This window comes from Salmo salar, chromosome 11 (assembly GCF_965601325.2).
Source record: "Salmo salar chromosome 11, fSalSal1, whole genome shotgun sequence".
Lineage (NCBI taxonomy): Eukaryota > Metazoa > Chordata > Actinopteri > Salmoniformes > Salmonidae > Salmo > Salmo salar.
Genome location: NC_138301.1, coordinates 12,248,488 through 12,392,666, shown reverse-complemented (window position 1 = coordinate 12,392,666; position 144,179 = coordinate 12,248,488). Strand labels below are relative to the sequence as shown.

The 144,179-nt window shown below is 41.4% G+C and overlaps 1 protein-coding gene across 1 annotated transcript; it reads right to left on the bottom strand.

The window, feature by feature from the left end:
- Positions 1–34,482: 34,482 nt before the first annotated feature.
- Positions 34,483–133,515, bottom strand: cdh8 (cadherin 8). The gene is made up of 12 exons (XM_014126498.3): positions 133,197–133,515; positions 130,442–130,906; positions 93,636–93,930; positions 68,936–69,055; positions 61,132–61,299; positions 60,737–60,924; positions 56,715–56,962; positions 44,285–44,421; positions 42,266–42,387; positions 41,526–41,643; positions 36,660–36,911; positions 34,483–36,532 (listed from the first exon to the last, which is right to left on the bottom strand). Exons 2-12 carry the CDS (start codon positions 130,694–130,696, stop codon positions 36,045–36,047), a joined length of 2,391 nt encoding a protein of 796 aa, XP_013981973.1. The 5' UTR covers positions 130,697–130,906; positions 133,197–133,515; the 3' UTR covers positions 34,483–36,044.
- Positions 133,516–144,179: the final 10,664 nt, after the last annotated feature.

The following is a 144,179-nucleotide window of genomic DNA, read 5'->3' as shown; positions in this document are numbered from 1 at the left end:
AAAATGCCACCATGGCTTTAATAATAAAAAATGATATTTCAATACAGTTTGCAGTGAATGAAACATACACCTTCTCACTGCAACTTTGGAGTGTGGACAAGTTTGTCTGGGGAAAGTCCTTCATCTCAAAATAGCTGATGTACCTTGATAAAGATTTGCTTTGATATAGTGTTCATCAAAAAATGTGGTGCTTATCAGAGAGCTGCACCTACTCCATCTTAATGACAGGGGGGAAACAATGCCTGCTATTAATGAGCCAAAGCTACAATCAATTACCTGGCGAATGATGAATGACGTTACAATAAATTGTTGTCTACCCCTGTTCCTCTAGGCTTTGTGCAGGTTTGCATGACTTGATCTCCTCTGGCTCTTGAAGAGTGGAGATGATATGGCTAAAACAGTAGTGGATAAAAATAGTAATGACTTGTGTTTGACATTCACAGTTTCACAATAGTCTCTCTCTCTCTCTCTCTCTCTCTCTCTCTCTCTCTCTCTCTCTCTCTCTCTCTCTCTCTCTCTCTCTCTCTCTCTCTCTCTCTCTCTCTCTCTCTGTCTGTCTGTCTGTCTGGTCAGCAAATCTTCTCCTGCGCTTCCTCATGGATGCAATCCAGGCTGAATCGCCACATATGCTAGGTGGTTGGGAAAGATGCTGACGGTGGTGTAAAAGCACGGAGCCCTGTAGAGCACATCTGTGATTTCAGACCTCTCCGAGGCCATGTCACACTGCTAAAAATGTACCCACTTAAGACAACATGCAAATGAATAAGCGGCCTTTATTAGTTTGTATGCATTATCAGATACATTTATACATTTTGTTAGTAATGCTGACAGGTTTTAATTCAAATTTCTCAAAGCCAAAATTCAGTGTAAATTGGTTTCTTAATGATTTGATACACGTGTAATTAGCCAATGTATTGTATGTGTTACTTTGATTTAAATAAATTAAGATAAATAATTTAGATATTAGTATTATCAGGTGAATAGTGGCTTGTATTGAATGAATGCCAAGGGAAGCCAGGCTTCTGCAAAAAAAAATACCATTACAAAAAGAAAAACATAAAATAATGTATCTTTCGTCTCTTTGCGTTTCATAATTTTCCTTCAATTTGTAAGAGGCTGAATGACTGTATCTCACCGGAGAAACCATCCAAGCGACCGAAACAGCGCCCCTCTGTCTCAGTATCTGTAGCCCATCTAGCTGATGCTGTCTGGTCAAAAAGAGTATGCCATTGTTGCAGCCGGTAGCATTGAATGCAAGTGAAGCCAGTAAGCATTTGGCCTCCCTTTGTATTTTTTGAAACAATAATAGCCAATCAGCATTGAGCTAAACTGAGTGAGCTCAACTGTGAATGGTGCTGGTGCACCCCAAAAAAAAGTGTTTCGGGAAGCCAGTTTGTATTTGGCTTCACACCAATCACATCACATCAAAAGCAAAACGTAATTGACAGAAAACACTTGTTGAATCTCATTGTGTCATTATCCTCCGGTGGCTAGCTAGATAACATTGTCCCTTTCCTAAATCATTAATGGAAGGAGATACTGTAGGTATTTTGACTTGTAGTTTTCCTTAATTATCCATACTGGCCAATGATTATAACAGCGATTCTGATCCAACCATAAATTCATAGATTGTGCTCCTGGCCTGAAAGGATGGAAGTTCAATATGTAGCTAGATGTAGTAGGCTAATCGCTGCCTAATCATTGCCCATGAAAGGAAGTTAGGCTAGCGAGCAAGCATTTTAGCCATGTAGCCCAGGACAACAAAAACTAAAAGCGTGTACTGTATGACAGAGTCACAGACCATTTTGGCAACATGAAAGAGAGGAGGATGGCATTGCCGTTTCTCTACAAGTAGGGTGAGTCAGCATGCAGGCACGCACACACACACACACACACACACACACACACACACACACACACACACACACACACACACACACACACACACACACACACACACACACACACACACGAATCAGAACCATGGACAGCCACATCTTATTTAGCTTATGTTGATTGGACTAAATAGCTTTTGGTATCTTTTAGTCGTCACTGTATTAGACTAAGCATAAGTGACTTGACGATGTAGAAATGTTGAAGTTGAAATGGTGCTGGAATAGTGCAGGCAGACTTGTGGTAACTTTCCGTGGTTCTAAATCAATAGTTGTTTAGTGGTCTGACAATTTCTGAAACATTAACTTGATTGACCACGCTGTTACATGCAATATGTTTTGTGGACTTCACTGGACAGATGTTGCTCTCCGGTATTGTGATGAAACAAAGGTGTGGTTGAATTGATTCTGCCACTGTGTCCTCCTATTGTCTCGGCCTTAGGCCTATATATGACGGTGGCAAGGAATATTAACTAACAGGTTATAGAGCAAACAACACAATTATCACAACACAGGTTGTAGTGTGGCTTTTTTTTCTGCCTTGGCTTCTCCAGTGATTTTACCCATGCACTGCTAGTACAGGCGAATAGCCCAACATTTAAATGACACTATAAATCTCAGTGGAGAAAATGTAGCACGTATTTCACCTGTCTTTCTTAAAGATGCTTTGGCCGCACAGATTCAGATCAATAAGACAAATAGGGACAGTCTAGAAACAAAAAGAGAGTCGCCCAAGAACTCTATGAGCATATCTTTAACCTGGCTCCGTCCAATGAAATAGTGATCCTGGAGTGAGACTGAAGCATTCCTGCAGGCTGTGATCCATATGTCTGCTAATACCAGCGCTGTTGGAACCATGCATGGGAAAAGAAAATCTCTAGGAATGGCTTCTAGTATGATTTACAGATTATTCAGTCGTGCATCTGAATTTCATTCATCTTTCAGTGACAGGCCACCTTTTGTGTCTTAGTGAGCTTTGGTCAGCCAATCCTATCAGTTATATTTTCTCGAGCATTTTTAACTCTTTAGGAATGAATTTCCCAATGCTGATGGATCTTTGGTATTAAAATGAACGATCAACTTATTAATGAACTTGAGCAATATATGTTAGAGTTGTACAAGTGTTTTCTGACACAACTGGGACTGACATGCTAGTTAAATTCGCTGTTAGACCAAAGAGGAATAGGAGTTAATTTGAATGAATTTGTCCAAGGCTACATGCAACTACGGTCCTTCGGTTAGAGATTTATAATCTATGCCACAAAATATTTTTTTCTGTCTGAGGTCATAAGGTTAATGTTAAAATAAGTCCAATTCAAAACTATGAAGTATCCTCAATTCAAATTTAATAACTGTAGTAAAAAAAAAATATCTAGAAAATGCACAGTGCAAATATTTCACTTATGCCAGGAGTAATGTGGTTTTTCAGGGAAGACTAAGCACTTCAATGTTAGCAAATTTAATAAATGTTATTTTCTTCATACCCCTATGAGGAACTAAATGCAGAAATTTTAATTACGCATTGTAGGTTTTTGTCTCTATTTCCATAATGTAGCCTTTAATGTAATTGGTTCTCTGAGAGTAGACTTTATATTTACATTTATCATTTGAAATTCAGATGGGTGCATTTGGAAACATGCTGACAAAATTGAAACATAAAAGTGCAACACAAGGCTGTTTCACCTCATTTAATTAGAGAGAGCAGACATTGAGTGCCTAAAGCACATAGAGAGTGGACTCATGGAAGAAAAAGTCAGAATCAGCTACTTTTTCATGGGGCGGTTATCGAAATTAAAACCAAATAAGCAGCTTTATCTCTATAATGACACTATCAATTAAGTAGTGGCAAACATCCCAAGCTCGTAGTCCCGCACAATAGTATTGAATGAACAATGCCTCAACCCTAATACAATATCATGGTAGAATGGTTACTGTGAAGGCTTTCAATGATGATTACACTATAGTTCAGTTATAGTTTATCCATTTATATACATTAGTGCATAACAGGAATGACAGCAGCATTACTACATTTGAAAAGAGATTGCCATTCTGTAAAATGTTGCAGTACTGACCATGAAAGATCATTTTTTGAAACTGGCTCACTGATTTATGTCAGTTTAGTCTTGGATATTTGTCTGAAATTTGTCTCATCAAAACTCAATAGGCCTTCAATTAAACATTCAGTTAGATCCATGGATATTGAGATGAGAGTTGGTATGCATGTTCCAATATATCTGCATGCTATTACTGCCCGCTATGGTCATATCAGTCACAATCAAAATGCACATGCACAGGCAGGAACACTCATTTACTGATAGTACCAAATCTAATGGCTTAATAGTGATTTTGTTCTTTATTAATGAGACTTTACCTTAAGAGTGTGCTGAGAATTTCAGACGTCCTGCCCGCCTCTAAATTGAATTGCAGGGTGCTTGGCTTAAGTTATGTTCATTCCCTCCCCAAGACAAGTGGTCCCACTCTAATAGGGTGCAATAGCACAGCACATGCCAAAGACAGACAAACACTTTGCATACTTATCTAATCAGGGGACATGCACTCCAGTTCTCCAGTTCTGGTCTACTGCCTAGTGCACCAATGTCAATTTATAGCACATTCCAAAGCCATCTACGTGATCAGTTAATACTTGTGCTGTCTAACTGCCAGGGACACTTTAAGAATGAATCATTTGAGGTCACTATGAATACAATTGAAAGGAGAGAGAACTCATTCTTGAGACATGTTGTTACACTGATGCATCTAACAGTGGTTTGGCTATGCAGTATGCTTAATGTGCTGTTTTTCTTTACAAAGTAATTTTTTTTTCTGCATGCACACATGCACACCACAGACAATTATCGCCACTTTGAATTGGTCTGTCTTGAACCTTCACTATTTCCACCAGTAAATGATAACACTGACTTGTCCTTCAACGGCAGGTTCAGAGAGCAGTCAATTGTGTTTAAGTGCAATTTCTGCTCAACATTTGTTTGAAAGATAACTTGCATTTGCAAAACTTTTAAGGACAGACTTGTCATGACGTTGGCCTGTGGGTAAGGTTTATGACCCCCCATAAATACCTTTCTCCCTTCCTCTCTCTCTCTGACCCTACTGAAGAACTTTCGAATAGCCTTGTTAAACATAGAGAGTCTGGGAACATCAAACAAGTGGGGGAAAGGAACCATATTTCGGTAATAGAACCAGTTAGAAATATGCGTTGGAACTTAATGAGTTTGGATGTCAGTTCGGTTGTCATCTGAGAAATTATGACTGATGACAGGACGACATAAACTGTACCTGGGAAAGTGTACACATTCTAGTTATCAGATTCACATGGAATTGTTGTGCAATTTAAATGTTTGATATTGAAACTGTTCGTTAGAAGATTAAATGTAATTTTAGCTTCCAAATGAGAGAATTGGGTTTTCATAAGGAAAGTGCCCTGCTTAATCAGTGGCCCGCCCCTGTGAAGAGACAGGGGTTATAAACGATGAAACACACCCTTCTCCCTCTCCATTATATAAGCCTTTGACGAAAAGGTAACCAGCCTGTTCCGGGTACGTGAGGTCTGCAGCCTCTGCGTTAAAAGGACTCACATGTCAAGTACAGAACTAAGCCAACCTCGGCGTGAGCTTTGGTTGTGAATGGTAGGAACTTGGAACTCTTATTCACTACAGAAGTGATACTTCCTAGCCGTTGAGTTAGCAGTGGCCGCTGTAAACGTGGGCTAGGAAAGGACGGACGACGGATCCAGTCTAACACACAACGAAGATACTACAACGTATCCAATTTACCACCAGAGACATTCTTCCGAGGACAGGAAGATCTCTGTTGGCCAACCCGGCCAGCATCTACGACCAACCTACCGAAGCGCAGCTCAGAGTAAACATTTATTGCATTTTCCTTTTCCAAATGGGCGGTAATTTAGAATGCATAAGATTCTATATTTACGATAGCACAGCTTCTACCTTTGTTCCTCAGTCTTCCCGCTCTTTCATTCAAGCCCAACCCCCTATCTCTGTGTTACAAGCCTCATACAGGTTCCGTCCACCAGGGACATTTTCTGTATGACATAATTTGTATTCTGTGTATATGCAATTCTGTGTGATTAGTTTAGGTATTTGGTAAATAAATAATTAAACCCAATTTTGTATTGCTGATTCAACTCGTTAGCCAGTGTTCGTGAAGATAACCAAGAATTTACAAATTTCATATGAGACTGAAAATAAGGTGACGATTAATGTGGACTGCTATTGATGTAAAAGATTACTAGGTTTTTAAGAGTTTATTCGGAAGATAACAGCTCTATAAACGTTCTTCCGAGGTGCCCCGACTTTCTAGTTAATTACATTTACATGATTAGCTCAATCAGGTGATATTAATTACAGAGAAAGGATTTTATAGAATAGCATGTCATATCACTTAATCCGGCATAGCCAAAGACACGACAGACTTCAATTGGGGCTTCCGAGTTACGCAGTGGTCTAAGGCACTGCATCTCAGTGCTAGAGGCGTCACTACAGACCCTGGTTCAATTCCAGGCTGAATTACAACCGGCCCATAGTCCCATAGGGTGGCACACAATTGGCCCAGCATCATCCGAGTTTGGCCAGGGTAGGGTGTCATTGTAAATAAGAATGTGTTCTTAACTGACTTGCATAGTTAAATAAAGGTTAAATAAAAAATTAAATATATATTATCACAGTTAGTGGACTTCTGGTCTACATGTTGCTCAGGACATGTTCACTTGTTGAATATCTTCTGGGATAGAAAGTGCAATCCCTGCTTTACCTAACGCTAACATCCATATATACATATTGGAAATCGATTCAATGTGTTCAATGACATCATACTTGAGGATTAATCCCATTGATGTGGCATTTAAGCAAAGAATAAACCAATAAGAGAGACTAATTGGGTAAAAGAAATCGACATGTTAACATACATTGGAGTGGAGGTCTTTGGATGGGTACTGTAGGGAATTTGGGAATAATTGTGAGGAGTAGGTCTGTCTGCATCCGTCGGCTAACAGCTGAAGGAAGAGGTAGAGCTCAGTGTCAGAGAGAAGTGCTGACCAAAGTCCCAGGGTCCCCTGGGACATAATTAGGTCTGAAAGGGCTAATCATCTGATGTAACATACAGTCTTTCTTCCTGTAATACCATGTTAACTCCCCATTCTACATTGGAACAAGGATCACTCAGTCCCACTCGGTCCAAATAATGATTTTGGTCTGGTGTCTAATGGGTCTAAAAGGGAGTGCAAGAACATCCATACCTATTTATCTCAATAAATGATTTTGTTATCTTGCATCACTCTATAAATATTGTCACATTAAAGTTTTTATAAAGTGGTTGAAATGCTTGCACTGGAGTGAAAATGTCAATGTGAAAAAATTGGGATTAGGCAGGTTATTCTACTCCTAGGGCAGAATAACCTGCCTAAGTATGAGAGGAAGGATATGTTTGGATGTTCTTGTGCGTAAGTGTGCGTAAGTGCAGTGGATAAACATTCTTAATATTAGCCCACTGCTGAGGTAACAGCCTGGGTTTAAACTGACATTCTCATGCAGTTTCACAGCCTCTATAAGTGTTTGTTTACGTTGTGGGAAACCTCCCTGATATCTTTCAGTCTAATTAGCTTGGCTTGCGAGCTTGTTCTGAATGCATTTGGACTGAGATCTGACACATTTCTATTTGAGCAGTCCCTCTGCTCCAATTGAAAAGGAAGTATCAACCAATCAGCTCACGGGGGTGTCTTTGGTAAACCTCCCACTGGACATCCCACTTAAAAATGTATTTGAAGGTGCATTCAGTTGACAACCTTGATCTTCATCTACAAACATTGTTTTAGGGAAATAAAGCTTTCAAGTTGTCAGAATTACCTGTAATGTGATGCAAGAGGTACCATATAAATAAGACTTACAACACTGTGTAAAAGAATTAGGAACACCTGCTCTTTCTGTGACATAGACTGACCATGTAAATCCAGGTGATAGCTATGAGCCCTTATTGTTGTCACTTGTTAAATTGACTTTAATCAGTGTAGATGAAGGGGAGGGGCTAGGGGGCAGTATTTTCACGGCCGGATGAAAAACGTACCCAATTTAAACAGGTTACTACTCTGGGCCAGAAAATAGAATATTCATATTATTAGTAGATTTGGATAGAAAACACTCTGACGTTTCTAAAACTGTTTGAATGGTGTCTGTGAGTATAACAAAACTCATATGGCAGGCAAAAAACCTGAGAAAAATTGAATCAGGAAGTGGGAGAAATTAGAAATGTAGTTTTTCTTTTGAATCCCTTGAAAAACTTCAGTGACATAAGATTTACGTTGCACCTCCTAACTCTTCCATTGGCTGTCAACAATCTTTAGGAACTGGTTTCATCCGTCACCTGTTACCGGGCAGAAAATTGTGGCTCAGTCAATCACTAGCCAGTCTGAGGACAGGTGTCTTATGATGCTCATCCACGTGACTTTGTTGTTTTTTATTTTTCTTCTGGGATGAATACCTATTGCCCAGTTATAAAATTATCTAAATTTTACGTAAAAAAATACCCTAAAGGATTGATTGTAAACATCGTTTGACGTGTTTCTACAAACGGAAATGGAACTTTGAACATTTCGTCTATGGATTTGCGTCCACGCCACATGGCATTGTAAAGTGTTCTGGATGGGTCAACAAAACGGACGTATTTGGACATAAATGATGGACTTTGCAGAACAAATGAACATTTCTTGTGGAAGTGGGTGCCCATCTGAGTGCATTCCGCCGAAGATCAGCAAAGGTAAGTAAATATTTCGAACATATTTTTAGAGATTTGTCGACGTCGTGGTTGTAGGCTAACTGTATAGCTTAGCATTGAAGGCTAAGTTCTGTACTCAGAATATTGAACAATGTGCTTTTTCCGTAAAGTTATTTTGAAATCTGACAAAGTGGTCCAAAAATTGGGTTTTTGGATATAAATATAAACTTGATCGAACAAAAAATGCATGTATTGTCTAACATGATGTCCTAGGAGTGTCATCTGATGAAGATTGTCAGTGCTTAATTTTAGCTGTATATCTGGTTTTGTGATGGCTATCCGTGCTTGGAAAATTGCTTTTTTTTGTTGCTAAGGTGCTATGCTAAAATAATCTAATGTTTTGCTTTCACTGTAAAGCCTTTTTGAAATCGGACAATGTGATTGGATTAACGAGTAGAGTATCTTTAAAATGCCGTATAATACTTGAATTTTAATTTTGAGATTATTATTTTTTTGAATTTCGCGCCGTGCTATCTCACTGGTTGTTGTCCAACCAATCCCGTTAACGGGATTTTATCCTCTAGAGGTTAAAGAATTATTTTAAAAACTTGAGACAATTGAGACATGGATTGTGTGTGTGACATTCAGAGGGTGAATGGACAAGACAAAAGATTTAAGAGCCTTTGAACAGGGGATGGTAGCAGGTGCTAGGCACGCTGGTTTGTGTCAAGAACTGCAACGCTGCTGGGTTTTTCACACTTAATAGTTTCCCGTGTGTATCAAGAATGGTCCACCACCCACAGGACATCCAGCCAACTTGACATGATTATGGAAGCATTGGCGTCAACATGGTCCAGCATCCCTGTGGAATGCTTTTGACACCTTGTAGATGTGGCGGTTCTGAGGACATGAAAAATGCAATATTAGGAAGGTTTTAGTAATGTTTTGTAAACTCAGTGTATATATATATATATATATATATATATATATATATATATATATATATGCTATTATTGTGATCTTTTGGAATCGTGTGAGAACTCTGTTTCAGCACAGCAGGGCATAAATTGAATGCACTGGCAGTTACAGCTTATTGACTTGTCAAGACACATACCCACTTTGCAATCAATTATCCCCCGCACTCTAAATTCAATTCTGCACATTTTTTACTCCCTTGAATGCTAGGGCAAAATACCAACTTTACACTAATGTGAGCTATTTTTTGCAGACATCTGCATGACTTGCAGACAGCGATTAGAACGTGGTACATGTCAGCCTCGATGTCCACAATAGCAATCCTCAGGTTTTAATCTTAAATCTACAACTTGTTATCAAAAGAGGAAGGTATTTACCAGACTCTGTATATTGCCCTTCCTTTCTCTCTCTATTTCTACCTTCTCCCTCTGCCTCTCAAAATACAATATTTATCCCAGTCTGTTTGAGTTCACTCACCCTGATCATTGGCTCTACTCGCTCTGGCTCTCAGGTGGATTAGTATAGGACTCATTGACATTACATTGATCATGAAATATGCATGACCCGATCAACGGCGAGGGGGAGAGTGAGGCTGCATCTCAACAAGACCTCTCAACCCGAAGTTGATGCAACTCATTCAATAATAAAGAACTCGGAACGATGCACTACTATGGACCACACCACAATGTAGCACGATAATGACTGAGCCTTTCTAAATATCAAATAGGTTAACACACTTTAAAATGTATGAATTAATTACAAGTGTGGCACAATAACTATTGATTTTGTACAGTGCCTTCAGAAAGTATCCACACCCGTTGACTTTTTCCACATTTTGTTGTGTTACAGCCTGAATTTAAAATTGATTAAAAATATATGTTTAACCTTTATTTAACTAGGCAAGTCAGTTAAGAACAAATTCTTATTTACAATGACGGCCTACCAAAAGGCCTCCTGCGGAGACGGGGGATTAAGAATCTAAATAAATTAAATTAAAATGTAGGACAAAACACACATCACGACAAAACCCCATAATGTCAAAGTGGAATTATGTTTTTAGAATTGTTTACAAATTAATTAAACATTTCAATTAAAGCTGAAATTTCTTGAGTCAAAAGGAATTCAGCTCCTTTGTTATGGCAAGGGTAAATAAGTTCAGGAGTAAAAAGTTGCTTAATAACAAGTCACATAATAAGTTGCATGGACTCACTCTGTGTGCAATAATAGTGTTAAACATGATTATTTAACCTCTTAGGGCTAGGGGGCAGTATTTACACCGCCGGATAAAAAACGTACCCGATTTAATCTGGTTACTACTCCTACCCAGTAACTAGAATATGTATATACTTATTAGATATGGATAGAAAACACCCTAAAGTTTCTAAAACTGTTTGAATGGTGTCTGTGAGTATAACAGAACTCATATGGCAGGCAAAAACCTGAGAGATTCCTTTACAGGAAGTGGCCTGTCTGACCATTTATTGGCTTTCTTTGACATCTCTTTCCAAAACAAAGGATCTCTGCTGTAACGTGACACTTCCCACGGCTCCCATAGGCTCTCAGAGCCCGGGAAAAAGCTGAATGTCGTCATTCCAGCCCCAGGCTGAAACACATTATCGCCTTTGTCAAGTGGCCGATCAGGGGACAGTGGGCTTAGGCGCGTGCACTGGTCGCCCCCGTCTTTCTTTTTTTTCCTCTATTTACCGAAATGCAGATTCCCGGTCGGAATATTATCGCTTTTTTACGAGATAAATTGCATAAAAATTGATTTTAAACAGCGGTTGACATGCTTCGAAGTACGGTAATGGAATATTTAGACATTTTTTGTCACGAAATGCGCCATGCTCGTAACCCTGATTTACCATTTCGGATAGTGTCTAGAACGCACGAACAAAACGCCGCTGTTTGGATATAACGATGGATTATTTTGGACCAAACCAACATTTGTTATTGAAGTAGCAGTCCTGGGAGTGCATTCTGACGAAGAACACCAAAGGTAATAACATTTTTGTTATAGTAAATCTGATTTTGGTGAAGGCTAAACTTGCTGGGTGTCTAAATAGCTAGCCCGTGATGGCTGGGCTATGTACTTAGAATATTGCAAAATGTGCTTTCACCAAAAAGCTATTTTAAAATCGGACATATCGAGTACATAGAGGAGTTCTGTATCTATAATTCTTAAAATAATTGTTATGCTTTTTGTGAACGTTTATCGTGAGTAATTTAGTAAATTGTCAGTAAATTCCCCGGAAGTTTGCGGGGGGTATGCTAGTTCTGAACGTCACATGCTAATGTAAAAAGCTGTTTTTTGATATAAATATGAACTTGATTGAACAAAACATGCATGTATTGTATAACATAATGTCCTAGGGTTGTCATCTGATGAAGATCATCAAAGGTTAGTGCTGCATTTAGCTGTGGTTTGGGTTTATGTGACATTATATGCTAGCTTGAAAAATGGGTGTCTGGTTATTTCTGGCTGGGTACTCTGCTGACATAATCTAATGTTTTGCTTTCGTTGTAAAGCCTTTTTGAAATCGGACAGTGTGGTTAGATAAAGGAGAGTCTTGTCTTTAAAATGGTGTAAAATAGTTATATGTTTGAGAAATTGAAGTAATAGCATTTTTAAGGTATTTGAATATCGCGCCACGGGATTAGACTGGCTGTTGCGTAGGTGGGACGATTTGGTGCCACCTACCCTAGAGAGGTTAATGACTACCTCATCTCTGTACCCCACTCATGCAATTATCTGTAAGGTCTCTCAGTCACAAAGAATGGGACCTATTGATATATGGGTAAAAAGATGAAATATCCCTTTGAGCATGGTGAAGTTATTAATTACACTTTGGATGGCGTATCAATACACCCAGTCACTGCAAAAATACAGGCATCATCCTAACGCAGCTGTCGGAGCGGAAGGAAACCACTCAGGGATTTCACCATGAGGCCGATGGTGACTTTAAAATTGTCACAGTTTAAAGGCTGTGATAGGAGAAAACTGAGGATGGATCAACAACATTGTAGCTACCTAATTGACAGAGTGAAAAGGAAGCCCTTACAGAATACCATTATTCCCAAACAAAGTAAAACTGCAAAAAAATGTGTCAAAAACATCATTGAGTACCACTCTTAATATTTCCAAGCATGGTGGTGGCTGCAACATGTTATGGGTATGCTTGTCATTGGCAAGGACTGGGGAGTTTTTGATGATGAAAATAAACAGAATAGAGCTAAGCACAGGCAAAATCCTACAGAAAAAACTGGTTCACTCTGCTTTCCAACAGACACTGGGAGACAAATTCACCTTTCAGCAGCACCATAACCTTAAACACAAGGCGTTATTTTTCTTATCTAAACTTGGGAGGTGAATTGATGTTGTGCAAGGTTGTAATGTTTTCTGAATTTGTTGTTGTTATTTCCTGTTTTACAGCTTCGATGCTCTAGAGCCTGGTGTTGTTGTGGTCTGCCTGTACAAGCACCACCTGGACTGGACACAGCTAGACAAACTTATGTTTTTGAGAAGATATGGGAGTTTTGCAATGAAGAGTCTATGGACATATCATGCCCTGCACCAAAATCAAGGGCAGGACAGAAACAGGCTCTCCGAATATAGATTCCCTTGTTCATGCGTGGTTCAGACGGACCAGTCATCAGCCCTATCTGCAGTGCCTCTATTCACATGACTCTGTCTTAACACACACGCCATAAGTTGCTGCTATTTTCTTTTATCCTGCTGCTCCGCCACTTTACCCCTGATTGTATGCATATAACTACCTCATCTGTCACTGATATCGTTATTGATATTGTTCTTGTACATACTATATATTATTTTATTTCTATTGACCACAATCTATTTCTGATATTGCTACTATGCATGTAACCATTTGGCTGAACTGTTTACACCTTCTGTGGAGACCTATCCACTTGGCAAGATGTGTCTGGGGGTTATAGTATTCCTTTCAAATGACCCATCAATTTCTGTTTACCTGGAATTTGTCCTTATGTAGGCTACTACTTTTACCACTTTTAGTGTTAATCTTTACTACACTACTCACTGTTTAGGACATGACCTCACATGTGAATCCTTAAAGAGATGGGTGGGGCTGGCTTAAGAGGTGAACAATGCTGAATGGCTGTAGGCAAAGGAGAGCTCTGCAGTAGTTACCAAAGCATTCAAAGGCCCTTTTCTCAAAAGTGAGTTTACAAGTTTATCAACTTTCAATATAGAATTACTTTCCCATTGTGCCTCAACAATGCAGAGTATGATATACCATTTTGTAGCTCTGAGTCTCTAATTTTATTTAGTGTACAATTTCAAATTTGCTACATAAGACCGATTTGAGCCGGTCGGTCATAAATATACACTGGAGTTGCGTACCAAGATGATATTGAATGTTCCTGATTGGCCTAATTACAGCTTTGATTTAAATATTGTAAGACTTGAAAATGGCTGTCAACAACCAACTTGACAGAGCTTTGAAGATTAAAAAAGGATCATGTGCAAATATTGTACAATCCAGGTGTGCAAAGCTCTCAGAGAAAGACTCACAGTTGTAACCACTGCCAAAGGTGATTCTAACATGTATTAACTCTGGTCGTTGAAAATGTACAGTTGAAGTCAGAAGTTTACATACTCTTAGGTTCTAGTCATTAAAACAAATTTATCAACCACTCCACAACTTCTTGTTAACAAACTATAGTTTTGGCAAGTCGGTTAGAACATCTACTTTGTACATGACACAAGTCATTTTTCCAATAATTGTTTACAGACAGATTGTTTCACTTATAATTCACTGTATTCACTGTAAAATCAAAAGAAATCAGCCAAGACCTCAGAAAATAATTGTAGCCCTCCACAAGTCTGGTTCATCCTTGGGAGCAATTTCCAAACACCTGAAGATACCACGTTCATCTGTACAAACAATAGTACGCAAGTATAAACACCATGGGACCACGCAGCCGTCATACCGCTCAGGAAGGAGATGCGTTCTGTCTCCTAGAGATGAACGTGCCTTGGTGCGAAAAGTGCAAATCAATCCCAGAACAACAGCAAAGGACCTTGTGAAGATGCTGGAGGAAACAGGTACAAAAGTATCTATATCCACAGTTAAAAGAGTCCTATATCGGCATAACCCGAAAGGCCGCTCAGCAAGGAAGAAGCCACTGCTCCAAAACCGCCATAAAAAAGCCAGACTTCGGTTTGCAACAGCACATGGGGACAAAGGTCATACTTTTTGGAGAAATGTCCTCTGGTCTGATGAAACAAAAATAGAACCGTTTGGCCATAATGACCATCGTTATGTTTGGAGGGAAAAGGGGAGGATTGCAAGCCAAAGAACACCATCCCAACTGTGAAGCACGGGGGTGGCAGCATCATGCTGTAGGGGTGCTTTGCTGCAGGAGGGACTGGTGCACATCACAAAATAGATGGCATCATGAGGGAGAAAAATTATGTGGATATGTTGAAGCAACATCTCAAGACATCAGTCAGGAAATTAAAGCTTGGTCGCAAATGGGTCTTCCAAATTCACAATGACCCCAAGCATACTTCCAAAGTTGTGGAAAATGGCTTAAGGACAACAAAGTTAAGGTATTGGAGTGGCCATCACAAAGCCCTGACCTCATCCTATAGAAAGTTTGTGGGCAGAACTGAAAATGCGTGTGCGAGCAAGGAGGCCTGCAAACTTGTCTCAGTTACACCAGCTCTGTCAGGAGGAATGGGCCAACATTCACCCAACTTATTGTGGGGAGCTTGTGGAAGGCTGCCCAAAACGGTTGCCCCAAGTCAAACAATTTAAAGGCAATGCTGCCAAACACTAATTGAGTGTATGTAAACTTCTGACCATCTGGGAATGTGAAGAAAGTAATAAAAGCTGAAATAAGTCATTCTCTCTACTATTATTCTTACATTTCACATTCTTAAAATAAAGTGGTGATCCTAACCGACCTAAGACAAGGAATTTTTACTATTAAATGTCAGGAATTGTGAAAAACTGAGTTTAAATGTATTTGGCTAAGGTGTATGTAAACCTCTGACTTCAACTGTATCTAATCTAGATATTTTAGTGCTTTATTTTTCATAAACTTTTTAAAAATGTTAGAATTTTTCTTTCACTTTGACATTACAGATTATTTTGTGTAGATTGTTGACAAAACAAATCAATCAAGTCCATTTTAATTGTACTTTGTAAGACAACAAAATGTGGAAAAAGTCAAGGGGTGTGACTACTTTCTGAGGAACGGTATGAGCTTTTTACAGTGAGCTCTGTACTCCAGCACTTTGGATTTGAAATGATATAATGACTATGAGGTTAAAGAGCAGACATTGGGGGTATTTTCATCGATATTGGGTGAACCACTTGGAAATTACAACACTTCTTGTACATAGTTCCCCAATTTTAGGTGACCAAAAGTATTGTAACAAATTCACTAATGTAGAAAAAAGTAAAGTATTTGGTCCCACATTCATAGCACGTAATGGATACATCAAGATTGTGACTCTACATATTTTTTGGATGCATTTCCTGTATGTTTTATTTTTGTTTCAGATTATTTTGTTCCCTATAGAAATTAATGGTAAATAAAGTATTGTGTCAGTTTGGAGTCACTTTTATTATAAATAAGAGTATAATATGTTTCTAAACAATTCTATATTCATGTCGATGCTACCATGGTTAGGGATAATCCCAAATGAATCGTGAGTAAAGATGAGTGAGAAAGTTACACACGCACAAATATCATACCCTCCAAAAATGCTAACCTCCCCTGTTAGTGAGAGGTCAGCATGTCTTAGGAGTTGTGCGTCTGGAACTTTTTCACTCATCGTTATTCACGATTCATTCAGGATTATCCATAATGGTCCCTAAAGTGGGAGGTCTGTGTACATAAGTGTTCTAATTTCTAAACCGTTCATCCGACATGGATGAAAATACCCTTTAAATTAAAGCTGACAGTCCACACTTCAATTGCATCATTTCAAATCCAGAGCCAAAACAAGAAAACATTTGTCACTGTCCCAATAGTTTTGAAACTCACTGTATATCTGGAGCACTCTACCAGTGTACTTAGACTAGTGTTACCTGGAATCCCATAAAGATGACATAATTCCTTGTCAACCTCACAAACCAGTTGTAGCTCTCCAGTGGGGCTTTGTATGATCTTTCTAGAGATAAAAAAATTAAAGGTACAATGCAAAGAGAGTGTAGTATTCAATTGATGGTGTTGGATCAATGTCTCAATTGAATCACGGGTGGTGTGAGGCATCTTATCGTCGTCAAGTTGATAAAATACTGTGACATCAAGATGAACTAATTTCTGTAAATACAAAGTAGTATAATGTTCTGCGGTTTGGGCCACGGACCCACCCTCAGTCATTTAAGGGGCTCTTGAACTGGAGTAAGTGCTGCGGTAGAAGAGCTCTGACCAGACACTATTGATTTCCAGCATACTGCTCTTGTGAAGTGGTCGAGCTATACATCTGACTTGCAGCAAGAACCAAGACTGCTTGCTTTATATTTCTCCCCATCTCTTGTAGATCCGATCAGTTCGTAGTTTTGCTAAGAACTTTCCCATGTTTGAGCTAATGAGTTCCCCTCACCAATGATGATTTGGTATAGGCTTCTTCCAGTATTCCCCATCATCCCAATTGTTATATACTGTATATACCCTCAGAACTGCCTCAGTTAATTTGGGCATGGACTCAACAAGCTGTCAAAAGCGTTTCACAGGGATGCTGGCCCATGTTGACACCAATGCTTCCCACATTTGTGTCAAGTTGACTGCATGTCCTTTGGGTGGTGGATCATTCTTGATAGACACAGGAAACTGTTGAGTGTGAAAAACCCAGCAGTGTTGCAGTTCTTGACACACTCAAACTGGTGCACCTGGCACCTACTACCATACCCTGTTCAAAAGCACTTAAATATTTTGTCTTGCCCATTCACCCTCTGAATGTCTCACATACACAGTCCATGTCTCAATTGTCTCAAGGCTTAAAAATAATTATTTAACCTGTCTCCTTCCCTTCATCTACACTGATTAAAGTCAATTTAACAGTCTATGTAATGGAAAGAGCGTGTGTTCCTAACGTTGTGTACACTCAGTGTGTGTATGTATATACAGTACCAGTCAAAGGTTTGCACACACATACTCATTCCAGGGTTTTTCTTAATTTGTTCTGTTTTCTACATTGTAGAATAATAGTGGAGAAATCTAAACTAAAATAACACATATGGAATCATGTAGTAACGAAAAAAGTGTTAAACAAATCAAAATACATTTTATATTTGAGATTCTTCAAAGTAGCCATCCTTTGCCTTGATGACAGCTTTGCACACTCTTGGTATTCTCTCAACCAGCTTCATGAGGTAGTCACCTGGAATGCATTTCAACTAACAGATGTACCTTGTTATAAGTTAATTTGTGTAATTTATTTCCTTCTTAATGCATTTAAGCCAATCAGTTGTGTTGTGACAAGTTTGGGGTGGTGCACAGAAGATAGCCCTATTTGGTAAAATACCAAGTCCATATTATGGCAAGAACAGCTCAAATAAGCAAAGAGAAATGACAGTCCATCCCTGCTTTCAGACACGAAGGTCAGTCAATCTGGAAAATTTCAATAACTTAGAAAGTTTCTACAAGTGCAGTCGCAAAAACCATCAAGCGCTATGATGAAACTGTCTCTTATTAGGATCGCCACAGGAAAGGAAGACCCAGAGTTACCTCTGCTGCAGAGGATATGTTCATTAGAGTTACCAGCCTCAGAAATTGCAGTCCAAATAAAACATGTTTTATTAATTTAACATTTATTTAACTGGGCAAGTCAATTAGGAACAAATTCTTATTTACAACGACGGCCTACCAAAAGGTCTCCTGCGGGGGTGGAGGCTGGGATTAAAAATGTAAAATAAAATAAAAATATAAGACCAAACACACATCACAACAAGAGAGACATCACAACACTACATAAAGTGAGACCTAAGAAAACAACATAGCATAGCAGCAACACATGACAACACAGCATAGTAGCAACACAACATGACAACAACATGGTAGCAACACAACATGGCAGCAGCACAACATGCTAGCAGCACAAAACATGGTACAAACATTATTGGGCAAAGACCACAGCACAAAGGACAAGAAGGTAGAGACACCAATACATCATGCGAAGCAGCCACAACTGTCAGTAAGAGTGTCCATGACTGAGTCTTTGAATGAAGAGATGGAGATAAAACTGTGCAGTTTGAGTGTTTTTTGCAGCTCGTTCCAGTCACTAGCTGCAGCGAACTGAAAAAAGGTGTGACCCAGGGATGTGTGTGCTTTGGGACCTTTAACAGAATGTGAATGGCAGAACGGGTGTTGTATGTGGAGGATGAGGGCTGCAGTAGATGTCTCAGATGGGGGAGTGAGGCCTAAGAGGGTTTTATAAATAAGCATCAACCAGTGGGTCTTGCGACAGGTATACAGTGATGACAAGTTTACAGAGGAGTATAGAGTGCAGTCATATGTCCTATAAGGAGCATTGGTGGCACATCTGATGGCCAAATGGTAAAGAACATCTGGCCGCTCGAGAGCACCCTTACCTGCAGATCTCTAAATTACATCTCCGTATTCTAGCACGGTAAGATAGTCGTCTGAATCAGGGTTAGTTTGGCAGCTGCCCAGTGACACAAGCCTACCTGACGAGCTAAATCACTTCTATGCTCGCTTCGAGGCAAGCAACACTGAGGCATGCATGAGAGCATCAGCTGTTCTGGACGGCCGTGTGATCACGCTCTCCGTAGCCGACATGAGTAAGACCTTTAAACAGGTCAACATACACAAGGCTGCAGGGCCAGACGGATTACCAGGACGTGTGCTCCGGGCATGTGCTGACCAACTAGCAGGTGTCTTCACTGACATTTTCAACATGTCCCTGATTGAGTCTGTAATACCAACATGTTTCAAGCAGACTACCATAGTCCCTGTGCCCAAGAACACAAAGGAAACCTGCCTAAATGACTACAAACCCGTAGCACTCACGTCCGTAGCAATGAAGTGCTTTGAAAGGCTGGTAATGGCTCACATCAACACCATTATCCCAGAAACCCTTGACCCACTCCAATTTGCATACTGCCCAAACAGATCCACAGATGATGCAATCTCTATTGCACTCCATACTGCCCTTTCCCACCTGGACAAAAGGAACACCTATGTGAGAATGCTATTCATTGACTACAGCTCAGCCTTCAACACCATAGTACCCTCAAAGCTCATCACTAAGCTAAGGAACCTGGGACTAAACACCTCCCTTTAAACCTATCCCATTGAAAAACACAGGGGTTTAGGAATATTTTGGCACTTCCTATTGCTTCCACTAGATGTCACCAGCCTTTACAAAGTGTTTTGAGTCTTCTGGAGGGAGATCTGACCGAACAAGAGCCATGGAACATGATGTCCCATTAGACACCTGGCGCGCGAGTTCATGTTGGGTACCCTCGTTCCAATACGTTATAAAAGAGTATGCATTCGTCCACCTTGAATATTATTCATGTTCTGGTTAAAAAAGGCCCTAATGATTTATGCTATACAACGTTTGACATGTTTGAACGAACGGAAATATATTTTTTCCCCTCGTTCATGACGAGAAGTCCGGCTGGCTTACATCATGTGCTAACGAGACGGAGATTTTTGGACATAAATGATGAGCTTTTTTGAACAAAACTACATTCGTTATGGACCTGTGATACCTGGAAGTGACATCTGATGAAGAGAATCAAAGGTTATGGATTATTTACATAGTATTTTCGATTTTAGATCTCCCCAACATGACGTCTAGTCTGTATCGCAACGCGTATTTTTCTGGGCGCAGTGCTCAGATTATTGCAAAGTGTGATTTCCCAGTAAGGTTATTTTTAAATCTGGCAAGTTGATTGCGTTCAAGAGATGTAAATCTATAATTCTTTAAATGACAATATAATATTTTACCAATGTTTTCTAATTTTAATTATTTAATTTGTTACGCTGACTTGACTGCCGGTTATTGGAGGGAAACGATTTCCTCAACATCAATGCCATAGTAAAACGCTGTTTTTGGATATAAATATGAACTTGATAGAACTAAAAATGCATGCATTGTCTAACATAATGTCCTAGGAGTGTCATCTGATGGAGATTGTAAAAGGTTAGTGCATCATTTTAGCTGGTTTTATGGTTTTGGTGACCCTGTCTTTGACTTGACAAAACATTACACACAACTCTTGTAAATGTACTGTCCTAACATACTCTAAATTTATGCTTTCGCCGTAAACCTTTTTGAAATCGTAAAACGTGGTTAGATTAAGGAGATGTTTATCTTTCAAATGGTGTAAAATAGTTGTATTTTTGAAAAATTTGAATTTTGACATTTATTTGGATTCAAATTTGCCGCTCTTGAAATGCACCTGCTGTTGATGGAGTGCACCACGGGTGGCACGCTAGCGTCCCACCTAGCCCCAAGAGGTTAAGGAATACCTGGGATAGGACAAAGTAATCCTTCTAACCCCCCCCCCCCCCCCCTAAAAGATTTAGATGCTCTATTGTAAAGTGGTTGTTCCACTGGATATCATAAGGTGAATGCACCAATTTGTAAGTCGCTTTGGATAAGAGCGTCTGCTAAATGACGTAAATGTAAATGTAAATGTAATAGATTGTTCTCTCTACTACCGCATGGCAAGCGGTACCGGAGTGCCAAGTCTAGGACAAAAAGGCTTCTCAACAGTTTTTACCCCCAAGCCATAAGGCTCCTGAACAGGTAACCAAATGGTTACCCGGTCTATTTACATTGTGTGCCCCCCCAACCCATCTTTTATGCTGCTGCTACTCTCTGTTTATCATATATGCATAGTCACTTTAACTATACATTCATGTACATACTACCTCAATTGGCTCGACCAACCAGTGCTCCCGCACATTGGCTAACCGGGCTATCTGCATTGTGTCCCACCACCCGCCAACTCCTATTTTTACGCTACTGCTACTCTCTTTTCATCATATATGCATAGTCACTTTAATCATACCTACATGTACACTACCTCAATAAGCCTGACTAACTGGTGTCTGTATATAGCCTTGCTACTGTTATTTTCAAATGTCTTTTTACTGTTGTTTTATTTCTTTACTCTCCTACACACAAACACACACACACACACACACATACCATTTTTTTCGCACTATTGGTTAGAGCCTGTAAGTAAGCATTTCACTGTTGTATTCGGCGCACGTGACAAATGAACTTTGATTTGATTTGAGCTGAGGTGAAAGAGGAGTGATTACGATAGAGGAAACCAAGTCTAGATATAACCTTAGCCTGAAGCTTTGACGTATGCTGAAAGAAGGACAGTGTAGCGTCTATCCATACTCCGAAGTACTTGTATGAGGACTACCTCAAGCTCTTAACCCTCAGAGGTAGTAATCACACCAGGGGGGAGAGGGGCATTCTTCAAAACATGACCTTTGTTTTGGAGATTTCAGAACAAGGTTAAGAACAGAGACAGCTTGTTGGACACCAAGAAAGCTTTGATGTAGAGCGTTTAACACAAAATCCGGGTGGGGCAAGCTGAGCATAAGACTGTATCATCTGCATATAAATGGATGAGAGAACTTCTTACTGCCTGAGCTTTGTTGTTTATGTATGTCGAGAAGAGCGTGGGGACTAGGATCGAGCCTTGGGGTACTGTCTTGGTGACAGGCAGTGTCTGAGACAGCAGATGTTCTGACTTTATACACTGCACTCTATGTAGTTAGCAAACCAGGCCAAAGACCCCTCAAAGACACCAATACTCCTTAGCCGGCCCACAAGAATGGAATGGTCTACAGTAAGAAAGGCTTTGGCCAAGTCAATAAAAATAGCAGCACAACATTGCTTAGAATCAAGGGCAATGGTAACATCTTTTAGGACCTTTAAGGTTGCAGTGATATCCATAACCTGAGTGGAAACCAGATTGCACACCAGAGAAAATACTATAGACATCGGGACATCCAGTCAGTTGATTATTTACACATTTTTCAAAAATGTTGATAAACAGGGCAAAATAGAAATTGGTCTATAACAGTTAGGATCAGCTTCATCTCCCCTTTAAATAAAGAATGCACCGTGTCTGCCTTACAAGCAAGGAGCATCGGGTCTAGTCACATTAGAAGGGGTGGGAGATGAGGAAATGTTGGTGGAAGCATGGCTGAGGCATGGCTGAGTCAAATAGGAATCCTGACTTAATGAAGTGGTGATTAAAGAGCTCAGCCATGTGCTCCTTGTCAGTAACAACCACATCATCAACATTAAGCTTGAGCTAGCCTCGAGCTAGGCCCATCTCCCTGCTAGCCGAATGAGGTCCACCAGCTAATTCTTGGTCTACAATACCTCTTTTGCCAATTGGCCTGGACCTTTACTGCCGACACGGAGCCCCGCCGATCCATCACGGCTGGTCTACCAACATAATTGTCCGAGGTGGTTTCAACAGGCTCTTCCATTGCGACGTCACCGAAGGCCCATCTGCTAGCCCCGGCCCGCTAGCTGACTGAATCGCCGTGTCTCCAGCTCACCTAGCGTAGTAGCGACTACTGAATAGGCTCCCTGACTCACCTATTGCTACTCATTGGACCCTATGATCACTTGGCTACACATGCCTCTCCCTAATGTCAATATGCCTTATCTATTGCTGTTTTGGTTAGTTATAATTGTCTTATTTCACTGTAGAGCTCCCAGCCCTGCCCAATATGCCTTAGATAGCCCTTTTGTCCCACCCCCCACACATGCTGAGATGTCACCTGGCTGAACTGGTGCCTCTAGAGACAAAAGCCCTCTCATCGCCACTCAGTGCCTAGGTTTATCTCCACTCACATCCTACCATTCCCTTGTCTGTACATTATGCTTTGAATCTATTCTTCCACGCCCAGAAATCTGCTCCTTTTACTCTCTATTCCGAACGCACTAGACGACCAGTTCTTATAGCCTTTAGCCGTACCCTTATCATACTCCTCCTCTGTTCCTCTGGTGATGTAGCGGTTAACCCAGGCCCTGCAGCCCCCAGCCCCACTCCTATTCCCCAGGCGCTCTCATTTGTTGACTTCTGTAACCGTAATAGCCTTGGTTTCATGCATGTTATCAGAATCCTCCTCCCTAAGTTTGTTTTATTCACTGCTTTAGCACACTCCGCCAACCCTGACGTCCTAGCCGTGTCTGAATCCTGGTTTAGGAAGGTCACCAAAAATCCTGAAATTTCCATCCCCAACAACAACATTTTCCGACAAGATAGAACTGCCAAAGGGGGCGGAGTTGCAATCTACTGCAGAGATAGCATGCGGAGTTCTGTCATACTTTACAGGTCTGTGCCCAAACAATTCGAGCTTCTACTTTTAAAAATCCACCTTTCCAGAAACAAGTCTCTCACAATTGCCGCTTGTTATAGACCCCCCTCAGCCCCCAGCTGTGCCCTGGACACCATATGTGGATTGATTGCCCCCCATCTATCTTCAGAGTTTGTACTGTCCAGCGACCTAAACTGGGATATGCTTAACACCCCGGCAGTCATACAATCTAAGCTAGATGCCCTCAATCTCACACAAACTATCAAGGAATCTGGTACAACCCTAAATCCATAACCATGGGCACCCTCTTAGATATCCTCCTAACCAACTTGCCCTCTAAATACACCCCTGCTGTCTTCAACCAGGATCTCAGCGATCACTGCCTCATTGCCTGCGTCCATAATGGGTCCGCGGTCAAACGACCACCCCTCATCACTGTCAAACGCTCCATAAAACACTTCAGCGAGCAGGTCTTTCTAAACAACATGGCCCGGGTGTCCTGGAAGGATATCGACCTCATCCATTCAGTAGAGGATGCCTGGTTGCTCTTTAAAAGTGCTTTCCTCACCATCTTAAATAAGCATGCCCCATTAAAAAAATGTAGAACTAAGAACAGATATAGCCCTTGGTTCACATCAGACTTGACAGCCCTTGACCAGCACAAAAACATCCTGTGGCATTCTACATTAGCATCGAATAGCCCAAGCGATATGCAACTTTTCAGGGAAGTCAGGAACCAATATACACAGTCAGTTAGGAAAGCTAAGGCTAGATTTTTCAAACAGAAATTTGCATCCTGTAGCACAAATTCCAAAAGGTTTTGAGACACTAAAGTCCATGGATAATAAGAGCACCTCCTCCCACCAATAAATCTACGATAATTGATAATTTCAAGAAAGCATTTTTCTACAGCCGGCCACGCTTTCCACCTGGCTACCCCTACCCCGGCCAACAGCTCGGCACCCCCTGCAGCAACTTGCCCAAGGCCACCCCCGCTTCACTTTCACCCAAATCCAGACAGCTGATGTTCTGAAAGAGCTGTAAAATCTGGATCCCTACAAATCCGCTGGGCTAGACAATCTGGACCCTCTCTTTCTAAAATTATCCGCAGAAATTGTTGCAACCACTATTACTAGCCTGTTCAACCTCTCTTTCATATAGTCTGAGATCCCCAAAGATTGGAAAGCTGCCGCAGTCATCCCCCTCTTCCAAGGGGGAGACACTATAGACCTAGACTGTTATAGACCTACTGTTGAAGTTGTAAGTTTACATATACCTTAGCCAAATACATTTAAACTCCGTTTTTCACAATTCCTGACATTTAATCCTAGTAAAAATTCCCTGTCGTAGGTCAGTTAAGATCACCACTTTATTTTAAGAATGAGAAAAATCTGAATAATAGTACAGAGAATGATTTATTTCAGCTTTCATTTCTTTCATCACATTCAGAAGTTCAGAAGTTTACATACACTCAATTAGAATTTGGTAGCATTGCATTTAAATTGTTTAACTTGGGTGAAACATTTCAGGTAGCCTTCCACAAGCTTGTAAGTTGGGTGAATTTTGGCAAATTCCTACTGACAGAGCTGGTGTAACTGAGACAGGGTTGCAGGCCTTCTTGCTCGCACATGCTTTTTCAGTCGTGCCCACAAATTTACTATAGGATTTGAGGTCAGGGCTTTGTGATGGTCACTCCAATACCTTGACGCTGTTGTCCTTAAGCCATTTTGCCACAACTTTGGCAGTATGCTTGGGGTCATTGTCCATTTGGAAGACCCATTTGAGACCAAGCTTTAACTTCCTGACTGATGTCTTGAGACGTTGCTCCAAAATATACGCATACTTTTCCATCCTCATGCTGCCATCTATTTTGTGAAGTGCACCAGTCCCTCCTGCAGCAAAGCACACCCGCAACATTGTGCTGCCACCCCCGTGCTTCACGGTTGGGATGGTGTTCTTTGGCTTGCAAGCCTCCCCCTTTTCCCTCCAAACATAACAATGGTCATTATGGCCAAACGGTTCTATTTTTGTTTCATCAGACCAGAAGACATTTCTCCAAAAAGTACGATCTTTGTCCCCATGTGCAGTTGCAAACCGTAGTCTGGATTTTTCATGGCGGTTTTGGAGCAGTGGCTTCTTCCTTGCTGAGCGGCCTTTCAGGTTATAGGACTCGTTTTACTGTGGATATTGATACTTTTGTACCTGTTTCCTCCAGCATCTTCACAGGGTCCTTTGCTGTTGTTCTGAGATTGATTTGCACTTTTTGCACCAAAGTACGTTCATCTCTAGGAGACAGAACGCGTCTCCTTCCTGAGCGGTATCATTTTCTGCAACTTTCGAAGCTGTTTAAAGGCACGGTCAACTTAGTTTATGTAAAAGTCTGACCCACTGGAATTGTGATATTGTGAATTATAAGTGAAATAATCTGTCTGTAAACAATTGTTGGTTCCCACAATGAAGCATGGAGGAGGAGGTGTGATGGTGTGGGGGTGCTTTGCTTGTGACGCGGTCAGTGATTTATCTACAATTCAAGGCACACTTAACCAGCATGGCTACCACAGCATTCTGCAGTGATACGCCATCCCATGTGGTTGGCGCTTAGTTGGACTTTCATTTGTTTTTCAACAGGACAATGACCCAACACACCTCCAGGCTGTGTAAGGGCTATTTGACCATGAAGCAAAGTGATGGAGCGCTGTATCAGATGGTCTGGCTTCCACAATCACCCAACCTCAACCCAATTGAAATAGTTTGGGATGAGTTGGACCACAGAGTGAAGGAAAAGCAGCCAACAAGTGCTCAGCATATGTGGGAACTCTTTTAAGATGGTTGGAAAAACATTCCAGGTGAAGCTGGTTGAGAGAATGCCAAGAGTGTGCAAAGCTGTCATCAAGGCAAAGGGTGGCTACTTTGTTTAACACTTTTTGGGTTACTACATGATTCCATATGTGTTTAAATAAGTTCAACAAACGTATTTGTACACAAGTGCAAAGTGAACTGTCAGGACTTAAGACTTGGGGTAATTTACATTGACGAAAGTTTGAAGAAACTGTATTTACGGGTATCTTTTCAATTAAACCAGAAAGTGTGTGCACCCCAGATCCCATAATTCTTACGGTCACTGATACGGACTCTCGCAGAGAATAGCCACTGCAGCCAAAGTAGCCAGATAGTTTTCAAGCGGGTCACTGCAGCAGTGACAGCAGTGCACGGTCCAAACTGCAGGACATCCAGTTTGAGCCGTGCTATCCGCCAACAGAGGTGCTAATTAATGCTAATTACATGAGTGGGTCAATTACGCACTCCACAGTGCAGGATCAGTACCACTGTTATGGCATTACCAATAACCACAACCATGCTCCTAAAAATAGATTCTATCAAAACATTCAAATGAAATAATACATTAAATGAGAACATAACCAAAGGTAAAATGCTCTTAATCATATAATGAATGCTACAATTATAATGTGTTCAATTTAAACTTAGTCTTGGCATGTGTATGCATCCACCACCTGTGAGACTGTTGATAAACAGTAATCATTAATTGGCTTAACATGAAACCACATTACCGCTCTGGCCTAGGTGTCTGCTGTTACTACACTAAATATGAAAATGCTCATTCATAGTGAATGAGCCTTTTCATATAAATGTGGTCTATGGACAGTCAGACAGAAGGGTCATGATAGACAGATGGATTGGGATATTTAAAAATGCAAAACACACTATCTAATTTAAGCTGCAGTCTAACATATTCTCACATTTGCATGTGCTGATGTTTTTGTGATGGAGGGCAGCACTTTAGGCAACGTAATTACAGTTTCCCCACAGCATCAGGAGCCACCAGACAGTATTTAAACTCAGTAGAGAACATGTACAAGGTTGTCACCAGAGGGGCACTTCCATTACGTGACAAAAGTGGGAAGATAATTAGATTTGCTGTTTAGTTAAGCAGCCTCTGTCAGACCTACAGACAAAACATAATTGTGACTGCAGGAACTGACTGCATGAACTGTGACTGCATGAACTGTGACTGCAAGTGAGCCAGTTGGTCTGCCGGGGTCACACAGGTTGGATTCACATTTCTACGGAGTATGTCAACACTTTAAGAAAAACAAATCAAGGAGACAAACCTCGTTCTAAATACACTGAACAAAAATATAAACACAAAATGCAACAATTTCAACAATTTTACTGAGTTACAGTTCATATCGAAAAATAAGTCAATTGAAAAATAATTCATTAGGCCCTAATTTATGGATTTCACATGACTGGGCAGGGGCGCAGCCATTTGTGGACCTGGGAGGACAAAGGCCCACCCACTTGGGAACAAGGCCCACCCACTGGGGAGCCATGACCTACCAATCAGAATTTGTTTTTCCCCACAAAAGGGCTTTATTGCACAGAAAAACTCCTGTTTCATCAGCTAGTCTCAGACGATCATGTAGGTGAAGAAGCCTGATGTGGAGGTCCTGGGCTGGCGAGGTTACATGTGATCTGCGGTTGTGAAGCCGGTTGGACGTACTGCCAAATTCTTTATAATGACGTTACAGGTGGCTTATGGTAGAGAAATGAACATTCAATCATCTGTCAAAAGCTGTGGTGGACATTCCTACAGTCAGCATGCTAATTTCACGCTCCCTCAAAACTTGAGACATCTGTGGCATTGTGTTGTGTGACAAAACTGCACATTTTTCAGTGGTCTTTTATGGTCCCCAGCACAAGGTGCATCTGTGTAATGATCATTGTGTTTAATCAGCTTCTTTATATGTCACACCTGTCAGGTGGATGGATTATTTTGGCAAAAGATAAATGCTCACTAACAAAGATGTAAAAAATGTGTGCATCAAATTTGAGAGACGCTTTTTGTGTGTACGGACATTTTCTGGGATCATTTTATTTCAGCTCATGAAACATGGGACCAACACTTTACATGTTGCGTTTATTTTTTGTTCAGTATAATTTGCTGTAAAGTATACTAGTATTGCAGTATTTATGTGGTATGATTTAGCTTCCTATTTAATGGTGAACTACTACAGTATATCCACATTTCTAACTGCCTATGAAGTATATAGGATTCAAATAAACAAAGACAGAAATAAATGATCCCCACTCTCTTTTTTGTAACAATATATAAATTAATTCAAGCACAGTCAGTGATTGACAAGATCAAGTTATTTTGCTATTCATGAAGAGTCGTTACAATATCAGATAAGATTGAACTCTAATCTTTCAGCAGGATTAACCACGAGAGAAACTGATGCTCAAAATAAATCTCTCTTTATAAGATGTGAGTAAAAAAGGGAAAATTGCAATGCCTCTAAGACTCTCTTTTGTTAACACAATGAGGGACAGACTATTATTACTATATAACACAGAGCTATAAAATGTAATTCAATTTAATTAATATAATCAAGGTCTATTCATTCAATGAGAAACCTTTTTACATGAGTAGGTAACGTTCTGAGATGGAATGTTGATGGGTTTACTTTCTTTGAAAAGAAATGAGTGGTGAGAGGGTACACGTAAAGAACATCTGTTCAATCTAATTGAAAAACATATTTGTTTAACAGACTTCACAATATTTATTTGCAGGTTGACGGGCTTTGGCAGATATCAAATTGAAGAAAATGGTCTAATGGCCTTGCATGTTCACCAAACAGCTTTTTGAGACTGTCATTTTCATTTAAAATAAAAATGAATACATATTCAATTGACCTATATGAGACATGAAGAGGGGCACTTATTCATAAAAGGAAATTAGTTTAGTAACCATGAGATCTCACAGAACAGACCTAAACATTTTCCACCCTCTGTTGCTGATGGTGACAACCTTTAATACCTGTATTCATACCTGAATAGTCCTCTACACATTGTAATGGGACATGAGACATTTTTTTCATTGTAAATAGTTGAGAACATGTTGTACAGATATCCATTAGTCGCCTTTCTATGTTATGCCCTAGAATTCGAAATGGAATACAATATCTCAAGCCCTTGGAGGGATCTTTGTTATGGAAAGTTTCATATTGTACTATTGTTCAGAGCTGAGCTACCCAGTCTGACAATACAAAAGCTGTGAAGTTTACTTTTGCTTCCCATGTCAGTTCGTCACATTCAATAAACAAGCAGTTTATACAATGTATGTGATTTGTAAAGTTAAATCGACTTAATTCCATAATGTTAAACTGATAAAGTATTTATTTAAGACAGTATAGGTTGAGAACAATCCCAGCATCTTATGTGGATAAAGGCATGCCTTCATCAACACAGTACTTTTTAAAGAAAAGCTACTAGCAGCAACAAATGATAAGCAGTTGACATTTCCTGTTTTTTCCTGCCTGCCGTTTACCATTTAGGTTCACAGTCAATAATCTTGATTGTAACATACTTTTTACTTTACTGGCTCAAATGTCAATGTTTTTTTTCTTTCCAAGCCAACAGCAAAGACAGAATTCTTGAGGAAATACGGTCAGGCCCAAAATTATTGGCAACCTTGATAAAGATAATCAAAAAAGACTGCATGAAATAAATAATACAAATACTGAGCTGTATTGTATGCATTTTGGGGGGGGTTGAAAAGTATATTATTTTGTACTAAAAGAATTGCTCAGAGAAAGAGATTCTGTATGCATGGCCAAAAAGCTCTATTTTCATGTCATCCAACAAATGTAAACGCCTGGACATTGCTAAATGGCATTGGCACTTGGATTGGAAACCTGCGCTGTGGTCAGATGACATGAAAATAGATATATTTGGCCACGCACACCAGTGGTGGTTTTGGCATCGAAAGAAAGATGCATATGAAGAAAATAACTCCTTGCCTACTGTATGGCAGCGCTGAAAGAGATGGCCGCCGTTTTACGATCCCGTAACCAATTGTACTATTGTGTATGTTTTTTCAAGTTATTTGTAACTTACTTTGTGTCACGCCTGCTCCCGCTCTTCCCCCCTGGAGCTCGAGGGCGCCAGGCTGCCCAGCTTTATGCACTCCTGCCACCATCATTACGCACACCTGCCTTCCCTCATCACGCGCATTAGCGATATTGGACTCACCTGGACTCAATCACCTGTTTATTACCTCCCCTATATTTGTCAGCTCCCCAGCTCTGTTCCCGCTGCTGCATTGATTGTCATATGTCTTTGTGTTTCCCAGATCTGAAGCTGTTCCTGTCCTGTTGTATGTCTTTTCCAAATTAAATGTCAACTCCCCGTACCTGCTTCTCTTCTGCAGCGTCATTCCTTACAGAAAGCAGCAGCCCTCAAATGAAGCATCGTTGAGTGCTGGCGGTTCAGTTGGGGGTGATGTTGGGTCCGGGGGCTACCGCCGATGGAACCTGGGGGTGCCTTAGCTGGATCGTTGGGCTTCCATTCCCTAGCTGGCTCGAGAGGTTTCCTTGCCCCGGTTGGCTCAGAAGGCGCCCCTCCCACGTCAGGCCTCAGTCGGATCGTCAGGTTTTTAAGCCCAGCCGGCTTGTCAGGCTGCTATGCCTCAGCCGGATCATCGGGCTCCCACAACCTCAGCGGTTAAATGTCAACTCCCCGTACCCGCTTCTCTTCTGCAGCATCGTTCCTTACAATTTTGTACATAATGTTTCTACCCCCGTGTCTTATGACCGAAAAGAGCTTCTTGATATCAGGGCAGCGATTACTCACCCCGTACTGGAGGAATTCTTCTTTTTCAACGAGTCGGATGGGAAGGATTTACTCCTGACACCCGACAAGGCCCTCATCCCTGTCATTCACAGGAGGAAAAGACAGAGATATTGTGGACAACGGTCAGGGTGCCTTGTAAGGATCCATCGCCGAGAGGGTAATCTACCTTTACCATCGGCCTTATTAGCCAACGTACAATCAATCGATAATAAAATAGACAAATTACGAGCATGTATATCCTACCAACCAAACATTAAAAACTGTAATATCTTATGTTTCACCGAGTCGTGACTGAACGACGACATGATTAACATACAGCTGGCAGGTTTTAAGCTTTTTCGGCAGGATAGAACAGCGGCCTCTAGTAAGACAAGGGGCGGCGGCCTATATATATATATATTTGTAAACAACAGTGGGTGCACGAAATCTAAGGAAGTCTCAAGGTTTTGCTCGCCTGAGGTAGGGTATCTCATGATAAGCATCTGTATTCTTCGTATGTGTCTATATACCACCACAGACCGATGCTGGCACTAAGACCTCACTCAATGAGCTGTATATGGCCATACGCAAACAGGAAAGATACGCTCATCCAGAGGCAGCGCTCCTAGTGTCCAGGGACTTTAATGCAGGGGAACTCAAATCAGTTTTACCTCATTTCTATCAGCATGTTAAAAGTGCAACCAGAGGGAAAAAAAACTCTAGACCACCTTTACTCCACGCACAGAGACACGTACAAAGCTCTCCCTTGCCCTCCATTTGGCAAATCTGACCATAATTCTATCCTCCTGATTCCTGCTTACAAGCAGGAAGCACCAGTGACTCGATCAATAAGAAAGTGGTCAGATGAATCAGATTCTAAGCTACAGGACTGTTTTGCTAGCACAGACTGGAATATGTTCCGGGATTCTTCCGATGGCATTGAGGAGTATGCCACATCAGTCACTGGCTTCATCAATAAGTGCATCGATGATGTCGCCCTCAGTGACTGTACCTACATTCCCCAACTAGAAGCCATGGATTGCAGGCAATATCACATTGAAATAAAGGGTAGAGCTGCCACTTTCAAGGATTCGGGACTCTAACCCAGAAGCTTATTAAAAAAAACGCTATGCCCTCCAATGAATCATCAAACAGGTAAAGCGTAAATACAGGACTAAGATTGAATCGATGATCGTCGGATGTGGCAGGGCTTGCAAACTTTTACAGCTACATAGGGAAGCACAGCCACGAGCTGCCCAGTGACACAAACCTACCAGACGAGCTAAATTACTACTATGCACGCTTCGAGGCACTGAAACATGCATGAGAGCACCAGCTGTTCCGGACAACTGTGTGATTACGCTCTCCGAAGCCGATGTGAGTAAGACCTTTAAACATGTTAACATTCAAAAGGCTGCAGGGCCAGAAGGATTACCAGGATGTGTACTCTGAGCATGCACTGACCAACTGGCAAGTGTCTTCACTGACATTTTCAACCTGTCCCTGACTGAATCTATAATACAAACATGTTTCAAGCAGACCACCATTGTCCCTCTGCCCAAGAAAACTAAGGTAACCTGCCTAATTGACTACAAACCCGTAGCACTCACGTCTGTAGCCATGAAGTGCTTTGAAAGGCTGGTCATGGCTCATATCAACACCATTATCCCAGAAACCCTAGACCCACTCCAATTTGCATACCTACCCAACAGATCCACAGATGATGCAATCTCTATTGCACTCAACACTGCCCTTTCCCACCCGGACAAAAGGAACACCTATGTGAGAATGCTGTTCATTGACTACAGCTCAGCGTTCAACACCATAGTGCCCTCAAAGCTCATCACTAAGCTAAGGACCCTGGGACTAAACACCTCCCTCTGCAACTGGATCCTGGACTTACTGACGGGCTGCCCCCAGGTGGTAAGGGTAGGGAACAAACATTCGCCAAGCTGATCCTCAACACTGGGGCCCCTCAGGGGTGCGTGCTCAGTCCCCTCCTGTACTCCCTGTTCACTCATGACTGCATGGCCAGGCATGACTCCAACACCATCATCAAATTTACCGATGACACAAAAGTGGTAGGCCTGATCACCGACAACGATGAGACAGCCTATAGGGAGGAGGTCAGAGACCTGGTCGTGTGGTGCTCATGTGAAGAAGACAAAGAAACAACAGGAAAAGGAGGACTGAGCATGACCCCATTCTCATCGGGCAGGGGTTTAGTGGAACAGATCGAGAGCTTGAAGTTCTTTGGTGTCCACATTTTTTCTTAAATTATTGTTGGTTAAGGGCTTGTAAGTAAGCATTTCACTGTAAGGTCTTCACCTGTTCGGTTCATGTGACAAATACAACTTGATTTGATTTGATCTTTGATGCTATTTTGCGTAAACCTTAACTTAAGCATTGAGAATTAATGAAAGATGATGCTGAGCAACTCCAAAACGTTTGGAGAAAAGTGGATAAACATCAGAATCTGAAGTCAAATTGGTCAAATGTGAGATCTTGTTTCCCCACTTACAGGCCCTATCAAAGAACTGTCAATGAATAAACATATCAGTGGATGGCATCAGTAGATGAATGGTTGCAGCAAAGGACAAACACAACTGGCCCTGCATAACAAAATGAGGCCTAATTAGACAATAACAATTAAGTCGTTCAAATTAGATACTAACTTATTTGAACAAGATACCAAGGGTGCCAATAATTTCGGATCTGACTGTAGGTTTTAAAACCAGTCAGTGCATCAACTGCCAAATACATTCTTCCTAATTATAAGATATGTGACATGATGACATATTGATATTGGTACTTCCTGATGCACAATGACGGACATAGATAATTCAAGTAGGAACTGTGCAAAACTCTCTTATTCCAACCATCTTAGCTGCTGAAGAAAGCCAAACCCATTCAGTAATATTTATAAAAATATATTTCACAAAGTAGGAAACAATACAGGGTATCTTAGATTACATTACAGGGAGTAAATAATTAAACATACACATTTATAAGCGTTAAAGCACAGTAGAAAATATGATCTGCATGTAAGACTATTTCATATATATTATTAAGTCTACTGAGAACTGCCATATACCGTATCAGTACAAATTGAGTATGCACGCAGCTGTAGTGCCATTTTAGATTCTCATGTGCAAGAGCTAACGTGCATAGACAAAACCTACCACCTCAATGAAAGCTACGGATATTATCAGTAACTCTATGTACATGTATTTTTTGTATAATATCATACAGTGTAGCACAATATGCAAGAGTCTGTATTTAATTTTTGTGGGTTTTGTTACCAGTGGTTCCTAAATAAAATTGAGGGGTCGAATATTCACATCAATTAAATTATCCCAGCTATTGTGCTTATATGGTCACTGGTCACTCTGTCTGTATACAGAATAATGATAAACAGTATACATTAATTGTATGTGTAAAAGTTCCCTTTCCATCCAATGTTTTATTATACAGTAATTCCTGTTCTCTGTATACTATATTAACAGCAATATCCAAACAACAAGTTCAGCTGTGATGAAATAGCTTCAGCGGTGGAAAGAACAGTTGAGAAAAGGGATCATTCTAAACTCTTACTCACTTATAACCTGTAGCACAGAAACAAACGCAAATAAGAACAGATATATAAAAAACAAATCATACAACGATAATGAGGAATCAACACGATCATTTTCAAAAAACATGTGAATACAATTGTATTTAATGCTTGCTTCTGTAAAAAGAAGGCCTCAAAGTTTCTACATTTCTCTTTTTTTGTCTTTCGCTTTAGTCTTTTATAGGCTAATAATATTTGCAAACCACACTTGGAGCGTGTAAATACAAATAGTTGTATAAAGCAAGCCGTCTGGCTCAGACAGTTTATAAATGTGGCCACCTGGTATCAAATGATATCTAAACAAATTAATTTTGAAGCCAATATTGTAGTGGTTCTCATTTTGCTTTTTCAAATAATACATACATTCAACATTGTAATGTCAATCAAATATTGCTTTTTCTTTTAGTTTCCTATTTTATCTTTGATTAGCTGGGTGGTGGGTAGAGATCTGAGATGAGGGCCACTCAGTAGTACCATTGTTCTGTGGTTGAATCTCCACGTTGTCCAAGAAGGCTGTAGCTCACACAATCCCTCTCTCTTCTTTCATCAGGCAACTACCAAGAATCCAGGTCTTTATGTTTCTGGCAGTCACAGCAAATGACAAATACCCCAAATACTGCTAGACACTCCACGACGGAATCTAAGTTACACTCCACAAGAATCATAGACCTCCTAATATAGACATTGTTAAGTTTGGCTCAACAATACAAAGCGCTTAATGTGATAGATGATGAACGCTATACTTCAATCTAAGAGTACGAAAGGTGGCCCCCTTTTTTAAACAGCTGTTTCTAAAAGCCGGCAAACCCTAGCATAATACACAAGTATGTGGACAAAATCAAAGGGTCTCTGCTGATCAAAGGTCAAGTCTCCTTATCACTTTCACCCACTGAGTAGAGCTCCCCAAGTCTTCTGAAACGCGGACCCCACTCTCTGAGGTAGTCATAGTTCTGGTCTGAGTCTGAGGACGCAGTCTCGAGGGAGCTCAGAGACCCAGCAATGGAGCCCCGGCCCTCATAGCCATAGATCTGAATGGAGTCGTAGGGAGGGGCTGTGGGGTCGTTGTCTGCCTCGTGGAGTCTGACATTGATGAACTCATCCACGTCCACACCGTTAGGGCCACCACTCTGCCTTGGCATGAACTGCAGGTCTGGCTTGATATCCTTGCGGGGCAGATAGCCATTGATTCCATCAGGGTTCTGCAGTGTGGCAATGTCAAAGGCCTCGGTGTCTTCTTCTCCACCCCCCTCATCATCATAGCGGATGATGTTCTCCCTCACATCTTCATCATCTTTGATTATAAGTGGCTTGTTCTTGTGTCTTCTCAGTGTCACAAACAGCACCACTATAACTGCCGAACAAGAGGACATGTCAAAGTCACATGCTCACAAAGACAATGTTTGTAGAAGTCTACCAATGTTGCGTGTCTGTATTTTTCAGATGTAATCAAATGGCATTAAGTATCAGTATTATCTTACCTAAAAGTAGAATTATGCAAGCCAGAATGGCAATCAAAGCTCCCATGCTGAGGCCAATGGGTAGGACATAGGCCTCCACGTTGCATGACTGGACTATTCCCTCCCTGCTGCATCCACACACCCGGATGGTCAACGTGTTAGTGCTGCTCATTGGAGGATTTCCATTGTCAGTCACAATTATGGGAAGGAAATACATCTCCTGTTTCTGGCGCCGGAAGGTGTCATGCTTGGCTAAAACACTGATGGAGTTGTCTGTGGGGAGAGAAAGCAGTTGTAAAAAAAAAAACATCTAGCAAATTAGCTTCCGTTGAGTAAGAGCATGTTTTTTTGTAGTGACAAACCAAAATGTTTTGCAATCCAGTAACATTTTTAAATTTGGGCAATTCCAAATGAGGGTGAGGTTATGACACTAGAAAAACAGCAGTTGCATTGGCCTGCCATTTGTTTTGTGGTCTCACGTGTATACTCTGCTGATGGCTTTCAGTCACTTTCCTCCTCATCATATTCTAATAGCAGAACTCTGTAAGAGATTGAATCCTATTTTGTCATACCCTTACTAAGATGTGGAAATGAAGAGACGTGAGTGCCACACTGACTTAGATGATGATACAAGGCAACTCCGAGAGGTGCCAGGGGCTCTTTGATGACACTTCTGTGAGCTCTGTGTTCATTATCTAGCTAATAATATCCACTCACCCACATATTGTCAAACACTTTTATTCCTGTAAGAGTCTACTCAAGTTGGTGTAACGGAAAATATGTTGTTGATAGTTTCGCCCTTACAGAAAAGCCAAATGATTTCACGTGAAGTTTCACATTTGAAATCATGTGAAAACGTGCTTTTGGAACACATTTTACACGTGATCACATTTCAACATGTGTAGTTTCATATTATCACATGTGGCTTTACATGTTGCCGAATGTTATCACATTAACTTCACATGAGATCACGTGATCACATGAAAAAGTGTTTTTGGAACACTTCACGTGTTCACATGTGAAATTAATGTGCTTTTTCCATGAGGGCAGTTCAATTGTCTACCCTCTGTCTGAGCATGCGTGACAGAGAGACGTGAAACATTAGCAATAAAGCCTGAAGGAAACATGTTGTCCATCACATTGTAGCAACTTCATAACAAAAGTGTCTCCATCATAAAAATGTATACAAAAAGTCCAGTATACAGTATGTCAGTATACGCTGAGTATACAAAACATTAAGAACACCTTCATAATATTGCGTTGCACCCCATTTTACCCTCAGAACAGCCTCAATTTATCGGGGCATGGACTACAAGGTGTCGAAAGCATTCCACATGAACATGCTGGCCCATGTTGACTCCAAAGCTTCCTACAGTCGTGTTGGTTAGATGTCCTTTGGGTGGTGGACCATTCTTGATACACACGGGAAACTGTTGAGCATGAAAAACCCAGCAGTGTGACAATTCATTCAGTTGTACAACTGACTAGGTATCCCTCTCCCCTTTCCCTTTCCTTTATTGACCCACTCAAACCGATGCATCTGGTACCCACTAACATACCCCGTTCAAAGACACTTCAATCTTTTGTCTTGCCCATTCACCCTCTGAATAGCACACATACACAATCCATGTCTCAATTGTCTCAAGGCTTTAAAAAATCCTTCTTTAACCTGTCTCCTCCCCTTCATCTACACTGATTGAAGTGGATTTAACAGGTGACATCAATAAGGGATCATAGCTTTCACCTGGATTCACCTGTTTTGTTCAATCAGTGTATGTCTCTGTTGGTAGAGCATGGCACTTGCAACGGCAGGATTGTGGGTTCGATTCCCACGGGAGACCACTACTGTAAGTTGCTTTGGATAAGAGCGCCTGGTAAAATGCTGGTTCCTATCCTGTCAATCTTAAGTGCACAGCAGTATCACATTTATCACAATAGATACCTGCACTTTTCTCTGAGGTATTTTAACTTAAGACTATGAGGTTAAAGCCTAAACAGCTTGTGTGCAGTAGGATATTCTAGCTGGCTAACCCTGTTCCCTGGCCCTGGCTAACCCTATCCTCTCCACAGCACATATCCTCTCCACAGCACATTCACTGCAATTAGAGTCATCATCACAAACAAACCAGCACACAAGTTCAAAGGGTCTGCTACTCTTCACTGGAGTGGCTTTGCCTGCTCTGTGCAGGTGGAAATAGTTATACAAGTGCTGTGCCTATATTTCTCTCATGTAGAACACTGACACTTCACAACAGCTAGATGTAGACATTTGTATTTTTTTTGTATTTATTTATTATTATTTATTTTTATTCAATATCTGAAACATACAATATATTTGCAGTGAAGCCGCTCAACAACTACATCATACCAGTCATCCAACAGACTCCCATTCAGAGCGACACACAGAAGCATCCAGGGTCAATGCCCTGCTCAAGGGCACGTTGACAGATCTCCCACCAGGCCAAAAAACGTGAAGCCGAACCCTCCAAGATCCCCCCCACAGTTCCCCAATAGCTGTCCCTCAACCATTCGAGACCCCTCCCACAGTCCCCCCCATGAAGAAAAATAAAATGAATTCCATTCCCCACCCCCAAGAACCCCCCCAATGCACCAACAACCAAGAGAACGAACTAAAGAGAAAAAAGAAAAAGACAGAAGAAAACAGCAAACAATGCCATTTTTTTTTTTTTAACAATTTTTTTTTTTTAAAAGGACATCAAGGACAACTAAAATCATAACAGCAATGCCAACTGTATATGTTTGTGTGCATGTCTGGCACTATTACATGTATGTGTGTGTTCTTGTATGCGTTTATTTGAATGAGAGTGTGTGTATATGCATGTGTACAAACACCTGCATGGCATCAGCTTCAGGCAAACCGGCATTAGTTGTAAAAACACTGCACCTAAGTGTCATTCAAACATACTTTTTATTATGTTTTATTTGTACTTTGTTTTTGTACTTTTATCTTTGCCCATCATTCTATCTCCCGCACAGCAACTCCACTCCCACTTGTCTCCAATTCCACATCCCAACCCTCAGCTTCCCTCAGCCCATCTCATCTATCTCAGCTGGCCACCCACTTCGGGTTTCTACGCAACACATATCTTTCAACTATGCTGTGATGTTTAACGTACAATTTCAATCTATCTAATCGAACAGAATCCACAGATTACAAGTTGAAGATAAATCATTTTACTAAGAGTATTAGTATATTAGTAATTGACTGACCCGGTCTCTCCAGATCTCCTAACAGTACTATTTCTCGGGTCAATTTTAGATCAATGCTATGCATTTTCAGCCATTCCTGAGACCAGAAACAGGCTACCTGAGGGCAATACCAAAATAAATGGTCAATTGATTCTGTATCCTCACAACAAAATCTGCAGAGCTTCGATGATTTTATGCCCCAAATATTCAACATTTTGTTGGTGGCAAGAATTCTATATAATAATTTTAGCTGAAAAGCACAAAGTCTTGAATCTTGCTTACCATGGAATCGGTACATCAAAAATCTCTTCCCAACTATTTTGCAATCTGTATGGCACAGATGTCAACATCCTGGTCCTCAAATTAAACTTGTATACTTTCCTATTTATGCTATTTTTATTCATCCACCAGTTTTGATCCTTTATATTGGGCAGACAGACCAGTTCCCTACCTCCTCCCGCTGCCACCTGCCTCCTCCATTTTTGGGGTAATGCTGTAATCAATTGGTTGTACTCTTGGATTGAGCAGACCTTCCCATACAATTATGATAACTCCATGAAGAACATAACTCTACCATTCCAATTTACAATATCATTTAAGAACAAAATACCCTTTTCAAACATCTTTCCCATAAATACAGGTATTTTATCAACCAGCACATTTGAGTTCAGCCATAATATTTGTTGTAATATTTGTTCTATCTTTTCAGGGGGATGAAATTGAAATTGTAGCCAGCTCTGTAATGCTTGAAAAGTATCATTTTCAATTAATCGAAAATGAGACATGGCAATCTGCACTAAGGCAAAAAGGTCATTTTGAAACAATGGATGAGCTTTTCTTAGTAATCTACTTGAGAGCCATTTAAGGTCAAGTAAAACTTTTGAATGTAGACATTAACAAGAAGAGTGATTTCTTACACTATAAATCTTGGCTGAGAAAATGTGATTAAAATGTAAAAACCTGTCTACTGTTATGGATAAGTATATATGTGTATTAGTTTGTAGCAGTTGAATTAATATCTTAATGATATCTACATGTGAAAATATTGCTTCAATATTGCCTGTGGTTTCTTCTTTATAAATTCCTCTAGATTCAGCAACTTTTCCTATTTGTCTCTTAATTCACCTGTTTCCATGGTGGCAGGTTTCCATTTAGATAAAGAGGCTGGTGCATTTAATGTCCTGATTCTATATTTTCCTTTTACTAACAACTAGACACAGCAGTTCCTCTTGCCTGCAGCCTTCACATCAAAACAGTTGGACAGAACCAGATGAAGATTCTTCGCCCCAAGCTCTTTGAAAACATTACGCAACAACATCAGGATGAGCGTGGGCTCTTCAGTGAGAGTAATGGAAAAGAGCAGGGGGGGGGGGGGGAAGCCTGCTAAACCAATCACCGTATTTAGCAAACAAATGTAGTGCCATCTGCCATGCAGCAACAGCTCTCAGGAAGTCACCCTACAATGAGCTGCAAGACTACCCGCAGACGATTTGGATTCAACTAATTTACTTTCTTTCAAAATGCACTGGGGAGTAAAGAGTAGCTGATGACCAGGCTATTGCCCATCTGCTAACCACTGGGTACGGTAATCCAACCAGATTGAATCTTCAATTGGACTAATATGCTGCAGGATATAAGACATTTTTTGTCATTCTCTGTCACAGGTTCTGTCCTTACCTCCATTGTTTTTTATCGTGAAATTAGGATTGTTTAACATCTCTGGGATGAGGCGGTATTCAAAGTAGTGTCCCTGTATTGGGTCATCCTTGTCGACAGCACTGACTGTCTGTATCACCTGTGGAAACACAGACAGAAAGAGAGGAGCCCAATACCATTAGAGAGATAGGTCATCCATTACTTTTTTTTGCCATCACAAAAAGCCTGACCGTGACATTGGCTCAGAGAAAATGAAAAATATCCTCCATTCATTCCAGGAATTTGAGATTGTTATCAATGTGGTGCTGTCTCACCTGGCACAGTTTTGGTTTCTGGGTTCATCTATTTACCTGCCATCATAGTTCTTATCAAGCTGTATGTCTGTGATTGATTAGAAATGAGAATTCAGCTATCTCGGTCATTGGTCTTTTTTTTTATTGTAGTCGTCTGAATGAATAGGATTGATGTGAAGGAGAATGCAAAGCACTTGTCCAGAATTTTGGCTAGAGATCCATTGTGCCATCTGGAGGAGGACATGAAAGACAACTCTGAATTATGATTCACTCTGATCAATTCTGACTGCTCTCATTTTCCCTCGGTCTCTATGTGTTGTGTCAGGGGAGGAGTGTCTCAGAGAAAGGCCACACTCCTGCCTCTGTACTTTCCCAGTGAAATAAATAGGCTATAATTCACCATGGCTGATCATTACGGAGGAGATGCAGGGGGAGACGACAATGGCAGCCTTGATGAATGCCCCCTACCTGGCCAGGTTTGCCATTTTCACAGAGGAAAGCCTCGTATTCCGTCGCAAACTCTGGGGCGTTGTCATTTATGTCCAGCACTCGGATGGCCACGATAGCCCGTGATATCTGGCTGTGGTTTCCTGATAAACAAAACCCAACAACAGACAATGAATACAATAACATTGGATACTATACAGCGGGAAATTAAATCCCAGGTAAATTCCATGACCCAGATTATTTTTTTTCTGTTCTTTTAAAAAAAAATCCCTAGGCTGATAGAAAGACAGATGAGAAGCCACATCAATCTGAGTTGTAGCTAATACCAAGAATGCAAAACAGAAGTGGTGAGAGAAAAAAAAAATCACATTCAAAGTGCTTTTGAAATCCCCTGAACACGCTCATGTTTTATGCATGAGGGTTAAAAAAATGCATATTAATGAATCAACGGCAGCAGAAGTCTAAAAAGATAATAAAGGGCAATTTAATTAGATTCGATTTTTATTGGGATTATTCATCGCCCATAATTGACAGTCCCTTTTGAGATAAATGATTGTGTTTAATAAGTGTTGCAATCACTAACTTGTAGCTAATAATTTGGTCCATAGAGCAATAGATGTCGCTCTGGCTGTTGACACCTTTCCTCTTTTTGTATGTTTGTGAGACCATACACATAGCTAACATTCAAAACAATAATGTGCATGATGCATGTTGTCACATTGAAAACAGAAAAACAGAAAATGGTTTTGATATATGGTTGTCATACAAGTTTGTGATATAAGCACCCCTTAGCTCACTCACATAACACTGCAGCAAGTGGAGGATTTTACACTTAAGAATGCTTCAGGACAAAATGCCCAGAGGTGAGCGTAAGAGAGGAGAGAAAGAGTGGGAAACAGAGAGAAACTAAAATAGACAGTTTGCTAGAAGGTGATAGATGGACAGAGTGGGAAAAAGAGAAGTGTCCACATTTTCCTTGTGCTCTGTTAAAGTGACTTTCACTCCACCGCAGCAAGCATTGCAATCTGATTAGTCAGATGTCAACTGGTGCAAGCAGCAGAACGCAACACCGTTTGGGTGGCAAATGGCAATGGAATTGGACTGGAAACACAGTTCTTCCTCTTCACGCCAGAGAGGATTCCTGCTTGGCTCCAATCCACAAAGAATAGTAAACAGACATATTTATTTTGGTAAATTTCGATTAAGTGTGTTCATTGATGCTGCTGTCTTGAGTCACAGTCACTTTAGCATAAGTCATGAAAGGCACAGTGAAATGTCTAACACCAGACATGGCAAAACTAGCATGAATATCAACAGAGACACATTGCATTTACAATAACATGCCATGAATGTATGCTCTATATAGCATAACTTTGATATAAAAAAAACGGGATATTTTTTATATATTCTTTTATTGTTGTGACAATTAGTGTGTTTCCATTTGATTAAGAAAGGGGAGGGAGAGCAAGTTACAAGAATTTTACATTTCTCATTCAAAATAGCTTCAAGGTGTGCACTACATTTTATAACAACATACAGTCCCCCTGAAACAATCTGTATGCAAATAAAGTTTTACACATGGTTTAAGTTGTTTGTAGTTCTACCTCGAAGATGTTGTATAGTCAGTCAGCTTCCTGGATCACAGATGTTCCTGCATCTCTAATGGAAGCTGGCTTTGGTGCAAACAACGTTGGTGTTTGTGTTTACAACTGTTCATTTGATACTTCCTAATGTACTTGCACTTCCACAAATTGACTACTGAGCTGTATCACACTCTATGGTCATTAACATGAGATAGGTTACAAATGCAAGACTAGTTTATAGAGGATTGTGAAGGCCGGTCACTCCTTTGTTGGAGGCAACAATGAAGTCGTTCAAACTGTGTTAGTAAACAGATCTGAGTGTTCACAAGCAGCTGTCTTCCCCCTGAGTTTACACTCGTCCTTCATCATTGCATTGATATGAAAAGGAAATTGCATTTAGTTAATTATGTAGTAGACCACAAACAGCGTAACAATTTCTATTGGAAATGTTACTTACTGATTTCAGTGGCTGTTACTGTGATGTTGTGCCACATATCTGTCTCTCGGTCCAGTGGTTTGGCCAACGTTATCTTCCCATCGTCTACGTTAACATTGAACTGCCTCTCCAGATCGGTGTGGCGATCAATAAAGTACCTACACAAATAGAGAGAATCATCAGAAGTTCTACATGCAGCACAGAGCTAACCGTTCTCAACAATCCCTTGGGTGCACTGACTAATGGAGACGTATCCATCAAGAGGTTCCTGTGGATGAATGTACGAGAAAAGCAGTAGGAAGTCAATAATTATAATCTAAGGATGAATTACAGGCCTCAGATTAGCAGGAGAGGACATTCAAGCACAATACGGTATAGGAGGCTCTTTAAAAACTAAAGTGGACCTGAGTCTGGTTTAGTCTCCAAACAGTGGCTCCTTAATGTCCCCCTCCATACAAATAGGTCATTAGTGAAGTCTGCATGGCCCAGGAGCATCAACACTACCATCCTCCTTAACATTCTCTCCTTTCCTTGTGACTTTACCTTGACCTCGTTTGAAAAACTTCACAGGGGTCAGACTAAGGAGGGGTGGGAAAGTCACAAGATAGACGGGGTACAATGTAATGTTGCGTTTAAATTCAAATCCAAATCAACCATCCTTGTTCACTCTGATGTCCCTGTACTGTGGATTGAAGCAAGACGGAAGAGCATTTCAAGGGCAGCAACCTTATATATAATTCAACAACCTCACCAATAGCAACAACATGAGGACACATTGACCATTAAAAAGCCTCTTAAGCTAATATTTATGTGGATTTCCAAAATCATTGTAACTGTAGAACTGGCTTTGTCACGGTGCATTGTGTGGTGCCAATCCCTCAAACGCTTTCAGAAAGGACACACGTGCACACTTGGCATGTGAAAAACATGTTATTGGCATGGAAAGGGTGTTATTTTGAATGTTTATTTGAATGCATACATTCAATATTTTAACGCATTCATTGCCACACTTGGCATGTGAAAAACATGTTATCAACAAATGTGAATTGCCCTTAATTAAGGCTGCCAGTCAGAAACATCAAGGTCACCAAGAGCAACAAGGCCTTTAAGGTATATTATATGCATGTGAATGCATACATTCAATAGTTGAATGCTCTCAATGCCACACAGAACATACATGGATATTCCTTTAAACTAAATGCCCCTCCCTCTAAACATAGCCTCTCTCAAAGCAAAATCCAAGTCAAAAGTTTAGCCAATGCCTTGCTTTTTCACTAATCCAATTCCCCAATGGTCTTTGCAATCCTCCTCCACCCACCCTCCCAACCACATCTCCCTTCACACATGACCTTGGGTCTCATCCTATTTCACTGTGGAACTGCTCATCCCTATCAGCACAGACCTGTTGACAGACATGCATTTCTGCATACGAAAATGTGAGAAAAAAACAACAATGACAAAATAATAATGAAAACAAAGAGCTTACAGGAAATGAAATAAATAAGCCATTGCCCTAGATTCCAACTGTGGGAGACGTATTGAGCCATGACATTTCAATTTTTTTGATGAAATGGTGTAAATCCTCAGATGGCAGGCAGGAGGTCCAGGAGGACTCCTCCACAGACGCAGAGCACTTTCAAGACAGGCAGACAGTCCAAACCACCTGGGAGAATTCTCCAGGAGACGGAGTGGATTCCAGTCAGGCTTTGACAGCTTCACGTGGAGGGAGACCGACCCTGAAATGTTCTGCCACGTGTCAATCAAACTGACAATGTGATGTGAAAAGAATTAAAGCAAATACAATTATCAGATGTTCCATGCAAGAGATCGGTGCTGACTGTCAAAGGTGTGAGGATGTGTTTGGGAGCGGACCATTGGATGTGAATAATTCAATGTCGGGAAAGGACGACATAAAATAGCACCTGATACTTTCCCCTCCTTCAATACCTGAATCAAATTACATTGGACAGCCCTCCCCTAAAAACATATTTCTTATTCAATCATATGACATTTATAAGTTTTACACACTGTGTTAATATTATTTTATGTTTAAACACTACATTTACTAAGCTGTTATCTGGGTCACAAAAAGGGATGTTAGAAGTGATAGTTATAATTAGTGTTGGCTATAAGCCATAAAGCCAGTAATATGAGTGTGAGACAGAGAACAAATGCATTCATGACATTTCTGTCTTATATAAGGTCAGTAATTCTATTGGGAGGATCACAGATGTAGAACTAATTTTTCTGCCCTCCGCATGCTAACCAGCTCTTTGTAAGGACATATTTATTCCTGTTTTCCCTGAACATGTCCTGAACTTGTTTTCTACAAGAAAGTCTACTTGACATTACATTTTACATTCATTTTTCATAATCTCTTTTACATGACTCCTCGTATTAACATTTGCAACATGTCAGCTGTCAAGGTAAGTAAATGATGTAGCGGGGCCTGAAGAAAGGCAGACAAGCTTACACAGTCACCTGACAGACCTGGCTCTCATTACCCATAACCTTTTGTAGTCCTATGATCCTCTTCTAAACCCACACCGGGCTCAGTGTTGTGTGCATGTCCCACTCAACTCCGTCAATGCACAAATGTTTCTCTACATGGTATTTTGGGCAACTTCCTAGGTTAGCCATAATGTATTATTAAAAGTCATCATCAATACCAGGTACTGTAATGATACCCTTGATTGGCTCTTACTCTAGCCTTCAAAGCTATGGTGTAATGCCCAAAGTCTTGAGCATAATGATCATTCAAGATTAAAATCATATTCACAGAGTATGGGAGGACGCTGAAGGAATTGTGTTCCATTTTATGAAGTCCACCTGAAACCTTGGTTGAATGCATAAAGTATAGCTTGAGGGTTGAGGTCTAAGTGAGGAACCAGCCCTAAGCCTTTGAGTCATCCTGGTCAGACTGAGAGACAGTGAGTCATTTCGGTGTGAGGGTGTTTACTCACAACCTGGACTCAGCGGTAGACATAACATAGTAAATAAAAATCTGTTTCCCTCCATTCAGTATGCTTTGTTACATTTCATAAGGTATGTATACATTTGTAGATGTCCATCATTCATTTTGTATGATAGAGTCCAAATTACAATTTGTATGATATGTTACATTTACTAATTTGTTGTTGCTAACGTTTGCTACAGTAGGTGGCTAGGTTGTTAATGCTAACGTTAGCTTGGAGGATGATGTTATCTTGGCTAGGGGTTGGGGTTAAGATTAGGGTTAAGGTTAGGAATTAGGTTAAAAGGTTAAGTTTATGATCAGGGGAAGGGTTAGCTAACATGCTAGTAGTTGCAAAGTAGCTAAAAAGTAGTAAGTAGTTGCAAAGTTGCTAATTAACAAAAATGCAAAAGCTATCTGTGATGAGATTCAAACGCTAGACGTTTGTGTTTACCTGGTTACATCTTCTCTTTGAGATCAGACTGTTGCACAGGCTGCTAAAGCTAACAATGTTCAGCCTATAACCTCTGCGATGGTCACAACATTGCTTATTATCACTCCATAGAGATGGACTCTATCCAAAAGCATTGTATGTCAATGATAACATTTGTCTGGGCATAAAAACAGGATGAGACTTTCAATGGTTGTCTCTTCATGAGGTCTCTGAAAGACTACATACAAGTTCTATGATGACGCATTACCACATATTCAAAATTACACACAAATAATATAAATAGATAATGAATTGTTAGAAATGATTATGTTACTATAAGAAACTCAAGGAGATAAAATAGAAGACAGTACAGAATAGAAGTTACATTTTATAAAAGCAATACAATAAACTAAACTGTCAATGGCAATATTGTATGTCATGTCAGGTGAAAAGTAAATTGACATTCAGGTACATTATATATCTGACACATTGTGAAAACATACAGTGAAAATGCCTTGACTTAAAGAAACAGTGCAGTTTCCACACTAGAGGTCAAAATAACACAGAAATTGTGAAAATTATGAAAATGCCCTTATAGTGTAACAGCTCTTGAAGAAATAAAACAAAGGTCTACAATTGTATTTGCATACACTACCTGTCAAAAGATTTACAACACCTACTCATTCAAGGGTTTATATTTATTTGTACTATTTTCTACATTGTAGAATACTAGTGAAGAATTCAACTATGAAATAGCACATATGGAATCACGTAGTAACCAAAAAAGTGTTAAAGAAATCAAAATATATTTTAGATTTGAGATTCTTCTATTAGCCACCCTTTGCCTTGATGGCAGCTTTGCACACTTTTGGCATACAGTTGAAGTCGGAGGTTTACATACACTTAGGTTGGAGTCATTAAAACTTGTTTTTCAACCACTCCACAAATTTCTTGTTAACAAACTATAGTTTTGGTAAGTTGGTCAGGATGTCTACTTTGTTCATGACACAAGTAATTTTTCCAACAATTGTTTACAGACAGATTATTTCACTTAAAATTCACTCTATCACAATTCCAGTGGGTCAGAAATTTACATACACTAAGTTGACTGTGCCTTTAACCTCTCTTGGGTAGGGGACAGTATTTTCACATCCGGATGAAAAGCGTGCACAAAGTAAACTGCCTGTTACTCAGGCCCAGAAGCTAGGATATGCATATAGATTTGGATAGAAAACACTCTAAAGTTTCTAAAACTGTTAAAATTATGTCTGTGAGTATAACAGAACTGATATGGCAGGCGAAACCCCGAGGACAAATCATCCCCCCCCCAAAAAAATTCAGCCTACCACTGTTTTCAATGGCTGTCATTTTTATTATAAGGAGAAATCCTCCCAGATTGCAGTTCCTAGGGCTTCCACTAGATGTCAACAGTCTTGAGAAAGAGTTTCATGCTGATTTTTGGAAAAATGAGCCAGAAATTGTAGTTTTTCGAGGTGGCTCCCATTTTGGCTGTAGTGTTTCCAAGTGCGTGTAAGAGAGTGCGTTCTTTGGTATTTTTCTCCGGTAAAGACAATAACGATTCTCCATCTTAAATTTGATCATTTATTTACGTATTAGGGTACCTAAGGTTTGATTATAAACGTTGTTTGACTTGTTTGGAAAAGTTTATTAGTAACATTTGGGATTCATTTTGTATGCATTTTGATGGAGGGAAACTGGATGGATTATTGACTGAAGCGCACCAGCTAAACTTAGTTTTTATGGATATAAAGAAGGACATTATCGAACAAAAGGACCATTTGTGATGTATCTGGGACCTTTTGGAGTGACAACAGAAGAAGATCATCAAAGGTAAGGCATTTATTATATCGCTATTTCTGACTTTCGTGGCGCACCTACCTGGTTGAAATATGTTTTTCATGCTTTTGTATGCGGGACGCTGTCCTCAGATAATCCCATGGTGTGCTTTCGCCGTAAAGCCTTTTTGAAATCTGAGGCTGGATTAACAAGAAGTTAAGCTTTATTTTGATGGAATACACTTGTGATTTTATGAAAGTTAAATATTTATAATTCTGTAGTTTGAATATCGCACTCTGCAATTTCACCGGATGTTGGCCAGGTGGGACGCTAACGTCCAACCTGCCCATAAGAAGTTAAACAGCTTGGAAAATTCCAGAAAATGATGTCATGGCTTTAGAAGCTTCTGATAGGCTAATTGACATAATTTGAGTCAATTGGAGGTGTACCTATGGATGTATTTCAAGGCCTACCTTCAAACTCAGTACCTCTTTGCTTGACATCATGGGAAAATGAAAAGAAATCAGCCAAGACCTCAGAAAAAAATGGTAGACCTCCAAAAGTCTGGTTCATCCTTGGAAGCAATTTCCAAATGCCTGAAGGTACCACGTTCATCTGTACAAACAATAGTACGCAGGTATAAACACCATGGGACCACGCAGCCGTCTTACCGCTCAGGAAGGAGACACGTTCTGTCTCCTAGAGATGAGCGTGCTTTGGTGCGAAAAGTGCAAATCAATCCCAGAACAACGGCAAAGGACCTTGTGAAGTTGCTGGAGGAAACAGGTACAAAAGTATCTATATCCACAGTAAAATGAGTCCTATATCGATATAACCTGAAAGGCCGCTCATCAAGGAAGAAGCTACTGCTCCAAAACCGCAATAAAAAAGCCATACTACAGTTTGCAACTGCACATGGGGACAAAGATCGTACTTTTTGGAGAAATGTCCTCTGGTCTGATGAAACAAAAATAGAACTGTTTGGTCATAATGACCATCGTTATGTTTGGAGGAAAAAGGGGGAGGATTGCAAGCCGAAGAACACCATCCCAACCGTGATGCACGGGGGTGGCAGCATCATGTTGTGGGGGTGCTTTGCTGCAGGAGGGACTGGTGCACTTCACAAAATAGATAACATCATGAGGATGGAAAATGATGTGGATATATTGAAGCAACATCTCAAGACATCAGTCAGGAAGTTAAAGCTTGGTCGCAAATGGGTCTTCCAAATGGACAATGACCCCAAGCATACTTCCAAAGTTGTGGCAAAATGGCTTAAGGGCAACAAAGTCAAGGTATTGGAGTGGCCATCACAATGCCCTGACATCAATCCTATAGAAAATTTGTGGGCAGGCTTGAAAAAGCGTGTGCAAGAGGCCTACAAACCTGACTCAGTTACACCTGCTCTGTCAGGAGGAATGGGCCAAAATTCACCCAACTTATTATGGGAAGCTTGTGGAAGGCTACCCGAAACATTTGACCCAAGTTAAACAAGTTAAAGGCAATGCTACCAAATACTAATTGAGTGTATGTAAACTTCTGACCCACTGGTCAAGACTCATGAAAAGCTGAGTTTAAATGTATTTGTCTAAGGTGTATGTAAACTTCCGACTTCAACTATACATACAGATAAATACATACATATACACATACATACAAATATATATATACAGTATCTCACAAAAGTGAGTACACCCATCACATTTTTGTAAATATTTGAGTATATCTTTTCATGTGACAACACTGAAGAAATTACACTTTGCTACAATGTAAAGTAGTGAGTGTACAGCTTGTATAACAGTGTAAATTTGCTGTCCCCTCAAAATAACACAACACACAGCCATTAATGTCTAAAAGGCTGGCAACAAAAGTGAGTACACCCCTAAGTGAAAATATCCAAATTGGGCCCAAAGTGTCAACATTTTGTGTGGCCACCATCATTTTCCAGCACTGCCTTAACCCTCTTGGGCATGGAGTTCACCAAAGCTTCATAGGTTGCCACTGGAGTCCTCTTCCACTCCTCCATGACGACATCACGGAGCTGGTGGATGTTAGAGACCTTGCACTCCTCCACCTTCCGTTTGAGGATACCCCACAGATGCTCAATAGGGTTTAGGTCTGGAGACATGCTTGGCCAGTCCATCACATTTACCCTCAGCTTCTTTAGCAAGGCAGTGGTCGTCTTGGAGGTGTGTTTGGGGTCGTTTTCATGTTGGAATACTGCCCTGTGGCCCAGTCTCCGAAGTGAGGGGATCATGCTCTGCTTCAGTATGTCACAGTACATTTTGGTATTCATGGTTCCCTCAATGAACTGCAGCGCCCCAGTGCCGGCAGCACTCATGCAGCCCCAGACCATGACACTCCCACCACAATGCTTGACTGTAGGCAAGACACACTTGTCTTTGAACTCCTCACCTGGTTGCCGCCACACACGCTTGACACCATCTGAACCAAATAAGTTTATCTTGGTCTCATCAGACCACAGGACATGGTTCCAGTAATCCATGTCCTTAGTCTGCTTGTCTTCAGCAAACTGTTTGTGGGCTTTCTTGTGCATCATCTTTAGAAGAGGCTTCCTTCTGGGACGACAGCCATGCAGACCAATTTGATGCAGTGTGCGGCGTATGGTCTGAGCACTGACAGGCTGACCCCCCACCCCTTCAACCTCTGCAGCAATGCTGGCAGCACTCATACGTCTATTTCCCAAAGACAACCTCTGGAAATGACGCTGAGCACGTGCACTCAACTTCTTTGGTCGACCATGGCGAGGCCTGTTCTGAGTGGAACCTGTCCTGTTAAACCGCTGTATGGTCTTGGCCACCGTGCTGCAGCTCAGTTTCAGGGTCTTGGCAATCTTCTTATAGCCCAGGCCATCTTTATGTAGAGCAACAATTCTTTTTTTCAGATCCTCAGAGAGTTCTTTGCCATGAGGTGCCATGTTGAACTTCCAGTGACCAGTCAGTATGAGGGAGTGTGAGAACGATGACACCAAATTTAACACACCTGCTCCCCATTCTCACCTGAGACCTTGTAACACTAACGAGTCACATGACACCGGGGAGGGAAAATGGCTAATTGGGCCCAATTTGGACATTTTCACTTAGGGGTGTACTCACTTTTGTTGCCAGCGGTTTAGACATTAATGGCTGTGTGTTGAGTTATTTTAAGGGGACAGCAAATTTACACTGTTATACAAGCTGTACACTCACTACTTTACATTGTAGCAAAGTGTCATTTCTTCAGTGTTGTCACATGAAAATATATACTCAAATATTTACAAAAATGTGAGGGGTGTACTCACTTTTGTGAGATACAATATATATATACATATTTTTTTAAATATATTTTCCTTTATTAATTTCTAACCCCACCACCCCTCCCCTAATTGGAGTAAATTAGTGAACAACAACGCTTAGGCCTCTACTTCCAGCTTATACATACTATATACATTTTATAGACACAATCTATTTTACAATAGTTCTATTTTGTTTGTTTTTACTTCTGTCATTCCTCTACCCTCAACCGCTCCCATCTATTTCTGATGTCCATCCGGTTTGATTTCTATTTGTCATATCTTTCACAAAAGTTCTTAACCCATATATGTTTTACGGACACAGTATGATTTACATTAGTTGTCTTGTTATTATTTGTTGTTATTAGTCATCTATTGTATTTCATGAACATGTGTACATGTAAACAATAGCAGCCCATCCACTTAGCTAGATGTGGCTTGGGAGTGGTTATACCATTTCCTTCACATGACCCATCAATTTAGACAAGTGTGTTGGGTAAGTGTCATTAATAATGATAAAATACTTTTATCTGGACACTTTCTGTTTTTGATATTGCTACTATACAAGTAACCACTTCACTGTATCGTTCACACCTTCTGTAATCCTGTGCATGTGACAAATAAACGTAGATATGATTTGATATAGGGTGTGTTTACCACATGGCTTGACATGTGAATCCTTAAAGAGATGGGTGGGGCTAATGCTTAAGAGGGTGTGAACGATGCTGAATTGGTGCAGACAAAGAAGAGCTCTCCAGTAGTGTACCAAAACATTCAAGGAACATTTTCTCAAAAGTGGGGTACAAGTTTATCAACTTTCAAAGCAGAGTTATTTTCCCATTGTTCCTCAACTGCAGTGTATGATATAACATTTTCTAGCTCTGAGTCTCTGCTTTTACCCAATGTAACAAACACAATTTCAAAAGTTGCTACATAAGACTAAATCAAGGCGGTCGGTCACATTTTTACTCCTGAACTTATTTAGGCTTGCCATAACAAAGGCGTTGAACACTTATTGACTCAAGACATTTCAGCTTTTCATTTTTAAAATAATTCGTCAACATTTCTAAAAACATAACTCCACTTTGACATTATGTATTATATATTGTGTGTAGGCCAGTGACACAAAATCTCAATTTAATTCATTTTAAATTCAGGTCGTAACACAACAAAATGTGGAAAAAGTCAAGGGGTGTCAATAGTTTCTAAAGGTGCTGTAGCCACAATTGGCTTAAAAAGTCAAACGTAACACAATATCTGCCTATTTAATTCCATCAATATTGCCCCTGTATATCTGTTAGACATAAGGATATCTGTCTTTTGGGTAGACAGAAAGAGTTCCCCCAAAACCTTCTCAATGAAATGTTAGAAAGTAAACTAGAAAGTAGGCTTAATTATTAAGAATTATTTCATGACTACTTCTATCAATCACGTGTCATGACATAATGCAGCAGCAAAAACATCACTTGACCAGCACATTCCTCTCCTCTAAAGGGGTATTACATTCAAAAAGTATCTTCTGACGTGAATTAAGCATTGACATGGACTCACAACATCCAATTTCATTGTTTCTCTATGAATAATTGTAATATTTAGAGTGAAAAACTGAAAAAAATCCCAAACCAGGTAAATTAAAAGTGAGAAAATGGAATTCGGGAAAATACCAAGAGTGTCTATTTGAAAGCTAGGAAAATGTTTTATGTTTCATAATTTCAAAGTAGCTCTCATGCTTGAAAAGGTTAAAGGCCCCTGGTCTAGACGATCCTATCTGCCAATCAGGGCAGTGTATGTCCCTATATTAACATTTGTGTCAACACAACACAATCAGACTGAGCATTTCAATGGCGGCTCATGGAAACAAATAATAACAAATATTTTGGGAATTATTTTCATGAAATAAACACACATAGTGATTTATTAGAAATTAAATAAAATGACTGCATGGGGGCTTTAAAGGTACAGTACATTCATTTACATTTACATTTAAGTCATTTAGCAGACGCTCTTATCCAGAGCGACTTACAAATTGGTGCATTCACCTTATAATATCCAGTGGAACAACCACTTTACAATAGTGCATCTAAATCTTTTAAGGGGGGGGGTTAGAAGGATTACTTTATCCTATCCCAGGTATTCCTTGAAGAGGTGGGGTTTCAGGTGTCTCCGGAAGGTGGTGATTGACTCCGCTGTCCTGGCGTCGTGAGGGAGCTTGTTCCACCATTGGGGTGCCAGAGCAGCGAACAGTTTTGACTGGGCTGAGCGGGAACTGTGCTTCCTCAGAGGTAGGGAGGCGAGCAGGCCAGAGGTGGATGAACGGAGTGCCCTTGTTTGGGTGTAGGGCCTGATCAGAGCCTGAAGGTACGGAGGTGCCGTTCCCTTCACAGCTCCGTAGGCAAGCACCATGGTCTTGTAGGGGATGCGAGCTTCAACAGGAAGCCAGTGGAGAGAGCGGAGGAGCGGGGTGACGTGAGAGAACTTGGGAAGGTTGAACACCAGACGGGCTGCGGCGTTCTGGATGAGTTGTAGGGGTTTAATGGCACAGGCAGGGAGCCCAGCCAACAGCGAGTTGCAAACATTCAAACATTCAAATCAAATCAAATCACATTTTATTTGTCACGTGCTGAATACAACAGGTGTGGACCTTACAGTGAAATGCTTACTGATGAGCCCTTAACCAACAATGCAGTTTTAAGAAAATACCTAAAAATAGTAAGATTACATCTTGCAGTGGAGCAATTTATCAGTATTGAGAAACAACACAAGATGGCATGAAGATCTCAAGCTGTGTAGGAGCCATTCCCTTCCTGCCCCTAAACAGAATGGCTTTACTGTTGAATGCCTTCACTGACATTGGCAGACATGGGAAGCAATGTGACATTAACCACTTACGTGCAGAAAATAATTCATTTTTATCCAGCTCCAAACTCTTACAGCCTCTAAGTAGGTTCCGTAAAGCTTCCTTTAACTCTGATTGCTTGAAAGCTTTCGGACAGCCTTACATACACTGGCATAATATCCTTCAGCTTCAATTCACTTATCGAAATGTGTAATCTTATCCACAAAATAGTAAATACATAAAGTGCTCTTTCATTTAAAACAGAAAACAAGGAATCTGAAATATGCTTTCAATGAGAAAGTCATGAGTAAAAAAACAACCTAATACATTTTTACACTGAAAAATATGATTCCCAAATGCCAGTCTGACATGTCAATATAGTACAATGTAGTACCGTTTATGACAATTATTTTGATCACTTGGATAGACATGTTCACATAAAAATGAAATTGGGCAGTGCTTATCACACATAGATCAGCAGCATAATATTATACCACATGTCAATAAATATGCACAGCACAGCACAGTGATAATGAAAAACGTAGTGAAAGTGCAACATAAAAGAGCATTGGGGTCACAGAAGAAGAACTAAAGAGACACCCAAACATGAGAACAGGTTACAATATCTTGGTATGCTTATTTGAAATGTTTTATGAAGATGGAACCAGGTTGAACTCCCCTGCTTTGGCAATAGCCAAATAATGATTACCAGCTTGCACTCTGTTCACCATGAAATTACACAACCTGTTGAGTGTTGTCCGGGGAACGCGGCAAGTCACCGGAGAATTAATGAAATGCCGGGGTGGATGGAGAGAAATTGCCTGTATAACCTATACAAGGTGCCCTTGTGGTATTTTCAAGAATAAGTCACACAACTGAAATGCAGCAGGCAAAGTCATCACGAAGAGAAGTCTCCCTGTGCTGTACTTTCAAGTTTACCACATTGTGGTCCTTAGGAAACCAGGGCAGCCGTCGCCTCACATTTCACCTCCAAAGGAACATGCACAGAGCAAGTGGCAAGGCTATGTTTTTAAATACATATGATTCCATGGCACACTGCAGTCCTTATATGGGTGTGTAAACAATAAGGTAAACAAGTTTTTGGTGAAACGAGGTTGTGAATAACATCTTGTTTCTTACCTGACCAGACTGCCAGTGACATCAGGATCGCGGGCTGTGACCGTTCCTACAACCGTGTTGATGGGGGCATTCTCATCCACCTGCAGGACAAATGTGGGCTTGGAGAAGACAGGGGGTTCATCTGAATCTTCCACTGCAATCTTCACCGTGGCTGTATCCTTGAAGGGGGCGCCGCTGTTGGGATCAAATCGAATGTTGGCCGCCTCCACCTTCAGTGTATATGACTTTTTAGTCTCGAAGTTCAGAGGCTGTACAGAATGACAGAAACACATGCCTTTCACTGATGTCCAAAGCAACAGGGAAAAATGCACCCGATGTGGATGGAGAAGAGTCTGAAGCATTTCTGAGTTGAAATTCAACAGTGTGATCTCTGATCCTATCAAAACATGTAGGGAAATAATCCAAGCACAGGGTGGAACAACATTTGTAATTATTAGCAATAACCACAATCTCACCTCAAGTAATCCATGTGTTGGCAATTTGTTTTGTGACATCTGCTCTAGGATAGAATAAGGCTGTAAATAAAGTTAATCTAATCTGATATCACACCGATCTGGTTCAAATGTGTTAGGCAATAAAGAAAATAATGTTATTTGTAGGTTTGTGCTACCTGAAAATATAATTTTGTGGCCGTGCATTACCATGACGATAACACTGTTATAAGATTATTGCCGGCAATCATTTGAAGGATAGCAATTATTGAGGCATTATCATCACATGAATAGAAATTGATGTGTATTCAGGAATTCTAACACAACAATGCAATTTCCTAGGGAGAATTGCATACCTACTGTATGTGTACTTCAGTGAGAAGAAACATACCCCTTAAATAACAGTTGGTCTCATTCCTATTTCACAAGGACATTGAGAAACAGTCCAGTACTTTTTTACACATGCTCGTCATTGAATATTTGCAACATGTAAAAACATTGCAATTTAAGTCTCTGGCGTCTCTGCAGCCATCCCAGATTTTCACAATTGTATTTTGAATCACCTCTGGCCACTCTTATATACTATTTTGAATGACCTCTGGCCACTCTTATATACTATTTTGAATCACCTCTGGCCACTCTTATATACTATTTTGAATGACCTCTGGCCACTCTTATATACTATTTTGAATCACCTCTGGCCACTCTTATATACTATTTTGAATCACCTCTGGCCACTCTTATATACTATTTTGAATCACCTCTGGCCACTCTTATAATAATAGAATAATGGGATCAAGTCATTCCACACTCCAAAACCAGGATTTATAGGCAAATCAAAACTGGGCCTTGCCGCTTGAGGGGATGTGAGTTGGCTTTGGGAATGAGAGGGGTTCACAGAGGGATCAAAAAATGTATTCCAGCTTTTCACAAAAAAAATAAAAAGAATCCAGTGGTCCCCTAGGCTGGGTTAGGCCAGTGTTGGGGCGGTGCCGGCAGCAGGCCCAGCTGTGAGAGAAAAGCAGCTGGGGACGGGGACTGACAGGGGGCTTTGAAGTCCACACGTCTGGCATCAGAGCACCCGTATGGAGAGGGCCCTGCAGCCCATTCTGCCGCGGTCTGAGAAGCTATTTGGACCATTTTCATTATTAACCGCTCTTCCGCTCTCTCCACCTCCCCACCTTCTTCTCCTCCTCCTCCTCCTCCTCTATGTTGAGAGGAGTGAACAGCTGGACCAAGAGCAAACATTGGTTTCAAAGGATTCCAGCCTAATGCCAAGTATAAAGGAGCCCAGGGCTAGAAGTGGACAGGGGTCAATTGTCAGAATTACACCACAGACAAAGAATGGAATACCACAATAGTTAAACTAACTATTCAGCACTATTTCCTGATCACCTCTATTCTGTTTTTGTATTTGATTTACAACAACAATTAACAAGTCAGACTCCTTACTGCATTGCAGCTATAATTGTACTTTTAAAATGTAATGCATAATTGACCAAATCTTATAACAAAGCAGTATGTATTTTTTTTCTTCCTCTTAAAACTGTATGATTGTTTCAACAAGCGACTCTACCTCGACAGTTTTACCTCAGAATAGAACTTTGACAATAGTATTCATGTTCTCATCCTCTCAAATAATCCTCAATGACATCTGACCTCTCCACTGAGTCAGCCATATTTCAATTGGCCCTCTATGCCACTCTGCCATTACTCATTGTTTTGGGGGAGTTCAATTCATGCAGCACTTGACTCTCTGTAATCCGGAGAGCAGCACTTTGGTTTTCATATTGATGGAACATATGCTTAGTGAAAGTGTCGGACCGGCTTGTGTTGCTACAGTATGTGCATATGAAGATGGGACAGCTTTTTCACTCCATTTTCCCCATGCTTGTCCCTTGCTGACATCCCCACCTCAGAGCCCTCTTGTGCCATGCTTCAAATTCCCATAAGTCTCAGCATAGGATCTGTATGTATACATATAGGCCATTTAGAGACATCAAAGTTCAGTGCTGACTGGTGGAGGAAGCAGAACTTCCCACTAACATTCCCTGATAGGCCTGAGGGGTGGAAGATAAAAAGCTTAAACCCAAAACAACAAAGCCACTTCTTAGTTTGTGCTTCTGAAGTCGTGTTTAGATCAATATTTTGTAACCTTGCCGCAAAGAATCTTTAATAATTTGCACTTTGTATTTTACAGTAGTTTACAGAACTATTTTTGTTGTTGGGAGTGTCGTGGTGCTATTTGCTCCATTTAATCCTTTGTTCTTCCACATCGGCTAAGAAAAACACCACAAGCTGGTGCAACAGGGCTCTGAAACCAAGATAATGTTGTTCAGAGAAAGGAACGGAAGCAGAAATACCAGTTCCGCTAAAGTAATCTGAACTTCACCATCTGGAGATGTGGAGGTGAGAAGAGAGTAGGCAGTTGATTTCCTGTTTTCACATGCAATCTCATCCATCATGCTATTAGCAATGCAGGCAACAGATTTCAAGCCAAGTATACCGGAATAAAGTGATGAGGCAGAGCCACAGCACTGCTGTCGCTGTGAAATACTAGAGGGAAGTATGTCAAAGGTCTTATTGATCATGTCTAGTTTGTTCTCAAGCTGTCTATTTTGTTTAGTAGAGTATAATCTATTCCAGGCAGATCATCAGAAAAAATATGATTTAATTTCATCCAATAGGAAGTCACAGTGGATGTCCTAACGTAATGTCATTTAGCATCCAAATGCAGTGACTTACAATCACGTTTGAATGATCTATAGCTCTAACTCCAGACATTAAACTAACCATGAGTCAAGACTTGAGCACACATCCATCACTCATGCATACACTTGAATACTTCAGGCCTGAAGTAGCTCCTTCTTCTATCATCGCAGTTCTACGGAAAAATGGTGACACTCCATATTGTTGTGTAATAGTAAATATTTAGATTGCTGGAGGCAAACATGCCATATAATTTGTTTTCCCTTTCGTACATTTAATCATCTACTGAATCAACAGTGTTCATTTGGTAGCTGTTTTTGATATAGTCTTACAGATCAATTCAATGGCGAAGGTGTATTAAGATGGAGGAATTCAGATATGATGTCTTTGTTTGCGCACTATCCACAGACTTTTTAAACTACGGCGTGTGACATGGTTCAATGTGCCTAGAAATCAGCACAATCACCTTTTTTATTTCTTAAAATTGCCACCGCCTTGGAGCTAGAATTGGGATCATGTATACTGTGCTAATGCCAATACAAAAAAATTGTAACAGAGTGCACTGTACAATACGGCTAACCTAGCAAATGAGACATTTGTGGTAAGTACAGTACATGGGGGGCCGCCATCTTTCTGCATCTTCGCCATTGAAACTGCTTTGCAGTATATATGTAGTACAACAGCATTTTTCCCCCATGGTCAATTTAAATTAAATCAGTCTAGATATACAGCTCTGACCTGTAGCCTGTATGAACGACCTTCCTCCTTTGATACCCCATCTTGCAACTAAATATTTGGTCCTTGTTTAAGTTGAAGCTGTTAAGGAAATCAAGTGGTTGTTGGTGGAATCCTAGAACAGAGCAGTTTGCGTCAGGTCCTTACCTTCTTTAGCCGAAGGATCCCCTCTTGAGTCTGGGCATCTGTAGTGATCTCAAAGACATCCCTCTCATCACCGTCAATGATGTTGTACGTTGATTTGGCGTTCTCTCCAATGTCCCTATCATTTGCCTTTACCTTGCCACCAGGTTTACCAATGCCAAGGTCCTCTGGGATCACAAACTCGTACAGACCTGAAGAATAGGACATCATGATTATTTCACCCTAACAGTAGATGTTGTATCCTTATCTATGCATCTATATAGCTAGTACAATTCTGATTATTTTGGAAATTCATGAAAAAAAACATTACACAGCAAAACAACAACAAATACATTCAGATTTACCAATGATGGGTTCTAACTATAGTATATGGAGAGAGAATTGGACATTTTGTTTACTTTTTGAGAACTTCGGCGGGTTATCGTTGACATCTGTTAGTGTGACAGTAACTGTTGTCGTCCCTGACAACCCTCCCATATGACCACCCATGTCTTTTGCTTGAATGACGACCAGGTACTCCTCTCGCATCTCTCGATCCATCCCATGTAAAGCAATTTTAATGATTGCTGAAAGCAAAAAAATTAACACCAAATGTATTGTTATTCCAAAAAATCAACATACACATAAATAAAAAGAATGGGGTATACAAAGGCATTCATAACGCTTGACATGATCGCTTCATTGCACCTTTAAGAGTGTTGCAGGATCGTTCATAGCAACCTTCTCTTAAACAGAGGTGTAATTTCTGACAGAATACCTGGAGATACGCTCTGATCCTGTGGATGGCATTGCAAATCAATGTCTTTGTTTGCTGGAGTGTTGTACTGCTGTCTGCAAGTAATTTGTGTTCTGATTGAATGGGAATTATGCTGTCCAGGTGCGTCATGCACCCCGAAAGTCTGAGGGGACACCAAGTACGTGAGGATGGCTGGTGGGTGGAGAATTTAGCATTTCTCAAACACCTGAAACAATTTTCTCCTGCAATCTAGAACCATAATTAATATGCTTAATTTTATGTAAAAAATATGTTTATTTATCTGCATATCTAAGCATACCTCTTGAGCTGTCCGTATCATCCTGACTGGTGTTCTTTAAAAAAATAAGCTAACTATGATTCTCTGCATCTCTGCTAAAAACTGGGTAAAAGATAGAAAGAAATGGGTCTTATTCAGTGTATTTAGTATTTTGCTTGCTTTTCTAAAGTCTACCAACCTTGCCAGCAGGCATGCCAGCTAAGAGAGTTAGACAAGCTAGCTGCTCTAACTTGATTGTGTAAGAACCGACGCTGATGAGAGAAGCAGGTATGGAGAGTTGAACATTTAATGTAGCACAGATATGGAACAGGACAGGAACAGCGTCAGAACCAGGTATACAAAGACAAACTAACATTAATGCAGAAGCGGGGAACAGAGCTGGGGAACAGACAGATACAGGGGAGGTAAAAACATGGGTGATTGAGTCCAGGTGAGTGTAATAAATCGCGGATGCGCGTGACGAGGGAAGCAGGTGTGTGAAATGATGGTGGCAGGAGTGCACAACGCAGGCGCCCTTGAGGCCCCAGGGAGGGAAAGCGGGAGCAGGCGTGACAGTACCCCCCCTAGGGGCGCCACCCGGCGTCCCACCTGGACGAACCTGAAGGGCCGGCCGAGGCATGGCCGCTGGACCAGCCAGCTGGGGTGTAGTAGCCCAAAGAACCGGCTGAGGCGTAAGTTCTTGGTGAACCGGCTGAGGCGTGGGATTCTGACGATCCAGTTGAAGCGTGCCAGCCTGACAATCCCGCTGGGACGTGGGAGCCTGGTGAGTCGGCTGAGGCATAGATGCCTGGCGAGCCGGCTGAGGCGTAACACCTTGGCGATCCGGCTGAGGCCTGACGTGGTATTGGGCGCCTGCCGAGCCAACCGGGGAAAGAAAACATCTCGAGCCAGCTAGGACGTGGAAGCCCGACGAGCTGGCTTAGGCACCCCCAGTTCCATCGGTTGCAGCCTTCGGACCCGACATCATCACCAACCGAAACGCCAGCACTCTTGAACCCCAGGGAGGGAGAGCGGGAGCAGGCGTGACAGATTGATAGCCTGAAATGGCTTCTTGATAGCTAGTTATGAGGTTGGGATATTTGGAACCTTTCTGGGTTGGCTAAAGCCAATTTCATCAAATTGCTAGGTAGGTAGTATTATTACAGAGAAGAGTAAATATACAGTACCAGTCTAAAGTTTGGACACACCTGCTCATTCAAGGTTTTTTCTTTATGTTGACTATTTTCTACATTGTAGAATAATAATGAAGACATCAAAACTATGAAATAACACATATGGAATCATGTAGTAACCAAAAAAGTGTTAAACAAATCAAAACATTTTTTTAGATTTTAGATTTCTTCAAAGTAGCCACCCTTTGCCTTGATGACAGCTTTAAACACTCTTGGCATTCTCTCAGCCAAATCAAACAGTGCAGTTCAAGAAGAGTTCACTTCTTTGGGCTCAACTCCCGTTAACGCCAAATTCAATTATTTATTTTTTTAATATTTAACTTTCATACATTCACAAGTGCAACACACCAAATTAAAGCTTAACTTAGCCACTGTGTCAGATTTCAAAAAGGCTTTATGGCAAAAGCAAACCATGCGATTATCTTAGGACAGCGCCCAGCATACCAACACATGAAAATCAGATTTCAACCCGCCAGGAGCAACACAAAAGTCAGAAATAACGATTTAATTCATGCCTTACCTTTGAAGAACTTCTTCTGTTGGCACTCCAATATGTCTCATAAACATCACAAATGGTCCTTTTGTTCGATTAATTCCGTTGTTATATCTCCAAAATGCCCAGCATGACTACAAAGTATCTAATAAATTACCTGTAAACACTGTCCAAACATTTGAAACAACTTTCCTAATACATCTTTAGGTATTTTTTAACATAAATAATCGATACAATTTAAGACGGGATAAACGGTGTTCAATACCGGATAAAAACAACGTGAAGCGCGTGACCTGGAGTGTGCATCAAAACATAAGAGTGCACTAGTCTGGACCCTCGTTCTGAACTGCCGTACTTCTTAATTTCTCTAAAGAAAAACATCAACCAATTTCTAAAGACTGTTGACATTGAGTGTAAGCGATAGGAACTGCAAGCAAGTGCCTTATAAATCTAGATACACATAGAACTCCCATTGAAAACACTGTCACCTCAACAACAACAAAAAATCCTGTATGGTTTGTCCTCTGGGTTTTGCCTGCCAAATAAGTTCTGTTATACTCACAGACATAATTTAACAGTTTTAGAAACTCCAGAGGGTTTTCTATCCAAATCTACCAATTATATGCATATCCTAGCTTCTGGGACTGAGTAACAGGCAGTTTACTTTGGGCACGTTTTTCATCCAGACGTCAAAATACTGCCCCCTAGCCGAAAGAAATTAAGAAAATATTTACCAAATAAGCTAAAGTAAAAAATTATAAAAGTAACACAATAAAATAACAATAACGAGGCTATTTACAGGGGGTACCATTACCGAGTCAATATGCGGGGGCACAGGTTAGTCGAGGTAATTTGTACATGTAGGTAAGGTTGAAGTGACAATGCAAAGATAATAAAAAGCGATCAGCAGCAGTGTACAAAACAAATGAGGGGGGTCAATGTAAATAGTCCGGTGGCCATTTGATTAATTGTTCAGCAGTCTTGTGGCTTGGGGGTAGAAGCTGTTAAGGAGCCATTTCGGTCCTAGACTTGGCGCTCCGGTACCTCTTGCAGTGTGGTAGCAGAGAAAACAGTCTATGACTTGGGTGACTGGAGTCTCTGACAATATTTTGGGCTTTCCTCTGACACCGCCTATTATGATGTCCTGGGTCATATGCACCAACCTCTGTAGCGCCTTACGGTCAGATGCAGAGCAGCTGCCATACCAGGTGATAATGCAACTGGTCAGGATGCTCTCAATGGTGCAGCTGTAGAAATTTTTGAGGATCTGGGGGCCCATGCCAAATCTGTTCAGTCTCCTAAGTGGGAAAAGGCGTTGTCGTGCCCTCTTCACGACTTTCTTGGTGTGGTTGACCAATGATAGTTGGAACTTGAAACTCTCGACCCGCTCCATGACCGCCCTGTCGATGTTAATGGGGGCCTGTTCGGCCCGCCTTTTCCTGTAGTCCATGATCAGCTCCTTTGTCTTGCTTACATTGAGGGAGAGGTTGTTGTCCTGGCATCACACTGCTAAGTCTCTGACTTCCTCCCTACAGGTTGTCTCATCGATGTTGGTAATCAGGCACACCACTGTTGTATCGTCGGCAAACTTAATGATGGTGTTGGAGTTGTGTTTGGCCAGACAGTTGTGGGTGAACAGGGCGTACAGGACAGGACTATATACACACCCCTGAGGGGCCCCAGTGTTGAGGATCAGTGTGGCAGACGTGTTGTTGCCTACCCTTACCACCTGGGGGAGGCCCATCAGGAAGTCCAGGATGCAGTTGCAGAGGGAGGTGTTTAGTCCCAGGGTCCTTAGCTTAGTGATGAGCTTTGTGGGCAGTGTGGTGTTGAACGCTGCGCTGTAGTCAATTAACAACATTCTCAAATAGGAGTTCCTTTTGTCCAGGTGGGAAAGAGCAGTGTGGAGTGCGATTGACATTGCGTCATCTGTGGATCTGTTGGAGCGGTATGCGAATTGGAGTGGGTCTAGGGTATCCGGGAGGATGCTATTGATGTGAGACATGACCAGCCTTTCAAAGCACTTCATGGCTACTGATGTGAGTGCTACGGAGCGCTAATCATTTAGGTTACCTTCGCTTCCTTGGGCACAGTGACTATGGTGGTCTGCTTGAAACAAGCAGGTATTACAATCAGGTAGAGGTTGAAAATGTCAGTGAAGACACTTGCCAGTTGGTCCGCGCATGCTTTGAGTACACGTCCTGGTAATCAGTCTGGCCCCGCAGCTTTGTGAATGTTGACCTGCTCACATCGGCTACCGAGAGCGTTATCACACAGTCGTCCAGAACAACTTGTGCTCTCATGCATGTTTCAGTGTTGCTTGCCTCAAAGCGAGCATAAAATGCATTTAGCTCGTCTGGTAGGCTTGCGTCACTGGGAAGCTCGCGTCTGGGTTCCCCTTGTAGTCCGTAATAGTTTTCAAGCCCTGCCACATCCGACGAGCCTCAGAGCCGGTGTAGCAGGATTCAATCTTAATCCTATATTGATGCTTTGCTTGTTTGTTGGTTCGTCTGTACCTACGGTCACTGTGGGGACGACGTCGTCAATGCACTTATTGAGGTGGTATACTCCTCAATACCATTGGATGAATCCCGGAACATATTCCAGTATGTGCTAGCAAAACAGTCCTGTAGCGTAGCAGCCGCGTTATCTGACCACTTCCGTACTGAGTAAGTTTCTGGGACTTCCTGCTTTAGTTTTTGCTTGTAAGCAGGAATCAGGAGGATAGAATTGTGGTCAGACTTGCCAGATGGAGGGCGAGGGAGAGCTTTGTATGCATCTCTGTGTGCTTTTCCAACAGCCTTGAAGGAGTTCCCACATATAATGAGCAATTGTTGGCTGCTTTTCCTTCACTCTGCTTTCCAACTCATCCCAAACCATCTCAATTGGGTCGAGATCAGGGGATTGTGGAGGCCAGGTCATCTGATGCAGCACTCCATCACTCTCCTTCTTGGTCAAATAGCCCTTACACAGCCTTGAGGTGTGTTTTGGGTCATTGTCCAGTTGAAAAACAAATGATAGTCCCACTAAGCGCAAACCAGATGGGATGGCATATCACCACATAATTCTGTTAATAAGTGTGCCTTGAATTCTAAATGAATCACAGACTGTCACCAGCAAAGCAACCCCACACCATCATACCTCCTCCATGCTTCACGGTGGGAACCACATATGCGGAGATCATCCGTTCACCTACTCTGCGTCTCACAAAGACACAGCGGTTGGACCCAAAAATCGCACATTTGGACTCCTTAGACCAAAGTACAGATTTCCATCGGTCTAATGTCCATTGCTCGTGTTTCTTGGCCCAAGCAAGTCTCTTCTTCTTATTGGTGTCCTTGAGTAGTGTTTATTTTGCAGCAATTTGACCATGAAGGCCTGATTCACACAGTCTCCTCTGATGTTGAGATGTGTCTGTTACTTGAACACTGTGAAGCATTTATTTGGGCTGCAATCTGAGGTGCAGTTAACTCTAATGAACTTATCCTCTGCAGCAGAGGCAATTCTGGGTCTTCCTTTCCTGTGGCAGTCCTCATGAGAGCCAGTTTCATCATAGCACTTGATGGTTTAAGAGACTGCACTAAAACGTTAAATGTTCTCCGCATTGACTGACCTTCGTGTCTTAAAGTAAAGATGGACTGTTGCTTCTCTTTTCTTATTTGAGCTGTTCTTGCCATAATATGAACTTGGTCTTTTACCAAATAGGGCTATCTTCTGTATACCCCCCCCCCCCCCCCCCCCCCCCCCACACCTTGTCACAACACAACTGATTGGCTCAAACGCATTAAGAAGGAAAGAAATTTCACAAATTAACTTTTAACAAGGCACACATGTTAATTGAAATGCTTTCCAGGTGACCATCTCATGAAGTTGGTTGAGAGAATGCCAAGAGAGTGCAAGGCTATCATCAAGGCAAAGAGAGGGTGGCTTCGTTCAAGAATCTCAAATATAAAATATATTTTGATTTGTGTAACACTGTTTTGGTTACTACATGATTGCATTTGTGTTATTTCCTATTTTGATGTCTTCCCTATTATTCTACGAATAGTAAAAATAAAGAAAAACCCCTGGATTGAGTAGGTGTGTCCAAACTTTTGACTGGTACTGTATATATAAAAAATATTGCACGCAGAATTAACCTTATTTGACTGCAGTGGCACGGTGCAAAAAATGAAGAGCTCAGGGCAAGGATAATCCGCTCAGAAAACAGAGGCCGGCAGGATAATCCAAAAAATAATCAACACTTAATAAAGGCCTGACACCCTTGGTCATATTATGCCTGAGATAATGCACTGTTCTTACCTGTCTGAAGCAGGTAAGAACAACTCTCCCTAAAAGAAGTGCACACACACACACACACACACACACACACACACACACACAACACAAACTCACATGTACTCACGCACCACACCCACAGACACACATGCAAACACACTTCAGTTATCCTCTGTTACTCACTCTACTGTCATCTCTGTTGATCATCGTTAGCTATTCAAATTAATTCCTCATCACTGAAAAGGGTGGAAAGACAAACACTAATTTCCATACATATTCGGTAGGATTTCTTCTACCGTCCATTAACCAAGTGATGGATTGGGGCATGATGTTTATTTATTTATCAAATGCATTTCATTTCCTTCATGGTGTTGGAAGTGTCAAATGGATTATAATGTTTGTTTTTCCCTTACCTTTTATTTGTCATTAACATTCATTAAAACAGCTGGCTCACTTGAATGAGCCATCTGCATGTGCTCAGTAATCATGCAAAGCGTACACGCTGATCCTCAAATTGTCCTTTCATAGATTCACTATACCTTCTCCATTTTATTGTGGTAGAGGTGAGTGATTAAAATCATAATATTGTTGAGGAGGAAACAGGGTTTCTATAGTATATGTAGAAATATGCCTTCATATGTATTATGTACATACAGTTTGGACGTTCTTGGAGCTTGTTTATTATATGTTGTTTTTCCAAATTGTGAGCAGTTGATTTCCATCTCATTGCTTATTAATGTAATTTCACCATTATTTAATCATGTTGCTTACAGACACACTGTTAACAAGTCGGCTGAAAATGCAATTAGGAAAACAGCAGAGTCAAGGTTGAAGAATAAGCAGACGGCAGATTGAATTAAAAAAGATAGGACTGTCTTTTAAATGTAAGAGTCCTTGAATATTTTGTTGGGTGTTATATCCTCAAAACGCAACTATAATTTGTATGCTGAGTAATTTTCCATGTATGGATAATATGCATTCAATCTGTACATTTCACTGAAAACAACACTTGTTTTGACTGCCATCGAACCATACAGGAAGGAGTGTATCTGTTCAAGCTCAACAATGTTACATGCCATGATCCTGAATGTTACATTTATTTTGCACTGTTGAGGATAGAGCTGCAAGTAAGCATTTCACTGTACTGTTTACACCCGCTGGATCCTGTGCATGTGACGAATAAACTTTGATTTGCTTTAGTATTTCACCATGGCAATCCACTCACCAGTGTTGGGGTCTATGGAGAAGTAGGGCTGTCCTTCCAGTATGCTGTACACAAGTTTAGCACTGTTTCCATAGACTGGGTCATCTGCATCTGTTGCCGTCACCCTAGTGACTGAGGTACCTGTATATGAGAAAGGGCACATAATTAAAAAGAGAGTGGACTTCTGACACCCATAATCACTCCTTACAGCTAGCTTCTCCCCCTGTAATTTTCCTGGTTCCACTATAAAGCAAGAGGTACTTATTGGTAAGGTTAAAGACAACATTACTGCCAGACACATGAATGACACAGCATACTGTGCTACAATGTCCCAACAGAGAAAACAATCTTACAGTGAAGGCTTTGAAAAATGAACAATAAAGAGCAGGGCTGATGTTGATGCCCAACTCGTCATTAGTCTGTGGCTTGGGTGGGAAGAGAATAAAAGGAGGAAAGCTGTTCGCAGGCAGCAACTTGACAGTACAGATGGTATGGTAATTCTTTTTGTAAAATATGTTCTCTGGTGTTCTGACAACATCGGTAAATGTTCATGGTTACAGAAGGCATCAGGCCTAGCCACAGGTATCCAGGCCTGCTGACTGCAGGAGACATAATGGGTCATAGTGGGGGACAACACTAGTTAAGGCCACCTCTGTGCCTGCCATTAGGCATGTGCCATTAATCTGGCACAAACAGAGTAATAACACCAGGCCAGTTTAACATGGTGCTTCTCAGTTTTAATATAAGGATGCTAACTCTTTTCTATTCTAGTTGATTTCTCTGCTAATTGTTGTTAGGACCATTGAAAGAACATTTGTGGAACACAGGTATAGATGTTTCCCTTATGCAGCTGCTGGCAAGGAACAAACAGTCTGTTGGTCTAAACTCGTCTGTTCTGCCTTCTATCACCTGGCTTTGGGGCTTGGCAAATGTTTTTGAGGCCGAGAGCATGAGTTGTGCCTTTGTAGATACAGACAATCTGCAGTTCAGAATATGTGGTGCTCATCATCTGTTTTACAGGTACACTTCTCTGATAGAGTTCAGTGTGTCAAATCGGAGGGCCTGTTGTCCAGACCTCTGGCAGTCTCTATGGGTGTGCCACAGGGTTCAATTCTCGGGCCGACTCTTTTCTCTGTATATATCAATGATGTCGCTTTTGCTGCTGGTGATTCTCTGATCCACCTCTACGCAGACGACACCATTCTGTATACTTCTGGCCCTTCTTTGGGAACTGTGTTAACAACCTCCAGACGAGCTTCAATGACATACAACTCTCCTTCCGTGGCCTCCAACTGCTCTTAAATGCATAAAACTAAATGCATGCTCTTCCACCGATCACTGCCCACACCTGGCCGCCCGTCCATCATCACTACTCTGGACGGTTCTGACTTAGAATATGTGGACAACTACAAATACCTAGGTGTCTGGCTAGACTGTACACTCTCCTTCCAGACTCACATTAAGCATCTCCAATCCAAAATTAAATCTAGAATTGGCTTCCTATTTCACAACAAAGCCTCCTTCTCTCATGCTGCCAAACATACCCTCGTAAAACTGACCATCCTACCAATCCTCGACTTTGGCGATGTCATCTACAAAATAGCCTCCAACACTCTACTCAACAAATTGGATGCAGTCTATCACAGTGCTATCCGTTTTGTCACCAAAGCCCCATATACTACCCACCACTGCGACCTGTACGCTCTCGTTGGCTGACTCTCGCTTCATACTCGTCACCAAACCCACTGGCTCCAGGTCATCTACAAGTCTCTGCTAGGTAAAGCCCCGCCTTATCTCAGCTCACTGGTCACCATAGCAGCACCCACCCGTAACACGCACTCCAGCAGGTATATCTCACTGGTCACCCCCAAAGCCAATTCCTCCTTTGGCCGCATTGCCTTCCAGTTCTCTGCTGCCAATGACTGGAACGAACTGCAAAAATCACTGAAGCTGGAGACTCATATCTCCCTCACTAGCTTTAAGCACCAGCTGTCAGAGCAGCTCACAGATCACTGCACCTGAACATAGCCCATCTGTAAATAGCCCATCCAACTACCTCATCCCAATACTGTATTTATTTATTTATCTTGCTCCTTTGCACCCCAATATCTCTACTTGCACATTCATCTTCTGCACATCTATTCACTCCAGTGTTTAATTGGTATATTGTAATTACTTCACCACCATGGCCTATTTATTGCCTTACCTCCCTTATCTTACCTCATTTGCAGACACTGAATATAGACTTTTTTTCTCTATTGTGTTATTGACTGTATGTTTGTTTATTCCACTGTGTTGTTGTATGTGTTGAACTGCTTTGCTTTATCTTGGCCAGGTCACAGTTGTAAATGAGAAATTGTTTTCAACTAGCCTACCTGGTTAAATAAAGGTGAAATAAATAAAAAATAAATAAATGAAATAAATAAACTGAATAATATTCTCATGAGCTTGTTCATATGACATGTTACAGAATATAGACCCACTCCAGCAGAATTTCAAGATTGTTTCATGAGAGAGGGTCATTAAATATTGTCCATGTGGGGAATGCATTTCCTTTTTATATAGCCAAAACATGTCCAACAATGATTAATAGTAACACTGTCCTCCCTTTTACAAAAACAAAACATATAGACCACCATTGCACTCTGACTAAAAACCTGCTTTGCTATTGCTACCCAATTATTTCACATAGAGCCTCAAGTGGCCCTTTGAGACATGTGTTTGTTAGTAATTCATGTGCTGTGATGACCCTTACCGTTGCCAGGGCTTACCAAATCACTCAACAGCTTCACGTACTGTTACAATACCAGAACTGTAGTAAACCTAGATTCATTGAAAGTGTCACAAAGTCTTCGTTTAGGGAATGGTCAGGGAATTACAATTGAAGTACAATAATTACAATTGAAGTACTATTGATGTATGCAACAATAAAAATGTGTCTATTCCTGCAACGCTGGTTGAGAATAATGTATATTGTATCTGCTATAGGTATTTGCCAATGAAATTAAGACAGGACAGGAAATTGCTCCACTTTTCAGAGATAATAAGTCTTATCTGCCTAAAAGTTAAATTGCTAATACTACAATGGCGTTGGGAAAATGGAGCCATATTTGCATTTAATTATGAAAGCACCTTCATACTTCTGATTCCTTGAAAGGTGTGTCTGCAGCAAATAGCAAATCCAAACTATGTGACAATACATAGGGATTGAAGTGTGGAACAAAACAGTGGAACTAGTGGGCCATGAAATAACCCCCTCTACCTTTTTCCTTTCAGAGGGGTACATTCTCCACTCCTCTGATAAAAAAAAAGTGAGGGATTAAAAAACCTTCTGTTTGGCACTGTTTCAAATCAGTACAGATTAGCTTGTCCTTCCTGGATATTGTACCGAGAATTCGGGGACACTCATGACTGCAGAGTTGGATGCACCACTGGGCCCTTGGTCGAGGAAACTCAATTGTGGGAATATTGTCTCTGGTTTGATTTGATGCCTGTAGCCCACCAGTGCAATTACAAATATGTAACACCTATAAACTTCAGGAGAAGAAAAATAACAATTGCTTATAAAAATGCAATTCCAAAGCTGATTTGGGTCTGTGACAAAACCTCTGCAGGTTTGAGGCCTAAATCGACTGACGTGTGCAGTCACACTACTGACGTTAATTCTCAAACAAATGTCACTTACAGTATGTGGTAGTTTCTGAACTATCTTTGTGATGGATGAATGAATCCATGCTATCCCCCTGTCTAAAGACGTGTCATGCACTTTTATTTTGTTCCAGCTGTCCATAAACACCCAGAGATGCTACAGATTGTGTTCCTATGGTAAACCTAATGTAATCTCATTAATATTAACTAGAGTACTGAGGACTTATTGCTACACAAATTATAAAAAACAAATGGTATGAAACTATTAGGCAAATAGGAGTTATGGTCATGGCCTTTATAGTGTGAAAGCTAGCGTTTCAAAAGCAAGGGCGGGATAAAGATGTTGGGGTATATCCTTTTGTCTCATCAGATGAAAAACTAAGAGGGCACTTCCCATTTACTGTGTACATTCCTACAGTGATAGAAAATCAATAGGAATCTTCCTTGAAAACTGGAGGGGATAAATCCAGAGGCTTAGTGATGTCAGTTGTGGCACGATGGCAGTGGGAGTGGGAACTCTTTGTTAGTGCCATGGCTTTTGTTTCAGAGTGTCATAATTGTCTCTGGCTGATGTTCCAGTGTTGCCAGGGGCCCATGGGGCTAACAGGACCTCAGACGGGCTATCCTGGTTGGCTCGCCACTGACAATGAGGGAGAATGGGGCTCTGTGGCCACATGTAAACTCAGAAGAAAAAAAAACGTCCTCTCACTGTCAACTGCGTTTATTTTCAGCAAACTTAACATGTGTAAATATTTGTATGAACATAACAAGATTCAACAACTGAGACATAAACTGAACAAGTTCCACGGACATGTGACTAACAGAAATGGAATAATGTGTCCCTGAACAAAAGGGGGGGGGGGGTCAAAATCAAAAGTAACAGTCAGTATCTGGTGTGGCCACCAGCTGCATTAAGTACTGCAGTGCATCTCCTCCTCATGGACTGCACCAGAGTTTCCCGTTCTTGCTGTGAGATGTTACTCCACTCTTCCACCAAGGCACCTGCAAGTTCCCGGACATTTCTGGGGGGAATGGCCCTAGCCCTATCCCTCCGATCCAACAGGTCCCAGACTTCGCTGGCCATGGCAGAACACTGTCTTGCAGGAAATCACGCACAGAACGAGCAGTATGGCTGGTGTCATTGTCATACTGGAGGGTCATGTCAGGATGAGCCTGCAGGAAGGGTACCACATGAGGGAGGAGGATGTCTTCCCTGTAACGCACAGCGTTGAGATTGCCTGCAATGACAACAATCTCAGTCCGATGATGCTCTGACACACTGCCCCAGACCATGATGGACCCACCCCTCCAAATCGATCCCGCTCCAGAGTACAGGCCTCAGTGTAATGCACATTCCTTCGACAATAAACGTGAATCCGACCATCACCCCTGGTGAGACAAAACCGTAACTCGTCAGTGAAGAGCACTTTTTGCCAGTCCTGTCTGGTCCGGCGACGGTGGGTTTGTGCCCATAGGCGACGTTGATGCCGGTGATGTCTGGTGAGGACCTGCCTTACAACAGGCCTACATGCCCTCAGTCCAGCCTCTCTCAGCCTATTGCGGACAGTCTGAGCACTGATGGAGGGATTCTGCGTTCCTGGTGTTACTCGGGCAGTTGTTGTTGCCATCCTGTAGCTGTCTCGCAGGTGTGATGTTCGGATGTACCAATCCTGTGCAGGTGTTGTTACACATGGTCTGCCACTGCGAGGACGATCAGCTGTCCATCCTGTCTCCCTGTAGCGCTGTCTTAGGCATCTCACAGTACGGACATTGCATTTTATTGCCCTGGCCACATTTATTTTTATTGCCCTGGCCTAAGGCACGTTCACACAGATGAGCAGGGACCCTGGGCATCTTTATTTTAGTGTTTTACAGTGTCAGTAGAAAGGCCTCTTTAGTGTCCTAAGTTTTCATAACTGAGACCTTAATTGCCCACCGTCTGTAAGCTGTTAGTGTCTTAACGACCGTTCCACTGGTGCATGTTCATTAATTGTTTATGGTTCATTGAACAAGCATGGGAAACAATGCTTCCAATGAAGATGAAGATCTGTGAAGTTATTTGGATTTTTACGAATTATCTTTGAAAGACAGGGTCCTGAAAAAGGGATGTTTCTTTTTTTGCTATATATATATGCAGTCACGTAGACGTAAGGAAAGTAGTATCCAACTCTACAACCTTGGATACACCAGTGCTGTTTATCTCACTGTGTCTGCACTGTGGGGTGCACATAGACTAAGGTGTCTGTGTCCAAGAACACCATGTTCAGTGGTTAGAATGGCAGTATTATTTACTGAATGTCTAGCCTCATCTGAGATTGCAAATAATATACAAATAAATATTATGAAAATAATGTCCTATCTTCACCAATACACACAAAACAAACACCCCCTGCAACACCCTGACCAAACTACAATAACAAATAACCCCTTTAACTGGTCAGGACGTGACAATATGGTATTTTTAAATACATTTGAGTATACGTGACAATATGGTATTTGTGTGTATTGTCACGTATACTCAAATGTATTTAAAAATACCATATTGTCATGTCCTGACCAGTAAAAGGGGTTATTTGTTATTGTAGTTTGGTCAGGACGTTGCAGGGGTTGTTTGTTTTGTGTGTTTTGATGTATGTTCTATATTTTCTATTTCTATGTTTATTCTAGGTTTCTCTTTCTATGTTGTGTTTTTTCAATGACCTCCAATTAGAGGCAGCTGGTGGTTGTTGTCTCTAATTAGAGGCCATATTTAGCGTGTTCGTTTTCACTAGTGTTTGTGGGTGGTTGTTTCCGGTTTAGTCTGTGCACCTTACTGGACTGTTATCATCGTTATTTTGTTTAAGTGTGTTTACCTTCAATAAATATGAAGATGAGCAATATACCCGCTGCATATTGGTCCGATGATTTCTCCACTTCAGACGACAAAAATTATTACAGAACCACCCACCATAAGAGGACTAAGCAGCGGAAGAGGGAGCAGCAGGAGAGCTACTTAGTCGTGGACATGGGAGGAAATATTGGATGGTAAGGGACCCTGGGGGCAGGCAGGGAAGTACCGGCGCCCGAAGGAGGAGCTGGAGGCAGCAAAGGCTGAGCGACGGAGGTATGAGGCACTATATCCTCCATTTCAGGAGGGGAGGAGGCAGCCCCCAAAAATACATTTTGGGGGGGGGGCACACGAGGAGTTGAAGTAAGTCAGGCAATAGGCCTGAACCAACTCCTCGTGCTTATTATGGGGAGCGTTTGGCGTTGAGAGCACTGTGCTATGTGGAAGTGTGCACGGTCTCGCCCATCCGCACGCACAGTCTGGTACGGTTGATACCAGCCCCCCGCAAGTGCCGTGCTAGAGTGGGCATCCAGCCAGGGAGAAGTGCGCCGGCACAGCACATCTGGCCACCAGTGCGTCTCCTAGGCTCAGGCTACCCTGCGCCTGCTCTACGCACGGCAGCCATCATACCTCAGCATAGCCCAGTTCGCCCTGTGCCAGCACTCCGCCCGTGCAGGGCTACAGTTACAACCCAGCCAGGATGGATTGTGCAGGCTGTGCGCTCCAGACCTCCAGTACGTCTTCAAGACCCGGCCTATCCTGTGTCTGCACCCAGAGCTAGGCCTCCTGCATGTCTCCCCAGCCTGGTGAGTCCTGTGCCTGCTCCCAGAGCCAGGCCTCCTGCATGCCTCCCCAGCCTGGTGAGTCCTGTGACTGCGCCCAGAGCCAGGCCTCCTGCATGTCTCCCCAGACTGGTGCGTCCTGTGCCAGAGTCGCCCGCCTGTCCGGCGCTGCCAGAGTCGCCCGCCTGTCCGGCGCTGCCAGAGTCACCCGTCTGTCCGGCGCTGCCAGAGTCGCCCGCTGCGAGGGTCCCCAGTCCGGGGTCGGCGGCGAGGGACCCCACTCTAGAGGCGCCACCTAAGTGGGGTGAGCCAGTGGTGGAACGGGGTCTGCGTCCCGCTCCTGAGCCACCTCCGTAGGGGGGAGGATTGGGAAGGGGGGTGTAGCACAAGAACCGTCGATGACGGTGGCCACCCTCCCTTCCCTCCCTTTAGTTTGGGGTTATTGTTTTGTGAGTTTTTGTTTCAGGTGCATTCGGGGTCTGCACCTTTGGGGGGGGGGGGGGGGGGTACTGTCACGTCCGGACCAGTAAAAGGGGTTATTTGTTATTGTAGTTTGGTTAGGGCGTGGCAGGGGGTGTTTTGTGTGTTTTGATGTATGTTCTATATTTTCTATGTTTATTCTAGGTTTCTCTTTCTATGTTGTGTTTTTTCAATGACCTCCAATTAGAGGCAGCTGGTGGTTGTTGTCTCTAATTGGAGGCCATATTTAGTGTGTTCGTTTTCACTTGTGTTTGTGGGTGGTTGTTTCCGGTTTATTTTGTGCACCTTACTGGACTGTTATCGTCGTTATTTTGTTTATGTGTGTTTACCTTCAATAAATACGAAGATGAGCAATATACCCGCTGCATATTGGTCCGATGATTTCTCCTCTTCAGACGACGAAGATTATGACACATATGTGAATTAAGTTTCAGTGACTCATCATGGTGATGAATGTATATTCCCCGGGCCCATCATCTCCTCTGGTTTCTAGGTCAAATCAAATGAGTGCCGGTCCTCAACTGGCTGACCGGTAGTGAATGGTCTATGAATGCACTAGCCTTGTGACAAGAAAATGACCACGTATTGATGATCATCAGATAGATATTGGCGCTGTTATCTTTTGTGGCTATGCCGCTATAAAAAAATGGCTCATGGTCAGACTAAGAGACTCATGTGGATTGGATAGCTTACTGTAGTGAATGCTGCTGCTGTATGACCCAGTTGATTGAAATGCATAGACTGGGAAACACATTAAGCACAGTCAGGCCTGTTGTCAAATGAAAACAGCAGGCCAAAACTCTTGACTATAGAAATAGGATAAACAAGGTTCAGTAAACAACCATCTACTGTAGGTGCAATGCCATATTTGGAATGCTGCCAATGTATTCTCAGAGTTGACAACCAGGTTCCATATGGGTTACATATTAACTTTGATGAGGCAGATGGATCTGATGGAAATTCTGAAACAAATCAGTATGGAAACAACTTGAAAGAGTGAACTTTGTCATCTGCCACTCAACATGGCAGTCCAATTTCCCAACCAATGTTCAATCCAGTATGATTTACAACTAGCACTGTCACTGAAAATGGTGTTACATTGCTCATGAGGAGACATGAGCATGGTGTAAAAGTCTGACGAGAAATAATAATCAGTCAGTAAAGCATTCTCTCCCTCAACAGATCACTCTTCATAACCCAGGTAATGCATACCCGTGCTTAACATTGTGTGCAAGTAGGGCTTCTTAAATGGATATGAGAAAGAAATGAAAGACAGTACGGCCAGGGAAGTCTGAATCTGAGATGATCACAATGCATGTGTTTACATCAAAGATGCTTCATGATTAACAACTCATGGTGTAATCACAACAAGATACAGGAACTCAAGTCCCTCTGCTCATCCCATCTAGAATTACTTACAATCAAGTGCCGGCCATTTTACCTTCCAAGAAAATTCTTGTCAGATATAGTCACAGCTGTGTACATTCCCCCTCAAGCAGACACAAAGATGGCCATTAAGGAACTCTGGACTATATGCAAACTGGAAACCATACATCCTGAGGCTGCATTTATTGTAGTTGGGGATTTAAAAAAAGCAAATTTCGGCAAATCCAACCACGACGCCATCTTGCTCCTTCCGTCTTATAGGCAGAAACTCAAACAGGAAGTACCAGTGACGAGAAACATTCCACGCTGGTCTGACCAATTGGAAGCCACGCTTCAAAATTGTTTTGATCACGCGGACTGGGATATGTTCCGGTCAGCCTCAGAGAACAACTTCGACATATACGTGACTCCGTGAGTGTGTTTATAAAGAAGTGCATTAGAGATGTTTTACCCACTGTTACTATTAAAACCTACCCTAACCAGAAACCATGGCTGGATGGCGGCATTCGCGCAAAACTGAATGCATGATCCACTGCATTTAATCATGGAAAGAGGTCTGGGAATATGTCTGAATATAACAGTGAAGCTATTCCCTCCGCAAGGCAATCAAACAAGCGAAATGCCAGTACAGGGACAAGGAGGAGTCGCAATTCAATGTCTCAGACCCGAGACGTATGTGGCAGGGTCTACAGGAAATCATGGACTACAAAAAGAAATCCAGCCACGTCATGGACACCTACGTCACACTTCCAGACAAACTAAACGCCTTCTTTGCCCGCTTTGAGGATAATACAGTGCCACCGTCGCAGCCCGCTAACAAGGACCGCACCCTCCCCCCTTCTTCGTGGCTGATGTGAGTAAAACATTTAAACGTGTTAACCCTCGCAAGGCTGCTGGCCCAGACAGCATCCCTAGCCGCATCCTCAAAGCATGCGCAGACCAGCTGGCTGGTGTGTTTACGAACATATTCAATCGCTCCCTATCCCAGTCTGTTGTCCTCACATGCTTCAAGATGGCTACCATTGTTCCTGTACCCAAGAAGGCAAAGATAACTGAACTAAATGACTGCCGCCCCATAGCATTCACTTCTGTCATCATGAAGTTCTTTGGGAGACTAGTCAACACACTGCACACTGCCCTATCCCATCTGGACAAAAGGAATACCTATGTAAGAATGCTCAGCATTTAACACCATAGTACCCTCCAAGCTCATCATCAAGCTGGAGGCCCTGGGTCTCAACCCCGCACTGTGCAATTGGGTCCTGGACTTTCAGAAGGGACGGGCTTGTCACCCAAATCCCTGACAAACTTTTATAGATGCACATTCGAGAGCATCCTGTCGGGTTGTATCACAGCCTGGCACGGCGACTGCACTGCCCTCATCCGCAAGGCTCTCCAGTGGGTGGTGCGGTCTGCACAACGCATCACTGGGGGCAAACTACCTGCCCTCCATGACACCTACAACACCCGATGTCACGGGAAGGCCAAAAAGATCATCAAGGACAACAACCACCTGAGCCACTGCCTGTTCAAACTGCTAACATCCAGAAGGCGAGGTCAGTACAGGTGCATCAAAGCTGGGACCGAGAGATTGAAAAACAGATTCTATCTCAAGGCCATCAGACTGCTAAACAGCAATCACAAACTCAGAGGCTGCTGCCTACATTGCGACCCCATCACTGGCCACTTTAATAAATGGATCACTAGTCACTTTAAACAATGGCACTTTAAATAATGCCACTTTAATAATGTTTACATATCTTACATTACTCATATCACATGTATATAGTGTATTTTATACCATCTATTGCACCTTGCCTATACCGCTCGGCCATCACTCATCCATATACTTATATGTACATATTCTCATTCACCCCTTTAGAAATGTGTGTATTTGGTAGCTGTTGGGGAATTGTTCGATTACTTGTTAGATATGACTGTGCTGTCGGAACTAGAAGCACAAGCATTTCGCTACACTCGCATCTGCTAACCACGTGTATGTGACAAATAACATTTGATTTGATTTGAAGACCTATTGAATATCAGAGTGATACTGTGTTCCTGCCCAGACAGGAAACTAGAGAATATCCAGAATACATAGTTGTCAGTATCACAAAAATTGCTCCCCTGAGCCATTGATTGATCGGGGACGTCAGGCTTGTGAAGTGTAAGTAACTGTCACACATAACCCCTTTGTGGTCATTGTCATTTTTGCAGTACAATTCATTGCCTTTTTTAAGACACAGAGGAAGCATTCACTGAGAAACTGGAAGGGAATGTGTGTGTGTGCGTGTGTGTGTGCCTGCATGCGTGTGTGTGTGTGTTGTGGGAGGAGTGACAAGGAAAACTTACATAACAAGCAGGCTGAGGAGTGTGAGCCGTGACAAGCCGTTTACAGGAACCACAGGAACAAAACAATTAAGAGTGTCCTTTGTTCACCGCTGATGGCTGTGACATATGCCGCCATTTTAAAGTGTTGTGTCATTGATTCACTTTAATTAGTTCTCAGGAAATGTGCAACATGCAGATAGTTCAGGGAAGGAAGTTAGAGACAGAATGGGACACTTCACATATTTAATTGCTCCCAGGACAGTTATAATGGCTGGGCAATAACAAATAAAAAACATTGCTATATGTTCTTATGAATATATTCATCCTGAGTAAGTGACCACAAAGGTGTTCTTCCAATACTCTAACAGCAAGGGGTGTAAATATTTAGTACATATTATGTTTTTGAAAAACAAGTTACAATATGCTGTAGGAACAGTTCTGGAAAATGATAGTGTGGTTAAGGATTATTCAATAGACAGAAGCTGGCCATGGTCAACAGAGACTTGAAACCAAGAATGACTGTGTTACAATAATGATCAATGCACTACACTGACATAGACAAATTGTTTTTAACACATTGTTTTTAACCTGTTAGGGCTAGGGGGCAGTATTTACACCGCTGGATAAAAAACGTACCCGATTTAATCTGGTTAGGTTATCTGCTAGGACATTATGTTATACAATACATGCATGTTTTGTTCAATCAAGTTCATATTTATATCAAAAAACAGCTTTTTACATTAGCATGTGACGTTCAGAACTAGCATACCCGGAGGAATTTGCTAACATTTTACTAAATTATTCACGATAAACGTTCACAAAAAGCATAACAATTATTTTAAGAATTATAGATACAGAACTCCTCTATGCACTCGATATGTCCGATTTTAAAATAGCTTTTTGGTGAAAGCACATTTTGCAATATTCTAAGTACATAGCCCAGGCATCACGGGCTAGCTATTTAGACACCCGGCAGGTTTAGCCTTCACCAAAATCAGATTTAATATTATAAAAGTTTGATTACCTTTTGTTGTCTTCGTCAGAATGCACTCCCAGGACTGCTACTTCAATAACAAATGTTGGTTTGGTCCAAAATAATCCATCGTTATATCCAAATTGCGGCATTTTGTTTGTGCGTTCCAGACACTATCTGAAAGGGTAAATAAGGGTCGCGCGCATGGCGCAATTCGTGACAAAAAAAATCTAAATATTCCATTACCGTACTTCGAAGCATGTCAACCGCTGTTTAAAATCCATTTTTATGCAATTTTTCTCGTAAAAAAAGCGATAATATTCCGACCGGGAATGTCCATTTAGCTAAACAGAGGAAAGTAAACAAAGCTTTCGGTCGACGCGGGCACGAGCCTGAGTCTCACAGTACTGTAACCAGCCACTACCCAAACGCACTACTTTTTTTCAGCCAGAGCCTGCAAAGCCACGATTCAGCTTTTTACCGCCTTCTGAGACCCTATGGCAGCCGTAGGAAGTGTCACGGGACAGCTAAGATCCTCACTCTTCAATAAACAGAGACAAGAAGAACGACACCTTGTCAGACAGGCCACTTCCTGAATGAAACCTTCTCAGATTTTGGCCTGCCATATGAGTTCTGTTATACTCACAGACACCATTCAAACAGTTTTAGAAACTTTAGGGTGTTTTCTATCCATATGTAATACGTATATGCATATTCTAGTTACTGGGTAGGAGTGGTAACCAGATTAAATCGGGTACGTTTTTTATCCAGCCGTGAAAATACTGCCCCCTAGCCATAACAGGTTAAGAACAAATTCTTATTTACAATGACAGCCTACCCCGGCCAAACCCGGACAACACTAGGCCAATTTTGCACTGCCCTATGGAACTCCCAATCAAGGCCAGATGTGATGCAGCCTGGATTCAAACCAGACGCCTCATGCACTAAGATGCAGTGTCTTAGACCACTGCACCACTTGGGAGCCCGCTTTGACATGGGTCAGACACCTACTAGAGAACTGTATCAAAACATGCACCCTGTACTCAGAGGAAATGTGAGGGTATTAGATAACACCGGAGAAGTTAGCTGAACTGCCATCAGATACAAGATCGTTGAGTCCAAAGCGTTAACATAATTCCCGGAGGAATCTGAAAGGTAAGACCAAAAGCACTGTACGTGACTTAGGACTCAATGCATCAGTCAGGCATACCGAGTATTCCTACTCCCTCCTGACGAGCAATCCATCATTGGGAACACACAGAAGCTTGTGGTCACTTACACTATGTCCCTATAAAATGCGTACACACACACACACACACACACACACACACACATCACACACACACACACACACACACACACACACACACACACACACACACACACAACAGATGGATATCACATAGAAGAAGAGAGCAAATACAATGGCTAGGGCTTCCAAACTCCAAGTCATCTCGTGCTTTGTTTATCCTCCCTGAAGTGAGGTGAAATTTTAAAGGGCCATCTCTGCACTGTGTTGCAGAGCAGATTTAGCCAATTACCCAGAAGCCCTGAAGTGACATAGTCAACCTGTTCACTGACTGGTGCTGCATTGACTACTGTGGACACCAGCCTATGACTGTGGAGAAACCACAGACTGGTTAAATCCATACTCCGGCGTAAGGAACAATGCAACTGTCAATATTTCACTAACAGTGAAACCGGAATAAGGCACTGTGCTGAAACAAAACAAGCCAAATACCAACATGAGCAGGGAGGTGAAGAAAAACACTCTTCAAAGAATAATCATCATCTACAGAACATATAACAGGCTGAGTCCTGTTTAATGGTTTCCACCCACAGGTTAGAGAAGTGTTGGGGAAAGCATGAGCAGAGGCAGTGTAACAGAGCATTGGCTTTGGTTAATGGGACAGGCATCTATGAGGATCACAAAGGCTCAACATACAGGAGATTTACCACTTGATCTCACGTTCTTATCTTTTTCTTTTTCAAATGACCTTGCTGCATGGACTTTTATGCCTTCCCTTTATTCTCTGCTGTGATTGGATGGGCCTCCTTGCTCAAGTCTCTGCCCCCTTGATGAATGTTTTTCCCTCCCATTTATGTGTCTGTGTGCAATTCCCGCCACCAGCAATGCCACATGAATCTTCTGCTGGGCCCCTTCGGGAAATGTTAGCATAGCAGTGACACTCTCACGCACAAAAAAAGCCTCATCCCTGTGTGTTTACTGAAGTGATACTCAGAAAGCTTTTTACTTTTGTGTGTGTTCTTCACTAAGGAGATGCATACTTAAGTTGCTGTGGGTAGAATCATGGACCTTTTTCTTCTCTAGTAAGTATTTACTTGGTGTACTGCCTTTAGTAATTTTAAAATGCCTTTTAAAATTACTATAAATATAATGTATTTTTTTCTCCACAGGATGCAATCAGTGCTTTTCATTTGGGAGAGCACGGTTGGGTGCCTGCGGGGAGCAAACAACTATGGTTTGTACCTCTGACAATTAATAATGCAGACAAAGAAAGATGGGAGGGCATAGGATCCTGCACTCACTGCTGAGTACTCTACAATCACCAAGCGCAAGAAAAACACGGGCATAGACAACTGTTCCCCCAACGCACCCTCTCACACACTACAGTCCTTCAAACACACACACATAGGAAAGAATTTGGGGGTGAAAACAAGTGAAATATAGTGAGAGATACACAGAGATAGTGGGGAAGAGAGGCAGGGAGTAAAAAGAGGGAGGCTTGCAGAGCAAAAGCGAGAGGGAGAGCGGTAGAGAAAAAGCCTCAACGCAACATTACATATCTGCAGCTCTCCTCCTGCATAATTAATGACTGGAGCAAGATTTTGAACTGAAGAATGTCTGTGAGAAAGCAACCTGGCATCCTATCAGATATGAATAAGCGTTGCCAATGCTGGGGTGCGAATTAGAACACTTCAGCATTCAGAAAACACTCCCCGCCTCGCTCTGTGCTCATTTACAGACCTCCCACCCATCATGCAGCCTTTGGGTTTCCCTGATCACCTCCAATCAATTCATAATGGGGTTGGAAGGTATCCAGACTTTTATACCGTCATACGGTTTCTGCACTATACACTGCACTATAAGGTATTACCTAATGTGCACACAAGGGGCACTATTACAAATATACAAAAAATAAACAATTTAGTTAACAGGAATCTTGATCCAGTAGGCCAGTGGTTCCCAAACTTTTTATAGTCCCGTACCCCTTCAAACATTCAACCTCCAGCTGCGTACCCCCTCTAGCACCAGAGTCAGCGCACTCTCAAATGTGGTTTTGTGCCATCATTGTAAGCATGCCACACACACACACTATACAATACATTTATTAAACTTAAGAATGAGTTTGAGTTTTTGTCACAAACTGGCTCGTGGGAAGTGACAAAGAGCTCTTATAGGACTAGGGCACAAATAAGAATATAATAATAATCAATCATTTTGCTATTTATTTAGCCATCTTACATATAAAACCGTATTTGTTCATCATCACCACAGGTTAATGAGAAGGGTGTGTTTGAAAGGATGCACATAACTCTGCAATGTTGGGTTGTATTGGAGAGAGTCTCAGTCTTAAATAATGTTCCACACAGTCTGTGCCTGTATTTAGTTTACATGCTAGTGAGGGCAGAGAATCCACTCTCACATAGGTACGTGGTTGCAAAGGGCATAAGTGCCTTAACAGTGCAATTTTCCAAGGCAGGATACTCTGAGCGCAGCCCTATCCAGAAATCTGGCAGTGGCTTCTGATTAAATTCAATTTTCACAGAACCGCTTGATGCAATTTCGATGAGGCTCTCCTGTTCAGATATCAGTAAGTGGACTGGAGGCGGGGCATGAAAGGGATAACAAATCCAGTTGTTTGTGTCATCCGTTTCAGGAAAGTACCCTGCGCAATTGCGCACCCAACTCACTCAGGTGCTTCGCTATGTCACATTTGACATTGTCCGTAAGCTTAAGTTCATTTGCACATAACAAATCATACAACGATGGAAAGAACGGTGTGTTGTCCTTGTTAATGCATACAGAGAAGAGCTCCAACTTCTTAATTATAGCCTCAATTTTGTCCCGCACATTGAATATAGTTACAGAGTCCCTGTACTCCTAGATTCAGATCATTCAGGTGAGAAAAAACATCACCCAGATAGGCCAGTCATGTGAGAAACTCGTCATCATGCAAGCGGTCAGACAAGTGAAAATTATGGTCAGTAAAGAAAACTTTAAGCTCGTCTCTCAATTAAGGATCCGCCCCTTTACTTCAATTTTCGCCTAAAATGACATACCCAAACCTAACTGCCTGTAACTCAAGCCCTGAAGCAAGGATATGCATATTCTTGGTACCATTTCAAAGGAAACACTTTGAAGTTTATGGAAATGTAAAAGGAATGTAGGAGAATATAACACAATACATCTGGTAAAAGATAATACAAAGGAAAAAAAACGTTATTTTGTATTTTTATTGTACCATCATCTTTGAAATGCATGAGAAAGGCCATAATGTATTATTCCAGCCAGATGCAATATATATTCTGGCCACTAGATGGCAGCAGTGTATGTGCAACGTTTTAGATTGATCCAATGAACCATTGTATTTATGTTCAAATTTTGTATCAAGACTGCCCAAATGTGCCTAATTTGAATAACTGTTCATGTTCAAAACTGTGCACTCTCCTCAAACAATAGCATGGTATTCTTTCACTGTAATAGCTACTGTAAATTGGATAGTGCAGTTAGATTAACAAGAATTTAAGCTTTCTGCCAATATCAGATGTGTCTATGTCCTGGAAAATATTATTGTTACTTACAACCTCATGCTAATCGCATTAGCCTACGTTAGCTCAACAGTCCCGTGGAAAGGACAACGATCCCGAAGAAGTTAAAAAAAACGTGTCAATACTTTGCCCCTTGATAACCAGTGCACTTCTGTATGTTGTTAAAGCGTTACATGGTTGCTGCCCATATCATTGCATAATGCAGAAAATATACGAGAGTTCAGAGGCCTTGCTTTAACAAAGTTAACCATTTTCACTGTAGTATCCAAAACGAGCCTCTCGGGGGATGCTGCAGTGTACCAAAGTGGCGTCGAGAACAACTGCTTGCACGTGGGTTACCACTCAACTATGTCTCCCTGTCATGGCTTTTGCGCCATCAGTACAGATACCTAAAACATATTGACCACCAAAGTCCATTTGATGTCACAAAGCTGTCCAGTATTTTAAAATATCCTCTCCTGTTGTCCTGGTTTCCAGAAGAGAATGTCTTCCTTAATTTACCCCTCATAAACGTAACGGACATATACCAGGAGCTGTGCCAGGCCTGCCACATCTGTTGACTCATCCAGTTGTAACGCATACAATTCACTGGCTTGTATGTGAAGCAGTAATTGTTTCAAAACATCTCCTGCCTTGTCACTGATGCGTCATGAAACAGTGCAGGTGTAGTAATGCTGGTAGTAGCATAACTACCAGTAGATCTGGTACGTGTCTCTATGGACGTGGGCCTTACTTTTTTAAACCATTTATACATTTTTGAGCAAATGGAATGAGCAGTAGCTACGTTTGGCTACATATGGACCGTTAGTGGAATTCCCGCGAGAGAGTAACGATTAATATTTTGGGCAGTGAAACGAGGCTACTCAGGTGAGAAAAAAACATCACCCAAATGTATAGCCCCGTTGGATAATCTAAATGGACTGTTTGAAAATGTGAAACACATTTTTATTTGGCGTACCCCCGATGGCATTACGCGTACCCCAGTTTGGGAATATCCGCAGTAGGGGATTGAATGTCTCTGCTGTAACCAACAACCTTGATCTTGACATCTAGCCACTAGCTAGCAAGTTAGAAAACCAAATGCATAGCTGGAGCCCTGAGCTGGATATAATTTGAGCTGGATATAATTTATCTTAGATTTCTTAAAGTTAAATTCAATGGCTTTCTCCCAAAACCAAAAAAATGTAAACAATTATACAGTTTTAAATCATACCAACAGGATTTCAAAATTCCCCGGCCGGTATACGGTACAAACGGTATATCACCCAGGTCTAATTCATAATATGCTTTATAAACTTTGCTCATGTAAAACTGCATTCTTACATAGTCATCTATTCCATGCAAATGTCCATAATGTTAATTAACACATCAAAATATATATATGTTAGGAAGGTGACATGAGCACCTCACTGTGTTTTTACATGTGAGAACAGAACTACGCTTGCCACCTAAATTAAGTATGTAAAAACCTAGGCAATATAAAGTGTAACACACTGATCTGTTTCACCTGTCTTTGTGTTGTCTCCACCCCCCTCCAGGTGTTGCCCATCTTCCCCATTATCCCCAGTGTATTTATACCTGAGTTCTCTGTCTGTTGCCAATTTGTTTTGTTTGTCAAGCATACCAGCGGTTTTCCCCTAACTGCTGTCTTTTTCTAGTTCCTGTTTTGACCATTCTGCCTGCCCTGAGCCTGCCTGTTGTTCTTTACCTTGTCACACCACCCTTGATTATTGACCTCTCCCAGCCCTGACCCAGAGAATGCCTGCTGTTTTGTACCTTATGGACTCTGATCTGGATACTGACCTCTGCCTGCCCTTGACCTGTCGTTTTGCCTGCCCCCTGTTCTCGTAATCAACTTTTGTTACTTCGACACTGTCTGCATTTGGGTCTTCTCCTGAAACGTGATATAAAGGTAATATCAATGTAAATCGTATGTTGGCAGCTATACACTGGGCCTTTATTAGGCTTGTAGTATCACATATAGCATGTTCCACTCTCAGGATGCTCTCCATCCCTCCCGTCTCCATCATGAAAGGGATAATGTCAGTGTCCAGTATTGTACTGATTACCCTGTCAAAGGGGATCAGTCGCATCACTCCAGCTGACACAATGCTGCCCAGACCCATTAGCACTGGCCTTGGGTGTTTATGTACCTTCCTCTCACCACAAGAGCTGCCCAGACAAAAACACACTTCAGCTCATTCATTTCCCTGTCTTTTATCACGGTGTCTCTTATCTCTTCATTTTTGTGAGCTTCATGGCCGCCACGAAAAGGGTGACTTTTGAAAAGAGCCAGTCAGAGGTTTTGTCCTTCGTTTCATTGAGCTCTTTACCATTCATCCGCAGAGCCAATCTTATGCAGAACATATTGAAGGGCATCATTACCTGGGAGCCTGTAGTTTTTGTTCTCTCTTCAAGGAAGACCAAGCTGAGGTATTAGAGAGGGAGAGTTCAGGCTCAGCCACATAGGGGAGCAGGACAAATGACAGGCACCAGCAAATTTGGAACTGCAGGGTACAATTGTGTTAATGCACAGCTAGGTATGTTAGGTGTGCCACAGAGTGCATGCTACATAGAAAGCCTACATACTGTATTCTACAAAGAATAAATGCCTCAGGAGGCTTTGAAGGACCAGAGACTGATCATATTACATGCATAATTCAGAGTTACGCCGGATAATAAATAACATGTGATGAATAAGTAATGTGTGAGTCAGTGTGTGCGTGTGTGTGTGTGTGTGTGTGTGTGTGTGTGTGTGTGTGTGTGTGTGTGCGTGTGCACTTTCATTATTTTGGTACAACCCGACAGATGCGTCAGCTAGGTGATTGATTAAATTGAATGATGGCAGAACCAGTCCAGACATGCCTGTTGTCTCTGCATATTCACACTGTTTGTCTGACAAAACAACAAATTCCCCAAACTTGAAATTGTTTTCCATCATCCAACAAGCCATATCAAAAGGCTGTATCGAAAGATGAATATAGATTTGTATATAAGCATAGGCACCCATATAGAGAGAGAAAGAGCGAGAGAGAGAGAGAGGACACTCCAAATGCAGAATGAGGTGAAGTAGAAGGAGCAAGTTATTTACAGCTAGGCCCAGCTTGTCTGTGAAGTCTCCTCTGCCTTGGACTCCTGTCCTATCCCTATTTAGCAGCACCGAAAGGGCTGGCTGGGCTGAGAGAGTCACACCAGGTTCACAGGCCTGACCCCTGCCTCAGCTGAGGCCATTGGCCTTCTACAGCACCGTGCCTGGCCTGCACGGCAGATGTGACTGCTATGGCCCAGCTGCACACAGTGTTAAAGGCCCACAACCCCCTGCCTCCCTGCCCATCTGCCAGAACCTAGAGTCCTGAATCGGAGAGGCGAGTCACACCAAACAGAAGCCCTCCACCAATGTTCTCCACCAAGTTGTTACAGTTGAAGACCATGGTCTAAAAATGAATGTTTTCAAAGGTAAGACGATGACCCTCAAATGAAGCTACAATGTTCCCTTTGCCACTGCTCTAAAGCCATGGTTTTGTTCAGAATTGACAGCAAGAACAGCGTTAAATTACAAAGACCATATGTTCGATGAAATCAAGGAAGTCAAATGTATTGCACATCTGGCCTAAATGGAGCGTGGAATGGAATCGAAATAGTCCAGCTGTCCTGATACAAATCTGAAACCTGTAATGTGTTGAAGTATTGTGTGTAAGATCATCTCACAGGTGACTAATGTAACCCATATCTGAGTTCACCTGCGTCCCTTTGCTTTTTTCACTTGTGACCGATGCCTCTCATCACACGCTTTGATGTAAAAACATGTTGCCTTTCACTCTGTACATGTTTAATTTATGAAGGGTGTGCTAATACTAAAATGAGGAGTCTAATGTACGCATACTGTATGATTGTGCGCCCAATGGAAGTCTGCATGTAGCCCTCATTTCCATATGTCTCTCCTTGATCAAGTCAAAATCAATGATGACAACTCTTTACTTATTTTCCAAGCTGCCATCATTGATCAGTGCATAATCAGAAATATCATTAGAGCCACAGACCGTGCCTGTTAGTCCTGTTACCGATGTTCATAATAACTCTCAAAATGCAAATGAACTCCAGGTAATCTATTAATGTCACTTCAATTTTATGTCTGCGCTCCAATTTAGCAGATCCTGACACGTTTGCACGCCTGGTGCTTCTGTACACAGGCTCATTTTACAGGGGGTTGAGAGCGGCCGCGCTGCGAGGAGAGGAGGGCTGAGGAGCGACATGCCATCTGTCTCTCCACCAGTTTTATTAATCGCCTTGATAATGAAGCAGGCACAGGCAAGGCTCCCGAGGCCTCACGTTGGAGTTTGAGATGGCAAAACAACTTTCCAAGTTTATTTCTCTGTGTAGCAATTATTGTCATTCACACCCTTTCTTTGGTAGAGAGGAGGGTCGGACGACCTGATTCTAATTACCTGAATCGTCACTTTAAGCAGACTCTCTAATTTAAACTACATCACAATCCCCTTGTTAGCTCCAGAAGGCAGGGAGCTCTATAATTCCAGCATATGGTTGGAGGACCTAGTGGGGGAATTTGCTTGCTTGTCTTGGCCTTAAAGTCAAAGACCCCATTAACAAGAAAACGGATCCAATAATCCAATGAGATTTGTCCAATCCGTGCAAATGATACATAATTCCCCTTGTGAGAAGACCTACACCATTAAGTAACAAACTCATTTAGAATTTAAGACAAATTGAAATATATAAATATTGTGAATATAGACACAGCATTTTCAGCTGTCCAGTATCAAGAAATGAACGGATGAGTATAGTGTATTAAATATTAATATATAATAATATAAAACCTTTAACAGGAAATTTGGTGCTTGTTTGATTGTTTATTTGCCCACACTCAAAGGTTGATATGAAGATGTAAGAAATATTAATATGACAGACACCCCAATAACTTCCCGATTGAGATAATGTTGAAGACATTCAATCAGTGTCCATTAAAGTGTCCTCTAATGTCCTCTTAGAATGAGATCATTAAGTGTTACAGTCAGGGAACGAGATCAGAGTAAGATAAGAGGAAAATCTCCTTTAGATTGAATGCACATCACCAAGGAAGTAAGTAAAATAAATGTCATGACATGTACTCTGCACTCTTTTGTCTTCAATGGAGAATGTTTATAAGGGCACAAGGCGAGACCCAAATGCAGACACAGGAGGCAGATGGTTGAGCTCCGACATTTATTACACCAAAAGGGGTAGGCAAAAGACAGGTCGGGGCCAGGCGAGAGTTCATAAACCAGGTCAGAGTCCAAACAGTACCAGGGGATAGGCAGGCTCGAGGTCAGGACAGACAGGGGTTCAGTGAACAGGTCTGAGTCCAAACAGTACAAGGGGATAGGCAGGCTCGAGGTCAGAACAGGCAGAGTGGTAAGGCAGGCGGATTCGGCGTCAGAACAGGCAAGGGTCATAACCAAGAAGGCTAAGAAAAAACAGAAACTGGGAAAAATAGGAGCTAGGAGAAACGCTGGTTGACTTGGCCAAACGAGACAAACTGACAGGAAACACAGGGATAAATACACCGGGGACTAATGGGGAAAACAGGAGACACCTGGAGGTGGGTGGAGACAATCACCAAGACAGGCGAAACAGATCAGGGCTTGACAATGTCAGTACGCCAATAACAAAACCAAAACTGTAAATGGCTTTATTTTATTTGTTATTCAATAAATTACATAACATGAAGTGAACAAAGCCACGTTTCTTATCCAGCTCACCTTCAGAAAGAACAAGGCATTCTCAGGCATGTTCTATTAACCTTTGTGTTCACCTGCACACTGGAAACATGAAGCCCTTACAAGCACATGTCACATATTTTTTTCTAGCGGTAACTGCCTGCCTAGGTAGTGATGACACACTGAGCCATTGTATAGCCTGTGTTTCAATGTGTACTATGAGAGGCATGTGAGCCCAAACATGTTAAAAGCTAACCTTTGTTTGTTAAAGCTCCATATAACAGCTTACGGTTTTGGAATTTACTTCAAGCCCTTTTTAATAGTTTTGAGTTACATGTTTTTGTCAGAAATCCAACAGTCTCTATGCTCATAAGAGTTTGTTTTCCTCTGTTTTCGCAGTAGACTTTATTGGAATTTTAAAGCACAATTAGAAAACAGATTAAGAGTGAGTTCTGTATAAAATCTTATTTAAGTGTGATAGAAATGAAACACAAATGATTTATGAATATGAGACGGGAGATGAAAAAATACTCAATGTTTGTTTGTGTCTTTATGTCCAGAGCTTTTGATTCTGTCCATAAACGCCACAACACATAAAAACTTAACAAGATGAAAACAAGTCCTTTCAAAAAGCCTTTCAAGCTAACAAGAGAACATTGGTGAATGTTTAATTAATCAGCAGTGATAAAAAAAAAAGAAATAACAAAAGCCACCAACTTCCATTTTTATATTGCATTCCCTTCGGCAAATCCCAGTCTCTGCAGTTAACTAGCACTTTGCTTTTCACCCCACTACTAACAATTCCCTTCACTTCACTGTCAAAACCCTTGGATAAAAACAATGAGCGTTTCAATTGAGAACAACACACTATGGAGAAAACTGCAATGTTGGTGGCTGCAATATGTGTGTTGCAGTCATAGTAAAATCATATCTGACTTATGTCAGCATCATGATAGGGAACAACAGTACCCAACAAATAACCACACCACTATATGCCTCTTTCTGAAGGCAGCATGTCAAAAAGGTGAAGAGATCCATCCTGCTCTCCCACTTGTTTCTGATTTTCTACAAAATACTCACAGTTAGGTAACCATTCCAAGGTCAGTATTGAGACCCTTGAAATACATGAGCCGAATCATTTTAACTTTGCGTGCTATATTTGAAATATGTGATCAGGCACTGCTAATTTGAATGCTTGGCTGAAATAAATATGTGAATATATGAATATATTAACATACTGTTACATACAAAAGGTTTTGTAGTGGTTATATACAATATTGTTAAGGAATATGTCAAACATTGTGTTGAAAGCATATATGGTATCCCCTTGCAGGAATTGTTACTAATCAACACTGAGGACCATATTTAATATTAAGGGCGGCAGGTAGCCTAGTGGTTAGAGCGTTGGACTAGTAACCGAAAGGTTGCAAGATCGAATCCCTGAGCTGACAAAGGAAAAATCTGTTGTTCTACCCCTGAACAAGGCAGTTAACCCACTGTTAGTACGCTGTCATTGAAAATAAGAATGTGTTCTTAACTGACTTCCCTAGTAAAATAATAATATGACAACATGGAATTCATAATTGAAAAGTCAGGCAAAAATCTGTTCTAAGTTTGTATTACAATGATGACCAATGTTATCATCACAGAAATGTGGGAATTACATATCACGATAGTTACCCAAATACTCTACAATTACACATAAATAAAGATTCTATTTTCAAATGATGTAGAGATGAGTTTGTATGCCTGCAGAAAGAGAAGTGAAGGCCTTCACTTGACTTACCCACTTGAGACATCTCTGGGACAGAGGCCCGGTAGGGGCCTTCAACAAACTGTGGTGGATTGTCGTTGATATCCTGCACCTTTATGATGAACTCCGAGGGCGGTTCCAGGGGTTGATCGGTGTCTCTGTTAGTGACTTGTGCTGTAAGCGTGTACTCTGCCTTCTCCTCTCTGTCCAGTCTCTTCATGGCGTGAATATCTCCCGTAATCTCGTTGATGGCAAAGATGGTACCCGCCCCCTCGCCAGCCAGGACATACTTTATTGGTGTGCTGCCAACATCCAAATCTGTGTGTAGCTGAAAACAAAGGAATGAATTGGTTAGCGTCAAAATGTATTCTTATATCACTGGCATAATCTTTTAAGTTAATTGATAAGAGCTTTATGAATGTTGAAAACCAATGTTGGCGCGACTGGAGTAGTCATAAACATTTTTTCGTACACATTGATAACTGAAGCCCACTGAGAACAAAGCTTATGGTGAACTGATGCACTATAGAAAGTGGGTCATGTATATCTTATTATCTTATCATGAAGCACAGTATACAAATAGTAATGCCAGTACACATTAGTGTGAATAACACTCTATGGCCAGAGTTTTCTTTTTTTCTAAACCACCTCAAACACTTTCATTACCTATAAATCAGTGGTGAAAAGAACTAAAGTAAAAATACTTTAAAGTACTAAAGTCATTTTTTGGGGTATCTGTACTTTAAATTACTTATATTATTGACAACTTTTAGTTTTACTCCACTACGTTCCTAAAGAAAATATGTACTTTTTACTCCATACATTTTATCTGACACCCAAAAGTACTATTTACATTTTGAATGCTTAGCAGGACAGGAAAAGTGTCTAATTCACACAATTATCAAGAGAAAATCTCTGGCCATCCCTAATGCATCTGGCGGACTCACTAAACACAAATGCTTTGTTTGTAAATGATGTCTGAGTGTTGGAGTGTGCCCCTGGCTATCCATACATTTATAAAACAAGAAAATCTTGCTGTCTGGTTTGGTTCATATTTACTTTTGATACTGTCACGGTTGTCGTAAGGAGAAGCGGACCAAAGTGCAGCGTGTGTGTCATTCCACATTTTATTTACACTGAAAATATGCATTACATAAACATAAACTAAAGAACAAAACAACAAACTGTGACGCAGAGGTGAAACATACACTACTCAAAAACAATCTCCCAAAAAACCCAGGTAGAAAAAAACCCTACTTAAGTATGATCTCCAATTAGAGACAACGAGGACCAGCTGCCTCTAATTGGAGATCATCCCAAACAAAACCAACATAGAAATACAAAACTAGAACATGACAACATAGAAAAACGTAACTAGAAAACCCCCCCATCACTCCCTGACCTACTCTACCATAGAAAATAACAGCTTTCTATGGTCGGGACGTGACAGTACAGCCCCTCCAAAGGTGCATATTCCGAACGCACCTAAAAAAAAAGGGAGGGTTAGAGAGGGTGACAAATGTCTATGGTGGCTCTGGTGCAGTACGCAGAACCTTCTTATCCCGCGGATCCTCCAGCAGAGGAGGCGGCTCCGCCCGCTGATCCCTCCGCTTTTGTGCCCCTGGACCGTGGATCGTCGTCGTCGGAGGAACCGGACCGTAGATCATCGCTGGAGGCTCTGGGCTGCGGGCCGCCGCTGGAGGTTCCGGACTGTGGGCCCTCTCAGGAGGTTCCGGACTGCGGGCCGTCCCTGCAGGCTCCATGCCATGGATCATCACTGCAGGCTCCGCGCCATGGATCACCACTGGATGCTTTGTGCCATGGATCATCCCTACAGGCTCCGGGCCATGGATCATCCCTACAGGCTTCTTGCCATGGATCATCCTTTCAGGCTTCATGCCATGGATCATCACTGGAGGCTTCGGACCATGGATCATCACTGGAGGCTTCTTACGTGGAGCCGGAACAGGTCTCACCGGAGTGGGGAATGTCGCTGGAGGCTCCGGACTGGGGGAATTCGCCAGAAGCTCTGGACTGGGAAGACTCACTGGAGGCCTGGTGCGTGGAGCTGGCACAGGTGGCGCCAGACTGGTAACACGCACCTCAGGGTGAGTGTGAGGAGCAGGAACAGGACACACCGGACTGGGCAGGCGCACTAGAGACCTGATGCATGGGGGTGGCACCAGACTGGTGACACGCACCTAACGGTAAGCACGAGGAGTTGGCTCAGGTCTCCAACCTGACTCTGCCAATCTCCCCGTGTGCCCCCCCCCCCCCAAAAAAATGGGGGGGGCTGCCTCTCGTGCTTCCCTTGTTGCCGCGCTCTCGCTGCCTCCACCTGTTCCCATGGGAGGAGCTTAACTTCTGCCCCTAAATCCTCCAAAGCCCTGGATATACTCCTCCTTATCTCCTCAATAGTCCACTGCTCCATACCATGCTGCTTGGTCTCTTGGTGGTGGGAGATTCTGTCACGGATGTCGAAAGGAGAAGCGGACCAAAGTGCAGCGTGTGTGTCGTTCCACATTTTATTTATACTGTGAAACTATGCAATACATAAATAAACTTGAAATGACAAAAAAGCAAACAAACCGTGACAAACAACAACAATCTCCCACAAAACCCAGGTAGAAAAAAAACCTACTTAAGTATGATCTCCAATTAGAGACAACGAGGACCAGCTGCCTCTAATTGGAGATCATCCCAAACAAAACCAACATAGAAATACAAAACTAGAACATGACAGCATAGAAAAACTAAACTAGAAAAATAAACTATCACGCCCTGTCCTACTCTACCATAGAAAATAACAGCTTTCTGGTCAGGACGTGACAGATACGTAAGTATATTTTAGAAGTTACATTTACTTTTGATACTTAAGTATATTTAAAACCAAATACTCTCAGACTTTTACTCAAGTAGTATTTTACTGGGTGACTTTCACTTTTACTTGAGTCATTTTCTATTAAGGTATCTTTACTTTTACTCAAGTATGAGATTTGAGTACTTTTTCCATCACTGCCTATGTATAGAGTCACCTGTCAAGGTCTTTGACACTGCAGTCTGGCAAGCGAGCACACATTGTGTGAACATTAGTGGATTCAAGTACAGACAACCCTTTTCATGTTTAAAACGACTAAAGAGATTCATAGGGAATAAGATAAGAGAAATGGAGCTCCAAGGTAAGAGACAGTTGGAGTTTTTTTTTCTTCAAATGAGGAGCGGATATGGCTGGTTTTATTCTATCCATATATTAGGAACTTGATCCCAAAGGTAAGTAACTAAGGATTGCGGGGGGGGATGGGATCTTAAAGTAGAACATTTGCAAATTGGACAATGTTCAGCATCGGTCTGAAACATGGCCAGTAGAGGTCCTCTTTCTAATTTGTATTTTTGTAAAGATCTTGCACCAGAACATCCTATTCAGCAACTTCCATTTTGTTTTCTGCCCTGAAATTTGCCAGAGGTATTCCTATGAGACCATGTTTGGGGACAGAGTAACAAGGTAAAATGTGTGTACAGAAATACAGACCTCTATAAAGCCTCCACGATTGTTTTATAAACCCGTTTTATGCATATACTGTCTCAAAGGTGCTGTTCACAGACACTGACAAAGCATATTCACTTAAATTGTCACACCTTGCACTTTTGTTTTCCTAATTGTGCCATCATTTCACATGAAAGATGTGGCTCATTAACACAACAGCTTCACAACATTCCACACACTACGAAACCCCTTAAATGAGCCCAAATGAATGTATGTCAGTTTACTTGGAGGCTCTCTCTGTGTGTGTGTGTGTGTGTGTGTGTGTGTGTGTGTGTGTGTGTGTGTGTGTGTGTGTGTGTGTGTGTGTGTGTGTGTGTGTGTGTGTGTGTGTGTGTGTGTGTGGGGGGCGTTAAAATACAAAGCTGGGAAAGAAAAATCATACACGGTGCCTAAGTCTTCTTAGTATAATTATATCAATTATTCTAATCATGGAACAAAAATAAATATCAACCCCCCCATCATAGTAATACATGTATGTACAGTAAACTGTGAGAAACCCACTCTCACCAGAATGTTTCTAGATACAGTGCATACTGTCCAGTGTAAATGGTACCTCTTTCCCTCTCGTAGGATGATCTTTACACCACAATGCACAAGTGATCATCAGAGAGGAGAATTAAAGAAACGGGGCTGACAAGGCTGTCTATCATTATCCAAGTTAGCAAGGCAACAAATCTGAACCGGCAAACAATGACATTCTGGGAACACTTTTAACCTTAACCGTTTTGTGTTCATTAAAACTGTTCTGTGCACATTCGCAATTGCAACGATAACATTATATGGTACAGACACTCAACCACTCAAACCCTCAAACTGCACTTTGTGTTAAATAAAGTTTCAAAGAAAACATTTAATAAAAAAAAGACTAAGTCTGCACTAAATAAGCACAAGTAGATTAACGAGTGGAAAATAACCCAATAGCAATGTCACAACCGCAGCCTTGCATGATAATGAAAACTGCTCACATATCTGGACTTCCCATCATGCGTCTATGTTTATTAGAAACCCCTCTACATGTAAGAACTCAGACATCATGCTTATTGGCCTGCGTTATAGTTCACTGCTTCATTATGAATCCCAATGCACAATGAGGGGAATCGGACCCCCTTCCCACTGTACCCTCAATCACTGCCACATGGGGCTGCTTTTACTGTCAAGCTCAGGAGAAAACATGTCACTCCATACTCAAGATGAGCTTTCATAGCAGTCGGTGGAACAATAGTGCATTCTAATGAGGAATATTTCATTCCCCTCGGCCTCAGGCTCCACATTTAAGTGTAGCGTTAAGCCCTACATGGCGAATTAATGATTTTGCTCCTTGTCAGGGCAAGTGGTGGAGAGGGCATGTGCTGTTCCTCTCTGCAGGGTGAGGGAGTGTGAGGGAGAGGGGGCCCTGTCACCCTGTAAGGCTGGGTGTCAGCTGGCGTCTAGCATGTCAGAGCAGTTCCCCATCTGAATCTCATCGCAAGGCTCAATTAGCCAGGGTTTCTTTTTGCAGTTCGCCCTGGAAGCTTAAATCCTTAAATGCAGATTTGTGTGGTGAAATTCATCCAAAAATACTTGCTTTTTAAATCCTAAGAATGAGGATGTGGGCTATCTGTGTGTGGTTAACAAACTGATATGCAAAGCAACATATGAGCAAGTATGATCAGACTGAAACCCTGTTTCCTATACGTTCTTATATGATTAGATCACGATCAGATAAAGGGTCAGATATGATGTCCGCATTGGTCACTGTAACAATTTCTCACTGAATGAGGTCACAGTTGCCATCATAGGGGATGTAGTACTAAAAACATGGCATCATATACAGTACCAGTCAAAAGATTGGACACCACTCATTCAAGGGTTTTTCTTGATTTTTACTATTTTCTACATTGTAGAATAATACTGAAGACATCAAACAAATCAAAACATATTTCATATTTTAGATTTTTCAAAGTAGCCACCCTTTGCCTTGATGACAGCTTTGAACACTCTTGGCATTCTCTCAACCAGCTTCATGAGGTAGTCACCTGGAATGTATTTAAATTGCCTTGTTAAAAGTTAATTTGTGGAATATGTTTCCTTCTTAATGCATTTGAGCCAATCAGTTGCGTTGTGACAAGGTAGGGGTGGTATACCCAAATCACTGAAGCTGGAGACTCATATCTCCCTCTCTAACTTTAAGCACCAGTTGTTAGAGCAGCTCACAGATCACTGCACCTTTACATAGCCCATCTGTAAATAAACCATCCAACTACCTCATCCCCATACTGTATTTATTTTTTGCTCCTTTGCACCCGAGTATCTGACACGTCCTGACTATGGTAAGCTGTTATTTTCTATGGTAGAGTGGTCAGGGTGTGACAGGGGGTATTTTTTATGTTTTGTATATCTATGTTTAGGTTCTGGTTCTAATCTCCAATTAGATGTCCTCGTTGTCTCTAATTGGAGATTATACTTAATTAGGGGTTTTTTCCACCTGGGTTTGTGGGATCTTGTTTTTGCATAGCTTAGTAGCTTGCAGAACGTGATGTTCGTTTTTCCGTTGTTTGTTTGGTTTGTGTAGTGTTCTGAGTTCAAATAAAGTATTCATCATGAGCACTCGACACGCTGCACCTTGGTCTACTCATTACGACGAGCATTACAGTATCTCTACTTGCACATGCATCTTCTGCACATCTATCACTCCAGTGTTTAATTGCTAAATTGACATTTTTCTGCCACAATGGCCTATTTATTGCCTTACCTCCTTTATCTTACCTCATTTGCACACACTGTATATAGACTTTTCAATTGTGTTATTGACTGTATGTTTGTTTATTCCATGTATAACTCCGTTTGTCGCACTGCTTTGCTTTATCTTGGCCAGGTCGCAGTTGTAAACTTGTTCTTAACTGGCCTACCTGCTAAATAAAGGTGACCTACCTTTATAAACTGGCCTACCTGGTTAAATAAAGGTTTACAACTGCGACCTGGACAAGATAAAGCAAAGCAGTGCGACACAAACAACAACAAAATACAGAAGATATCCCTATTTGGTAAAAGACCAAGTACATATTACGGCAACAGCAGCTCAAATAAGCAAATAGAAATGACAGTCCATCATCACTTGAAGACATGAAGGTCAGGCAATCCAGAAAATGTCAAGAACTTTGAAAGTTTCTTCAAGTGCAGTCGCAAAAAACATCAAGTGCTATGGTGAAACTGGCTCTCATGAGGACCACCACAGCAAAGGAAGACCTAGAGTTAGCTCTGCTGCAGAGGATAAGTTCATTAGTTAACTGCACCTCAGATTGCAGCCCAAATAAATGCTTCACAGAGTTCTGAATTGCTGCAAAGAAACCACTTCTAAAGGACACCATTAATAAGAAGAGACTTGTTTGGGCCAAGAAACATGAGCAATGGGCATTAGACTGGTGGAAATTTGAGATTTTTGGTTGATCTCCGCATGTGTGGTTCCCACTGTGAAGCATGGAGGAAGAGGTGTGATGGTGTGGGGGTGCTTTGCTGGTGACACTGTCAGTGATTTATTTAGAATTCAAGGCACACTTAACCAGCATGGCTACCACAGCATTCTGCAGTAATACGCCATCCCATCTGCTTTGCGCTTAGTTGGACTATCATTTGTTTTTCAACAGGACAAAGACCCAAAACACACCTCCAGGCTGTGTAAGGGCTATTTGACCAAGGAGAGTGATGGAGTGCTGCATCAGATGACCTGGCCTCCACAATCACTCAAACTCAACCCAATTGAGATGGTTTGGGATGAGTTAGACCGCAGAGTGAAGGAAAAGCAGCCAACAAGTGCTCAGCATATGTGGGAACTCCTTCAAGACTATTGGAAAAGCATTCCTCATGAAACTGGTTGAGAGAATGCCAAGAGTGTGCAAAGCTGTCATCAGGGCAAAGGGTTGCTGCTTTGAAGAATCTAAAATATTAAATATATTTTGATTTGTTTAACACTTGTTTGGCTACTACATGATTCCATGTGTTATTTCATCGTTTTGAGTTTTGATGTCTTCACTATTATTCTACAATGTAGAAAATAGTAAAAAATTAAGAAAAACCATTGAATGAGTAGGTGTTTCCAAACTTTTCACTGGTACTGTATATATAAAGTATATTCCACTTTACCTTAAGGCTACACTAAGGAATTACTTACTCTAGTTACTTGATTCTGAGCAAGAAGTCTACCAATTTATACAGAAATGTTAATTACACCTACATGAATAATCTGTAATTCAAAATATTGCAATAACATTTGAATACAAGGAACAGATGGCTCGATGCATGATATATGATACACTTAGCTATTCTTGGGGACAATTTTCCCTGCAGTCCATCCCATGAAAGTACCATTTTAATCAAATCTGCCAAAAATGTCCTCAGTGAGAACCACACTACTCCAACAATGAGAGTTACAATAATTAAAGTCAGATCCACTGTCTTGAATGGTGCAACCTTTCAATGCAGAACCCTATTGAGGAGAAGAGGAAGAAATGGCGACCATTGTGTTATTGTTGGGCCAGACTATTGCTTCTCAAGATTAATTCAAAGGCAAAAGGATCACAGAGCAAATGATTTGGCTACCTTTAGTCTAAGAGGCCAATGCAATTAGATGTACTCATCCATGAAAATATGTTGTTTGTGAGTGTGTGTGTGTGTGTGTGGTGTGTGTGTGTGGTGCGTGTGTGAGGAGGGTGTAGTGTGAGTGTGTGTGTGTGCGCCCATGTGTGTGTGTGTGCGTGCGTGCGTGAGGAGTTTGTAGTGTGTGTGTGTGTGTGTGTGTGTGTGTGTGTGTGAGAGAGAGAGGAGAGTGTATTTCAGGCGGACTGCCTGCTGAGAGAAACTTGGAAATGGAAAATGATTTTGCAGTACACTTTAAAGGCCTTACACGCTATAGTGAGGGAATAACCTTTGGTATGTAAGAAACTCTCCATATTGAGTCATTCCCACTGTTCATTTAATTTGTTACAATTTCCCAACCTGAGCCTATCAATCTGCTACTGACGTCTTCACAAGTGTGCTATAAAAATATTTAACTATAAAGTAAAGTCAATGCACTTGACACAATAGGTATATCTAGCCATTGTATAGCCATTCCATACGCATTCTCTGAGAATCTGTGTAACAAGGTCTTAGCCCAGGCAGAAACCTCTGCATTATGTAGAGTGCAGAGACAAAGGAGCCGTAGCAGTACAAATTCATTAGGAGATGGATGCTGTGCGGTCTGTTAAACGGGGCTAGGTTTTAGCTTTAACCTCCTCCACAGTATGATTAGCCTACCTATGAGCCTAAATATACACACCACAGGCTGGGGGAGAAGCCAGAACAAAACAACAATAATCAAGGAGCAAATTGTTTTCTTTTTTTCACGCAGCTGACCTACTCAAATCAGAATGAGATTGATTTCGCAAGGTACAGATGGAACCTGTTGCAAGTGTAATTTGATGCATCATTTCGTTATGATGGATTGTGATTGTTGTCCAGATGGCGCTGCTTGGGTTTCTAATTCATATTTCAACAATCTTTTGTTTTTTAATTATTGAACAACTGAATTAATTAGTTAGAAGATAGAAGACAGGCATCTCATTCTCCAGTAAACATGCAGTGGGATCTTGTAAATGACACCACTGCAAGCAACACATTGTTCAGGGTCAAGTGCTTATCAGAGTCCAAAAACGTATACGCATCCACACACCAGTGCTCTTGAATATTGGACCGCTAACTTGAATACTTTTTCAAATTCTTGGCACGTCTCAAGCCATTTCCCCCAACCGTGGCCACGTCGGTTCGGAATGTTGGGGAGGTGCACGGCCGCGGCTGTGTGTCTAAGCGGATGGCGGTTGCAAAGTCAGATGGATATGTCACAATGGACCACAGGGCAAGCCACAGCTTTGGACTCTGAATTGCCCTTTAGACAATGGAGCTGCTGTTCTTCATGTTGGACTGTTGAGTAGAAACATAGCTGTGGCCTACTTTGATTTACAGAGTATAATACAGGATTTTTATGTAACTTTTTCACCAAACATGGTCAACAATTAAACACACTATTATTACATGTGTCTATTAAACACAAAAAACTATGTTTTAAATGCTCTTCCAAGATTTTCCAGCACACAGCTTTGACCTACTACAGTAGCTATGTTGGTCTATTGTACTTCAAAGAATGTGTAGGCAGGTTGCTTAGGATTCAAACCTTCTCAAACAGCCCATCGGACAGCCTATCAACCTATTGACGTGACTATAGGCTAATGATACATTTATCAGAATAATAATTTGAGTAAAACCATAGAATCTTATTCTAGGATAAGTTTATCTGGTACACTTCTAGGGGACTTTACCCCCATGTTCTGTACAATGAGTCATGACATACATTACAAACCACTAAGAGAGACATGCAGTGCAGCAAACTTTATTTAGGGCTCCCTCCCACGGAAAAAAAGAGTCAGACCATTGCGACTGCAGACGCCCACCTGTGCAACATCTCAATAAGAGAAGAATAGACTTTGAGTCCTTGACCAGGCGTCATGGACAACTTCAGTTACAATTTGTTCCTACAGAGAAAACTCTAAGTATGTCCTGCTGAAAAAAAAAACATGTCACAAGTGCACTAAAAACGTGTATCTGTACCCTGTGGCAGGCTAGCAGGAATATTAAACTAAGTAGACAATCCAGCAATAAACACACAGCAACACCTGCATTTTATATAGAAACATGGCTTGCATATCTCTCCATTGGGATATTTCATGTATAGGTATCAGAGAGAAATGTATCTGCAGGAATGTAATACATCTATAAACATTGCTGTTATTGGTTAGATGTATAATCCCCCCCCCAGAAGCTTAGCTTTTCGATTGTCATTAGATATGCAAATAACAGCATCATTTTATGTTCCTAGATGAACAAAAGAAAAGGATGCATTGCTGTAGCGGAAAACAATGAATCAAATCAAATCAAATTGATTTATATAGCCCTTCTTAAATCAGCTGATATCTCAAAGTGCTGTACAGAAACCCAGCGTAAAACCCCAAATAGCAAGCAATGCAGGTGTAGAAGCACGGTGGCTAGGAAAAACTCCCGAGAAAGGCTAAAACGTAGGAAGAAACCTAGAGAGGAACCAGGCTATGAGGGGTATAAGCAGTGCTCGTCACAGCAGCAGCTGGCAGCTCCCTTCAGATAGCTAGGGGACAGAAAAGGTCCCTCAATTAGGTAGCACCGTCAACGCAGATAGTCTAGTTGAACGTGGAATTACACAAACCTGTGTTTGAAGACGTCACATCACTTCCGAGTGAAGCACTGTCTGTGTGAGTCATGCTTGTGTGCATGTGTTTCACACTGCTGAGAAAAAGGAACCATTGACTAGGGAGAGAAACATCACCATACCCTCCCACAGACAGCAGTGACGCTGTTTTTTCTTTTTTGAGAAACTCAGCCATCTAAGTACATTATCGTTATAGCTCTGAGACACAGTTCAGGACCTATCCAAAATTACATAACTTTATCCCATTGCAAAACGGCTGACCTTTTACATCACACTGCACCACTCAAAAGAATGCAGCAAAATAACAGACAAGGTCCTGAACATTCAAATAAAGTGCTCCCATTTTAGTCCAGCACTTCACTCTAGATCATTTCAACTAAATATTGTTATATGCTACAGAAAGAGAGTAATTTCTTCCTCCCTACGGTGCCGAAGAACATAGAAATTGCTTCATGTAACTCATCTCCCTAGCTACCTCACTTCATTTTAAAGTTATCTGCTTTTCTCTCCCCATCAAATCTGGAAAATATCTTAGTCTGTTTAAAAGGTTACCCAAGAAAAAATAAGAAAACGGGTTAGGTCTTTGGGGTATTGTAAATGTAAGAACGAGCAGGTAAATTAGGAGTTATTTTTATAACTAGTTACTGTCAGGGATGGTGTCCTCAGCTCTGCTAATGTGCAGATGACAGCTGGTAAATAGGAAAAAGTCAAGCCTTTTGATTAAATTCAGTTCCATAGTGGAAGAGACCGGAGTCAAAACTGACTTTTTGAATTGTTCATGTATCTTTTTTTCTCTCTCTCTTTCTGGAATTGCCCATAAGGTAATGTCAACAGAGATTTCACGGCACACTGCTGGTACATCAGCCAGGCTCAGGTTCCCCATACCTGTGATTTACATCAGAGCTGAGCCACAAAGGGATTTTCCATGCCACTGACAGGACAACACTCCAGGGCTCCGGAGTTACGCACCCGAACAATGCTGTTCGGCCACACGGCATAGAGCTGCATTTAAACACCAAGAGAGACAGTCTACATGACTACATTTAGTAATTTTATTTACTACAGTATTAAATAACTGAGATATCATATGCTGAAACACCCTATGAAACAGAGCTTGTCTCGTAATGTTATCTTGGGATAACTTACAGTACAGTACATTTCAGAAGATACATTACCTATTCATGGAAATACATTACATCACCAAAGTATGTGGACACCCCTTCAAATGAGTGGTTTCGGCTATTTCAGCCACACCGTTGCTGACATGTGTATAAAATCGAACACACAGCCATAGACTAACATTGGCAGTAGAATGGCCTTACTGAAGAGCTCAGAGACTTTCAACGTGGCACCGTCATAGGATTCCACCTTTCCAACATGTCAGTTCGTCAAATTTGTGCCCTGCTAGATCTGCCCCGGTCAACTGTAAGTGCTGTTATTGTGAAGTGGAAACGTCTAGGAGCAACAACGGCTCAGCCACGAAGTGGTAGGTCACACAAGCTCACAGAACGGGACCATCGAGTGCTGAAGCACGTAGCGTGTAAAAATTGTCTGTCCTCGGGTTGCAACACTCATTACCAACTTCCAAACTGCCTTTGGAAGAAACGTCAGCACAATAACTGTTCGTAGGGAGTTTCATGAAAAGGGTTTCCATTGCCGAGCAGCCGCACACAAGCCTCAGATCACCATGCGCAATGTCAAGCGTTGGCTGGAGTGGTGTAAAGCACGCGGCCATCCGACTCTGGAGCAGTGGAAACGCATTCTCTAGAGTGATGAATCATGCTTCACTATGGGTTTGGCGGATGCCAGGAGAACGCTACCTGCCCCAATGCATAGTGCCAACTGTGAAGTTTGGTGGAGGAGGAATAATGGTCTGGGGCTGTTTTTCAGGGTTCAGGCTAGGCCCCTTAGTTCCAGTGAAATGCTCTACCAAGATTTTCCAGCATATAGCTCTGTCTACTACAGTTACTATGTTGGTCTACTGTACTTCAAACAATGTGTAGGCAGGTTGCTTAGGATTCAAACCTTCTCAAACAGCCTATCAACGTGACAATAGGCTAATGATACATTTATCAGAATAATAATTCCAGTAAAATGAAAGAATGTTATTCTAGGATAGATTTAACCAGTACACTTCTGGGGGACTTTACCCCCATGTTCTGTACAATGAGTCATGACATACATTACAAACCACTAAGAGAGACATGCAGTGCAGCAGGGCTCCCTCCCACGGGAAAAAGAGTCAGACCATTGCGACTGCAGACCCCCACCTGTGCAACATCTCAATAAATAACAAAAGAATAGACTTGGGTTTGGCGGATGCCAGGAGAACGCTACCTGCCCCAATGCATATTGCTAACTGTAAAGTTTGGTGGAGGAGGAATAAGGGAAATCTAAACACTACAGCATACAATGACATTCTAGACGATTCTGTGCTTCCAACTTTGTGGCAACAGTTTGGGGAAGGCCCTTTCCTGTTTCAACATGACAATGCCCCCATGCACAACGCAAGGTCCATGCAGAAATGGTTTGTCGAGTTCGGTGTGGAAGAACTTAACTGGCTTGCACAGAGCCCTGACCTAAACCCCATCGAACACCTTTGGGATGAATTGGAACAGCGACTGCGTGCCAGGCCTAATTGCCCAACATCAATGACCTCACTAATGCTCTTGTGGCTGAATGGAAGCAAGTCCCCGCATCAATGTTCCAACACCTAGTGGAAAGCCTTCCCAGACGAGTGGAGGCTGTTACAGCAGCAAAGGGGGACCAACTCCATATTAATGGCCATGATTTTGGAATGAGATGTTTGACGAGGAGATGTTCACATACGTTTGGCCATGTAGTGTATATTTTACTACACTATGGAATCCGTGTAGTTACTTGAAAGCAGCAGTCTTGTGCAGAGAAAACGTGTCAGAAAGCATGCCATAAGTCGTCTTAATCATATAAGAGAGCAGACCAATAGCCTACTGGAAGATACTGAAACAAATAGACTCCTTCCTAGAATGATGGCTATAACAGGGAGGGGGGGGGGAGGGGGTTGTCTCTGTATGACTGCCCCTCCCTATTACCCCTGACTGGGAGATGGATTCTGGCTGTCACACCTGCCTGACTCTGTTCCTGCCAGATGCGGAAGGGTCACAGGGAAAACACCCAAACACTCGTCAATCTCACCATTGTCCAATGCTCCTCTGGCTTCTATAACAGGTTCCAATATCCATTAAGTCCAGATGCTTACAAAAATGCTTACATGCACAGAAATGGGGTGGTGAAATCTACTGACCTGTAATACCTGTGCGGGAGGATAAAAAACAAATATGGAGTTGTATATAGGGAGAAATAAGAAGAGTTGCATGCCATATCTTGATACATTTAGAGCACATAAATGGAGATATAGAGATACTTCTTCCAAGACGTTTTAAAGCCAGAAACGATCGATTCCAAGTATTTTAGGTCAAAAATCAGCTCTTATTTCAGTCTGTGTGGTCATAATCGACAAAGAACAGCGTTTCCTTGTGCGATGTATAATTTGTCTAACATTGTTACTGCTGTAAAAAGGCTCTGCAACAATAAAACATGAAAATATTACATTTTTCCCTCTCCCCACCCTTCAGTTCCTTCTCTTCCTTTTTAATTCTCTCAACTCCTGGCTCTCCTGGGGTTGAGAATAATGTACACAAGCACAACAGCAGAATTGAGAAGTGCTCGTGTTGTTTGCGCCTGGTGAAAGAAATCATCACAGCATGCATTTTTTCCCCACACAGACTTAATTGTAGAGAATCAGAAAGTTGGAGAATTCCCCCAGTATGCAGATCCACTTTGATGCTGTCACTCACACTGTGGAGCTTTTGATTAGCCATTGTTCAAAACAGCCTGTTCATGACCATGCACGGTTACCAGGCGCCCGCCATTAAACTAACTTACAGTAACTTCATGCCTTCCCTAACTGGGGCACCAGCTAGACCTCAAACAGCTTGTTATTGGAGGGATCACAACATAATACTTCTATTCAAGGGGCAAAGCTGGTAGAAAGAAAACTAGCAAACAAACAGGGATAATTCAGTCTCAAATGGGAAACCAATAGGTTTCTGGTACCTACATGAGGCATAGCTATAATACATGACATACAATAGATAGTCAATTTAGTTGAAGTTATAATGGGGCAGATCTCCTCATATCCTATTCAGAAGATCAGAAGTCAATATATAAATTCCCCTGACAACAAATCAACAAATCCACTCACAAAATCTGCAATGATTTGTTGAAAATGGATTGTTATTTTCAGAGCTTGCTGTATATGGCAGATGGTGCTAGACTAACCTCGTCTTCGTAGCCACCACTCCATGTACCAGTGTGTGTGTGTGTTTGTGTGTGAGAGAGAGAAAGTGTGTTTGCGAGTAAAAGAGAGAGCCCATGACACTTTCCTGCTAACACCTACTCCTCATGCTGTACAGAGGGAGTCCTTGCCTGAGGACAACCTTTACAGTGTCAGTGTCAGAGCAGACGGATTACTTGTTCTTCAGTGGCTTGCTAGTCCTCTCAGAAAGTGAAGTCACACTGCCTGGCATTCCCAGAGTTGCTTGCCAGAGTGCCTGGCCCGACCCAGCTCCCTGATTTACGTACATCAGAAGGCTAGGCCAGTTGGGATCGTCACTTTAACTGCCTGCAGAAGACTTCTCCCAGGCTAAGTGACTAACTCCACAAGATTGGATTCATATGCTAAAGGTCAGGACAGTAGATCATATGGCCTATATGGTCTGAGCCGGAAATGAATCCCAAGGCATCAGTAACATGTTAAACGAAGCTATAGCGAAATGTGTTTTATTCAACACTATTGTGAATTACTAACACAAAACGACAAGTGAATCGAGAAGGAAATTAACAAAAACTATTGTCTAATTAATGTGTTTGGGGATGGAATTTGTTTTTGCTAATTGGCATTCACATTTTAAAGGGACACTTTTTGCTCATGGTGACGAATGGCTCATAACACAATGCTTCCTAAGAGGATACTTGTATTATTTGACAGATTCTATCTTCTATATTCAAACCTTCCACAAATACAGAGGCATTTCCGCTCCAATTAAATATGCAAAGAACTGTAACTGTGCAAAGACACTATAATTAACAATATTGTATATTTTTTTTACTGAAATGCAATCTTTGTTTTCAGATATACCTTTCTGGTCATTGAACACGATGACAAAAATATGATTTGTCCTGAGGCACTAATTCAATAACTTTCCCCACTAGTCATTAAATACAACAGTTGTTGTAACCACAGCCAGAAAATGGTGATAAACAGCTCACTAGTGCTTGTGCATCATAAGGATTGGGGTATAAACAGGAAAACAAAATCAGACATAAAACAAATGCTGCTCCAAGACAGAATGCAACAAACAGAATATTAAGACACAATGGATGTGGATAAAAATATCTTGCCTGGAGAATTCCAGATTTGCCAATATACAACAAGCACTCTATAAATCAAAGTTTGCCACCAATTTGCACTTGTTCAGATATCTGGGGGGACTGTGTTTGTTTATTTTCCCCTCAGAGTCTGGCAGTTAACCACTCGAAATTAAGCCTGTGACAAAACACAGAGATGTATTGTATGGGAAAGCAGGCATGTCAGCTTTGGAGAACACCATTTATACTCATACATTATATTCTATTTACAAACCGCATTAACACCCATGGCAAAATCCCCTTCTCCCATAAATCTAGAGTATCCCTTCTCCTCCTAGCATCTAACGGGCCCACAGTTTTCAATTTCTGGAGCAAGAAAAGGACAGAGGTATAAAGCTCTTTCGACTGTTACATCTGTTCTACTTTATTACCAGTCTTTTGGGAAAAATCGGAGGGCAAGCTTTGCAGCCAGCGATCTGTTTACATTTTCTCTACAACACTATATTGGAATTATAATTGTGTTCTATGGTGCCTTCTTTTGGTGCATAGGTCTGTTTAAAGGTCCTTTGGTCCAAGAGAAATGAAGAAAAATGAAACCCTTTTTGAGGGATTCAATTACTTGGTAGAAAGCGCAGCTGCACATATTTTTCCTCTCTTTCTTTCCTCATGGTGCTACTCTCGTGGGAAGGATGATATTAAAGGGGGAATAGGGCTGATGCAAACACATTGAAAATATTTCGCAATTAAGGCTGATGCAGACAAAGGAAATATTATTATTGATGGAGGATTATGAACGGGATAATTACAGCGGATCTAATGTCCACAGTCACAATTCTAAGTGCCTGGCCAAAGTGATATTAATTGCTTATTGACTTTGTGACTCCCGATGTTCAAGGTTACAGGGGGTCATCGTGTTCAAGGTTACATGGTACATTTGGCTGGCTAGAGTTGCCTTGGAGTCCAGCCATCACCAGATTGGATATGTGGGCCTGGCAAACATGCCTTAGGACATTGGTGAATATTTTGTGTGCATTTTATTGTCCCACGTTTTATTCTCGATTGTTCATAAAGATTGTATGCATGTTAGGAGGTAGAGTATCTTCAGGATAAAGTTTGACTTCACTTGTGAAACAGTGTACCAACCAACTTTGGCCTGCAGTTGAAGGTGGACGGGATGCTGATAATGATGATGGGTGTCAACAAGAGGTGAATCTGAAGCAGCACAAAGTTAATTATCCAGTCTTGATTGGCAGTGATCTCTCTCTCAACTCATGTCCACCTATTGATTAAGCAGAGGTTTTCAACTTGGCCCTGTTTCCACCTCATGTTATAATTTCCTCCAAAATATGAGTCTGTCGATAAGTAATTACTTGCTTGGCGAGTTGCTATGCAAAATGTTATTTTGACAGTGGAAGATCCATATCAATTGTCATTTGCATATGCAAATGAACCTAGCAGGAGGAAAACCAACATCGGTGACATCGACACTTGAATGCGAGTGCTAAAAATCCAAGGTGCTACAACAGAGAAAAACAATTGTCTACAGAGTGAATTTGGAGAAATGTCAAAACCTGAAACTTATATCAGGGTGGAACAAATGTGTCCAGATTTGATGACTCTTGTAAGCAGTTCCGTATGTGTGCTGTACATTAGTGGGAGATGGACTTTTAGCTGCTCCATTAGTCTTCCCCAGATAATGCAACACATTTTAGCCCCCGTTTACTTAACATTCAGGATCCGGCCCCTCTATTTGCTCTAATCAACTGATAAGACGGAAGCCCTTTCTCCAACCCCTGGAGGGTGAAAACGGAACTCCTAATGGTCATTAGTAGTAATTATGTTCCGTAACTGGCACATCCAGCCCCTTTGCTGTGTTGATCCCATTCGGGCACAGGGGACCCAGATAGCTGATCCAAGGCACTTCTGGGCATGCCGTTATCTGCCAGGCCAACCGCAGCTCGTATGATAAAAGTCAAGTTAACTTTCCGGTATGATTAGACATACCGTGTTGTTTGGGCCAACGGGATTTGAGCAACACTGTTTCTTTTGTTTGGGAAAGTGTGCTGAGGTGTGTGTGGGTGTATATGGATAGAGCAAGAAGAAAGATCTAGCACTGTATCACCATTCTATGAGCTAATTGTTGACAAAGGTATCCTGAGGACACAATAAGCTAGGCTAAGTCCAGGGCTGGGCATGTGACAATACCCTCAATCAGCTGACACAGCCTTTTTCAAAAATGGATTCAGTGGAGTTGTGATTTTATGCAAACCATTTCCCTCTCCTCTCTCAGATCAAACGCCTCTGCCCTAATCCCAAGAGCCGAACCTGCAGAGTGTGATCCTTATCGACAAGTGCAAAGCTAGTACAGACAGAGTGGGATTCAATTACATATGCACAGACCTTTTTGGAATGCAGCATCCTTGCTACTAGTGATGCAACAAACGATGGAATCTCCCTTCTCTTGCATTGTAAATGTTTGATAATCCAATCCAAAAGACTCATCCCGATTCTTCAAAGGTCCGACCTTTCAGATGTGTTGACATGAACCTGTTGATGAGCAGGCTACCTCGCAATTAGTATCTCTCACTAAAGTACATTGTTGAAAAGGTTATTGAATTCATAGTTTAATGTCTGAACATCATTGCCATGATTAAATGAAAAGAACAGAAACGAACATGAATAATACAACAGCCATTGTCAGCTAGTCATAACCTCAGTGTTAATTGGCTTTGCCTTTATGCTACTTGATATTAATCAGATGTAGTGATAGAGCTGTATGATTACAACGCCCACAAGTTCTATTGTGCCCTTATTAATGAAACAAGACTAAGATATGTAACTCAACAGCCCTTAAAGTGAACCTAAATCTAGGCTGAATATGTCCCATTGAATATGCATCTTTAAGCAATAGCTTAATCGAAAGCCCTAGAAGGGAGGACGACATACGGGGGGGGGGGGGGGGGGATCATCTTTGTATATACAAGACAACAGGAGTGAGTTTCCTACCCCGCCGGCTGTGACGAGGCAGGCCATTGTCAGAAAAGTAATAAAGAGGCTCCATGTGTTGTAGGGCAGTAATTACACAGCCTGGGATATCAGTACGCTATTTATGAAAACATTGTGCATCAACAAAAAGAAAAGGTCATCAACACGGATACACCCCTAGCATTAGCATTTTCACAGCACACACTGTGTATCTCCATAAATGGGAGATAAGAAAACATCGCATTCTTTTTTTTGAGTGCAAGAAAACATTGATAAACATGGCACATTTTAGCAGTGGGGATACAGGCTTCTGGGATTCAGCAAACATCAACAGGCAGGGGAGTATACAAATAGTGAGAAATAGGGTGCTGTGTGGCAGCATCGATCCAGAGGTTGCAATCGGTTTGCTAGGTCGTCCCCTATGAGTGAGTGTGATGCATTTTAAGATCAATGAAGATATGAAGTGATGAAACTATCACAGCAACCGTACATACAGGTACTGTATCCCCAGGTACCTGTTCCTCATACGTCGATGATCAACAAACATCATACATCTGCAGCAGGTGGTTAGTGGTTAGAGCGTTGGGCCAGTACCCGAAAGGTTGCTAGATTGAATCCCCGAGCCGACAATGGTAAAAAATCAGTCGTTCTGCCCCTGAACAAGACAGTTAACCCACTGTCCCTAGACCGTCATTGTAAATAAGAATGTGTTCTTAACCTACTTGCCTAGGTTAATAAAATAACAAAAATATGAGTAGTTCCAAAAAGATGTATCTGTAATTGACATTGGTTGTGCTATTTAAATGATAATGCACATGAGGTAGTTCCATTTCTCAATATGTGGTGGTGCAGGTGAACTCCTTGATGTTTGTTCTCAGTTCCAGGGTAACCAGATGAGCTCAGGATATTGGGGGTCAAGATAAACATCAGTCCACATGGACAGTAATGTAGAAAAATGTCAGACTTTAAACATATGCACATTTGATCATTGGACAAAATTGTATGCTACAATGGTAAAGAACGAGGACTTAAAAAAAAAAAAGGATTTTCAGACTTTCACCATCATAAACACATAAACACACATAAACACACGTCCTCTCACTGTCAACTGCGTTTATTTTCAGCAAACTTAACATGTGTAAATATTTGTATGAACATAACAAGAGTCAACAACTGAGACATAAACTGAACAAGTTCCACAGACATGTGATGAACAGAAATGGAATAATGTGTCCCTGAACAAAAGGGGGGTCAAAATCAAAAGTAACAGTCAGTATCTGGTGTGGCCACCAGCTGTATTAAGTACTGCAGTGCATCTCCTCCTCATGGACTGCACCAGATTTGCCAGTTCTTGCTGTGAGATGTTACCCCACTCTTCCACCAAGGCACCTGCAAGTTCCCGGACATTTCTGGGGGGAATGGCCCTAGCCCTCACCCTACAATCCAACAGGTCCCAGACGTGCTCAATGGGATTGAGATCCGGGCTCTTCGCTGGCCATGGCAGAACACTGACATTCCTGTCTTGCAGGAAATCACACACATAACAAGCAGTATGGCTGGTGGCATTGTCATGCTGGGGGGTCATGTCAGGATGAGCCTGCAGGAAGGGTACCACATGAGGGAGGAGGATGTCTTCCCTGTAACGCACAACGTTGAGATTGCCTGCAATGACAACAAGTTCAGTCCGATGATGCTGTGATACACCACCCTGGACCATGATGGACCCTCCACCTCCAAATCGATCCCGCTCCAGAGCACAGGCCTCGGTGTAATGCTCATTCCTTCGACGATAAACGCGAATCCGACCATCACTCCTGGTGAGACAAAACTCTCACTCGTCAGTGAAGAGCACTTTTTGTCAGTTGTGTCTGGTCCAGCGACAGTAGGTTTGTGCCCATAGGCGACATTGTTGCTGGTGATGTCTGGTGAGGACCTGCCTTATAACAGGCCTACAAGCCCTCAGTCCAGTCTCTCTCAGCCTATTGAGGACAGTCTGAGCACTGGTGGAGGGATTCTGCGTTCCTGGTGTTACTCGGGCAGTTGTTGCCATCCTGTAACTGTCGCGCAGCTCTGATGTTCGGATGTACCAATCCTGTTGTTACACGTGGTCTGCCACTGCGAGGACAATCAGTTGTCAATCCTGTCTCCCTGTAGCGCTGTCTTAGGCGTCTCACAGTGTGGACATGGCAATTTATTGCCCTGGCCACATCTGCAGTCCTCATGTCTCCTTGCAGCATGCCTTCGTTTGGTGTTTTTCAGAGTCAGTAGAAAGGCCTCTTTAGTGTCCTAAGTTTTCATAACTGTGACCTTAATTGCCTACCGTCTGTAAGCTGTTAGTGTCTTAACGACCGTTCCACAGGTGCATGTTAATTAATTGTTTATGGTTCATTGAACGAGCATGGGAAATAGTGTTTAAACCCTTTACAATGAAGATCTGTGAAGTTATTTGGATTTTTACAAATAATCTTTGAAAGACAGGGTCCTGAAAAAGGGCTGTTTCTTTTTTTGCTGAGTTTACATGTCCTTTTTCAGTTGCATAACCAAACCGATGATCTACCATTATAGCTACGCCCCAAGAATAATGCATTTCACTGTACGCTAAGTCATAGCTTTTCACACAATTGTTGGCTTACTCTTATTCCTCCCATCCCTCTTGCTTACTATCAGCCAAGGGCACATGTCTAAACAACACAATACAGCGAAGAGATGGATAATGGCGTGTGTGTGTGTCTAAAACAGAAGCCCATTACCAACACAATTGGCAGCTAACAAAGAAAGCCATCGTTCTTTGAGCACAATTCCAAAACCCTACATGTTCAGTCCTGATTTCCATTAAGGATTCATGACTCATCTGGATATTATATTACAATGTTCTGAATTTTTCATGCACGCACCCACCCCCCCATCCCCTCATCCAGAACTGAAAAATCTACATCCATAGGTTTCACACATTAACCCTGCATTGCCACCACTACCTGCTAGTAGATCCTTTCTATATGTTGGACTTTTAAATCTTCATTTGTAAGGATTTGCTGTCGAGTCATGGACACCATGGAGATGCAAATAAAAGCCAAACACATTTTCAGAGGATATGAGTGTGTATGTGCACTGGGTTGTTGAGAAAGTCTGCTAGGTTGCCCTTTTAAGGTGTTTTATACTTTCAGCAATTATTTCAGCTATTTCTTTCTTTTTGCGAAAGGATCATTAAACAGAAATAATTCATTTGGGATAAAGGTCAGAGGCACAGTCTGTTGGCTGAGGCAGTTTCACCGAGAAGTGCCTGGGCCATTGATTCTCCATGGATACTTTCTTTTACAATTTTTCCTGCTCAACTCACCATAATAGCAACAAAACAGTGATTAAGGTTAGCACCCTTTCTTCCTTTCACTCTGCTATGATTATCATCATCTTCACTAGTGGAGATTGGTAAAGAAATGGCTCCTCAAGCAAATGTCAGCGCCATTGTTCATTTCATCTTTGTTGTTATTTTGGATCATGAGGGTGAGATGCGAGGGGGAGGGGGGTGGTTGCTGTCATCTTAAAAAATTCCAGAAATAGGCTTTCCACCCACCCCTTCCCATATTGTCTTCTTCCGGCAGCCCACGTGTGCTCCTAGCTAACCATGAAGCCAAATGCACAATATCAACATCCATTCTTAACAAGATTACTTTGTAGTCCCAGTTTTGCTCCTGGGCTGTGTATGGAAGTAGAGGCACAGGGATAAGCTGTGCTGCCTGCAGCTACTCATGCTGAGGATGCCATCCATAGGAGAGGGATGGAGAGCTGAGCCAAACATCTACTGGCTCAAAGGGTTTCTTAGCTGCCCACGATCACTGCAAGAGGCCAATTAGTAGGTTTTAGATCATTACAGTCGTAGATTAGAATAATTTGTAATTATGGCAAATTGATCCTGTCTGCCCAATGTTTAGCGCATGTCTTGAATGAATATAGGCCTACATTACATTCACCCATAGAGGGTGACATAAAGGTCACATGCCAACATGTCACCATAACGAGCTCTCTATAGTGTGCATGTATAATATCCCCAGAATAATTGGGGTTAGTTAACAGGCATATCTAGAAGACAATGAATGATGGAATGTCAATAAAAAAGACTGAGACTGAAAGCATTAAACCTGTTAGGATTAAACAAATGGCTTTTTTGGGGGTTGGGGAAAAGCGAGCAACCCAAAAAAGGGACGATTTAGCCAAAGCAATGCACAAGCAAAGCATTAGAGGTGAACTGCTTAATTCCAATGATTAGTTTGAGCAGAGTTCACGGCACTTTGCTTCTTCAGATCAAGCCGAGGCCAGGACGCAGGAAGCAGAGCCGCCAGTCGCTAGAGGAGAGGTTAACACCACATATCAACTCCCAAACACTGACATGGGAGCGCTAATCACTGCAAGCCTTTCCAAGGTTACATCACAAATACCCATTTATTATGAATCTGCACTAAACCCTGAAAAATCCCCATGAGCAGCTGTATGAATCTGATCATGCACTCACTAACCCAGCACCTTGGTGTGAACAATGGCAACCTTGCTTTATCCTCAGGGTTTCTGTGGCAACAGACTTGGACACCGGATCCATATACTGTATTATTTGATGCATGTATAGGGAATTCGCCTGTACATGACCTTAATAAGAGTATATCTCATAAGCGTCTGGATCACTGCGTCTGAGGGATTGTGCCTTCTCCTACGTCTGACGATAAATGTAGGGTCAAAAGGTAACAATGACTGGAGAGAGGAAATGAAGTATGTGCACGTACTGTATGTGAATTTGATCATTATGTAAGGACAGAGGATTTACACAGGCACCATCTCAGTGTTAGTGCCATAAAACAAGGGTTAGGTGTGTATGAGAGAGAGAGAGAGAGAGAGAGAGAGAGAGAGAGAGAGAGAGAGAGAGAGAGAGAGAGAGAGAGAGAGAGAACGCCAGCATTTAGTTATTTAAATCCTGCGCTGTATGCATTTTTAATGATACAACACCTGGTCAAAAGCAATTGCAATGGGATTTTTGCAATTGCTCTCATGACCGTGAAGTTTTAGATTATACTTCCTACTCATTTTTGGTTTTGTCCCTGTGCCCCTCCACACCACACACATACACCTTGTTAACGGGGAGCAACACAACAACACAGAGCAATAGACAACCTGTCAGCCTCTTCCAAGGAAGCAATAATGTGATCCCACAGCTCAGTCAGACTCACTGCTGGGGCCTGGTGTTTTATTACAGTCACCGTAGAAAGGGAATGGGGACTGTGCTCATGTTCCAATGATATAAAGGCCTCTGTGATATATACTAGCAGTAACATAGTAAGATAACACACAGTAGAGAGAGATACTACAAGGAGAAAACACCAGGCAGAGCCCAGGAGAGGCTGTGAGGAAGAAGTCGATTGGAACTCAAACCATAAACGTCAAGTGACATATTTTCAAATGTTTGATGCTTAAAACGTCGTACCTACATTAGCCATCAATGTTATACTTAGACTGATTCTGTAGCCAATACCTATCATTTCAGTCTCAACATTAGCTTTCATTAATGCAGAGTAATACTCTTGTTAACTCCCACTCCGAAGCCTTCAATCAAGGGCGAAGCTCGATATCCACTAGAATCTGCGCTGACTCTGTCCTAACCTAAGCAAATGCAGATTAACGCGTGAGATCTTCTCAGATCACAGTGCACTTTGGCAGGGCTAAATCGAGGTGGGATCAGGAGGAGGACCTTTGATCTACAAATAAAAAATAAAAAGTAATCAGGAAGCTCCAAGGGTGAAGTTGTCTGCAGCAGCGCCAACACCCAGAGAGAGCTTCCCGCCACGCATTACTGAAGACAAATACGACGAAACTTGAACACCGTCGTCCTCACTCCATCGCCTCTGAGGACAAGCTTTCCAGGACTCTTGAGTCCCTCTCACTTTACTAACCCTATCATACAGAAGGAGAGAACCAATCCACCAGCACTGACAGGCATATAGTAGTATAACTTCAGTCAGCTCCATTGTACTCTTATGGAATAAACAAACATCTGGGACTAGACTGGATACCTGATGAGTGTCTTTTCACCTGTGAGGAGCAGTGCACTGACAGTTGTTGCCCTACATGAAAATATATTCTTTGACAATATTTCAGAAAGATAGTGATGCTGAGAAGCTGTTGATAAAACAGTTAGCATCAATACAAGGGTCAAAAATGACCCGCCACTATGTTTATCAGCAGAGAAAACCCCCTAAATGAAGTTTATTTCAACTTGAAATTCGATGACTTTTCCTAGAGTGACACCAAAAAACATTGCCTTTGTTCATGTTTCCATGAAAGCTGTACACCACCAGGGTACAAAGATTGTCTTAGGGACATTTGTAAAATAATTTACACACCACAAAAACCACAAAGACACACACAGATATACACATACGAGAAATTGAGATGATGTGTGCTACGGATTGAACTCCCCTCCACGGCCCCACACACGACTCAAGTTCACAGACAAAATAAACAACATTTCAGACTAAATAAACAACATTTCAGACAAAATAAACAACATTTCAGACAAAATAAACAGTTCTTGAAAGCATTGTTTACTAGTGGGGAATGCAGTCAGAGGCTATAAACAGTGTTGCAGATGACAGTCCTCCCAGTTCTCTCTTTGCTGAAGCCATGAGCGCACGTTTCAGTGCCCAACAGGTCATATATCTTATTTTTTTCAGATGTCCAGGAGGGACAAGAGAACAATGATTTAGAAGAGGAGGAGGTATCTGAAGAAGAAGACGGGGAAGAATACAACCCAGAGCACGACGCATCATCTTCAGATGAGCTGAGAGAGAAACATGTTTGTCAAAGAACAGCAAAATAACATGGTCCTTGTCACCATATGACAACCAGGGCAGGATGGCAGCACACAATGTCATAAGGATCTCCCCAGGGCCCACAAGACATGCAGTTGCCCATGCCCAGGACATCGCCTCAAAATTCTACATGTTCATCATACCAGCCATAGAAAAAAAATCATCCTGGGTTTCCGTAAATATGGAGACAACTGGAAAAGGATGGATGAGATTGACCTGCCTGCCTACATAGGGCTGCTTATCTTAGCGGGTGGAGCGTCTGCCATACCTCTACAACCCTGGGCCTGAAGTAACAGTGGATGAGCAACTGGTTCCATTCAGAGGTACATTTTTATGTTCATATCTGTAATGTAAGTGATTTTCACTGTTCATTTTATTATGTATTGCTGTAATATCATTGATTTATGTGATTGTTTTCTGTGACACTGATACTAATTACTGACAGTGATCTCTTTTGTCAAAAGATCGCTGTCCTTTCTGGCAGGATATGCCCAGCAAGCCAGAAAAGTATGGCATCAAGATATGGGTGGCCTGTGACGCATAATCCAGCTACGCTTGGAAGATGCAAGTCTTCACATGGAAGCCAACCAGTGGAGGCCCGGAGAAGAACCAAGGGATGCGGGTTGTGCTTGATGTGACAGATGGACTGAGGGGGCACAATGTCCCGTGTGACAATTTCTTCACCTTTTATGAACTCAGCCAGCAGCTCCTGAAGAGGAAGATCGACATGGTTGGCACAGTTAGAAAGAACAAGCCTGAGCTCCCCCCTGCACTCCTCGCAACAAGGGGGAGAGAAGCCTTCTCATTAAAGTTTGCCTTCACCAATACCACCACTCTAGTATCTTACCTAGCAAAGAGGAACAAGAATGTGGTCCTCCTGAGCACACTGCACAAAACATCTGAGATCAGTGATCGTGAGGGCAGGAAGCCAGCCATCATCTTGGACTACAACCACAACCACAATGGAGGCGTGGACAAGCTGGACAAGGTGATTGGAACTTACTGTTGCAGGAGGATGACCGCACACTGGCCCCTGATCATCTTCCATAACATCATTGATGTGTCCTCATACAATGCCTTCGTGATATGGAACAAGAGGAGGGTGTTCCTGGAGCAGCTGGGAAAGGCACTTGTAACCCCGAAACATTCAAAGAAGGGAGTGTCTCCCCCACACAGCAGCCTCTGCAGCGCATGTGAAAACTGTTCAGGGGGCTGAATCTTGTCCTGATCCACCTGAGGCTGCAGCTGGGGCAGGCAAGAGGAGGAGATGCCAATTCTGCCCCCCAAAGAAGGACTGTAAAACAAATACTATGTGCTGCACATGTGAGAAATACATCTGCAAAGTCCATGCCCACACACTTGCATACTGTCCTACATGGGCTAATTAGAGTTGATTGATTTATGTTCTTCACTTTTGTATCTTATTATCTTATCTTATTTTATTATTATTTATTGTTGTTGTTTATACACTTTGTGGGTGGGGGCAACGGTTAAAAAGATGGGAGAAGACTAGTATTTTGTAGTTGAATTCCTCATTGTACATTATATAAGAATATATCACTATGTTGCCAAAAAAGTTCAAGACTGTTATTGTTTCCCTTCAAAAAGATTCTTAGGCTTTAAAAGTGCTATCTCTTGCAAAATTATATTTACACCTAGGCAGTACCTTTAGCAATAATAATAATAATGAAAATAAAAATCTCATTGATTTATCAAGACCAGTCCCCATGCTTGTCTCAGAGCAATGTGAAACGATGTTGAAATAGCTATTGCCATTGCTTCAAACTTCAATATGCTTTTTAAATAAATAAGACCTACATTACTTTTAACAGCACATTACTCAACACTAGTGAAACTTATTTCGCCTACAGTAGGCCTACAGTATATCGAAAAATATTTTTTATCAATGACGTGATTCTCCGCCAAAAATTACATTTAGAGGATTGGAAGATTCTAAATTAATATCTAAGGGGAATTTTTCGGTAGGGCAAATCTGGTCTGTGAGAATATCTAAGGGACTTTAATATAATTCTAAATTCATTAATAATAAAAAATAATCACTTTGTTTAAAAATTAACAATATTTTGGAGATGATGTTCTTTTCATTTAACCTAGAGTGAGCGAGAAAAAGGCCATTCTTGAAGACATTCTCACTAATTTGTAAATAAAGCGACCCTCACAGGTCTCCTGGCACAGGTATCAAACCAGCATCTGTAGCAGTGTCTTACACAGCTGCGCCACTTGCACAAAGTATCAAAATACAGAGAGGTGTTGGAAAAGGTATATTGTACTTCTAATAGCCCATAATGGGCTATTATGGGCTATTAGATGGGCCATGGGCTATTATTATAATGGGCCATGTATATATACTATACATGGTGTCCAGGTTAGGATAACCAAAACATTTATTTATTAAAGACTATCAGAAAGAATGCTGGTACTTATTTATTTTCATCCAAAGCCATGAATGAGTGAGTCGCTCAGCTCTATGTAGGTGCCGGTCTATATGACTGTGCCATCAACTTGATTATATATAACGATATTTTGGAGATTATTTCGTTTTCAAAAAAAACGAAAGTGAGCAATTGTAATCTGAATAAAGGCCAAAATAATATGGGTAAAGGGCAAAACATTTGTTTCTGTTTTTAGAGGGAGAGAAACACTGGGGCAATTGTGCACTGCCCTAAGGGACTCCCAATCATGGTCAGATGTGACACATAATAATAATAAATGCTAAAAAAAAGTTTTTTTATCAATTAGGATATTTGAGTTTAACGACAATGTTTGTTGCATTATTTGTTCTGTCTTTTCTGGTGGATTAAACTGAAAATGCAACCAATCACAGCCGGTTGTGATACAGCCAACATAACTAAGAAATACATTTGAAGAATTCTCCCCCTACCCTCCTTCTAGGCAAGTCTATTGTCCTGCTAATAGCCCTGCTAATAGTAAGCAACAATTGGTTTACCTTCATTAGCCTACTATGTTCCAATATTTCTGTCATTCAGTGACATTTATTCCCATAGTAATTCCAAAGTTTATCCAACATTGAGGTTTCATGAGCTTGCCCACACGCACTTTGAACATTTGGATAATAAAGCATTTTGAAGATAGAAGTGGCCTGCATTTGTTTATTAGGCTACTGTGCAGTCTGACAAGTAAACATAGCATACAGTACATACTGTAGTAAACATGGTAAAGTGTCTAATTCCTTACATAAGGGAGAGCAGGCCATGTCCAGACTTTCTTGTGACCTCAAGTACTCATTAACTCTGTCTTTAATGCTTGTTCGGGTTGCATCAGTCATGGACAGAAACATCTGAGACACAGTATTAATGAAGAACACCCGGAGGTTCACTGGTAAGCCATATCTGCCTCGGGATCCATCCCAGTTGGTATTCTGTGTCCACTCGTGGAATATCTTCAGTTACACATCCTTGGAATAGCAGAACAGCATAACAGTCCCGACGGCCCTTGCTGTGCCTGGTGAGCAGTTGGTCAAGTTCTGTTGTCAGAAGAGGAATGGAAATGTCAGGGTGAACCGAAGACCTGATGAACCCACCAGATATGTTGACTCTGCCTGTCAGAGGTAGAGTTCCAGAGCTCACAGGTGTACCTGGCATGGATTGTGACTCCATTTCGTTCCTCGCCCTCTTCAATGCGCCAACGCCACCTGACTCTCTGACAATGACGAGTGACTCTCTGCCAATACCGCCTGGCTCTGGACCAATACATCAGCTGTCGCCCGTATCTCTGCCCTCAGATAATGTTTCTCTTTCTGCTGGTCTGCCTTCAATGACTCGATCTCGGTCTTCAAAGTTTGAATCTGATCCACGTGCACCTTCATCAGATGAGCAGAACGGTACCACCCTGAGCCCCCATCGATTACAGTGGCCTATGATAGAAACGGTAGATCAATTAAGAATTAAAAGTGACTCCAACACACAAATGCTATGTAAACATTTTAAGAATCTAGCAAAACTAACCGCTTTCTTGGCAACCACGCATTTTTCGGTGTGGCCCTTTGTCCTGCCCTTGGTCCACTGATCTCCACAGAATGTTGTCGGCATGGCTGTACGCTCTGCAAAAACACATTCAAGTTTTTACAACACAATATTTTTGTAAAAAATGTTTTTATTTAACCCTTATTTAATTATTGATTATATAACACAGTATGCCTACACATTGATAGGCTATATACATTTTTTTTTAAAGAAAATGCACCGAAACCAAAATACCTTGTTTTGGTGATCCCTTCATTCCGGCTCATTTTCAAGTCCTCTGGTGGTTATGGTCCGAACCCTGGAACGGGTAGCACCATAGAAAGAAGCTGGCTTACTGAAAACAATGTCCATTTCGTCTGTTCTCTTTGCTCGCAATGTCTTTTTTTTTTTATAAACATCTCGTTTTTGAATGGTAACTGTGTTAAGGTGTTACGGGTGGAGTTTGGGGCGGGGTGAGGAGTACTGGAAAGGTACTACAGTACACTGGTGAAAAACAAGTGTTTGAAAAGAGGTTTTCAAAATGCATCCAGCTGTCCATCATTACCGTAAATAAAAAGACAGCATGTTGTTTACATCCTGTTTACATTCTTTATTGCAACCACAATATCGCCAATAATTTGTATCTACCTTTCCAATTACTTTTAGTTTTGGATTACAAATGTGCGCTTTCATGTCATTTTTTGTTAAATCCAGTTCGGATTTACAGTTGAAGTCGGAAGTTTAAATACATCTTAGCCAAATACATTTAAGCTCAGTTTTTCACAATTCCTGACATTTAATCCTAGTAAAGATTCCCTGTTTTAGGTCAGTTTGGATCCCCACTTTATTTTAAGAATGTGAAATGTCAGAATAATAGTAGAGAGAATGATTTATTTCAGCTTTTATTTCTTTCATTTCTTTCAGTTTACATACACTCAATTAGTATTTGGTAGCATTGCCTTGAAATTGTTTAACTTGGGTCAAACGTTTCGGGTAGCTTTCCACAAGCTTCCCACAATAAGTTGGGTGAATTTTTGCCCATTCCTCCTGACAGAGCTGGTGTAACTGAGTCAGGTTTTTAGGCCTCCTTGCTCGCACACGCTTTTTCAGTTCTGCCCACAAATTTTCTATAGGATTGAGGTCAGGGAATTGTGATGGCCCCTCCAATACCTTGACTTTGTTGTCCTTAAGCCATTTTTCCACAACTTTAGACGTATGCTTGGGGTATTTGTCTATTTGGAAGACCCATTTGCGACCAAGCTTTAACTTCCTGACTGATTTCTGGAAATGCTGCTTCAATATATCCACATCATTTTCCTACCTCATGATGCCATCTATTTTGTGAAGTGCACCAGTCCCTCCTGAAGCAAAGAACTTACTTTGGTTCGAAAAGTGGAAATCAATCTCAGAACAACAGCAAAGGACCTTGTGAAGATAATGGAGAAAACAAAAGTATCTATATCCACAGTAAAACAAGTCCTATATCGACATAACCTGAAAGGCCGCTCAGCAAGGGAGAAGCCACTGCTCCAACCCGCCTTAAAAAAGCCAGACTTTGGTTTGCAACTGCACATGGGGACAAAGATCATACTTTTTGGAGAAATGTCCTCTGGTCTGATGAAACAAAAATAGAACTGTTTGGCCATAATGACAATCGTTATGTTTGGAGGAAAAAGGGGGAGGATTGCAAGCTGAAGAACACCATCCCAACCGTGAAGCACGGGGGTGGCAGCGTCATGTTGTGGGGGTGCTTTGCTGCAGGAGGGACTGGTGCACTTTACAAAATAGATGGCATCATGAGGCAGGAAAATGATGTGGATATATTGAAGCAACGTCTCAAGACATCAGTCAGGAAGTTAAAGCTTGGTCGCAAATGGGTCTTCCAAATGGACAATGACCCCAAGCATACTTCTAAAGTTGTGGCAAAATGGCTTAAGGCCAGCAAAGTCAAGGTATTGGAGTGGCCATCACAAATCCTATCAAAAATTTGTGGGCTGAATTGAAAAAGTGTGTGCGAGCAAGGAGGCCTACAAACCTGACTCAGTTACACCAGCTCTGTCAGGAGGAATGGGCAAAAATTCACCCAACTTATTGTGGGAAGCTTGTGGAAGGCTACCCGACATGTTTGACCCAAGTTAAACAATTTAAAGGCAATGCTACCAAATACTAATTGAGTGTATGTAAACTTCTGACCCACTGGGAATGTGATGAAAGAAATAAAAGCTGAAATAAATCATTCTCTCTACTATTATTCTGACATTTCACATTCTTAAAATAAACTGGTGATCCTAACTGACCTAAAACAGGGAATTGTTTGTAGGATTGAATATCAGGATATGTGAAAAACTGAGTTTAAATGTATTTGGCTAAGGTGTATGTAAACTTCCGACTTCAACTGTATATTGTCCTGCTAGAAACGCTGTTTGCGGAATTCACAGCCTGCTACTCTTGTGAAAAACAGTGTTAAATAATATATCTATGAGAATATCCAAGGGGTTTTATATCATTCTAAATTAATGAATAATAATAGCTTTGTTTTAAAAATAATGATATTTTGGATAATTTTACGATTTCAAATAACGTAAAGTGAGTGAGAAATGGGACATTCTTGAACATGGGGTGAGAGGTTGTTACTAATTTGTAAATAAAGCCAGTGTGTTATTTAGAATGATTTATTTCTGTTTTTAGAAGGAGAGAAATCAAAAGCCCGGTAGCGGCCGACACAGGTATTGACCCAGCATCTGTAGCAGCGCAGTTTGCAATGCAATGCAGTGTGTGAGACCGCTGCGTCACTTAGGCGCAGTACAACACAACCAGTCAGGAGTAGGCTACAGTACTACAGTAAGAGACAAATGATCCTAACATTTCCACAACATAATTGTAGTCTAACTTTCTCTTAGAATAAAAACCTTAGCGTAACAATGGTTTTAGTAAGTAATACTGACGAGTAGTAACAGAAAAACAAGTGTATTTTTCCTGGTGTGCACTGTAGGACAGAGGAATAGCAATTCTTACTCTATTGTTCTAAATTCAATCACCTTCATCATCCTCATCATTCAGTTCATTGAAATTCAAAATTGAAGTCGCGCACAATTATCAGTTTCCATGTGGTTTATGTAGCTCATTCATTTTCAGTTAGAGACACAGTAGCGCCTTGGGATCCAAAATCATAATCAGTGCTCTAACTCCCCCTTGCGCTGGTCTGGAGCAATGAAGTAGTGATGCAGGGTACCATAATAAACCTCAAATTACCTCTTAAGTCCCGCAGCATAATCGCAAAACATTTAGTGGAGCAACCACTCTATATGTGTGATATTAATCAAATCAGTTGCTATTGTATTGTTTATTGGTGATAAAGATCAGTCTCCATCTAACCAAAGAAAAGGTAGCAGGGATCTGAGAGGTACAGGATTTATATCCAAGCCCACACTATTGCAGGCCTTGCATGCTATCCATCTTATGGTGTCAGATATCTTGTTTCGAAACAGCAAAAGGAAACGTTTTCTGCCATCAAAAATATATTAAATGTTTTTTTTTCTGCATTAATAATCAAAGCTAATTACTCTCTTTATTACTCTCAGTCCTCACAATCTTGTAGTATGAATTGTTGAATATTAATGGCTTATTATCAATTCTCTTTGTGCAAAACACAACTGTATCAGAGATGAAAGCATCGGACAATAAGAAACAGGATGAGTCAGGAGCTGTTTCATTTGGATACATCTGCACCTCAATGGGAAGAATGGAGTCCATTCTTAAAAAACATTATAATACATAAGATCAAAGGAAAAGGAAAAGAAAAGTTGCATCAGTGCTATGTGAGGTACAACACACCGTGACACAGACTATAATCAATTTGACGCTTTACAAACAGAATCTAATTTTGCTTAGGTTGGGAAAAATGTTAACCCACCTCCCACTTCCATTTGATTTGCTTAAGTTGGGAATATGTATCTCTCCTTTCAGTGTAATGTTTTGTTTTGTGGATGAAAATGAGTGTGCACTTTGTAACATAAAACTATTAAACTCACAGAGTTAAAACTAAGGATGAAAAGTAGAAAAAGTAATCATGGAAACGTACTATCCTGGCTTAGACTAGGATTTGTGATAAATTCAGACAGTAGTCTGAAGAAGAAAATAACAAATAATAAATAAAACGTCATGCCAGAATATACACTTTATGGCATTTAATATGACATTCTAAAATTCTAAATCTAATCTCACACCTACACTCACATTGCTCTTAATGAGTCGTTATTTTTGGAGACATTACTCAGTCACGGTTAATCTTAAAATCCCCCGCATACCACTTCTACATTGGAGCAACAAGCTTTCACAGCTGTCTCGTCAGCTTCAGTTTTACAGGTACTGCATTCCCTTCAAATGGGAGTGACACAGGGTGACGCAGATCCAGCTCAGTGAATCACAATGTCAGAATGGCGGTGCTGTAAAGAACAGCAAGGATGACGCCGTCACGCATTGTGACCATCTCACACTCCCACACCGACATGCTCACTTTTACATTTATGCTAATAGTCTCCTTCCAATGCCAGCAGGAACTCAAGAGGAGCTCGGTCGCTGACAAGACAGGAGATCTATGTATAATTAAACATCAGAGTGCCGCACAATAAAATGTAAAGGATGGAATGAGTCTAATCTTGGCCTGGGGTTCCCTGATAATCAACCCACAACCACAGACTGCACTGAAAAACTGAGATCTGTATGACCCATTTGAATCACACCTCCCACTTCCATTTGATTTTTTTTTAAATTAAGCATGAGAAAGAGAGAGACCGAGTGAGAGGGTGAGAGAGAGAGAGAGAGAGAGAGAGACATCATACAGGTGTACGATCTTAATTTGACCAGTTTCTCACAACAGGAAAATAATCCTGCAACAACAGGCTCTAATGTGAATTATTGTGTGGATTAAAATGAATGGACATTTTTGTGGCGGTTGTTACATTTTTTGTTAGGAAATTAAAACATGTATGACGCCTTTTTAAACCTTGAATAAACTACAAGTTAGCGTTTCCTGCTATGCAGGATATTTCTTGCAACAACAGGGTGATCAAATTAAGATCCTACACCTGTATCTTACTGCAACATCGGACTTATCTTTGCTCTGCCAGCCATGCTCATGAGTACTTAACCTTGTGAATAATAATGCAACTCATCAACACTGTCTTTCAAATGCGAGACAAATCCATCCTCAACCAAACTAACTCCTACAATCCTTGCAATGTCCTTCAACCTACACATGCTAATTATTTTGAGTGACAATGGCTAAATATGCTTAAAACAATCCCTGACCAAGAACAGAGGCTTCATGCACACCTAAAACCAAACAGATTTGAGTGCTAGCCTTATTTTCCATGAACCCTCCTGACAATTTCTATCCAGCAGTGAGACCAACTCTATATGCATGCCAAAAGCTACATCAGTCTATCTCAGAGATACACCTAGGAGATCATTACAGCCGATACAGTGTGTTTGTTTATTTTGGCTCTCTGACGAAGAGCCGTTGGTAGATCCGACAGAGGCCGTTTAATTGAGACTCGTGAAATATGCATGCTGCATTTAACGACATTTGTGTGTTCGTATGGTATTTGGAAAACACAGGTGTAAACACTGCATGAGAGCATGTGATTTATTGATATACCTACGTGACAATAATCCCCCAAAGAAATCAAGTTAGAGTGCTAAGTTATATGACATTCTGCCAAACTTTGGGCATTCAGACAGTACTGTAGGGCTCCATTTTCCACCTCATGAATATTTAGAGACTTCTACCTATCCATGCTTTATAGTACCATGGCGCCATAAATTACGATCAGCATGAATTCCTTCTTTATCACTGTTATGTTTGGCAATGATTGAACCTAAAATGATGTGTTTTACATACTGCAATGGTGGGATAGGGATTGAGATATAGGTGCAGCAATCATTCAAATGATATAATAGCTGCCTTGTCATTTCAGCTTGCCTCCAACTACTAGTAGTAAATATCATGACAGCATTAAGCTACAAAATATACAGCAAGAAATAACCTCATCAGTAAATAGGTAACTGCTGTACAGTATGTGTAAATCATGCTAGTGTGAGGTCAAATATTATCCTTGATGGCATATTCTGGTGCATGTGCCAGAGTGGTTGGGTAATGGTCAGAGGTAGTAGCTGCCAGGTTGAGACTCCCCAGGTGCGTTCTTGCAATGAGCTGTGAACAAGCTGCTTTGGCTTGCCTTATCAACAACCCTCACTGGGTCCTGGGCCTTGGCCCTGCCGCGTCTACACCGGCCAGGTACCAGGTGTCCCTTGTCCTTTGGATTATAGGGCTCTATCAAATTCTCAACAATGAAACGTAGCCAAAAATACCCCCTTTTTTTATCCTTGTGTTACTATGACAAATACTTCAAAAGGAAACCACACCCAATACCCTGGCCAACAAACGAAAGAAAACACAAAATAGAAAAAAAAAGATCGAATAAAACAATGCGTAGATATTTCTACTGTATATATGGTTGTACTGTAGGTCATTCCACTGCAATGTAACGCATCATTAGTTATTCATTTTCACTCTGTTATTCCATATTTCAGGGACACGACACAAAACGCCTCAGCGCAGAATTTGGTAGCTGTGGATTTATTTTTTCTCTCCAAAACCCTGCATGAGATCAGGCCAGTGTCTGTCTCTCTCTCAGCACTAAAACTATCCCACAAAATGTATTTATTTTTTTAAATGGTGGAGCATTCAAATGGCTGAATTAATGTTTCCAAACGATAAGCAAGCTTAATATACAGCTGACAATTACAGTACTCACCCTGCCAACTAGAATTGGATCTGGTCCAGAGAACTCCTCCAACACAAACATTTGGTTCCAAACCCATCCTCTCTTGGCTCGACTAAGTATTCTTTGTCCTTCGACGAGGCCACGTAGGAGCGCAGTGGAACCAGTTTGTAAACTTTTGGACTGGCTGATGATGGGGGTCATGGATGTATAAGGGACACACGTAATCCACACAAGCAGCAACGAAGTCCACACGTCTGTCAGCATCTCCTCGGACCGTTTGGGCATTGTTACGACACTTATTTTCCCAAGATCAACAGCTCTCCCTTAGATGATAAACTGAGGTTACTTGTTACTTCTTACTTCTTTGAACGTCAGAGCTTGCATTCATTGTGCGATTAAGGTCACTCACATTGCTTCATTTGCCTCCATTGCAGATGGTGAGGAGATGTTGTACTCAATACACCATCCATTTGGTGTTCCAGCAGTGTGAAAGGTCTAAAAGGGAGCAAACAGGTGATCAGTGTTAATCGTATAAATTACAAGCAAAGTGCAGAATTCAAAGGAAGGAACCTGTGAGAGCAAATCAAGGTCCTCACTTTAGATCAGTGGTAACTGACTTTTAAAGCAATATTTAAGGAGCCAACTCATACAAAACAATCACTAGATTTAGTTGATGATAACGATGATATCAACCTTTTATCAACCAAAGAAAATAAATACATTGCTGTCTGTCATCTCTATGTGATTTTGACAGTCCTCTTCATTACAAATGGTATAAAGCAGCAGAAAGCATTACCCTGTGTGATCCTGTGATCCTATTCGACTGCTACAATGTAGGGTAAATGATTGTGTCTCTCGTCTAATACATCTGGTCTAGTCTGATACATGAGATTGCCTATCTTTAATCTGATGTTCTGGAGATTATCCTCGAAAGATTTTGAGCAATTACATGTTGGTTATGATTATTGTTTTCATATTACTTTGGATACATGTAGTTACTAATATGCTTTTCAGCAAATACCCTAGCCATATGAAGCAAATGTCCCACATGTCACTGTAATTGAGGCTTGGAAAGATCCCACAGACCAGGTATTCTATTTCAGCAATGATGCAAGTACTTATATCCCTGATGAGATCATGATTGGAGTAATATGGTATAATCTTGTTTATCAACTCATCTACAACTTCTATACAACCAGTGATTGAATGAAAATCTACTATTATTCTGACTGTAAGGAGAGAAATCCGTGTTAGCATTGTGGTACACAAACTGTTTTACAAATATACCATTCATAGTAATTCAATCTAATATACACGAAACATCTACAGAACTTGATGTTAATTTACTAGAAAAAGTAAAAGAGTGGCATGTTGCAATGTGCATACAGATGCCAATTTTAGTCCAATCATAGAATTCATAGGATTTTAAATAGCCTATACAGACCAGTGAGAGAATCTTTCACATTATGTCAATTGAAATGAAAGAATATGAAATGGGAAAAGACCAATCATTCTCCTCATTAATAAAATAATTGTAAAAATCCCACGGGTAAATGCACAACCTCAAACACGGTCTGTCCATTTATCAAAGTTGGTCAAGTAAAAAGACAGCAGTGACAGCATTGGAGTTCATACGGATGTATTGATAAAGGTCTATGTACGACATAGCTATTAGATATTACTAAAATCAACTGTGATAAACAAGTCAGGCATAAAAGCAACGCTGAGTCAAATAACGACATTCACAGACAGTAGACAGACATAATCCCTCTATGAACTGGATGGATTTCATATACCTACTGTTAGTGCCAAGCAAAACATCACAACATACCCTGTGCCAAATAATAATTGAAAATAGTCAACCGTGGTTATTACAGTTGAATATATATATATATATATATATATATATATATATATATATATATATATATATAGACTGCATAAACAAACTTGCCATGTCGTCTACATTGAAACATGCTATGGCTATGTTAATTATTCACCCGAGAAGCCTAACAATGCATCTCTATGACTGCTGCCTAATAACGTTCATTTGCTATTATTGGAATAAAGGGATAGAAACATCAGAAACATACAAACATTGAAATGATGCTTAATGATGATTGAAACTGCTTTGAATTACATGGAGACCGGTGCCGTATTAGCTCGTTGCCGGCTGGTTTCAGCACCACTCGGAGTGGATAGCTCCACATGAGGTAACGTTGGGCTATAACTAGTAGCCTACACGTAGCTTGCGTCGTCGAGAAACAGATTAGTCGTAGGCAATAAACAATTCTGAATAAATGTCCAAAGTGACAACATAACGCCTGGTCAACAATGTTTGATTTTCTCATTCATTTGAAATAGTTGGCAACCACAAAAAAAAACGAAGACAAGTTGCTAAGTTAAACTACTTACATACTATGGCTTCACTGAAAATGGACAGCATGTCGTCTCAATTGCATTGCGTGGTAGGAAGTTAAGCAATCAACAAATGTAGTTTCCTTTTCTCTCCATCAAAGAGAGGGGAAAAAAACACGGAGCTGAAAATAGGCTACGACATTGGAAAGCTGCACTTCCTAAATAGTTTTCACATAACGTTAGATAGTTAGCCGGTCAGTTGCCAACCTTTCTTTCGACTCAGTGTGCAGTCCTCGTGCACAAGCTAATCTCCGAGTGATTTTGATATGCAGTACGAGATGTAAACATGCAAAAGAAGATCAAACAAAAGCCCCGTTCTCTCCCAAACATGTTCATGCACCTGTTAATACATTCCCGTGTTACTTACTACAGTATCTCGCATCCTTGTGCTTGCATCATTTCACCCTTTCAAAAATGGATTAAAAGCATAGCAATTGCTTTTCTCTTTTCATTCGAGAGACGTTTACAAAGGGAAAAATAGAGCAAAAAGTGTGAAGACACGGTGGAAATCCTTACAGTTCAGTAACCCCGCAGTGGCACTACTTATTGTAGCTCCGACAGGCTTGCTTGCTGACTGGAAAAGTGAGGAGATGGAGGAGAAATGTTCGGTGTGAAGAGCCTCCCCTTTTACCGCGCTCATTGGACTGATGAAGAGGCAGGTCAACAGCCTCGGAAATTAATGCACGCGATCAGACACTACACAACTTTAATGGTCGGCCCAGTGGTAGAGTATTGTTTCAAAAGATAACCAAAAGTATGTGGACACCTGGTCGTCGAAAATCTCATTCCAAAATCATAGGCATTAGTATGGAGTTGGTCCCCCCTTTGCTGCTATAACAGCCTACACTCTTCTGGGAAGGCTTTCCACTAGATGTTGAAACATTGCTGCAGGGACTTGCTTCAGGAGCATTAGTGAGGTCGGGCACTGACGTTGGGTGATCAGGCCTGGCTCAATTCGTCGTTCCAACTCATTGCCACAAAGTTAGAAGCACATAATCGTCTAGAATGTCATTGTATGCTGTAGCGTTAAGATTTTCCTTCACTGGGACTAAGGGGCCTAGCCTGAACCATGTAAAACAGACCCAAACCATTATTTCTCCTGCACCAAACTTTACAGTTGGCCCTATGCATCAGGGCAGGTAGTGTTCTCCTGGCATCCCCCAAACCCAGATTAGTCCATCGGACTGCCAGATGGTGAAGTGTGATTCATCACTCCAGAGAACGCGTTTCCACTGCTCCAGAGTCTAATGGTGGCGAGCTTTACACCACTCCAGCCGAAGCTTGGCATTGCGCATGGTGATCTTAGGCTTGTGTGCGGCTGTCCGGCCATGGAAACCCATTTCATGAAGCTCTTGATGAACAGTTCTTGTGCTGACTTTGCTTCCAAAGGCAGTTTGGAACTCGGTAGTGAGTGTTTCAAACCGAGGATAGATGATTTTTACGCGCTACGCGCTTCAGTACTTGGTGTCCCGCTCTGTGAGCTTGTGTGGCCTTACACTTCTCAGCTAAGCCGCTGTTGCTCCTAAACGTTTCACTTCACAATATCAGTACATACAGTTGACCAGGGCAGCTCTAGCAAGGCAGAAATATGATGAACTGACTTATTATAAATGGTGGCATCCCATGATGGTGCTAAGTTTTAAGTCACTGAGCACTTCAGTAAGGCCATTCTACTGCCAGTTAATCTATGGACATTGCATGACTTTGTGCTTGTTTTTATACACCTGTCAGCAACGGGTGTGGCGGAAAAATCCGAATCCACTAATTTGAAGGGGTGTCCACATACTTGTGTATATATAGTGTATCTGTATCCTACACTGTCTTCAGTCGAACAAAGCAATATAAACAAATGGACTTCAATTAGTTGCTTTACTCCAGTTATGTGAGCTTTTGAAGCATTTGTTGGGTTTTCCCCATACATTTTATTAGTGAAATTAAATATATCAATTAACCTGGCTACTCATTTACGTAGGCCGGCAAGGTCACCTGATACCCAAACCGTAAAATTGAGAGAGGCACTTTGAAAATTTGCAAAGTGTATGGTGAAAATGCATTTAGCCAAATACTTATACTTTTTAATTTAATGGAAACCATTTCCAGGGACACGTTTGTATTTTCCATAATGTGGGCTTACTGCTGTGTTTTGCCTCAGTTATAGCTGATTATATAGAAATGTGTTTATACAGACAATTTACTTAAAATGCTAATTCATGTCTAAGCCACACTTTCCTTTGACTAAAAACACTGTTCACTTCAGAAGAAAGGTTACTCCCTCTCAATTATTTGTAGCCAAAGGTGCTGAAATGATGGAGAGAAAACAAGATATCTTATATTGTTCTGCAAAAAGTTCTTCATCAAAATAACATAAACAATGATTCTCAACAAAAAAAAACTTGATCTAGATGATATGAGCAGGCTATAATAAAAGGTATAAGCATAAATATATTGTCAAAGAGTATGTTTTCACTGAAAGGGCCCTCTATTTGCTTGACTAAGGATGAAATAGTCGCTGTACTCACACAATGCAACACACAAGGGATAGTATTGCAATTCTTGTTTCGTGCAAAGCTATTGTCGCATGGAGACAATAGCTGAAGGGTAAAACAACAGATAAAATACTACCACTGCTAACTTAACCACAACTTCCATGATTACTGGTTGTGGTAACGCTGTAGATTGTAATATGCGAATGCTCGATGTTTAATGTGAGATATAGGCCTGTGCACCAGCAGAATAGGTCTGCAGTGTAGTGTCGAGGCGAGAGCCCTCTAGTGTTCAGCAGCATGTTAAACTGCAGCCTTGACAGAGAGACACAGACTGATCAGTCCTTCAGGCCTTCGGGGAATGGGCTTTATTAGTCAGAGAGGATGGTCAGGTTCAACAGACTCTCAGGGACACATTTGTGTTTTTCAATTGTGAGACCTCCTTATTAAAATCTGTGCTGCACATAATGCATTAATGCTGCATAGGCCCTACTGTTCCTCTGATATTCATGTCAGGACTGGGATTACATTAGCCCTATTTCCCAGTCTCATTCAATATCATTTATCAATATTATTGGTTCATACTTAATAATAATAGTAGATGGAATAGCAGCAGTAATAGTGGTAGAAGTCAATCTATCTTTTACCAGACATTAACTCAAAACGTTTTACACTACATAATTTCTCCTTATCCACTAAAAATGTTTCCCCTGACTCACTACTTAGGGCCTTTGACCGAGATGCCATAGATCCCAATTAGCAAAGATATCAACTCTACTATTATTTTTTCTGAGCCATTTAATTTCCCACCCACTTTGATGTTGCAGCATATTTCAGATGGGAATTTAAAAAAATTATTTTTAAGAGCCTCTGCTATGTAGAAATGTTTTCCTTATTTTATGTTCAACCCATTTGCATTTCATCTTCTTATGCTACAGTATGTAATTAAACATTGTAGTGTCTATTTAAAATTAAGAGTAAAACATCTTTATGCTTATCCAAAGTTAATACTTCATTTTCTTACTAAGCAGAACTTTAGACTGATGTAACTTGTTTGAGACCAGTGAGAGAATGAAGTTTTGGTGTTTACACCGTCTTAAATAATCTTGATAAGGATTTTTGTGCTTACAGTGCATTCGGAAAGTATTCAGACCCCTTAACTTTTTCCAAATTTTGTTACGTTACAGCCCTATTCTAAAATGTATATATAAAAAAAATCTGTACACACAATACCCCATAACGAGAAAGGGAAAACAGTTTTTTTGACATTTTTGCTCATTTATAAAAATTACGAAAATATTTTTAAAAGTATTCAGCCCCTTTGCTATGAGACTTGAAATTAAGCTCATGTGCATCCTGTTTCCATTGAACATCATTGAGATGTTTCTACAACTTGACTGGAGTCCACCTGTGGTAAATTCAATTGATTGGGCATGATTTGGAAAGGCACACACCTGTCTATATAAGGTCCCACAGTTGACAATGCATGTCAGAACAAAAATCAAGCCATTAGGTCTAGGGAAATGTCCATAAAGCTCTGAGACAGGATTGTGTCGAGGCACAGATCTGGGGAAGGGTACCAAAAAATGTCTGCAGCATTGAAGGTCCCTAAGAACACAGTGGCTTCCATCATTCTTAAATGGAAGAAGTTTGGAACCACCAAGCCCCTACACCTGGCCGCCCGGCCAAACCGAGAAATCGGGGGAGAAGGGCCTTGGTCAGAGAAATGACCAAGAACCCGATGGTCACTCAACAGTTCCTCTGTTTAGATGGGAGACATTTCTAGAAGGACAACCATCTCTGCAGCACTCCACCAATCAGGCCTTTATGGTAGAGTGGCCAGACAGAAGAAATCCTCAGTAAAAGGCACAACAGTCCGCTTGGAGTTTGCCAAAAGGACTTTCAAACAATTAGAAACAAGATTCTTTGATCTGATGAAACCAAGATTGATCTCTTTGGCCTGAATGCCAAGCGTCACGTCTGGAGGAAACCTGGCACCATCCCTACAGTGAATCATGGTGGTGGCAGCATCATGCTGTGGGGATGTTTTTCAGCGGCAAGAACTGGGAGACTAGTCAGGATCGAGCGAAATATGAATGGAGCAAAGTACAGAGGGATCCTTGATGAAATCCTGCTCCAAAGCACTCAGGACCTCTGACTGGGGCGAATGTTCACCTTCCAACAACCCTAAGCACACAGACAAGACAGCGCAGGAGTGGCTTCGGGACAAATCTCTGAATGTACTTGAGTGTCCCAGCCAGAGCCCGGACTTGAACCCAATCGAACATCTCTGGAGAGACCTGAAAATAGCTGTGTATCGATGCTCCCCGTCCAACCTGACAGAGCTTGAAAGGATCTGCGGAGAAAGAATGGGAGAAACTACCCAAATACATGTGGGCCAAGCTTGTAGTGTCATACCCAAGAAGCCTCGAGGCTGTAATCAATGACAAAGGGGCTTCAACAAGTCATGAATAAAGGGTCTGAATACTTATGTAAATGTTATGTAAATATTTCCATTTGTTATTTTTTATAAATGTGCAAACATTTCTAGAAACCTGTTTTTGCTTTGCCATTACGGGGTATTTTTTTTTATCGATTTAAAAAAATTGAATTTTATAATCAATTTTAGAATAAGGCTGTAACGTAACAAAATGTGGACAAAATCAAGGGGTCTTTCCCGAATGTACTGTATACCAGTGGTGGGAAAAGTACCCAATTGTCATACTTGAGTACAAGTAAAGATACCTTATTAGAATATATGACTGAAGTAAAAGTGAGTCACCCAGTAAAATACTACTTGAGTAAAAGTCTAAAAGTATTTGGTTTTAAATATACTTAATTATCAAAAGTAAAAGTATAAAAAATGTCAAACTAGACGGCATCATTTTCTTGTTTTTTGTTTTATTTACGGATAGCCTAGGGGAATTTGTTAACTGACTTGCCTAGTTAAATAAAAGTATGACTATAGATGTTCTCTTGATAAGCATGTGAATTGGACCATTTTCCTGTCCTGCTAAGCATTTAAAATATAACAAATACTTTTGGGTGTTGGGATAAATGTGTGGAGTAAAAAGTACATTATTTTCTTTAGGAATGTAGTGAAGTAAAAGTAAAAGTTGTCAAACTATAAATAGTAAAGTAAAATACAGATAACCCCAAAAACAACTTAAGTAGTATTTAAAAGTATTTTTACTTAAGTACTTTACACCAATGGCATTTACCCAATATTTTTCTCCACACTTTGAGTGTAGGTCATGATGGTTTTAAATAAGATTAACATCCTACACTTTTTACAGATAAAATTAAATATAATGAAATAAGTGAACATCTCAGAAATCACTAAAACTCTGTATACCATCTAAATGCGGACAGGCTCTTGCTTAGCTTTAAATATGTGATTAATTGTACTGACATGGCCCTAACTGGTGATCAAAATATCAGATGGCTTTGAAAAAGGCAAAGTAAGTGAAGGGGAAATGGTCTTTAGCACCCGGGCATTCTCAATCGATCATTAGTTACTGCTTTGTCAGAGGAATTAATCACAGAGCCATTGTTGTGTGTACTACTGGCATCCTAGCCTGGGACTTCAGCATATCACCACTGCAGGCCTTAATTGGGAGGCTCCATTAGCACACAGGAAACAAACCATTCTTTGATTATCAAATCAAATACATTTTTATTTGTCACGTGCTTTGTAAACAACAGGTGTAGACCAACAGTGAAATGCTTACTTTTGGGGCCCTTCCCAACAATGCAGAGAGAAAGAAATAGTGAAATGATAGAAAAGTAATAACACGTAATAATTTAAGTAATATTAAATCCACAATGAGTAACGATAACTTGCCTATACACGTGGTACCAGTACTGAGTCGTTGTGCGGGGGTACGAGGTAATTGAGGTACCCTCTATAGTGCCTTCAGATGCCAAGCAGCTGCCATACCAAGCGGTGACGCAGCCAGCCAAGATGCTCTCAGTGATGCAACTGTATAACTTTCTTAGGATCTGAGGACCCATGACAAATCTATTCAGCCTCCTGAGGGGGAAGAGGCATTGTTGTTCCCTCTTCATGACTGTGTTGGTGTGAGGGGACCATGATAGATCCTTTGTGATGTGGACACGGAGGAACTTGAAGCTCTTGACCCACTTCACTGCATGCTGACATTGAGGGAGAGGTTGTTGTCCTGGCACCACACTGTCAAGTATCTGATCTAAGCACGCCTGAGGACTAAGCACGCCCCACTGAGGGGACCCCGTGTTGAGGGTCAACATGGAGGATGTGTTGTTGCTTACCCTCACTACCTGGGGGCGGCCCATCAGGAAGTCCAGGATCCAGTTGCAGAGGGAGGTGGTTAGTTTACTGAACAGCATTCTCACGTACGTGTTATTTTTGTCCAGATGGGAAAGTGCAATGTGGAGTGCAATGGAGCTTGGATCATCTGTGGATCTGTTGGGGTGGTATGTGAATTGGAGTGGGACCAGAGTGTTGGTATTTGTGAGCAATGACCAGCCTTTCAAAGCATTTAATGGATACAGATATGAGTGCTATGAGGTGATAGTCATTTAGACATGTTACCTTGGCGTTCTTGGGGACAGGGACTATGGAGGCCTGCTTGAAACAAGGGACATTCAGGCTTGGTCAGGCAGAGGTTGAAAATGTCAGTAAAAACACTAGCCAGCTGCTCTGAGTACTCATCTTGGTAATCCATATGGTCCTGCAGCTTTGTGAATGTAACCTCTTTTACAGGTCTTTCTCACATCGGCTTTGGAGAGCGTGATCACGCAGTCATCCGGAACAGCTGGTGCTCTCATGCATTGTTCAGTGTTGCTTGCCTCAAAGCGAGCATAGAAGGCATTTAGCTTCATACGAGGATAAGTAGGAAATAGGGAAGAAATCATCAATACACTTACAGTATTAATGAAGCCAGTGACTGATGTGCTAAACTCCTCAATGCCATCGGATAAATCCCAGAACATATTCCAGTCTGTACTAGCAAAACAATCCTGCGGCTTAGCATCTGCTTCATTGGACCACTTCTGTTATCCGAGTATGCCAGTGGACTTCTGGCAAGTATTCTTTTAGTGAGAATGTGTTGGGATCAGTTACAACTAGGTTTACCCACCCACAAAATTAAAATTGATGAGCATTTCCACCCACCCACAACTTCTCACCTTAATGTATTTTTTATGTTATTTGAAGGGGTTGGGTAAAGGCTGAAATTGGGGTTGAGAGTTACCCTTTAAGTATATTTGAACAATTACATTTCGACTTTTACTCAAGTAGTATTTTACCAGGTGACTTTCACTTTCACTTGAGTCACTTTCTATTAAAGTATCTTTAGTTTTATTCAAGCATGACAATTGGGTACTTTTTCCACCACTGAATGTTTTTGCCATCGTTTCCTATGACCGAAAAGAGCTCCTGGACATCAGAGCAGCAATCACTATCATGGATTTGGATGAAGATTTCTACTTAAATGAGTCAGTAGCGCATGACATACTGCTCACCCCGGAGCAGGCCATAATCCCAGAGAGACGGAAAAGGAAAGGATGGAGTAGGAGAGGCCGACATGTGGGCACCCTGACAAAATTATGTTGGCTAATAAATAAATAATGCAAATAGTCCGGGTAGTCATTTGATTAGCTGTTCAGCAGTCTTATGGCTTGGGGAAGAAGTAATTTGACTACCTGTTCAGCAGTCTTATGGCTTGATAGAAGAAGCTGTTAAGAAGCCTTTTGGACCTAGACTTGACGCTCCGGTACCACTTGCCTGTAATTCGAGGCGTTCCTGCATGTGGGCATTCTTGCATCTGCAGGAAGACCCCCCTCGAGCATCCCATTGGTTCCTTCATGAACCCCCCCTCAAACATCCCATTGGTTCCTGCATGAACGTCACCCCTCGAGCACCCCATTGTTTCCTGCATGAACGAACAACTTCATCATGCTTGTGACACATTTGAATTTAGGTCAAAGGGGAAATACAATTTGTTTTTTCAGCCCCTCTTCCCAAAGTCCTCCTTGCTAGCTAGACACCGGTAGACAGTGTCATTCGCTCCCGCCTGGGAGAGCACCTGCTCTCACCGTCATTAACAGAATTGTGGGAGAACAGTGCCCGATAAGAGGGGGAGAAAGACATTGTCTACCGGTCGCCCCCGCTTCCCGCTAGCACAGCAGGTGGGAGGCTAGGGCAGAAACCTGTGCCAGCTAACTAGCTAGCTTGTTAAACAACAATGTGTGCTAGCTTGCTAGTTAGCTAGCACATGGTGTCGCTCCCGCCTGCTGTGTACCAGAGAAAACCATGTCCAACGCTCTCTACCGGTCGCCCCCGCCTCCAGCTAGCACAGCAGGTGGGAGGTTGACCCTGTGTGTTAGCTAACTAGCTAGCTTGCTAGTTAGGGACACTGTGTGCTAGCTAGCTAGCATGCTAGTCAGCTAGCACATGGTGTCACTCCTGCCTCCCGCCAACTTTGTACCGGACTAGCTGGTTAAGCTAGCACACAGTGTCCTTCGCTCCCACCTTTCGAACACTTGCCTTCGCCGTCGTTAACATAACTGTGGGAAAACAGTGCCCAACGGGCAGGGATGAAGGACACTGTCTATCGGTGTATGGCTAGCTAACTACCGCTATCGCCCTCGCCCCTTCTTCTGTGTAGTTCATTGGCGGCTGGCATCCAACGTTATTCTGCATTAACGCACCTACGGTACTGAAGCGCCCCCACCTCCTAGCTTAAAAATGTACCAATAGAAGTATAAAGAGGGGTTCCTGCACATGCAGGAATGCCCACATACAGGAATGCCCCAAATTGCAGGCTGCAATTGCACGCTTCTCGATTCCGCTACCAATGATTCATAGTGGTTGGGAAAAACTACAGAGTTGACATGACCACCATTGTCATTGATTTCTTGTAATGATGGACGTAGCTACGAATATGAACAAATAATCCTCATAGTCTACATGTTTTTTTTCTTCGTAAAAGCACATAGATTTGTATGAAACAATAAAAACGTTGAATTTGGTCCTTTTGAATTTTGTGTAACGTTAGTAGTCAAGGAAGCATCATGCTAAATATATTGGTACACTCCACTTACCAAGATCATTGCCAAATAAGGCATGCTGTCACCTGCTTTTATAGTAAGTATTGAGGTGATACCACCCAGGACATCTAAAAGGGACTGTATGTCAAACCCATCCATTGAGACGACATAGAGGTGTCTACAGTACATCACGATTTCAATGGTAGAGTTGAACCACTAGGGGCAAAAAGAGCTAGATTTACTACTAACATACACTGAGTGTACAAAACATTAGGAACAACTGCTATTTCCATGGCATGGACTGACCAGGGAAATCCAGGTGAAACCTATGATCCCTAATTGATTTCACCTGTAAATGAAGGGTGATGTCACACTGTAAATGAAGGGGAGGGGACAGGTTTTTTAAAGCCTTGAGGCAATTGAGACATGGATTGTGCATGTGTGCCAGTCACAGGGTGAATGGGCAAGACAAAATGTTTCAGTGCATTTGAAAGGGTTATGGTAGTAGATGCCAGGTGCACCGGTTTGAGTGTGTCAACAACTGCAATGCTGCTGGGTTTTTCACTCTCATCAGTTTCCTGTGTGTATCAAGAATGGTCCACCACCCAAAGGATAACCAGCCAACTGTGGGAAGCATTGGAGTCAACATGGGCCAGCATTTCTTTGGAACGCTTTTGACACCTTGTGTGGGGGAGGGTGTAACTCAATATTAGGAAGGTGTTCATAATGTTTTGTAAACTCAGGGTATATCACTTTTGCAACAACCTGTCAAAAGAATACCAGAACTGACGTGTTTCACATCTGCTTTTCAATTATTTATTTTTATCTTCATGAAAGTTACTCTTTAATTATCAAAAGTAAAAGTATAAATTATTTCAAATTCTGTATATTAAGCAAACCCGTTAAATTTTTTATTTCCAGATAGCCAGGTGCACACTCCAACACAAACTTTACAAACGAAGCACGTGTGTTCGCCAGATCAGAGGCAGTAGGGATGACCAGGGATGTTCTCTTGATAAGTGCATGAATTTGACCATTTTCCTGTCCTGCTAAGCAACGAGTACTTTTGAGTGTCAGGGAAAATTGATGGAGTAAAAAGTACATTATTTTCTTTAGGAATGCAGTGTAGTAAAAGTTGTAGAAAATGTAAATAGTAAAGTACAGATACCCCCAAAAACGACTTACGTGGTTCTTTAAAGCAATTTGACTTAAGTACTTTACACCACTGGAAACATTATGTACAAAAATCATTAAGATCAGCGCGTAAAAAGGAGCCAGTAAAACGGCAGCTATCCATTGCCGTGCCATTTTGTCACCATGCATTGCTAACTAATGTAATACACCAACATGTTGCTTGCAGGTTGTTGATAAACCATGTATGTTTCCTACCAACCTTACCCTGGTTCTTTAGATATTTTCTACTTATTTGTCAACATACTTTTCAGTGCTCAGCACTGCACGTCGAATATTGAGTGTGAAATGTGAAACCGCTTTTGAAACTCTTATTAGTAAACATGTCACAATGTGCTCAACAAATCCCACTCAAATCACTCACATCATTTTACCCATTAACCTACCAGTGCATAGTGCCAAATGTACTCTCTATTCCACCTGACCCAAAACAAGATACAAAAAACACGCAATAGAGAAAGGGAACACTGCATGAGAGTAATATTTATGCTAGTTGAAGTGCCTCCCTCCTACCCACATCTCTGCATTTTGGGTGACATTTTGGGTGACATTTGGGCTTTTGGGTGACATACATGTTTTAAAAAGCTGCATTGGTATAGCATAAAGCTTGGCATATTAACATTCTTAAAAGTCACATTTTAATT

Bases quoted from the DNA above. Each gene is read 5' to 3' on its own strand.
- cdh8 (XM_014126498.3), bottom strand. From the start codon at position 130,696: ATGCCCAAACGGTCCGAGGAGATGCTGACAGACGTGTGGACTTCGTTG. The intron at 41,644-42,265 runs GTAGGGGGCATT...GTGTTTCCACAG, and splicing joins AAAATGGCAAACCTGGCCAG to GTGATACAGACAGTCAGTGC. The intron at 36,533-36,659 runs GTAAGATAATAC...CTTGTTCGGCAG, and splicing joins TTGCATAATTCTACTTTTAG to TTATAGTGGTGCTGTTTGTG.